Consider the following 140,014-nt stretch of genomic DNA (forward strand, 5'->3'; position numbering starts at 1 on the left):
TTTCTTCAACTTTGATGTGGGATAAAAACACTTTCTTCCATGAGTAGGTTATGAATCTAATATTCTTGGACAGAATAATTCTTGGAATGATTGCAGAAATACTATGAAATATTTTTACCGTGTACTTTTTGAGTCATCCAAAATCGAAATCCCCCCACAGAACAAGAATATGCCATTTTGGCAAACTTTGATGTTGAATAAAAACACTTTCTTCCATAAGTAGTTTACGAGTCTTATATATATTGAATAAGTACTTCCTAAACTATATGCACAAATACTATGAAGTACTTTTACTGTGTACTTCTTGAGTAATCCAAGGTCAAAGTCTCTTCAGGGAACTAAGATTCAGCATTTTCCTCAAACTTTGACATTGAATAAAAACCCGTTCTTCCATAATATATTATGAAGTACTTTTACTGTGTACTTTTTGAGTAATCCAAGGTCAAAGTATCTTACAGTGACCAATATTCAGCATTTTCTTCTAACTTTGATGTGGTATTAAAACACTTTCTTCCATAAGTAGTTTATGACTCTTATATATTCTGAATAAGCACTTCCTAAGCTATATGCACACATATTATGAAGTACTTTTACTGTGTACGTTTTGAGTAATCCAAGGTCAAAGTCTTTTCAGGAGACCAAGATTCAGCATTTTCTTCCAACTTTGATGTGGTATGAAAACACTCTCTGTCTGTCTGTCTGTCTGTCTGTCTGTCTGTCTGTCTGTCTGTCTGTCTGTCTGTCTGTCTGTCTGTCTGTCTGTCTGTCTGTCTGTCTGTCTGTCTGTCTCTGTTTCTCTGTCTCTCTCTTTCTCTCACTCTGTCTGTCTGTCTGTCTCTGTCTGACCACATGGCCGAGGTTGGTGGAATTTGGTTTTGGTACAGCATTGTGGATTAGCCCATTACAGCAGTGTAAGAACATCTAAACACACACATCAACATTACATTAGACAGATGACACACAACAGACATTATCCACATATAACCACAAGACAAAAATTCACAGTACAAGATAATACAAAGTTATTAAACCCAGTTTATCTATCAGGGTTAGTTAGAAGTGTTCAGAGTTCTTATTGCAGCTGGTTTTAAAATGCAATAATTTGGCAGGCAGGGACCTACAGCGTCAGCTGGAAGAGGCGATGGGCAGAGTGAGAACGGTCATAGATTGTTTTTTCTTTTATACAGACAGAAATGACAGCCCCTCCTGCAAATAGGAGGTCAAATTTTGTGCAAATTGAAGTGGACTTAGCTAACAATACAATGAGTTGAAAAGTCTGTTGAAAGGTGTCCTACTGGGTTTAACCAGTTCAAAATCCATAATACATAATATACAAGTGGTTCGAGTGTGTGGAGTTCTAATGTGATGATTGATGATATTGTTGATGAGGAAGTGGCCTATATGACAGGAAATGTGTCAAATACAGTTTATTCAAATGTTGCTTTCTGTGTTTCCGGCAGACGAAGGACTGGTGGACATATGAGTTCTGCCATGGTCTGCATATCAGACAGTACCACCTTGAAGGTAAGGATTTACATCCCTGTTTTTTATCTTTGTTTTTCATGACAATCGCTTGATGACGTATGTTGTTCGTCTCTCCTCAGACACAGAAATCAAAGGGGACATTCTCTTCCTCGGTCATTATGAATCTGAATTTGATTGGAGCAATGAAACAGCCAAGGTAAAGTGGCCTCCATGTTGTGGTTGAAGTTGTCTTTTTTATCATTGCTGATTAAGCATTCCAACAATTGTTCTTCTAAGCTTTAATCTTCTTCTTATATTTCTTCCATACGTTTTTTGTTCTGCATACTTCTGCATACTTTCAGCTACAGAAACCGTTCAACTATCAACAATTATTCAGCTCTTCCAGGACATGGGTGTTATGACGTTTCTCATTTTTATCTCTTATGCTTTTTTAAATATTAAGCAATATTCATATTTTTCATATAATGGTTCCCTATGGGGAAATCCTCAAATCTTCTCAAACTTCTTCAACTTTGAAAGCTTTCTGTTTCCCCCATGCCTTCAGCTAGAGACACCATTTGAGCTCTCAAATGTTCACAAAACCTTGAACTACTATGATTCAGCTTTTTAATATCTTGTACAGTTTTTTGAATAATCACACTTATGTTTTATGCTGTCTGTCCCAAATATATAAGAGTCATAAACTACTTATGGAAGAACGGGTTTTTATTCAATGTCAAAGTTTGAGGAAAATGCTGAACCTTAGTTCCCTGAAGAGACTTTGACCTTGGATTACTCAAGAAGTACACAGTAAAAGTACTTCATAGTATTTGTGCATATAGTTTAGGAAGTACTTATTCAATATATATATAAGAGTCATAAACTACTTATGGAAAAAAGTGTTTTTATACCACATCAAAGTTGGAAGAAAATGCTGAATATTGGTCACTGTAAGATACTTTGACCTTGGATTACTCAAAAAGTACACAGTAAAAGTACTTCATAGTATTTGTGCATATAGTTTAGGAAGTACTTATTCATTATATATAAGACTCGTAAACTACTTATGGAAGAAAGTGTTTTTATTCAACATCAAATGGGGGGGGATTTCGATTTTGGATTACTCAAAAAGTACACAGTAAAAATACTTCATAGTATTTCTGCAATCATTCCAAGAAGTATTCTGTCCAAGAATATTAGATTCATAACCTACTCATGGAAGAAAGTGTTTTTATCCCACATCAAAGTTGAAGAAAAAGGCTGATATATATTCCATTGCATTACCGTAAGTATTGGAGCAATCGCACACTCCGAATACAGCGGCGGCTAGTTTGACCAGGCAAACCTGAGGTGCGGCTGGCTTGACCGCAGTAGTTGTTGGAACATATTTTGCAAAATAGCATGCATGCATTTAAAGGAGCCGTGCTTTAGTTCATGTATGAAGTGTGTTATGTGTTTCCATCTCATGCCGGAGCTCCGTGATGCCGCTACTTGACCGCTGAGTGTTTTGTTGAGGAGCTGTGTGCTCTCCACCGTGCTGCTGCTGCAAGGGGAGCGTCTGTCCACAGCCTGCAGTGCTGTTATCTTCGGTCGCCTGTTTTTCTCCTTGCCACTCCTTTTTTTTTATTCCCATCTAATCCAATTTACATGACCACAGAGGATAACATTTATTAAGAGGGACAACCTCTTTGCAGGCGGGAGGTGAAACTGCCTGCACAGTGCGTCTTTGAACTGAGGTGAGCTCCTTTTTCTTCTGATTTACCGGGAATAATAATAGGCCCATACATCTGTTTTCTGCACGATATTTCTTTTTGGTATCTCCATCTCTGGGTCAACATTTGACGGATTCTCTACCGGGCAAAACATGTGATGAAAAGACAGGCGTGAACAATCTCGGAGCCAAATAATTATCGATAAAATGCCTGAAGGAAATATAACCTCATTTTGGAGATGTGATTCAGCATGTAAGGCATGTAGGCCTAATTGAAACATCAAGCTTTTCTTCCTTGCAGTCTTATTCGCGACAAGGTAGGCTAATATAGGCCTCTCTGAGAGATCGTAGACTGTTTCATCTGCAGCCATTTGTGCTCGCTGGACAGATGATTACATTACTATGACATGAATCTTATTTTTAAGGATGTAGGCAGCACAGAAGAGTTGTTGATGCTGAATAAAATTGCGGTGATATAATATTCAGAATCTGAATGAGGCATCTGTCACGCGCATTTGGGAGGGACCCCACAGAGCTCTGTCTATGTATCTAGCATGTCCTCAGCTCTCCTTACCCTGTCATAGGCTTATTTTTAGGTTCATTAAAAACAGCAGCACAAATGATACAGTTTCATTCTGATTGGGCCGTGGACATTTCCACATGACTTCAGATCATATGTTCTCTCTCTTGAACGACCAGGTTACTGTTGTTCTAAGGATGGGTTCACCATAACAGTTACAGCTATAGCACTGGGTAATCCCATTATTGTTAAAAGAAAAAACAGATGATGATACTTTATTAATAATTCCTTCATATGCTTTAAGTTCACTTTGCATTACAGTATGTCATAACTTTAGCTGAGAAATAACTCGATATTATCTCCATATCTTGGAGATATAACCATATCATGTCATTGTTTTACAACAATCTGATAATAAATAGTTTTTGACCACTAAATTGTTCTCAAAAATCAGCATATTTGAAGAGTTCTGTGTTCTGTGATGCATAATTGTGGATTTGTGTGTTTTTATCTTTTTAATGCTTTGGAATATATTCTACTGTGGCACACAGTTTATGTAGACTTGCAATAGAATTCTGAACCTAAAGGCCTAGTTCTCAAGTGAAGCTTCTCTGTTATTGGATGAACCTTTCAGGTGTAAAACCTAATTTGTTCGGTACTCAATATCTATTCTCATCTAATTTGGAGAGGAATCACATCTTATTTTATCTCATACAGACAGAACCAGATGCCATGTGCTACCTAAAGTACCAAATGTCAATATTCTAAGAGTCTACACCTGAAACTAGTGAGTTTGTGAATATGTTATACGGTGTATACATCACTAATAGAACAGGAAGTCCATTTAAAAGGAACACTATGAGTAACCATTTCCCCTGAGAGATGTTAACGTGCACAGGCCCATGTTGAGCCCCATATTGATTTTTTACTCTTAGCACAATAAAGATAAATTCGTCTTCCCCCAAACCCGGCAGGATTTCCCCCGGGGGCTGTAAGAGCAGCAAGCGGCTGATGAAGCACCATGTGGACGTGAGACAGTGTTTTTATGTACATTATATTTGATTATACATTCGTGGCTTATTTCTTTTTGTTTCCAGATGGGGAAAGTGTTTACTCATTTCTGTAAGTGTCTAGATGGTTTCTGGAGATGCAGGTGCCTACAGAAGACGCCCTTTCACTGACTGGATAGAGACAGTTGGGTAAACATTTCTTGATTATTATTGAACACACATTGAGGGCTGGAAATGATGAGAAGTTAAGGAATTGAAATCCATCCACATCCATTTCTTGTGCACCACGAAGTGTCTCGGCCATTAATGTAACCACATGGTTTCTTAAGAATGCCGTACAGCTCTGGAGCTAGAGCAGATTTTTTTCAAGTCTGTTCCTATTTATGACTGTGGACAAAAGCCTCAGTCATTCCTCTTTCCTCTCTTTGTTCCCCAGACAGACAGGGTTTTTGTGCTGAGCTGACGTAGAGGGATAGTTACACAGAAAATAATAATACAAATAATACAAATAATAAACTTTATTTGTATGTCACCTTTCATACAAGTAAATGCAGCACAATGGAAGGAAGAAAGACAAAAAAAAAATCAGTGGAGGTACTTTGAGACTTATCAAAATCTAAATTGTCTGTAACTTTGGAAGATATCCTCTTGTTTTGGCTAACTGAGACTTCTGAAGCTCCATATTAGCATCGGCGAAACTTTAAAGTGGATCTCTCTACGCTAAGTTTGAACAAACATATGTTGCGTTGGTTTTAGGTTTTAGGATGCGCTCCCTGAGGAAGACAGTGTTGCTCGCCATCCTGGTGTCTGTGGTGCTGGTACTTGCTCTCCTCCATTCGTGGCCCACTCGGGCTAACACCACCGTGGACGTGTGGCAGCGACCGGGAACAATTGAAGAAAGGCATCTGGAGGAGAGGCTCCCAGAACCAGACCATGGATTAGGAAACATCCCCTTTCACGTGAGGGACAATGTGGCAAGGTAATTCATTTATTCCATCTATAAACTCCTCAGCACAACAGAACTCAGCTAAAGACTGATTTCCTCATGTGCTCGTGTCTCCAATGATTCGTCCAGCTTGTTGGCACGAAACAGGTGCGTTTGTGAGGGTGAGAGTGGAGGAGTAAACCTGCCGTTCGCCCAACTCTTGTTCCCCCGGGTGTCCGCTCACCCGCTGCACACCGCCTTTGAGGCCTCTGAGCTGGAGGAAATGAAGAGGAGACGGGCCAAAGAGTACAAGAGTTTCCAGGAGAGGTAAACAGATGATTACGCAATGTCATCTTTATGCTGAAACAATTAATGAAGCATGAGCTGTATGTATTTCGGCTAAAAAGAAAATACTGGAAGCATTATTGTTCATATATTTATTGTCTAGTTATCCAATTTTTATTGCTTTTCAAAAGAGGAAACATCACACAGAGCCAAGAAATCATAAACAGAAAAGAAAACAATAATGACTATACAACTAATAAAACAACAGGAATATAAAATAACAATAATAATAATAAAAATCATAATAATAAAAATAAGCATTGCCATTACCTATATTACTATCACTCACATAGTGATAAAGTTATGATTATTCACATGTCATAAAGTAGGAAACATAACCAGTAGTAATCGCTGTCACCCAACACATTCCTATCACTCACATAAGGTAGCTAAGCTTGTGCCACCATCATAGCACTATTTATCACATTGCAATCAGACGTTTATCATAATGATAATGACATGACCTTCTCTGCAGGCCATCTCTCACAAACCATGATGAAAGCATCTAACATAATAACATTGTGAGCTTCACTCTAGTTAGTCATACAATATCGAAACAACCAATCAATAACCAATAAAAGGGGTGATATGTTTTGTTTTTTATTTTGTGAGCACATATTTTGGCTTTATTTGACTAGATCCATCTTCAGATCACGACCTTTCTGTCTCTTTCTCTCTGACATGGAGAAAGTCATTGATGTCCTCTTATCAACTGTCTCAAATACTAAACCTCTTCACTTTTCAGTTTGGGGCCACTCAGGATTTATATTCCATCTTTAACTGATCCAGAACAGCAATAAACTATTAAGGAGATCAAAATGGAAAACTCTTATGATAAGGTTTTTCTTCAAGATTAGTTTTTTTTAGCCGAGAGCAAAATCACAAGGTGACAAATTATTTTATGAATAGCTGCTATTGATTTCCCTCTGCTGTTTGTGTTTCAAAGAGAAAAACTAAATTTGTCCATGTAGTCGATTCCTGTCCATGCTTGTGTATTTTTATAGTGTGTATGTATCTTCCTGATGTGGGTTTTTTTCGCACCTCAGGACACAGACGCCTGCTGATCTTCTCATCATTGCAGAAGCTAACAATCCCTTACAGTATCCAACACAAGGGGTGGAAGTACGACCTTTGAGAACAATCATCATCCCAGGTAAGAATTCTGATAGAGCGGGACACATCTTTAAACAAAACTTACTTGTTAAATTGAATTGATGCGTAACAGTTCAAACTGGTTTGTGTTGCTGTGTAAATTTTTATTATTTAATTGAGGCAAACAGCTATAAATTATCAAGCTACTTCTTGAACCAACCTAGAGCTGGCTGTGACTTCTACCGTACCAGTCTGGTGTACAAAAAGCCCACTAGATATCACTTCTCTGCATGACATAAGGAGCATTTAAAATATGTGTTTAGCGCAAATAATCAGGAAACACTGACAGCAAATACTAAAAGAAAAACGTAAAAATTGCAGATTATCTGAAAGAAAAGTTAGCATATCTTTACTTACATTTCTGCTGACAGGAAGTGAATTAGAATTTGTCCTAATGGCCGTAGCAACTAATTGCATCATCATGTGCTTTCAGGCTTGGCCTTACACAACCTTCCCAGAGACCCCTACTCAGTAAGTATTTCAGTACGTCTGACTTTACTTTTACAGATGTTTGCTGTGCTTTTATCAGACCTAGATTTCTTTCCATCTCGCTGCAGATAAACATCAGCGCCACGCTAGGAACGCTAAACTTGGCAGCAGAGGTGGACGGGGTCAAAATCAAAGGCGATGGCGAGATGCGCATGACTCTGTCAAGCAGCCTGCTGCTAAATCTGAACCGACAGCTGCAGTTTGTCACCTACACAAACACACTGTTCCATCCCAGCACAGCAGACACAGGTGAGGCCTCAAACTAAAAACAACTATTCTCTGGACTTTTTCATTTTCTTACTTTTTAAAAGTTAGTGAGGACACTAGAGAAAAATACAGTCTCTTACAAACACATTTTCAGTGTTTTTCCACGTACAGAATCAAGGGCCGCTGAACCCCGTAATCGGTGATTCGATTTAAAAGCAATACTTTTGGGAAACACATATGCTTTCTGGCAGAGAGTGAGATGAGACGGTTACACCACTTTCATATCTCTATAGTAAATATAAAGCTGCCGTTTTTTTAGCTTAGCTCAGCATAAAGACGAGGAAACAGCTTATTCTGTCCAAAGGCAAGAAGATCCCCCTGTCAGCACATCTAAAGTTAAAAAAATATTTGGTGTTATGTGTCTAAGTATTTTGTGGCTCTGTGCAGTTGCCTGGCAACCAGTGGCGACTCCAGAAAAGTTACTGACCCCAAACAAGAAATTGTTCCTTTTCAGTTCAGAAATGAGGGGTTTTATTGACTTTTACCTGTCTTCTTTCCTTTCAATGGCTCCACACCTGCTGTCAGTCACCACATATAAATGACAATACTGACATGAGCAAATATTTGTAGAGGTTTTTGAAGCTGTTTGTATAGAGCAAGGCAGCCAACAGGTTTGTTTTGCTTCAATACAGAACTAACAGTGGTGCAGGGACAAAGCCTGAGGACAGGCCATGACAATTAATTAGGTGTCATTACCTGTTTCCCTCATATGGCGGGTAAAGTAGATGTCTTACTCCAAACAGCACATCAACACCTGTGCCGCCATCAGCGACAGTTGGATCCTATTACACTACTGAAATGTATTAAAAGTAGCTTGTGTTGTGTCTTTTAGTGCAGTTTGAGACAGAGGGGCATCAAGCCACCTTCAGTATCAAGATTCGTCACGGTGTAACACCCAAACTGTACAACACAGGGTCCAAAGGAGGTAAAACACAACACCACTAATCATTCTGTTATTTAACCCCCTGAACAGTAGCCCTTATATTTTTGAAAGATAATTTGGTTAAAAGACAAAAAACCTAACTTTCTCCTTTCGTTTCTCTGCAGAGTACAACGTCAGTGCCCTCGTTACCATAGCTACGAAGACTTTCCTGCGGTATGATAAGCTTCAAGATCTAATCAACAGCGTGAGAAGATACTATCCTACCGTCACTATAGTGATAGCTGATGACAGCGAAAACCCCAAAACCATTTCTGGGCCTTACATTGAACATTACATCATGCCTTTTGGAAAGGTAGGAGAAATTTCTGATTCATACTAAAGACTTTTAATTTCACATTGATGCTCTTTTGTATTCGAGCTCTGCTTAATGTGTTGTAGGGATGGTTTGCTGGACGAAACCTGGCCGTCTCTCAGGTGACCACAAAGTACGTGCTGTGGGTGGATGATGACTTCATCTTCACGGCCAACACCAAGCTGGAGAAACTGGTCGACGTTTTAGAGAGAACCACTCTGGATCTGGTGCGGGTTAAACTGTTTGTTTAAAATGACTATGACGGTCTGGTGTTTTTGCTGTCAGTGACGTCAGTGTGTGTGTGTGTGTGTGTGTGTGTGTGTGTGTGTGTGTGTGTGTGTGTGTGTGTCTAGGTGGGTGGTGCAGTGCGGGAGGCCACAGGTTACACTGCCACCTACAGGCAGACCATCTCCATTGAGTCAGGGGAGGAGGATGGTGACTGTTTACACATGAGGAGAGGATTTCATCACATCATCCAAGGCTTCCCCAACTGTGTTGTGACTGACGGAGTCATTAACTTCTTCCTGGCTCGCACCGACAAAGTCCAGCAGGTCGGCTTTGACCCGCGCCTCGCCAGGGTAGCTCACCTGGGTGAGTACAGTGAAATTATTATTTTCATATTAAACACCATCATTATGACAATTAACATAAGATAGAATTTCTTTTACAGCCACAAACGTAGAGAAGACACAGGAACGTAATGGTAAATACACATTTATCAGAGCACGATGTGTAAGAAGCAATAACTGTGTCCCAGTGGCACATTACTGCACATACTTTGTACCAAGAGGAATTTATATGGGCTGTTAAATCGTGGATTATATTCAAACTGTCTTCACAGGTTTGAAAGCCTCTACAGATTAAAATAAACAGAAAGAAGGAGATTGTAAAACACAGTTTTATTTTGTTTTTTAATATTTTCAGCTGTTTGCAGGACTATGAAAAAATACATGAAAACATAAAAATACTTTTATTAATTTAATTTAATTTGGTAAACTACATTAACGTAAAAAATTAACAAATACACCAGAAGAAACGCAAACCAATTGATAATATTCAATTTGTTTCTGATTCAAAGTGTACCTACTGCATATTTACTATAATTAGTGAATTACTTATTTCATGTTTGCTTGGCTCATACAAGAGTTAAAGAGATCAAAAGGATGGTCTGCAGTATACGCTTCACTTTTTAATCTGGAAAAAGGCACTGATGAAGAACCACTAAACTCAGCAGCATAATCAGTGTAAAAACTGTTAAAGTAAAGCGTTTCAATGATGTTTATCTCATTTTAGTTATAAAGATAGTATCATATCATAATTGTTGCAAAGAATTTATACTGCAAAATGTTGCCAACATACCAGAATCAGTGATCTGCTATAATTAAATTAAATGCACGCTTTAAATAAAATGTGATTCAATTTCACTTTAATCCCCTAATATCCAGTTTCCAAGTTCTCCTCCCTTCGCTTTTGGTCGGTAAAATCTTCCTATTTTACCCTGCCTTCATGTCTGTATGGTTGCACTGTTCCAGTAAATGGAAAATATTATTTATTTCTTTTTTTTTTTATATATATATATATATATATATATATCGTATAAATTACATATCTGGTATCTTTGTTAACTGTCTATGTTAAACCATTATCGACTGGCCCACTGAGAGAGTTTAAGAAGATAACAAAACCACATTTTGTTTTTGTTTGTTTTGCAGAGTTCTTCATCGATGGATTGGGATCTCTCCACGTGGGCTCTTGTGATGATGTCATTGTCAATCATGCGACCAAAATCAAACTTCCCTGGGTCAGCCAATCAGAGAGTGACAAGACTTACGCCAAGTTTCGTTACCCGCCGGCCTCCTCTGACGCCACACACACGAAAAACGGCCTCCTGTACTTCAAGAACCGATTTCAGTGTTTGACTCATAATTAGTTTCTCTCCTCTTTATCCTGAGGGTTCCTCTGCTCTTCCTGAGTTGCCAAAGAAGTTCTCCTCCACCACGTCCCTTCAGACAAGCCTTCAGCCACACAGTTGGATTTGCCTTTTCTTGATCTGAGAAAATGTGCTATCATAGCAGTTTTAGCATGTTTATTCTGTCAGTGCTAAAAAGTCCTCATACCAAGAAGCCAGATATGAAAGTCCAGGCTCTCTAGAGAGTAGAGAATAATTTATAGTAACAAACATATCATCTTGATGACACAGACCCAGTTAAATCAGCATCATCGTGATCTATTCAACACTTTTTTTTATCTGGCTATACATCCTCAAATTGTTCTCACACAAATACCGAGCTTTGGGAAAAACCCAACAAGTAGCATCTTCCCAGTCTGAGTCACTTCATTGTCATTCTAGGCTAATGTGAGCAGAGGCACATGTGTCCTCCTAAGATTTGCACTATCCGGGAAAAAAAAGACTGCGCTTGGAGAAGCAATAGCGATGTCAGAGAGCCTGAGAACGAGGACAAGTTGACACTTAGCAGAAAGTGTGAATCCTGTAGACACAGAGCATACTGTAAGTATTCTATTCACCAATGTCACATGAAGAACGCATTCAGAACTTTTCCACCTGTGGTACACTCGCTCCGTGCCCTACCGGTCGTGCCAAAGGTTTGGCTGCTGGCTTTTGGGTGTTTTTATCTCCCCCCCCCCCCAACCCCCCTTTACCCGGAATCCTATATGTCTTTTGTGAGCAATGAATCACTTCTGCGGAGAAGAAACTTTCTGTCCTATAAAATCTGGTGTCACCTGATCTGGGAGCAACCTTGTTTGTAAGTCTTCTGTTGTCTGTCACTCTCAAAAAACATCTAAGGAAGTGGAGCGCTTCTGTCCAGTGCACGCTGATGAATGACAATGGAAGTGATTTGCATCTTTACGTGCTGCCTAAATCAAGAGTTGAATGAACCAAAGTGCATGTTCATTTTTCTTCATTATAAGAGAAGAAAGGAGAAAAAAACAAGCACAGTGAGACAGTTTAAAGAGGGTTTGGATAAACATCTTGAAACAGAATGAGAGATGAGAGAAAACTAAGTGAGACAAAGTCACTAATGAGACAAGGTGAGGCGGTGAAGCACCGAGGCTTGAAGATCATGTTTTTATATCTACTCTTTGGAGAGTTGTATGTCAAAGACTGTGTGTGGCACTCATGCCTGAAGTGATAATGCTGTCGTTTTATAACATGGCCTTTAGATGGCGCCTTTGCATCACTTTCATTTCCTAATGAGTTAAATTAGTTTTTTTTTAACATTTATTTATTAGCAAAGAGGTGCCAGAGATTTATCAGCTGATGTTTTGTTTTTTTAAATCTCGAGAAGAATATTTTTAAACAATTTTTTGTGATTGTTTTTGTCAGTTATGGATTTTTCTTTATATTGACCAATATGTGACGTTAGCTCTGTGGAGAGGAGTCAGATTGAAACTTCATCAGTGACAGTATTATAAAAGGCTTTTGTGTAATTGTGTGTTGAAAAACTTGTCTCATATTAAGATTTGTACTCTATTTGTCGTCAGATCTATAGTTGAGCTGCAAAACATTTTTTTTTTAACTGATATTTATTGCGTTAGAACAGCAACTAACTTGCTTGCTTCACCCAAAAACCACTGGTGTAAGTCCTCTGGTCACGGCATTATGAGCATTTTTTTTATTTATTTCAGATGTTGATATATTAAAATATCTGTGGAAATGCCTCTCTTTCATTGCCCAGGGAGGGGGAAAGAAGGGACAGGTTCAGTCTACATTATAGTAAAGTGTCTTTCAAAGCATTCCTGCTGACCTCCAAAAGTTTGTGACACTTATTAAACAAAAAAAAAAATGTATTTAAGTAAAGGTCATAGTTTGTTTCTTAATGTTGGACTGTGACTTCTCCACTGGACTTTATATAGCACATCTACTGTGTGATAAAAGTTGAATTTAGTACCTTGTTTTTTTATTATCAAATGCAATAGTTGGCACCTGCATCATAAAGTCCTGGGTTCATATACTCTTTCATATTGTTCATTACATTACAGTCATTATATTGTGACTCCAAGAATAAAGGCAACTAAAGCAAGTGCAGGTTATATTTGCAGTGAGGTAAATAGAAGTGCACGGAAGGCAACACGTGTTTAATGTATAAGTGAGCATAGACGTATAAGGTATAGGAGAAGCTGTTAATAAAGGCATGCAGGTGTGAATGTGCAGTAAATACATAGTGTGAGTCCCCAGCCACACTCTGCACTAAATCACAGTGTAAATGAACAGTGAGCATTTGGGACACAATGTGTCATGCCATCACATGGCTGTTGGCACAATCAGGCCTCAATCTCCTTACTGAGGCATCAAGGAATTGTGGTTCAAGGAGAATCTACTCGTTTAAAAAAATATTTTCATGGTTTCCTGCAGTGATTTTTGTAGTATACAATGTCATTCATTTCTTTCAAAGTTTTCATGTGTCTATTTAGATTTACAGTACACTGAAGAAATGAATGCATGGTTTGAGAAGGATGTACATTTTTCTTCTTTCTTTGGGAAAATGATAATGACCACAACTGAACAGCATTCCTCTTTAATTCTTTGTGTTTATCAAGAGAACAAAAGTCAAAGAGTTTTAATGATAAGATCCCACATGAAATTATTTACATTCAAGATGACAGTGAAAGGTGAGCACCCCTGTTTTTTCTCTGTTCCCTTTTTTTCTCTGTCTGCTTCATTGGGACGTGAGCTTTGTGTGAGTTTGCTAATGTGTTTCGTTCAGATAACAGTCTAACAATGGCAGGGTTAAAATAGCCCACCAAAGGGAAAACACAGCAATTTGCTAATCTGCAGGGAACGCACAGACATACAAAACTCTTATGGATTCAGAGCACACAGTGAAGCTAGAACCAGCAGTCTATTTTGATAACACATAGCATGAATGCGTAAAGGGATTGGAGATCAGAGTCCTCAGGGGGACTGAAGTGGAGGTGGTCCCTTATGAAAATATTAAGCATTACAAAAATATCCATTCACTAATTTTCAATGGAAAAAGTAAGAAATTTATATATATATACAATATGAAGTTCAGTCTCTGTTGTGCTTCAAAAGCATATTTTCACACATTTCTTCTCATCTGTCATCACCATCTGTAGACATGTGTAGGTTTACAGTTGAACCAATATTATTACAAATATAAAATCGAGGTTAGCCTAAACCCTGCTGCTATTTGAAGGAATTTAAGAGGGGGAATATAAGATAAAATGTGAAGATTGGAGACACTGAGACCTTGATGACTTCTGCACAGAAGTGACACAAACAATGCTGATGGAGCATTCTGACGCAGTCGAGGCACTCCTACATCAGGAAGGTAAAGCAAGTGCATTCGTCACAGCAGGTCATTACTGCTCGCTCTCCTTCAGCTGATCCATATTGTTTGGCCGATGTGTATCCTCGTTTAATGCTGTTGCCTGGAAACTGGCAGTCACACCCTTAAAAGGACAAAAGCAATTACATGTTTTTAAATACGTGTGTGGTTTAAATGTGGTACTTCAAATAGCTGAAAAAAATCCAACTTTATATTACCAGTACAAAAAGATTTAACTTCAGTTAAATGAATGGTAATGACACACAGCAATGAAGATGCCTCATTGCTGAGAACACTGATTAGAAAATCATCATTCTGAATTTTTGGGTTGCTTAAATGTAAATAATATGCGCTATATTACTTTCTGTATTAACAAAATAAATTTAAAGTATAACAGCCAAATTCTCAGATAAAATGTGTATTATTGCTGAACGACCAAAGGACAAAACCACGAGGTAGGACATTAGCTTTATGGAGATAGACACATCACACTGATATAACCATTAAAGTATCGATTGTACGCTGTAAACAATTAATTAAATACAAATCCAGTCTGTCAGTAACTGAATTGTTGCAGTGTACACTTATATATTTACATATTAGACTCATGTCTTATCTAAAGATATTGATACAGGGTTAAAAGATGACATTGAATTATTCACTCTCTGTTGCTACACCAGGTATGTGGTAAATATGTGTACTCATGACTAACATTTCAATCAATGAATGTGTTTTTGTAAAAATATTTGTTTAAATGTATTAATTTATTTTGTTTTGCCACTTGGGGGAAGCAGAACATGCTCATAACACCTTAACATATTATCAAAGTTATTACAGCCAACGTGTTAGCAACCATTAATGTTTATACATTCAGCAGCTACGGAGCAACATTATCATTCATTTGGAGTTGTGTTTCTGTCCACCTGACAAATGTTAATCAGATTTTAACTCGCTTTTAGCTCTGTTTTTTGATCTTCACCAACTCCTTAGGAAAAATATCTGACTCTTTAGCTGCTAAATACTTTACTATGTTCACCAGTTAGTCGTTAACTGTATCTGCTGTTTGGTGCTGAGCAAGCAGCGTACAGTGGTTTAAGAGGTCTTTCAAGAAAGCCGCCTGTCGTTGCTTTAACTATGCTGACTAGAGCGTTCAGAGTGAACCAAAACAGTAAAGTTGAGGGTGTAAAACCAAAACAATGAACTGAAAGCCACCAATAAGCTCCATGGAGCTGAACTAAACTGTGCGAGGTGAAAACGTTTTTGGGGTTTTCCCCTTTCAGTGACCCCTTTCACATTGCACTGAGCCATTTCATCAGTTGTTAATGGTAAAATATTCAGAGATTCTGACATGATCCAAATGAAAAAGTAACTAACTATAATTCTTAAACCTAATTGGCACTGGATTTTACAGAAATAGGATTATGGGATAGTTTCATAAAAATGTCATGTTCGGAAAAATCAGAGAGATAAGCTCAATAATAAAGGTTTTAGGGACATGGGAAACCTGTCTGTACTCCTGAACCTAAAGCCGGATGGAAACACAAAGATGGACAACAAGAGCAACTTTTTGAAATCAGGCCAGATAAGCACATCTTAAACGTGACAACCGTTTCCTCCTCCTGGTGGAAGTCTGGGTGAGTAAGATAAAACTGCAGGTCAGTGGTTTTTCCAATAACAGTATGATTAAATGACACCTGCTACAGTTTAGGTCGACCTGGTTTGTATATCCACACAGAAACAACAACAGGATATTTGACAAAGGCAACTAAAGAGTAATTTCCCCTCATCATCAGTGATCACAACAACAAACAGGCTTCTGACTTAGAGTTAACAGCTCAATCTGATCCTCACAATTTAAACCCAGTGTTAATGTGTCCTGTCCTGGCCCCACAGTGGTGGAATGAACTCCCCACTGACGTCAGGACAGCAGAGTCGCTGCCCATCTTTCGGCGCAGGCTGAAAACTCACCTCTTCAAGAAGTACTACCCTGAGCCTTCCTCGTAGCACTTATTGCATTCGTATTAGTTTGTTGCACTTATTGTATTTGTATCAGTCGATGCACTTATTATATTTGTATTAGTTTGTTGCACTTATTGTTTTCGTAGTAATTTGCTTCTGCACTATACTTTTGCTCTGGTGTATGCTTTTAGATGCTTGTTTAAGAAAGGAGATGCACTTATGACTTCTGGTGACTAGTAGTTCTCTTGAATACCTATGTTGAATACACTTATTGTAAGTCGCTTTGGATAAAAGCGTCTGCTAAATGACTGTAATGTAATGTAATGTAATGTAATGTAATGTTATTTATACTCTGCACAATACACTAACACTTAACGTGGTAGTTATACAGTTTGTAATTATCCTAACCTAACCTGATAATCCTCACAGCTGCACCACTGAATCATTTGGTTGGACAGAGATGGAAAGTAAAAATTTACATTTTCTGAAAACATTAACCTTTCTTCAAAATTAATATTTTCACTATTTATGTATTTCACTGTTTTACTGCTTTGATCTGAAACATGCAAAAATGATTCCATGACATATACTTTATATTGAGCATATTTTAAGAGTAACCAGGTTAAAAAATTGCATTTTACTTCCTTTTCTGTTTTTTAATAATAATAATAATAAATAATAATATTTGAGTGAGCGAATGAAGAGGTGTCCTGTGTTGCACTTAATAAAAAATATTCTCAAAATTATCCCTATAGAATGGAACTTGTTTGTGGTGCTCACAGTGTTGAAAATCCCCAACACACTATTGATCCAGAAACAATGTAATCTAATGAAACAGAAGAAGTTGTCAGAAACCTGTTTAAAGTGTGTTCTGTGAATAATGGAAAGAAACAGAGAGGCTGTTCCTGAAAAAAGACTATGCTGGGGAAAATATCGTTTTTTTCATTATGGTGAGAAATATGAACTAAACATGAATATCTCTAATATGTGTCATGGTTAGATACCAGCTGTTTATTTGGGTGAACCAACCTTTTACACTGTGATGTCACTACTTCTGCTTACAAATTTGAATACACCTTTCACTTCTGTGTGAAGAAAGACTGATGTACCTGAACGCTGTGCTGGCTGCAGGGAGGCAGGCCATTGGACGTCCAGCGGGCATGTCTCCCCTCTGTGCACAAACCCAGCTGCTGGTGGGAGGGAAGTGGAGGCAGAGCTGCTTCAGGTGTAGCAGCACAGGGATCAGAGAGCTAGAGAGAGAGAGAAATCAAAGAAATAGGATGTCAGATAAAGAGAAATGTATCAATGTACACACATGTTCTATGAGAGTGTTGCTGCATACTCACCACCTTCAAGGCCGGGCTGTGGTGTGGTGGATGCAGAGAGGGCAGGGAGGTGTTGTAAGTCAGCAGGCAGGGCTGATGGCGTCGGTCCATGGATGCAGAGGAGTGAGGTCGCAGGCCAGATGCTGACGCAGTTGGAGGCTTCTCGTTCCTGCCCAGGCTGTTTGAATTACTTTCCCTGCGTTGGTACTCTATCGGAGACTGAAGGGCTGCAGTGGACAGGAAGAGATGTCTCATTACTCAAACGCACCAAACTCTTGAATCTGTGGATTTATTAAGGAAACTCTGAGCTCTGTAACCATTTAGGAAGTTCCTCTGAGTCTCTAAGATCTGGACCACGTCATCGAGCCAAGCTTGCTGTATTTCCAGAGATGATGCCTGCATGATGAAGCGCGTCACACTGCCATCAGTCCCACGGGAGGTCAGGACCAGACAGAATGGATTAATTTCAGAGTGCTCCTCCACTCCCAAACAGCTGACCTGAAGCACACAGGACCGTTGTTAAACATAAAGAAAAAAAACACTAACCCAGAGATGTTTTAAAGATGTTTTAAAATACAGTGTCACTCGCACCTTGATGCTGTTCTTAAAAGTGTACCCTGGCAAAGAGAAGCCCTTTTTCTTATCAATTGGCTCGCTGAAGATGACCAGCTGCTCAAACAGGAAGACCCTCCTCTCCTTCGCTCTAGAGGGGAAACTGCTTTCCTGCTCGCTGACGGAGAAGGTATCCTGTTGCAGCAGCTTCCCCTGAGCCGTGATTTTCCCCTGAAACAGTGTGTTAGTCATACACTGATAGTCCCCTGGATATGTGTTTCATCAGTGATGAAGGACACGAAATATCAGTATCTCACCTCAAAACCTTGGAGCCTTCCCACATTCATCATATCATTACAGCGTTTTGGCACAAAACACATCACCTCCACCGCCCTCTGATGAGAGAAATTGAATGAAAGAGAATCAATAAGTGAAAACATAATTTTTTGATATGCAGAATACTAATTTTCACGTTCAGTTACTATTTTATTAGGTACATCTAGCTACAATTAATGCAGTCTTATATAACATACCTGCTACCAATCCTACCTTTCATAAAGGTTACAGAAATCAGAGAGATTTACAGTTCAACATTTCACTAACAACTGAATATTATAGCCTTTATTAAGTGAGGACTTTTGCAGGACTTGAACTGTATTAGACTGCATTGGCTTTACATGTACCTGATAAACTGGCATCTGACTGTATATGTATTCATACCTGCAGCTCCTCAACATCCCGTCCTGCTTTGCTGTAGTACTTCAGGAAGTCCTGGCGATCAGAGAGTTTTTTTTAGAGTTTTAATGATTTTCAAAATGAAAGTAAAAGATATCATTATAATAAAAAACAAAGGAAGGAAACGCACTTGGATCTGATGCAAAGGGACTTTATAAGTGGCTACATGATTAATAATCATAATTCCTGTGAAGATTTATATCTTATCTTTAATCTTTAATATTGTGAAACAGTGTCATGCATGCAGATACGCAGTCATGTTAAACTGCAAACCTTCAGCAGAAGTTGATACTTCATGATCCTCTGAACAGGTTTGATGAGCAGATCATTGAGCTGCAACCTGTGACCCAACAGCTGCCTGAGATCCTGTCAGGGGTGACAGCAAAAAGAGAAAAAGTGCTCTGAGTAAAAAAAAAAAATGTCTTTACAGAGTTCCAGTAAAATTGACTGTAGTACAAAAGTTGACTCACCTCAAAGTATGTCTCAATGAACTCAGAGACAATGTGTTCTGATTTGGGTTTGTTCTGACAGTAAACCACATACATGTGAAGACGCCGTTCCTGAGAGAGAGAGACAGAGAGATGTAATGTGACAAATATTACCAATATTCTGTGTGTGCGTTGCAGCGAATGGAAATGGAAGAGTTAAGCCTCTGAGCTTCTCTGGCTCCTCTCAGTTTCCTCTCAGTTTTGTTTTGTTCACATTCCCTCAAGAGTTCTTCGGGGAGTTTTGTCAAACCAGTGCAGGACATTTGCCTCATTAAATAGTTCCAGTGGTTGAGAAAGAACGGCTTAAATTGCTGTGGCTTAATTCGACGTGCTACACTAAGTGAAGCAGGTAGGGAAGCTGAGCTGGAAAAGCTGCCAGATCATAGTAGTTTTTCCAACTTTTCTGAGTAGTTACTTTTCCTGCTGTAACGAGACTATACACTGATATATACAGTGTCAATAAGTTTTTTTTTCCTTAACTGAATCCATGTGATCAGTGTCTTTTGATTCAAAAGTTAATCTGTGTTTATCCCCAGAGATACAGCTTCGGCCTTCGGAAGTGTGATGTTTGCTTCCAACAGGGATCAGCAGAGCAGCGAGGCAAAGCTCTGCTCCTGGCCGGAGGAGGAGCCGCTGCTGCAGGGTGCACAGCTCTCCACCTCCCGCTGGAGCTCCGACTGCAGGTCGAAGGCAGCACCGAAGCTGGGTCTGGGTCTGTGAATGATTTTGTCTGATGGTAGGAGGGGAATCGGACCCAATGACAAGGATTAAGAACAAGGGCCAATCTTCAAGTAGGTCCTAGAGTAATCAGTATTATTTGAGATTGTTTCATAACCAGTTAAAGATTCCTTGTAATAGCTTTCTATAAAGTTCAGTGTTAAACAACCACATGTGAAAAACATTTTGATGCGTAAGTACTTTTTATAGAGCTCTGAGATCTGTAATTCCAGCTAATTTTCAAACGGCCCAGTCTCTGAAGAGCATCTTTTACACTGACAGTCGGCTATAGGAGCTGATGATTACAAGACCGTTCACTCTGCAGCTGCACCTGCAGACAAACTGATCTGCACATGAAGACACATCTGGATGGCGGGGGGCCAAGGCTTCACACACAGCCAGTGCTCTGATCTTTGAGACAGCTGCGACCTTCTGCCAAACTGAAAACACACAGAGCCAGGAAAAAAGAAATTTGTCATCCACGTTTGTAACTCATTGATCCGTAGACTCACATGTTTGATGAAGAGCTGGGCCAGGCTGTCTGGGTCACCCACACATTTCTCCAACTCTCCCAGGAAATAACTGTGTGACACGAAGCAGAGAAGGTCAGGAATGAACAGTCATCCAGTCAAACACACACACAGACACACAAACTGGAAACAAACAGCCACAGGGGACGTGACACACGCTGAACCACCATCAAACATAAGAACCTCAGAGAAAATATGTGTTAGAGATTGTTCAAATTTAGAGAGAGAGGGGGGTGGGGGGCAGAAGAGATGTCTCTGACTCACTCCTTATGCCAGTCGTAGATCTGGTGGATGTTTCCAAACACAATCCTGTCCTTCCCTTTCAGGTCCTCTGGAACTCCTTGATTGACCATAGTGCCCATATAGCCCTACACACACACACGTACACACACACACACACACACACACACACACACACACACACACACACACACACACACACACACACACACACACACACACACACACACACACACACACACACACACACACAGACACATGTCACCAATGAAATCAGAAGTTTCCGGACAGAAAACAAAACTTTTCTCTCCGTTTGAGACGTGAATGTTGCAGCATGTTATTGATGAAGGGATCTCAGTTACGTATACATTTCATAAGCAGATTATTTAGAAGCTGAAAGAGAGACACACCTGCACTATGAGTCCAAGATCTTCCACATACAACCTTTCGGTCTCTATCAGCTCTGTCAGCACGTATCTGAGAGGGAGATTTTGGAACAGCAAATAAAGGATATAAAAAATGAGAGTGGTGTAAAGCTTCTCATCTAGCTCTCTGTAATAAAAAGCAAATGAGCATGTTTCCCACATCCTTTAATGTAGAGGTCAACACCTACATGCTCTTCTCTAGGGCAATGTTTCTCTCCTCCTCGCTATCCACTGTCGCAGACCACTGGCTAGCTGAGTCGTCAGTCACAGTGCAGCCGTCTTCCCCCTGGAGAGTGTTGATGCTGGATCTATGACTCTAAAACACGCAAACAAGAGAGAACAGCTTTTAGTGAACATCACTATAACATATTATGTAAGAGGAGACAGACAGAGAGGCACCATTATCTGTGGTGCACAGTTGAGGTTACATATTCTCAAGTACTGTTCTGTGGGGATAGTTACTTTTCAGATTACGATTTTACATTTAAAAAAAAAACACCAAAGTTTAAAAAATTAAATTATATGCTAATGATTAAACCAATGGCTTCAACACTTTTTGATCCTTTTGACCACCTTTAAAGCAGTGTCCATCTAAGGCCCCTTGTTAAAATGTATATCTCTATAAATTGTTAACAGTTTAACCAAAGACAGATTTTGAAGTAACATCCATTAATTCACAAAAATAACTAGAAATAAAAAAAGTCAGACAAATGAATAATAATATGAGTAGCAGAGCGACCCTTTATGACCCTTTGAAGGAGCTAGACCCCCAGGTTGGGAACCACTGGGTCACACCTCGACCAGACCAACACTTAAATGCTACTTACACATTGAGGCATCAGTATGAACAATCCAATATACAATAAGAATTATATATCATATAATAATATATTATTCACAGGGGCCCTTTTTCTGCATAAAATGTACTTTTACTTTAAATACTTGAATTTAAACATTTTGCTGATAATATTCTCTACTTGAATGAAAGACTTTAAATTGCAATGGAGCATCCTTAAATTGGTCCTTTTACTTGAGTGAAGGATCGGAGTACTTCTATTAAGCGCTGTGGTGGAGAGTGATGTCTGACCACTGGGCAACAAGCACATAAACTTAAATCATTGCGCTTCAACTACAGCGGCCCCTGAACCAGCTAGCACACATCTGCAGAAATAAACAAAGTTGAGAGGGTCCTAATCCTGGAGAACAAATCAGTGGAGGAATTTTATGCTCCCTTTTATGATCCCTTTTGGAAAATCATGCCACCCACCAAATTCCACGTAACCTGAGAGTAGTAATCACTTTTTAATGTCTCTCCTTGGTGCTGAGGAGACTGTTGGGCAGAGAAATTTGGAAAAGCAGAGTCAGGCCTTACAGATGAAGGTGAGTAATGAACAACGTCTGTACAATTTGTCCAGTCAGATAAAATAGGTAGGGCATGTATGTAAAGTTGTTGTATAACCAATATCTCTCTTTGCCTAAAAGCAGTATAATCTAATGTGACTTTCACTGCAATCCTCTTGACATACTGTAGTCTCACCACATTTTGTGCTCTGCCTCAGTGGACTAGATGATAATCCCTCTGCTGATTCAGTTTGTAGGTCAAAGATGACCTCTGTTTATTTTCAGGATCTGTATTTTATGCTCTATTGCTCTGTCTGAGTCAACTGTTCACGTTTTCACTCAGCAGACATTCTGCATAGGAGAAACATCTAAGGCCGATTCAAACTTCCCCTCTGGTTATGATCAACAAGTCAATGTGTCAATTGGTGAGCTTTAGAGGTGCTGGTTGGCCGATTTTATACCCTGTTCCCTTTTTCTAAACTAAGCTTACTGGCCTCTCTAGGTTATAAATACCGTAAGAAGTGAGAGTGGTGTCAATCTTCTCACCCAAATCTCAGCAAGAAAGCAAAAAGTCATATTTTCCAAATGTGAAATTATTCATTTTAAGAGATGATACATCTTGACCTGGGAATAACAACATTAAAGCGTTGAGAAGCCAAAGTAAACATAAAGCTTCAGGTGTCTATGAAATAAAATTGTCCCAAAGGGCCAATGGACTGAGAAAGGCTGAAAGTGAGGACCATCATTTATCAAGCAGAACAATATCAAACAATGCAACTGGAACTGGATCATTCGCCGGCCGAGAAAGGAAGGAACTACAGCTTGATGCCTAGCTGGACGAGGAGGTAAAGCGGTTCCTTCAGCAGTCCAACAGCAACAACAGTATTTATGTTCACGTATGTCTGACAGCCTTTGATTGACCCTTGGCTAATTAGCTCATTATTGCTTGGGCTGCTTGGGTGTCGTGAATATACACCCTTCACCCCCCTACCCTGACCCTGTTTCAGCCTGTTTCAGACTGCTTTGCTAGTTGATAACTTCCAGATGCTGAATAGAAAAGCCCACAGGATTGATTCCACTCCTCAGGGCCTTACAGAGAGTATTCACTAGTGTAGGGTTACCAGAAAAGTATTGGTATGTGCTTGTGTTCTTGTTTGTGAACACACACACAAATATGCAGTAAAATGTGAAAATATTTGCTATTCATTTGACACAATTAGAGGACGTCAAATAAGAATTATTTCACATGGCAATTAAACTGAACATGATGTAGAGGATTTTGGATTTTGCATTTTATAATTCATAGTTTCAGTGTGACATTTAAGTGTGTTTCTGTAATTTATACATTAATAACTCATTATACCTGCAGTACCTAAGGGTTGGATGATGAGAGAGGTTGCACTGAAAGAATTACAATAACTGAGGAGAGAGAAGAATTAAGTGGTGATAGGACCTCTGACTTGAATAGTTTGCATTATTTATTCATTAAAGCTAGGGTGGGTATTAATTAATTAATTTCTTTACTGTAATATTTGGCAAAACTGTCCTAATAGCCAGTCAGCTATATGTAGGTGAAGTGCTCTGAGAATATCTGCTCATAACTTTGCTCTCCCCTGCCTCTGTGGGCCGCACCCAAAAATTGCCACCGCTCATGTACACTTTGACCAATCAGAGCGAGGCTCCGATTCTCCGTTCTTATTGGCTGTGGGACTGTCCGGTCACCTTGGCAACGACGTTGGTGCGTCCCTGCGTGTTTCGTCTTCCTATCAATGTAACTGAATTCACATGAACGCGCATAACTGACGTTCGGTGGGAGGAGCTACAGCAGGTAGCGTGGCAGGGAGAGGCCAGAGAGCACGCGACGGAATCTCAACGGCTGTTTTCGCCCACCCTAGCTTTAATTTAAAAATCAATATAAATTAAAAAAGTATATATATTTTTTTATGTTGTTTCTCAACTACTTTGTACAGTACTTAAATTATCTTATGTGAAATTAATAGAATGCCATGTCATCAGTGACATGTGCTATATGTTCCCAAATCTTTTTTTTGCAGCAAAGAAATTTATAACTTTCAACCTTGTCTTCTTTCTTTGTTCATATGATTTAGCAACTGCAGTTTATGTGCCGAGACGGACCTTTGAATAGAACAGAATGGACTAGAATAGAGTAGAATAGAGACATTACTGGAGTCTGAGGGTCTCTGCCTTGCCGGAGGTCAGATAAGTAGCTCTGACAGGGCGGCTGTGTAGGAGGAGCTGCAGGACTCAACACACCATCCGTCCACACCTGTAAAACACAAACACAACAACCATTACAAACAGGAACATAAAGTGTATTTCCTGAGGAGATATAAAAGCAGCCATCCGTCTTCAAGTCTCACCGGATCTCCTGACGGTAGGATGGTGTAGTTGTCCTGCGGTTCCAGAGGCCTCGGCTGAGTTTCACTGTGGGAAAGGAGCGATGGCGGCTGCCTCCCGTCTGACCTGCACATCTGCTTCTCCACTTTTCCCGCTCCTCCTCTGGCATCAGAGCTCAGCTTGCGGATGGGATTGGTAAGCCATTTCTTGAGAGTACTGACGGGGTGCCGGGATCCTCCAGACGAGGAGTGTGAGCCGGGGCTGGAGCTGCCTGAGGCTTGGTGGGGGCCAGGGCCCACCGATGGGGTGATGCTGCCGGTGCTGCCCGCCACAGAGTACGACTCTGCTGCAGAGAGAAGGAAAAAGAGGGGAAAGGAGTGGGTTAACATAGAGCAGCTAATTGTGGGGTACATCCTCTCAGGTCAGATGCTGCAGACAGATTTCTGCACAAAAATGTTGGTCAATTTCCTGTGTTAAGCCCTAACTGTAACTTTAGTAGCTGCAGCTACTGTACCCACCGGTCCAAAATTATATATAAACACATCTGTTCTCACGAGGAAGGACTCATAAATTTAAGTGGAGATTATATAAGGCAGCTTGACTGCATGCATTTGTTAGACTTTGTCTAAAAAAAATAAAATATTTACAATACTTAAGTAAAACATTTGGTGACATTGACTGAAGGTCCAACAATGTCCTATTCAAAATATTTGCAGTGCTTTTATTAAGCTGTGTAAGAAACAATGGTGGAGGAAACAGGCAGTTAGAATAAAGCATAACTGAACATGAATTGTTTTCCATTGACACACACATTATTTGCTTTTGCATAGGTGCACCTCATGCGGTGTAGCTCAACTGATACGCAGATAACAGGACATCAGTCCTTTTTTTAAACTGAACACATCACATCTTAACTGAACTGCTGTCATCAACAACTTATAGCACAGCTGGATTTTGTGTCCATCTTTAGGTCTCATGACTATGGAAACTGGTACATAATCCTCTACCACACTGTTCTCATCAAGCACCCTAACATTAACATTTCACTCTGTTCTGCTGATCGTAGCAAAGTGGAATCTTTCAGGAGGCTCATTTTGTCGTTCTGGACTCTTGCCAGAAGCCACTATTCCCTGTCAGCACATTTATGTAAGCTGTAATCATAATAACAAGCTTTCAAGAAGCCAGTGGAAATCTGGGTCATCCATTAGCCCAAACTGCCTGATACTTCCATTAAACAAGACATCGCATTGACAATAAAATATTAAATGATGTGCTTTTTCTCACTTATTCATTTCAGTTCTTCTTTTATATCACGACGATCAGCAAAACCTTCCCCAAACACAAGAATATTAAGTTCACTGTTCACGGCATTGGTGATGATCTTTTGCGATGATTTTATTCAAATACGTGTACTCTGTATTTATCATGTTAATATGATGTCAGACAAAAGTCTCTAGTCTCCGACTAAACAATGTGGACAGGTAAAGTAGGTTGAATTTAAATAAGACTGTAATCAAACTAATTCATTGCCTGGGACTCACTGCAGTGAACAACACAAACTCATCTATATAATGGGATGATTAAGAGGAAAGGGAGGAGGGTCAGTGTGTGTGTGTGTGTGTGTGTGTGTGTGTGTGTGTGTGTGTGTGTGTGTGTGTGTGTGTGTTTGTGTGTGTGTGTGTGTGTGTGTGTGTGTGTGTGTGTGTGTGTGTGTGTGTGTGTGTGTGTGTGTGTGTGTGTGTGTGTAGGCAAGAGAGAGAAAGTGTGTATGTGTGTGTTATGTGTGTGTGTTTGTGGTGGTTGTTGGCCAAGGTTTGAATAATTTGGACAGTTTGCTTATCTTCCAAAAGAATATCGTCAGAAGTCATGCAGAGCAACAATAATCAACCTGTTTAGGAAGGAAGAATAAAGAAAAATGTATGTATGCAAATAATAGATGGAGATAAGGAGGAGGAGAGAAAAAAGAAGTAGCACAGACATTGACAATTGGGAAACAAAAGTTGGCAGCCATGTCAGCAAATTGCACTAAAAGCTCAAATTAGCATGCTAAAATGACACAATGACAATGTTAGCAAGCTGATGTTAAGCAGCTATGATGTCTAGCATTCACCCTCTTAGTCTATCGTGTTAGCATGCTAACATTTGCTTCAAACACCGGGTACATCTGAGGATGATGAGAATGTCATTGGTTTTTGAAGTCAAACACAAACGTTTTTTTCGTTTTTCCGAAGGCACCAAGCCTCGTTTCTAGCACCCTGACATTAACTTTCCCAGGGAGGCTGAGTGGTGTGTTAATTGGAGCGCACCTTTGAGTCCCCTTTTTAAAAATGGAAACCAACACTTTGGTCTGCCAATATACAAGCACTGTCGCAGACGTCTATGCAACATTGAAGGGAGGGCCAAACAATATTCCCACAATCAACAATAAAATGTGAGGATTACTTTACCAAAAATTACTTTCTGACACCATATCATCAACTTTGTGACTGAGGTAAGAACATAACAGAAGAAATTTGACAGAATCAGTTGATGCAAACATCCAGATGTCCACATGAACACACATATTGTATGTAATCCTCCTAAACAGAGACAGATGCCTGTCTCTGTTTGTTTTTTATCTATCAAGATCAACCACCTTACCATCTGTTGAAAAAGTGCACCTTTCTACAAACACATCAGCGTTTTCTGTGAACTGACCCTTAATGGTGCATTATGGTCATTGTGACGTCCAAATCACCGCTGAGCTGAGCAACTCAGCTTGTTATGTTTGCTTGAGACACTTATGTAACGTGTCATTTTCCCACAGAGCAACAGCTGGACCACCATCCGGACTGCAGGGAGTGTTTGCAGTCAGCATGCTAGTTTCATGCTGTGAATGGATCCTCACAGGATTTATGGACATCAAAATGATTTGACATTTTTCTTCCTGAGTAAACTTTCTGTCCATTAAATTGTAAATAGTGGATAGTAAAGTCTAACTGAAAATTCAGGAAAATGATTTTCTGTGACCATTTTCACAAATCACTGGGGCAGATTTGTGTAACTTCTATGATGGTGGTTTTATGTGCCACACAAATTCTCTACTGCATACAGACTGATGGATGGATTAAGCTTGGGTTGGGTTTAATTCTCTCGGCAACCCGGTTGGCTCAGACGAGACACCTCCCCAGATGGAAAGAGAAGGCAGCAACCAGAAACAAAACATTAGCAAAGAGGCTGTTTCTCCGTCCGTAATCCTGTCTTTTGCACTACACTGTGGCTAAACAACAGTTTGATATGTGAAAGTGGAAACTGATTGAAATTGAAGGAATCTGAAGCAACTGAATTTACTTCAGCTTAATTCACATCCATTGATGATTACAAGTCTACACAGCATCAATCTTGGAGACATTCTTAGAGAGCAATTAGTATGTAAGGAAACAAAGTGTCTTTGAGTAAAACTTTATAGTAGCATTTCATCAATTGACAATATGATGTAATGTGATATAATGAGTTACTATACCATCCTCTGAATCATAGTGGGCATAGTGGGTTTGGGGAGTAAACTACATCTCCCCGACTAAACCCCATAAATGGTTGTGGTCAGTAACAGCAGGAATTACTATATAGTAATTAGTCTATGCATGGCTAAAGCTTTACACATGTTATTACTGTTGGTGCTTCATATTCTGTGCATGCTCATGTATGAAATGATCATTAATATAATCAAGCATAGTCATTTTGGGGGTTAAATAGACTTCTTCACTTCCTGTTGGAATACCGCCAAAGAAAATACTTCTCAGTCCACACCACCCATCACCAAAACTAGTCAGCCACTTTCATGATTATCAGCGTTCACTCACGGCTAAACAGGGCGGATGCACAGTTTATCAATCCAGGAGAGTGATGGATTAATAGAATTAAAAACCCACACGTGCCCACACACACACACATAAAATACTGATCTTCTTTGCTCCACATTAAACTAATGAGTGGTTTCATTCTCAAACACGAGAGAGGACTTTCAACATGTAGGTAAAAATTGCTGCACAGTTACTCAGGAAAAGGGTTGGTCACATGTAAAAAAAACAGATTGAAGCTGAAGGTATGGACCAGGATCTGATGAGCTGATCTTCCTGTACATCAACAACACAGAATCTATCTATCCCACTTCATACAGTTGCTGTTGCTAACAGCATCTACTTGACAGTCATTGGTATGTAATTTCCATGTTATTTACTTTAAAATATTGCTGCTTCCAACCGAGTTTGTTGCTGCTAACTGTTGCTGCTTCCTGCTATCTGCTGACCAGCTCCCACTGCTGCATCAAAAAATGGTTCAGTTCGTACCATAAAACTGAGATACACCAGGCGCTTGAAGATACATTTCATAATGTGTATATACAGTCTATGGTTGCCATATGTGTATAGAAATAAATAAAGTATAAAGCGTCATGCCTGTGGTTTGTCTACTCTTTTCGTACTCTCCTATTAGTCTGTGACCTGAGCCATTATTAGGTTGATTGTATTTACAGTAAACTATGACAAGAATGATTATGATTAATGTCCCTTCACATCACATTTAAATACATCCTGCATTTTGACAACTGACCCAGTTACAGTTTTCACAGTATCGCAGGACATCTACTCCTCGTGCTACCATTAATTTTTCCCACGGTGCTGCACGCTGCTGATGTGGCTTCTCACTCGCACATCGTTGTCAACCCTCATAGTTTTTGTCTGCTGCTCAAAAAAACTACCTCTACTCTACCCCCCCGACAGCAGATTTAGGTGATATTGATCTGACAGTTCATCACCAGGAACAACCCCATCATATATAAGTAATGCTGCATCTATTGTTGATAAAAAAAATATTGACTAGTGACCTTGTGCATGATGATGAGTGATTAAAGTTGTGTGTGGATGAAGCATTAAATTGTTACATTTTACTCATTTATTCTGGCTCTCTATGCTCTGTAACATAATTACTCCACTGTTACTGCAAAACCTCACCTCAGTGAGTCTGTGATTTGCATTAAGTCGGTTTAGTTCTGACCATCCTGCTACATTGATTTGAATGGTAATGATTGTTTTACTCCTATTTTATTTCTATTGTATTTACTTATGGACCACTCTCGTAGACGCAATATATCAGATAGAAAATGTCTTCAAATTTGGCATAAGCATCCACCTAGACTCTACCTAGAATTTGGTGGTCAAAGGTCTCTATAACTATAACTCAAGAACTCATATGCTAATTATTATAATTTCATGAAAAAAATTCTAATAGGATAAAATGATGAAGTGATGATATTTTGGACGGACATGGATGTAAACTGTAACATGAATGGATGGCGGAGACAGTAGTTCTGGTTTTTTTTTTTTATTATTTCAAACTTGTATTTTAATGGTTTAATCTATATGTCCTGTTGGATGCATAATGTAAAGCCCTTGGAAATGTCTTTGCTCTAGAAATAAACTTGCCTTGCCTAAGAGGAGAGTGTCTGCTGAACACTTCTTCTGTAGGGACACAGAGCCATGTCTAAGTGTCTTAAGTTCAAATGAACATCAGGCACCTCAGTTGTTCAGCGACAATATACCACAGAACAACAACAAATGCAAAAGTGCGACATGGCTGAGCCTACAGATAACCTCCTGTATATGTAGCTGCACTGTGGTACTAGACACTTTTGTGCTTGTTAGTCATCATGTTTACTTCTTCACATACTGGTAGTGATGACCTCACACACACTGGTGTACTAATGGACTGTTAGTCATGGCCGTGTCTGAGCCTCAGTGATGTATGTGTAATAAAACAATGAGGATTGTTGGCAGGACTTTTAAGTAGATTTCCAAGCAAGTTCTCCCAAACATACTCTATACGGAGGCCTTTCACTGCCTCTATAAATAGCTGTTGGACATTGAGCCAAATAAAATGAAACACCATGAGAGAGATTGCAGAATGAAGGAGTTATAAGAAGGAAGTCTTCGGGGGTGGTAGAGGGATATTAGAAAGACAATAAAAGAGAAGAGAAAGCCCCAAACTACAGAAGAACAACACTCAAAAATAAAGAAAAAGGCTCTCAGGCAAAAGTATTCCTGCAACAACAAGAATAGAAAAAATATGAAGGAAAAGACAAAAACATTAGATGAAACAAGGAGAGCAGCAATCCTGTAACTGCTAGGCTTTCTATAAACACAAAGCTAACTCATCCACAACCTCACAAACAGACAGAAAGGGTATTTTTAGAGTCAGACTGGAAGAAAACACCTTGTATAACAGCAATACCGACACCACAGCATAGAGGTGATGTGTGTCCCAAAGAAAAGTGCCTGAGATCATTGCGATCAAAGGTGAGAAAGCAAGGCATCTCAACTAGACTGTTTTTATTTCTATATATCTACCTTGTGTATTTGCACAGTCTGTTAGAACAGTGCAGCTCAGAGAAGAGCTGTTCTGTAATCACTCCCCGAGCAACTGGAACAACAGAGGATTTAAGGGTCGGGGGCAGTAATGGGACGTTTTTGTGTGTCTGTGCATGTGCAAAAGTGTGTGTGCGTACAGCTGCCTTTGTCACAGTTCTGTACGGGCCCAGATTAAGAAATCACTCTCTGTTTTTATATGCAGTAAAAAATGCATCTATTATAAAAAAAATAGTAACAAACATTACACAGGACAAAAGAGATAAAAAAAGAGAAAAGTCTAATGTTGTCATCAAGCTTTTTGGTATATTTTACACATATGGAGCACTAAACCCTACTAAATGTAGTAAAAGTCAGTCTAGTCAAAACATAACACTATTGGGATTTTATGGGTGATATTTTGTAGAATTGTTTGATTTAATGTCTCTTTTTTAATAATGTCAAAAAGACTTAAAAGTTCTGCTAGCTAAATAACTTTTTATAGTGTTTGCCTCCAATTGAAAATGCTTTAGCTATTGTTAAAAGAGTGATGTTACAGCAGTAGGCAGCATAAACAAAGACAGAAAAGCTTTCATCTAATAATACAAAATTATTTTCAGTGATGCAGACAGAGATCATAATGAGGATGTCTTATAAATCTTGTTTTTTTATTTCCAAATATAACTTCTAACTGTGTGTGTGTGTGTGTGTGTGTGTGTGTGTGTGTGTGTGTGTGTGTGTGTGTGTGTGTGTGTGTGTGTGTGTGTGTGTGTGTGTGTGTGTGTGTGTGTGTGTGTGAGTGTGTGCGTGTGTGTGTGATGAGTGTTTTAAGCCTAGTTTTCCAGGGAGGGAAATGTTGGGAAAGTGACTCATTGATTCATGTGTTTCAGAGATTCAGTGATCAGCAGCATATTCAGAAACACTACAGAGATCCAGATGTGACTCCATCTCTGACTTTTGTTGAGACATGAGTCACTGGCTGCTCTCGCTGTATCTGTATCACATCTTTCTTAATAAAGACTACTGATTTCCAATAAATAAGTCCTAAAAGAAAAGGATAAAACTAACAATTGCTAACAATTGTCAGGCCTATTTGCTTGGATGACAATATATATACACACAATTTTCTCTCAAAGATAAACCAAAACCAACATGGACATGAAAGCTATTGACGAGCTAAGCTGGCGTACACTATTTGCTAGATGAGGTTGCTGTTTACAGTAGCTAGTTAGCAGAGGTAATATGGGTGTTTAACTGTGACTTCAGTTGTTTGTTTAGGCAATAAAAAGGCACAGAATATCTGTGTCTCTGGGCGCAGAGCAGTATTTGAGAGGCAGCTGAGCGGCAACTGAGTGGCGGTGATGCCGTCAGCTGTGTGTAGTTCCGTTAGCTGTTAGCTGCCAAACAATAAAATAAACTGTTTACCCCATAAACATTGTCTACGGTTTTCCTCTACTGTGTCTCTGATCGCAGAGTATTGGCTGGGGGTCGGAGATGCACTCAGCTGTGTTATCTCTAGTGGCCCCTACCGGCCGGAGACCATTTAAGAGTGAGGAGTCAGCGGGCAGTCAATGGCAGTATAAAACATGTTTTGAGATAGTGTGAGTCAACGTTACCATGAGAGGTCCTGGAGCATGAACCATAACTGGGCACCCAAAATCTTATGCAGTTTCCTGCAGCAGAATTCGACATTAGCCATGGACAGACACAGAGGTGCACACTACCTCACGGACACACGCACACACATGAGAGATATTGCTTGATTCTCCTGGCGGAGATAGTAACAGGGCACACATTGGCTTGAATAAGAGCAACAACTTTGTGGAAGCTAATGTGGATTCATAATAAGAGTAAAGACAATTAGCAGAGCGGGCCTAGTTAAGGGGTGCGTACATGTAAGAGTAAGTAATGATGATCTGTTTTTTCAGCTGAGACTGACTGTATTTCATAACCTTTTTGCATTTACTAATGCAGCTCCATTTTAGATTGGTGTATCATCCACATTATAATCAGTAAAGTTCTTTTTTAAATCCTGTTTAAGTGAACAATTGTTTTTACTCAACACCTTTTCTCAAATGGTATTTGTCAAAACAATACCATTATTTGTTTTCTATCTATTTAATAATAATAATAATTATTATTATTATTATAAATCTAATTTTTTTTTTACATTTCCCCCTCAGTATGACAAGCACAATGATGCTGGGAGTTGAATGAAGGGAAAAAATATATAATTATAAATAAAAGTGTTGCAAAAACATGTATAAAAAAGTTCCATTACTTTTACTTAGAGAAACTACTGTTGGCTTTGCTGTATCATATATAAGTATCAATCGAGTGCATCTCCTAACATTACCAAGCATTGTGTAAAAGCAACGACAATAATCATAATCAGGAAAACCCTAATCCACAGTCAGAGAAAAGCTACAGTAAAATAATCCTGAAGAGCATCTACGTACCTCTATCTCGAACAAAGCAGCAACCACATTTGTTGAGAAGTTTTCTGAACAGGTGCTGACACCCACACCCTCGCTGGTGGTGACCCCCTCTCATGATGATCCACTCCTGCTGCTAGACTCAAGACTATCAGAAGCAGGCATCATGCTGAACGGACACACACACACACACACACACACACACACACACACACACACACACACACACACACACACACACACACACACACACACACACACACACACACACACACACACACACACACACACACACACACACACACACAGACACTATTCCTGCTGTAATACCCTGAGGAGATGGGAGGTAAAGTGTACCGAGAGCTCCACAGTCATAGTCCAACTCTGAGTAGAAACCCCTGGAACCAAAAAAAGAAGCCGTTTCTATCCCATGATTTGCAGAATAACAGCGGAAAAAACGGGAGAGACAGCACTCTCCCCCACTCGTCAGCCTCTCTGTGTGGTCAGATAGTGGACAAAGATTATGAGAGGGACCTGAAGTAAGAGAGGGAGCGACAGAGAGGCAGGGAAAGGGAGGGGCTGTGATGAGGCAGGGGGTGGAGGCTAACTGCTGTGCCAGCATCTGTTTCCAAGTCCCACCTCCTCTCATTCCTCTCCCCTCCCCTTCTGCTCCCTCTCCCCTCTCCCCTCACATCTCCCTCATCAGCCTCTCTTCTCAGTATTAGCTCTGTGGCTGTGGGACCTTTAGTGCAATCATCGCATGAGCAAAGGACTTTTCCATGAATTAAGCAATAACTCCAACTGTTTATTTTTCTCTTCAACCATGCAGCAGACTAAATTACTAAGATATCACAGAATTATGTGTGATATAATTGCATGCATTTAAGTGCTGTAGATACAGTAACAGGCCAAATGACCCACTAACACACAAACAGCTGCAGATTTGCAAACACAAAACAAGATCCTAAATGTATGCATTTTAAGGCAGTGGTTCCCAACCTGGGGATCGTGACTACCTCAGGGTGCCACAAGATACATTTAAGAAGTCATTAAATGATGAAAGGGTATGAAAAAAAGGAATTTCAGTTACTTTTTCTTCTTAATCTTTCCTTTTTGCTTTTGATATATTAGATAATCAATTTTAAGATGAGCTAGCAACCAACAATTAAAGGTTTTGAAATTCCAAATTCAGAGCATATTTACGATTGCGAGATTGCCTCCACACGGCTCTCAACACAGCCGTGTGGAGCCAGGGGTTAGCAGCTAACAACGCTAACAGCAAGAACATTGCAAACAAGTGCAACAGTGCTGATAGTGCTAACAGTGTTTACCCTGGGGGAACTCGGGGGTGGGGGTTATGCTTATGTGATGATGCTCAGGGTTGGGATGACGTTATCAGCAGAAACCGCCACATGAATGCAGTGCAGAGCGGCAGCGATTAGCTAGCCAGTGCTGTAGTAATGCTCTGAATTACTGAACATCTGTGAACTCTACTGAGGGGTTACCAGTAGACATACCATAGGTTAAGAGTAAATATGAAAACCTTACTGGGAAAGTGACTCAACCCTTTTCTTCTATGCAGGTTTTATAGTAAAAAAAACGTAAGGCGTTTTTGCACAAATACCATGACACTTCCACTGTGAAGCTGGGAGTTTCTCTGTATGTAACTGACTGTTTCACTCAAACTTAATAAAAGCTGTACCAGTCACTCAGATGTACTTGCACTTGTGGATCAACAAATTGGATCATCAAAGATGATCTAATATATACATTTTTTCAAACTGGTGAATAACCTCCCTATCTAATCAATAAGGCAGTTGTCTGCTCTCCTGTGTCACAACAGGCACCGAAGCATTTCCTCTGCTGCATAAAAATCAACATGTGGAATTGTCCCACACTCAGCAAACTGAGCTGGCAGGATGGAAGCAGACAGATTTAATCTGAAAGCCAAGATTAAGCATTCACAACTAGATCATCTTCTGGGCACAGCTGTCCAGGCTTGTGACAGCCGGTAGCGTGATTTAAGGAGATTTATGCATAAACTCATACAAACCCAAACAAGGACAAAGTCAGTGAAGAAGAAAACCAAACAGGAAGAGAATACTTCAGCTTCTGTTTCTATGTGACACCCATTTGTAAACTGGAGAGCTCCACGCACACACAGATAGATAAGCATACATAAGCGTCACAGGTCGACCAACATAACCCTGGAATCTCAATCCACTGAGGACAGATTACAGCTATAAAAATATCAAAATGCTCTCTTGGCCATCAAGTTAAGCTTTAAAAAACTCTGATGACATGATGATCCATGTGAGCTGAAAAGCACTGATCTCTTTTCACAATGAAGGATTACTTTATGTGCGTGCCTGTGTATGCGGGCGTGCACATGCCTAATTAGGCAATATTTAATCAAAAGGATGGTAATGTGTGTTTTCTGTTTTTGGTGTTGTTTTTAGTATTTAAAAGTTCAAATTCATCCATGATGTGTTGAAAACATCTTCAGTCAAAACTCTGATGCTCTTCCTCTCTGTCAGACAGCTCCCCATGGTTGACGTAAGAGCGGCACACAGCAGTATTTTACAGAAGACAAGAGAATAGCAGATAAACCCACTGTGTTACCTTCGCATCCTGCAGCCACACTGGACTTCCTGGCCCACTTGAACCGAGTCTGGATGTCCTGGTTGTTTTCATCCAACAACAGTTTCTCCTGGCTGGTGTCTGAAACCTTACACAAAAGACAGATTAACATGTTAACACGTTAGAGTTAAATCAAAAACATCTTGTCCTCTTTACCAAAACCCGTTATTTCTACCTGTATTAAAAGTATACGTGTGAGAGAACAAAGAACAAAAACAGTGATTATGCTAATTACACAACTCTATTTGACCTCTCTCTCCATCCCTATCTCTTTCCTATTTTTGGTTTAGTTTAAGTGGTTTCTTATCTTATCTGAGGAATTTCACTGAGAGGACTAAACTGATCAGGAGAGCACAGGGCCACTTCAGATCCCCAGTCCCTGAAGTCTGATGATGTCTGACAAATAAATTGGGGTTTATTTAAAATGAAAAGTTACTTCTAATCTATACACCACTAAAAAACAGAAATCAGAGCTTCTTTTGCCATACAAACATCAGCCAAATTGTACCAGCACATGAGCTAAATTTCTACAAGTCATTATAAATGTGTTTTTTTAATCACATAGCCTAAACACATAATTAAACTATGATTGACTTAAAATCATCCCAATTTCTAAAACAAATTAATATGATAATAAAGATTATATGATGAGCTGCAGCAATGGGTGTTTAAATTCCTTTAAACAAAGAAGGATAAGGTTATCGGTCACAAATAGATGTGCGTACATTCTTACTTTCAGGTGTGGTCGTCTTGTTTTCTGTTATTAACGATGGGTCTGACTCCATTACATTTCACACAATTTCAGCATTTATGTAAGTGTATAAAAAATAAGAGTATCCATAGATGATATACAGAAGCATTGAGGTTTGTTATTTCCACCAGCCCACTTGAACAACGTTGGCCTCGTGAACCAAAGACACTCACTTTATCAACCCTGTAACCCAGAAGTTGTCCAGTTCTCCCTTGCACTTTGGCCAAAGTCTTCATTTTGCAGCCCTTTCTCTTCCGTTTGTCCTAATGTGGCGTCCTTTTTTTTCACCTAAATTATTTTAAATTTAGTCTTCTCTCCTCAATTAGGCATCCATGCATTATTTGATGTTTATTAAGTTAAAAAAGAGAAAAAAGTTGAAAATCTTCAGGAAAAGATCTCTGTCGTCCTGCCTGACGTCCAACAGAAGGACAAAAGTAGACCATTGGGCAGATGAGGACAGCTGTTCAATTCCAGTGGGAACTGTCCTCAGGCCCTTCTGGATAAGAGGAGGGTCAATCTGTCCAGACAGGTCCAGCCACGTCCCACAGACTAATATCAGTCCTTGACCATTCCTAAAGCAGGAGTTTTATCTAACTTAAAATAGATTCAGAAAAACTTAAAGTGCTTCATCATTGTCATTCAGTAAACCAGATTAAGCCTCCTCTATGACTTCCTTGTTTTATTTTCATTAGTCCTGATTCATTCATTTACATCTTTTATTCCAGTTTCTACGACTGCAATGCCAGTCCTGCAGTGGAACCAAAAATATATCTTAATCTCACTTCATAGAGTTAAGATGCACTTCAGATTTAAATCATGTTCAGGACGTTAGTACATTCCTGATATTTAGGACAAATGTATAACTGAGTGTTCATCAGTTTCTGTCGGTCTGCTATGACCAAATTATAATAGCTGGGATTAAAGCCAGTGAATTGTGCGAGAGAGTCTCAACATGTGATACGTTTGAGGAACATCATCACTCAGCCTCAGCCGCCACAGCAGTTCAGTGAAATTACTTTTGTTGGTGCTTAAACGTGCGAGTCTTGGATCTGTCCCATCTGTTCAGAGCAGATCAGTTACCTCTGATGGGATTTGATATGCTAGTCAGTCTGAACAATTAATTAGATTCCTCTGGCTTAAGCAGTTTACAGTTAACAATTTATACACTTACAATTGAATTATTGACTTATTTGTGGACGGAATACAAAAAAGATGTTTTAATAAGAGATTGTTTGCATAAATCCATATTTATTGATATTTGACAGAAGACAAGGTTATTGTTGGCGTATGATTATTATTTTTCCTCCATGTTCTGTTTTTATTTGTTTTATAAGTTTCTCATCTTAATTTGTGCCATTTCATTGTGGGTCATATGAATTTGTGACAGTTTAGGACTATAATCTGATTTATTTATTTCCCCAAAAATATCTAAATAAAGACAAAAAGAGAGGAAAAAATGTTTAACAATTAAAGCAGGTTAAAGTAGCAGGAGATATTGACAACACTAGCGCTGTGTTGAAAGATGAAAAAAGCCAGAAGGTAATCCTCTCCATAAAGCTGTTGTAATTGGGATGAGCTAAGCACAGAAGCTGAACATCCACTGTCTCTGTGAAGACTCTTCAGAGACTCCTCCTCTCAGTTTTATGTCATCACAACGATATGTGGGATGGAAATGGGTAAAGTACCTCTATTTACAGGCCCAGGAGGAAACTGACTTCTCGGTTGCTCTGAAAACACAGTAGGAGTGTTGGAGGAAGTCGTGTGACATTCACTGACCGATACGTGGATACATCTACATCTGCAGCTGATTGATTTATGGTGAGTGTTTATAATCTATGTTCAGTTAGTTTGATCAGAGTGATTTCTCTGTACTGATGATTGATGGTAGATCGTGCAGTTCTTCCTCTGAATCTTCACTTCCTTGCTTTGGTTTCATGATCTGTTGTTTCACATTGGTCTGTGACATAAAACATTTGGTATATCTGAGATTACTAAACATTTTTCATAGAGAGAAGATCTTTCTTGTACAACACGGGTGATGTCTGTTTCATGAAAATATCTGGAAAAACACTGTCAGTGATCCTCTTAAGACATTTTGAATATTCACAAATCACAGTTCTTCTGCTTGTGATTTCACCATTCATTAAGGAACACTTATACTTGAGTAAACATTTACATGGGACTACATACAAGCTACATTTCAGTTGCCATTAGTGTGAATAGTTATGTTTGCTTCAGAAAGCTGCTAGATAGAGAAAAACAATTGAGTTGATCATGACCGCATGTGACTGAGGTTATTCTGAGGTGGGTTGTTCCTCATTTAGCCCTACTGTATGTTCAGCAGGGCTTTAAGATGCTGATCCAGTTACTCAACAGCAAAAAGCACACTGAGCCCATACAACCACACCCACTTCATGACACACAGATAAAACACTCATAATCCCTGACTGACAGACTTATGTTTTCCCTTCATCAACCTGACAATAAGCAGACCTTTGATCTTTCAGGGTGGCAGATCTGAAGTCTTTCATATATTCTACAGCTTGTTGTGATTCATCCGAGATGATTTTAACTTGGTATATGTGTAATAACGGAGGGATATTCCATGGAGGAAAAATTCATTCTATCTAAGTTTCTTCCCTCGAGCACCTGTTTGCACCTTTGTTGCTTCAGACAACATCCACATAGTTTCTATTTTTTGATTTTCTTGTAGATGTAGCCAAAGGATTCAACATCGTCTCACCTGTTCTGCTGCTGGAAAATGGCCTCTGCAGCAGAGGACGTCCACCTGGGCTCAGGCCCTGATGAGGACGACCAATATCTGTCGGGGAGTGAGTCCGACTCGGACAGCATTCTCTCTGATGACTCGGTGCTTCCAGACTACACTCCAGAGGTAACGGACGGGCATGCGGCAACAACACTGTATCGAGCATGCGCCCATAATGAACCCTTCTCTCTGCGGAGAGTTCTGGAGAGAGGGGTCGCAAAAGAAGAAGCCACAGAGCTGGACATCAATGGCATGGTGAGAGTCTCATTCATAATGGAGTAGATCATAGCTCATAATGTCAACACTTACAAGGTAGAGCGGGGCGATAATTCAATGAGATAATTTATCGTCTTTCAATGGAATACACAATTATGATGTCTAGACTGATAAAAACAAGCACATAGTAAGTCAAATTAATCAGAAAATCTGATCAATGTTATCAGTTAAATCAAACTACTGTCTTAATCTGAAAGCTCTGTAATTGTGTGTGCACAAAAACAAAGTCAGTGTATAGCTGGAAATATTCTTTACTTTTTTTTTTACAATAAGCACACTTGCAAGACATAAAACACCCAGTAGCATAAAAAAACAGAAAAAAGGGGATACATGCTAAAAACAAATGCGAAGCTGCCAGATGACAGCGATATTTAATCCATATTCTATTACATATATTTAAATCTACTTTTATAATCTAATTTAAAACTGTTATGTTCATTTTGCATTTAAGTGCTTAATCAAATCAGAACATGCCTTTCATCTGTCTAGTATTTAATTCACAAAGGAGCATACAAAATAGACTTTACCATGTGGTTATTTCATATAAACTATTTATTGAACTAACAGAAAAGCTAATATATAGTGATATATATATTGTATCCAGATATGAAATGAGCTACATCATGATAGAGATTTTGTCCATATCGCCCAGCCTTATCCTAAAGTCATTGATCCTTACCGTTGTCTATGACCAACAGAACGGCTTGATGGTGGCTTGCTGCAAAGGTTTCGTGGACATTGTTTATGGCCTTAACACCTGTCCTTTTATAGACATAAATCACCAGGACAATGAAGGCAACACTGCTCTGATGATTGCATCCCAAGGAGGTAAGTGGTACCTAATCAATAAACATAAGCAAAACAAAACAAAGGTCAAGTTCAGAGGATAAACCAGTAAAGAACAACAAAATGATGGTTTAATAAGACAGTAGCAAATATCATATAATGCATGATGTTTCTTCAATAGACTGAAAACTGTAAAACTTAAATACTTCCCAGCCGGCCAGCTTTCAAACGTTACATATTTTCTGACTTGATCTCTGAATTCTGTGTTTTCATCTGCAGGTCATGTCAACACAGTCATGTATCTCCTAAACTACTATCCTGGTATAGACACTGAAATAAAGGATTGTCGCGGCTTCACAGCGCTCATCAAAGCTGCTATGACCGGCCGCAATGACGTCATGGCTGCCCTTCTAATGGCTGGTACGTGTTTATTGTGTTTGATTGCTTGATTTTTTTCATTAATGTCATTAGAGTTTTTGACAGCCTGTTTTGGTTGTCATTCATTTTTGATAAATGTATTACATATTGTATGAAAACGTTCTGCAAAATATGAGGACTTTGCTTGCCTCAAACCAATATATCACATGTTCATTTTTAAAAACCTTAGACCGAAAGAAGTGATTTTACTGTACAGTCTATTGCATATTCATAGATTTCAAATATTTTCATGTCCAACAAATGCAGATAAGAACATTAACGTGGACATATAAACTAATGCTCAGATGACTGATAGTAAAGTTTTCTCACCATTAACCTTTTACAAACACTATTCTTCATACCTTCCTCATCCACCAGTGTAACAACCTTTGCACTCACACAGTAGCTGCTGCACTATGATATGATCGGGTCTTTTTTGAAGCTCTGACATTAGCTCATTAACCAGCACTCTTATAGCTCTAAATTAACAGTTATAGCACAGGTGGTGAGAATAGCTGAGCCCACGGTTTATCTGTCCATATTTGAAGCCAGCTAACTCTGTTTGCGAGTGAACGCGCCAGTGACGCTAGACAGGTTTAGGGGATCATTCTGAGGACATTATCACATCTTAACACACCCTCAAGTAACCTCTGATTTACAAGTCTCACAGGTTGGTTGTAGATTAGCCACATGTAGAGCTATTTGTAGACTGCACAAGTTTCTTAAACTCTCTTTTAGTCATGAATTATTCTTTCACATTGCAGTAGGGTGACAAATAATGATTATTTTCATCACTGATTAATCTATTGTTTATATGCTTGGTTAATTGATTCATCTTTTAGTCTATGATGTTGCAAGGTACTGGAAAAATGGGATACCAGAATAGAACTGGTATTGCATACTGGGACATTGATCGTAAACTCGAATAGACCATTGTTAATGTGCTTAATGACACCTGTGCTTTTGTGCTATGACAAGCTATAATGTCAGCCATTAAAAGGCTGAATTGTTTTCTGCAGATCTGAATAAAACCAAAAAGCAAAGAAGAATTAATTATTTACTTTATAATTAAAATGAACCATTGCCCTCCTCATTCCCTTGCTCTACCATCTTTATTTCCAGGGGCTGACATACACGCAGTAGACTCCACAACACAGAAATGCGCTCGGGACTGGGCGCGGAAAACAGGACGCTATGAGACCCTGTATCGTCTCCATCGACTGAATATGCGGCCAAAAGCTGAGCAGTGCTGTGAAACGTATGTCCCTGAGTGGCCTGAGCTCCAGGAGAGGGTAGCAAAGGCCACAGCTGAGAAAAGTGCCAGGGAAATAATGACCCAGCGGATCAAAAACACATTTGGATTCAGACTTCCACGTGACCCCCAGGACAACGGGGCCTTGGACCACATGGTGCGCATTACCACCAGTGTCCACAGTCCCCTAATTTCAACTGGATGCCGTCCGCTTTGCCCTTCGAGCCCTCCTGAGGTGGGGAAGAGACGCATGGCTGTGCCAGAGCTGATGAAGAAACACACACCTAAGGAACTAGAAGGCCGCTCAATGTGCCACAGCAACGGATCAGTGTCACACATCATTCCCACAATCCACTCTGCAGAGTCCATCCCATGCTGTGCCGACACAGAGCGGCGAGGCAGCATCCTCTCATTGGCTTCCACCAAAGTTACAAACGCATTCATTTCCCGCGCTATGGCGAGAAGGAACAGCGTGTTCCCCTCTGGCTGTATCCCCAAGATCGATGTCAGCAGGCCTTCGGACGCAACACCAAAGAAAGAAAAGAAGAAGAAGAAGAAGAAGAATATCAAGGGCTTCTTGGAGCCACCTAAGTGGAGGTACAAGGAGATCAAGGATGAGAAAAAGAAGGAGAAGAAGAAAGCTGAGAAAGAAAATGCAGAGAAAGAGAAGAAGAAGAAAGAAAAAGACAAGAAGGCCAAAAATGAATAGTTTCTGTATCATCCCTTTTGAAAACAATATGCTTTTTAAAAATGCGTCCAACTCTCAACTTTCAAACCAAATATCTTGGACATTTACAGCAAATATAGAAACTTAACCTAAAAAGGAAAATAGGTAAGAAAGGAGACATTTTTTCTTCCTAAAACTGAATGACAGAGGACCTCAAACACCACTGCAGGGACTCTTTTTGGAAGAGTTTGTAGCTTTAAGCCTCTAATGTCTAAAGGTAGAAGCAAATATTACATGATTTTAGCATAGAAAAAATCTAATTCCTTGAATATAGTTAATATATAGAATCCAAAAAGACTAAAATTACCTTTTTAATTATTATGATACAATGTATGAAACCCATATTTATTGATTCAGTTTCACAGGTGCTACAGCAAGTATGGCATCTACCTCATGATCGTTAACACAAAACACAGCCAGGCAGGAACATACTGTATATATACCTGCATCAATTTACTATGCAAAATGGAAATATATAAAAACATAGCTAAATCATAGCTCATTTGTAATGTTGTAATGTTGTTTCACGTGTTGTGTTGTTTTGTTGTGTTATTTTTGTAAATAGCAAACCAAAATCCATTGTAAATATTGTACAGTATGGAGCAAACATGCATCACAATGGAGGATCTGTTTAATCCTGTATTTCAGTTCTAAGGTTTATTGCCATTTTCTGATATTGCCAATAAAATATTCATATGATATCTCCTGACTTTATGAACTCTTTGAGAAATTAAAAAAAATATATAGTACAGGGAAAGTTTCAATTAATTCATTTGTTGGTGTTTAAAGCTGCATTAGTCAATATTTTCATATTACCAATGGATCAAATGACTATGTGTAATGTGAAAGGTTTCACTCGTAGGGATGAACGCACAAGGAGTTACCACCAGTCTATTTTATCTCATTATCTTGGTTTTCCTCCCATTAACCTTTTTTCCAGCTGCAGCAGGGCACTGTTTTCAGCAGAAAAGCCAGCAAACACAGATAGCGAATAGCTGTTGAACATTTAACAGGTAAAGAGACATGTGAAAATAGGAAACTGTTTGCTAACAAGGTCACCATTAACTTTGTTTGGTGACAATCAAAGTCTGTATATAAAAAGTGGTCAAAGTCAACATGATATTTTGGTTTGTGGACTGCCATTTTGAAGTAGAAAAAAACAAGGACAACTGGCAGACCAGACAACAACCATAACTTACTTCATAAACATCACACTGTATTGAAGAAGAAACGAGCGATTGAAATGGTTAACCCATGTTCACTGAGTTAATAGATTCATGCAGGTTTCCATGAATCGTTGTGGTACCTGGACCGTGGTCGTGCCTCCTGCTGTGAGCCGACTGCTGTGAGCCGACTGACACCCACTGCTACTTCGATTATTATTTTTAGCCACATTACTATCCCTATTTCATAATTATAATTCTACTATAATAATTGCTGCTGTTATTATAAATAGTCTTCATTTTTTTCCTTCGTTACTCTGCTTACTACTCTTATTATATGAATAATTTATGTCATATATATTGAATGTGTTGTATCTCTGTTATGCTGTTCATTCTGTACACATGACATCTATTGCATTCTGTCCATCCTGGGAGAAGGATCCCTCCTCTGTCGCTCTCCCAGAGGTTTCTTCCTTTTTTCTCCTTGTTAAAGGGTTTTTTAGGGGAGTTTTTCCTGTGCAGATGTGAGGGTTCAGGGACAGAGGATGTCGCATGTGTACAGATTGTAAAGCCCTCTGAGGTAAATTTGTAATTTGTGACAATGCCTCTATGTCAATGTTGTATTTTCAGCTTGTTCTGCTGCCCGAGTGGCCAAATAAAAAATAAATACAGCTGTAATGTCCAAAAACTGAAGGTCGTCAAGACCAAAGACTGTAGGCCTAACTGAAGACAGCAATCCCGGGTCTTATGAACATGTATGTGAAGAAATGTGACAAAAACATATTTGCAGGAGCAGTCTTTCCTCCATTCCTCTAAGACATTTTGGATCATTAGATCCTAATGCAAAAAAGAAATGTAGCTAGGACCTGGTGTTGACAAAAAGGCCATTTGTGAGTGATATTGTGTGGCACATCCAGGACTACAGTACATCCTCATGATGTTGACCTTTAACCTAGACAGATAGATGGATGGATGGATGGATGGATGGATGGATGGATGGATGGATGGATGGATGGATGGATGGATAGATAGATAGATAGATAGATAGATAGATAGATAGATAGATAGATAGATAGATAGATAGATAGATAGATGGATGGATGGATGGATGGATGGATGGACGGACAGACAGACAGACAGACAGACAGACAGACAGATAGATAGATAGATAGATAGATAGATAGATAGATAGATAGATAGATAGACAGACAGATAGATAGATAGATAGATAGATAGAGAGAGAGATGGACAGACAGACAGACAGACAGATAGATAGATAGATAGATAGATAGATAGATAGATAGATAGATAGATAGATAGATAGATAGATAGATAGATAGATAGTGACTGAATGAATGTATGAATGTCTCCCCTCTTTAGTCTGCAGCCTGTGACTCTGCTGCAGCCTGCTGGTGGACATGTGAGTTAACAGTTCTCTGGTGACAGCCCGGTTAGCTGTCATCATCACGCCTCGCCACATCTAACGTTAGCCGATGTCTTAATGCGATGCGCTGGGAATTTATTGATCATGGCTAACCTTCGGATCTCGTTAGCCGTCGTGGTTGTCCAGGTCGTCCTGTACAGAGCCTGCGACGGTGAGTGACTTGTTGTTTGTTTTGGTCACAAGCTGCTGCTGCTGCTGCTGTCATCACCGAGGAGAACGAAGGTGGAGTTAGCCTGCTAGCTAGCGTTAGCTAGGCTAGCTGCTGCAGCCGGACGACACATTTCATTGACAAACATGAAACCAGCTCAGCCTCCGTCTGTTTAAACCCGGGTGTTATGTACATATCTCCCGTGTAAATGTAACCAAACACGGTAGAGACAGTCAGCCTCACGTCTGAAGCAGCAGTTCACATGTGTTAGCAGCGACAGCTCAGTGGATCAACCTAATCCGCTGTAGACAGTCAGTCCAGCACAGCTCAGCTTTTTTATTAATGATAATTTCATTAATGAAAGAGATTGTTGTGAGCGCTGTGCACAACCTTTACTCTATGCAGCACCATTGTGATGTTATCTGAAGACATTTGACATGTTGCTGTTTAATAATAATGCCATGTGGATATTATTATTACTGCGTGCTCACATGTTGATGCTATAACAGGAGATGCACTCCTAAATACAGACATTAGGCTTCTCAGATCTGCAGCCTCCAGGCACAGATAAGTCTCTTTTTTACAGTTTTGGTACAGAGATAAATAACACAGACGTTAATGTGAACTATAACACGTTGACTGTATCTGTTGGTAGATGGAAACATCATTTTACAGTAGGTAATATGTTTATTATTCTTATTTATAATCCATAACTCCTGAAAATTCAGTTTAAAACCGTTTATAGATATAGATAAAAATAAATAAGCAGTTGGTAAAGAAAAAAATAGTTAATAACATTGATTGAAAAGTCCTGTAAATCCAGTATTGCCATAAAGAAGCTAGGGCTGAAACTGACAAGTACTTTCATTAGAATTTAAACTTTTGATTACCTTCTAAGTTAATTGGTTATTATAACATAAATACTCAAAAAAAAAAAAAATTGTTATTCAAATTGCTTTGTTCGAACCAACAGTCTTAAAGCCCAATGATGATCTGGTTCAATGATATAGAGAATTGCAGCAAAACCTCACATTTGAGAAGCTGAAACCAGGTATAAAGTTGTTGCATAAACATCTAATCTTATCTGGAGGTGTTCTTGTCGAAAACCGGAAAAGATAACCATGTGCTGAAGCAGCTGAATTCCCGTGCTGATACAAACTGCTGTGTACCTAACAAGAGTTGATATTTTGATTAATTTTAACCTCTGAAATGCTTTTTGTTTTAGAGGTAAACATACACCTTTTACTATTTCCTTTAATCACAATTGAACTGCAGTTGTCGGTATCTAGCCTTTATTTCTTCTATGAGGTGTTTTTGAAACAATCAGAAAAATGTAGATTACAGTTGTGTGACATTTATAGCCATGGAAAGTCTTAAATGTCAGTCTCATTTCATATTGAGCCATAATTTATCTTCCTTAATTCTTGTTTGTTTTGTTTCTCACATTTGACCACCAGCATCTGCCAAGTAGGTGTTGGCATTGTATGAGTCACATCACAAAAGATGTTGTAACACAATAACATTTCCCTTGTTTGACGTAGTTGACACTGAAGTTTAGCTGCATGTATGTGGGTTTTCTAACAAAAACACCGGTTCTTTAGCTAGGTCACTTTCTACTGGGAGTCCACTAGAGGCTTTTCCGGAATTACTGGAATGTCACATCATGTCTGTGTCTTAATGATATTATTAAATTGCAAAGAGGAAGTCTCAGTCTCAATTGTCATAATCACAGTCTCAGCGGATCATTAAACTACTACTCCTACATGCCCTCACACAAACTCTCCATCCATCCTCCAAAAGCCCCTTGCCGGCGTAACACAGCCCACGTCTAACACTTCCTCTACTTCCTGCCCTCCCTAGCACCATCCTCCAACTCTCTGACCTTATCTCTCTAGTTCATCTTTGCAACACATCACCCATCGGAACATTTTCCTTAGTGCTTGAAGTATTTAAGAGACTCTTGAGAATCAGACTCTTGAGAATCAGACTCTTGAGAATCAGACTCTTGAGAGAGATTTTGCTCTCTAACCTTGTGAGTTTGCTGTCTCGAGCGGGTCTCCCATAAACCAAACTAATAATATAACCATCATTTTTAGCAATCAAAAAGTGAGATGCCACACGCTAAAGAAATCAGAATGGGAGTTTATCAGGGACAAAGTATTGGTAGTTATTGTCCTTTTATGTTTTTTGGCTGCATGTGAGGATACGTTGCACATTTATAAGTCCATAGTTTATGCTGTTATGCATACTGTCACTGTTGTCAGTTATTGCCCTCTACTGCACGTCATGTGTACTATAAGTTCCTTCACAGCTGCAAAGAAAAATACAGTACTTTGCTCCTACATTTGACTGTTTTATAAAGTCCAGTATGTTTAATCATGCAATCTATTACGTTTGCAGCTCTGCGGTGTAACTGCACCACTGCCCAGTGTGAGAAGACTGGCTCCCAGTGTGAGACCGATGGAGCCTGCATGGCCTCCACCTCCTTCATTCAGGGCCAAGAGCAGCACATCCGTATCTGCATCACACGGGACAACCTTGTGCCCCCTGGACAACCATTCTACTGCCTCAGTGCAGAGGGCTTGCTCAATACCCACTGCTGCTACACTGACTACTGCAACAGCATTGACCTCAAAGTACCCTCAGGTTAGTAATGTCAAATATCACACAGCATATACATTTACATTTAGTGTTGCTATCACCAAGAGTCTTACTTAAATTTTTTTGCATGACATATCAGAACACAAATGTAAGTCAATCATATGACTTGGAGCAAATACATAATACATTTTTTTTTTACCTGGAATGCCACACATCTAAACAACATTGAGGGCACAAACCCCAGTCATGAACATGTATCTCTTTCCTACACAGTTTTGTAAATCATCGTGTGCTACGAGGTTTTGTACAGTGTCTAAAAATATTTCTCAGAGTTCCTGTGGAGAGAAAAGAGGCAGTGTGAAGCTATTGAGACAGTAAAAAAGGACAGCAGTCATCTCCAGCATGCACATAAAACACAAGTTCATATGATTTTTGATTATATAAAGCACTTTAAAAGACAAGGGGATTCTCATGAGAACTGTGTTAGAATGTATGAAAATATGTGGAAAAGACTACAAAGTTGTCCCTTCGATAGAATGCATGTTGGATTATCTTGGAATGATTATAGTAAAACTTCAAAGACCCTGAAAGTGATTAATTTTTCTGAATCAAGGGTGGAGTTGAAAAGAAACTCAAGCATCACAGAGAATGGTCAATAGAGAGAATAAGCAGGAACAAGGAGGCTTTTACACTAATAGTATGCTGTTAATGGAATTCGAACACGTCTGGCACTTATTTTGACAGTAAAAGCCTTTCAGTGTAGAGAATTGAGCATTTCTTTCTTAAATAATCAATAAAAGTTGCATGAGTCAAATGTTAACTTCATTTTCTAGTTGTCCGCTGTGTCAAAACCTTTATACTGTCATCCCGCTACGCACCCTAAGCAGTTCATATCAGGGAGCAGCGTTTGAGTGCCAGATATTGCATTTTAATTTTCCACTGTTATCTTTTTCAGCCGGGACTCAATCAGGTGGAGGATACGGCCCAGGTGGGACATGGGGGCTGGTGGAGCTAGTTGCTGTGATTGCAGGGCCGCTGTTTCTGTTGTGTCTGCTGCTGCTGATGGGTACATTCCTGTATCAGTACCACCAGAGGGCCTACAGCCACAGGCAAAGGTTAGAGGTGGAGGACCCCTCCTGTGACCACCTCTACATGACCAAAGACAGCACCCTGCAGGACCTCATATACGATCTGTCCACGTCTGGTTCAGGCTCAGGTCAGTGCACAACTTGTTAAAATAGCTGCAGGCCAACACACATGTTTCAGTTTAAACAGTTTGTTGTTTTTTGATCAAATTATTATCAGAAAAACACTGATGACTGTTCTCATCCTTTCTGAGCAGGTCTGCCTTTGTTTGTCCAGCGGACCGTGGCCAGAACAATTGTCCTTCAAGAGATCATTGGCAAAGGGCGTTTCGGGGAGGTGTGGCGAGGACGTTGGAGGGGTGGTGATGTGGCGGTGAAGATCTTCTCGTCCAGGGAGGAGCGCTCCTGGTTCCGTGAGGCTGAAATCTATCAGACCATCATGCTCCGCCATGAAAACATCCTGGGCTTTATAGCTGCTGACAACAAAGGTGCAAAACAGTGACAGCATTTGTTTGTTGTGAAATAATTAATCATTTCTCATTTAAACTTACCATTTCTTGTGAATGTCTTTATTTCTCTCTGCTGCCCAGACAATGGCACATGGACCCAGCTGTGGTTGGTGTCGGACTACCATGAGCATGGTTCTCTGTTTGACTACCTGAACCGCTACTCTGTCACTACTGAAGGAATGATCAAACTGGCACTGTCAGCTGCCAGCGGTCTGGCACATCTGCACATGGAGATTCTAGGAACACAAGGTGACAGCAACATGTTTCACCGCTTATAGTGTTTTTTTCCCTTTTGAAACGCGTTCCTTATGTTTCCTCCCCACAAGGCCTCTTATGTTAACAACAAACCTTTTAATTGATCAAACGACATATGTCACAATAACACTGTAACATTTGATTGATAACATGTTACCCACAAGATTAAGTTTAAAACACTACATAATTTGCTGTTCATTTATGAATAGAAAACAAAACAGAGACTGAAATAGATAGAAATGGATGTATAAATTATGTTCTTGAAGACATGGGTGTCTAAATACTTATTGCAAGATGGCAGTTTATGCAATGGGAAAAGATAAGTAAATGGTACCCCGTTGAAAAATAGAGGACAAGGACAATTTCTTTGAGTCAATACTGTCATTTTTTCATTTATTTACTTTATAAATTTGGTATGGCCAAAGGAAAGAGTTAGTCCTCTGATCTTATATTTATAATATACTGGTTCTCTTTGAAAGCAGTTCATTACTTGTTGTATCTGAGAACTGTTATGCTGCTCATTCTGTACACATGACATCTATTGCATTCTGTCCATCCTGGGAGAAGGATCCCTCCTCTGTCGTTCTCCCATAGGTTTCTTCCTTTTTTCTCCCTGTTAAAGGGGTTTTTTAGGGGAGTTTTTCCTGTGCCGATGTGTCGTGTGTGTACAGATTGTAAAGCCCTCTGAGGCAAATTTGTAATTTGTGATTCTGGGCTATACAAAATAAACTGAATTGAATTGAATTGAATTACTGAATTCTCTGTTTAACTATTCATCATGGAAAATTAAAGAGCAGTTGAGGACATTTTGGTGCACAATAGGATGGAACAACAAACTGATGCCTCAAAAAAGGAAAATTGCACAACTTATTTTAGTTTCAATTTTTAAATAAAAGAGTTGATATTGATATGTAATAAAAAATAAAAAAAAATGTCTGACATGTTCATTACATTTTTGTAGGAAAGCCAGGCATTGCCCACAGAGACCTGAAGTCCAAGAACATCCTGGTGAAGAAGAACTGCACCTGTGCCATTGCTGACCTGGGCTTGGCCGTCCGTCACGACTCTGCCACAGACACCATCGACATTGCGCCCAATCAGAGGGTGGGCACCAAGAGGTCTGTGTCAACACACACACCAGCAGCTGCTGACCGTCCGTTCTCACAGATATCCTTGACACCCTTTCCCAGAAAATCCTTCATCTCTGCACATGATTACAGACAGGGATTGTTTTTACATCTCTCAGGTACATGGCTCCAGAGGTTCTGGATGAGACCATCAATATGAGACACTTTGACTCATTCAAATGTGCTGATATCTATGCTTTGGGGCTGGTCTACTGGGAGATCACTCGCCGCTGCAATAGTGGAGGTCAGACTCTGTTGTTTTTACTCCGGATACTCAACCTGTGTTGTTTGATTTTTTTTTATCGATGTTAACAACTGAGATCACAGCACTGATCTGACCCTGACAATGTCCTGTGTTATCAGGTATCCATGAAGAGTACCAGCTGCCCTACTATGACCTGGTACCTTCTGATCCTTCCATAGAGGAGATGAGAAAGCTGGTGTGTGACCAAAAGCTACGACCCAACATCCCTAATTGGTGGCAGAGCTACGAGGTATAAAAATGATATTTTAAAGCACAAATGTTACTGTTTAGGATCTGCAGTTTATTACAACATCCAGTTGCTGAGATCTTGGAACGCTGTGAAAACACAAAAATTAGTCCAAGAGGTTATCAGGTTAGTCCCCCAGGGTAGAATTATTTTAATATGATAAAGGTATTTGTCACTCTTCCATTCCAATTAGGCTAAGCTGTTTGCTTATTTATAACTTGAGCAATATATATCAGCTGGTATTACGAGATTCAGTTGGGCATATGTCAGATGATGAGTAAGTGGTGCACAGAAATGCCAAAGGTATGTTTGATGTAATCTAGAAATAGTTTCTCCATCACATAGATGTGCACCAGAGAGCATTGACTAGTTTATTTGTCCAACTGTCCAGTACATATCTTGGTCACAATTCTTGAAACAAATAATTTAAGGGATCTAAATATATAATCCCTTTGTTTAAGTTATTTGTATATGTAAAAACAAAATATGTTTTTGTTTTAAATCTCACAAATATGGATAATTGTCTTCAGAAATCCAGTATTGGTTGGGTGATGTTTACGGCCTGTTAGATTGTTTGTGTTTCCTTCCCAATCTGATTTACCAGCTCTAAGCAGAGACTAAAGTGAGTTACTGCTGGAAATGATGGCAAAAACTAAAAGAAAATAAGACCAAAGATGAAATAAACTTTCTTTTAAATCTCTCTTTTTTTAATGGACATTTATATATTTATTTATATTTTCAAGCCAAATTAGTGGATTGTCGGGGGCTACACTATACTTGCATGAACAGGGTCTTTCCACCAAGCCTCAAACATTTCTTGACTACTTGAACTACATTTGTATCGTCATAATCATTTATACTGTATTGAAGGCTCTTAATCCTTATTTGCTTTTCCGCCCTGCTGTTCCAGGCTCTGCGGGTTATGGGCAAGATCATGAGGGAGTGTTGGTATTCAAATGGGGCTGCCCGCTTGACAGCCCTGCGCATCAAGAAGTCGCTCTCCCAGCTCAGCATTCAAGAGGACATTAAAGTCTGAGTCAGCAGAGCGCTGAGAGAGAGCCCTGAGCAGGACCAGACTCCAGACTGTACGAAACACTGAGAAGAAGGGGCCGGGCCCTCTACAAAGAACTCACAAAGTAAGAGAATGTGATGGAGAGTCGCACTTTGTAAAATATTACTCCATTGACACTCCTGCCAGTTTTGAAGCCACTTGATTTTCTGACAAACCCTACCTCGCTTACCCAGCCAAACTACCAGAAACACCTTTCCTGTCTTGTCCTCAGCTACTGCTGCCCTTTTTGCTCCTCTTTACACTCCACACTAACAAGGATCCTTGGATTTCCTGTGTACTTGTATGCAATCAATAGCAGGATATGTAATTAACCATTGAACATTTTGCTGGTATTTCCTCAAGGTCTCTTTGATCACAGTCGCTTGATAGTTAACAAATAGCATTTGCTGTTTTTGTCTTTTGAAAGGGAGCAATTTGGGAGGTTTAGGAGTGTTTTTAACTTATATTTTATTATTCTGTTATTTAATGACTAGATCTTGTTATTAATATATGGGTGTTTTTGAGGCTTTTGTGCAGGTTTCTCTGTGCGACCTAGAGCATCCAGGCGCATTACAAACTGCTTAGAAATCCTTCAAAGACAATAATCCATCTGGTTCTGCTACAGCTGCGTTGTTTAGTTGTCTGCTGATTACTATGTGAGCATGTACAAAGCAGCTGAGACAGTTTGTGTAACTGCAGCCCATTTACTTTACAACAAGGTGTTTTAAGACTTCAAAGTCACTGGAGCTTCAAGGCGGCTTGCCAAACATGATTTGACCTTTGGATCAGTTGCCTGGAGCCCTTCCCATAAGCTGTTGTAAACCTCAGGTTTTTTCTTATGCTTACCAATCATCACACTTTTTGTCTGAATACACATATAGGAATTATTAAGCAAAATGCATTTCACTAGGATGGAGGGTTAAATATAGAGCAACAGCTGCCAAGGAGTTGAATCTGTATGTTTTAGTCTGTGATCTTCTTAGCTGACACCCTCACTGGCTTCAGATTGGGACACTTGAACAGAATGTGTAGAATATTTAAATGATGGTATTCCAATCTGAATGCAGCCGCTGTCTCTCGATCAACCCACAGACCATAACCTGCCATGAGAATAAACTTTGCTACTGGCCCTCAGATAAGCTGATACGCATGACATTCAGATGAACGTTTCGCCCTTTGCAGCAACCAATCCTATTAACACTGTACTCTAATACGGGACAATTTTTTTTAATTTTCAATCTCTTTTAAATACACTAACTCGAGGAATCTGAATAACAGTTTGTTTTTATGTTCATTTTTTTTATATTGTCAAGCATGTCCAATGTTCTTTTTACCTCAGGGCACATTTTCCCTGGCCAAGTATAACTACTGCACATAAACTAGCTTTTTAAGGTAATACTTGTGTAAATTTAACAGTTAAACTTGATTCTATGTTGATACTAACGTCATGTTATAGATGGTTGAATCTTTTATACCAGCTTTTTGGTTGGTGGAAAAAAAATTACTTCTGTTTTGCTGTTTGCGAACAGAATTGTGTACCAACGTACTTTTTGACCTCTGAAGCGACAATACTGTATGTGTCAGAAACACTGTTTATGTTGACTTTCTCCTTTAGCCCTCTATAACGGCAGAGCATTATTTGATTTTTAATCAACGTTTCCCCTCGCAGATCTTGTTTGTTCACCATGCAATACCTCCTTAATGTGCAAATTGTATGTGTATTGTTTCCGTCAAGCTAATCACTGTCTACATTTTATGTTCTCAGGATATAGGTGCGCCTTTGTCATTACCTGTATGCAAATTCAAGAGGTACTGTCTGTGTGTATACTTTCCCATGTTATTTATATATGTATGCTGTGAGTCCCATGTGCACTACTACTGACCTCACAGCATTAAAACCAAATTGTTCTCAGAATCATCTCCCGTCACGGCCTCTAGTGTTTATTTAAGATCACACCACTGAAAAATGAGACTGTTTATACAAATCATGCCAACCAGTTGCAGTACACTCCATCCGACTGGAAACTGTAAATATAATCTGACTATTTCTTTGGGAGATGAAATGTTGAAACTAAATACTACTGAAATGTCTCAAGGCTGACTCACAAATGTTTGACCAATACTTTTTTTCATTTTAAAATCACCTGCTGACTACATTGTATTGTTCAAGTCTTACAGGATGTTTGTTTGAACAAAGAGTATGGACTTGGCCTGAAATACTGGGGAGATCTACTATTTGGTGATTGAGTGTTGATCATATTTATACACTAAAGAGGTATGTTTGTCAAATTGTATCTGCCTTACAATGTATAAAATGCATAGTGTATTTAAGGTTTTAATACATTGCTCCGAGTACCCCCAAGGAAGAATAAGAGGGTGTGAGTCAAAGACATGATGTATTATTCTACAGGTTGTGACAACTTCCAGGTCTCTGTCTAGTCATGGAAAAGAGAAACCTGCAACCATGTAAAAAAAACCTTCAGGACTTATATCTTGTACCTTCTAATATAGAGTAATAAATTCAGTTGTTTTCCTGTATGGTGTTGATTTATTTAACTTTTTAATTTCATCGTGGCCGACCTCAACCTTGTATTTAAAAAAGTGGCCAAAATATCTGTTAATGTTGGTTTATTGAATAGTTTAAGTTAATAATGCAGTGTAAATCAATACTAACCAGTTAGATCTTTATGCAAAGGTTAATATGTGATAGATTAATGCATTCAACAACTTTTAAAATAAACTCAGAAACTTTATTGCTCATCCTTTCCATTATAATCTCAATGCAGATAACTACAAAAAATGCATTTAAATACAGTTGTACACCTTACATTTGATATATACCAAACAAGAAGTTTAACATGTCCATAGCCCATCCTCTTTATGAAAATGGAAAGGAAATGCTGGTATTGAGTGATTTTGATTGGGTCCCCTAAACACAATGAACAGAAACTGTCGAATAAATGCACTTGATGTTCATTACTGACTGTAAAGGACATCAACATAACCCAGCAAAAAGGTAGAAATCACAAAACAAGCAATGCCTCAAAAAATGTTGATTTGGCTATTATTTTTCAAATTTTTGACCACTCTTCCAAAAACTGATTTGCAACATTGAAGCAATAGGCGAGTCCCTTTAACGCCAATAATGCCAAGAACCAAAATGTGAGAAACAAAACAGCCAGAAAAATAAATCTATTTAAAAAGGGAAATTTACAATACATTAAACATGTGTTATACTTGACAACACAGACAAAATAGCAAAACATAAAACCCATAAATATCCAGAGCTTGTGCATTTAGACAGGATACAGCACAATTAACAGCAAACTAACAGCAGATTCATTGTCGCTGTTAGTGGACCGTTGTCACGAGAGCCTTAAGTGCTTTTCCAGGTTTGCTACTTTGTTGTCAGATTAAAATCTGAGCCCTTGAATTCTTTGCACACTGGTAACTGTAGTAACTTGATTTGATAGTTGACACATTTACATAAACCAATTTTCTTACTGCCTTAATTTTTTTCAGCTTTTCCTTTTATAAAAGAAAAAAATAGGTCCTGAAGCTGAAACCTACAAAAGCCCTGGCTTATTATAAATTTACTGAGACCATGATCAGGCATTTTAATTTGAGATCTAAACTGACCAGTGCAAACTTCTGGCCATCTCCGAGGTCTAGAGGGTCTTGTGTTAGAACGATTAATTTGGCTAGATAATTTTTATGATATTCATTCTTTTAAAGTAGCATGAAGCTAATTTTTGTATGTGTGTACTGTGTATGAACAGTATGTAAGACGGTTACATACAGATAAATACCTCTGTAACCATATGAGAACAGAAGTTAAACAATTAAGAAATTAATCCCCCACCTGCATTCAAATAATCAGACTAGCTGGATACCACTTTAAGCCGGAAAACGTCAAACTATTTACATGTACAAAGAACGGGTCTCAAGCAAATGTAAGACCAACAACTCACACCAGTTAGACAGCGTTTAAAATGACAATTACATAGGCGTTATGTGCATCTAGATTACAGCCTTTTTATCAAAATAAAATGCTGCCAACAAAAGGCAACACAGGTAAATCTAAAATTTACACTTTGGGGAAAACATTTGTGATCGAGCCATAATCAATGGTCCTCCTCTACCGTACATTAATCAACAAGCACAGAAGTGTGAATGATGCCTGGTCATCCTGAGAGGCTGCATCTCCTCTTCAGAGTTCTCTGGGCTCCGTCTCTTGTAGCTTGGAACTTGGCTCAATTTACAAGAGCACCTGTATGTCTGTGCTACTACAATTTTGTATTGCTGCGTTGCTAAAGCTTCATATATCTGCAGGGAGGGAGAAGTCTTCATGTGTGAATGTAGGAAGTCTGATTACAGGAGATGGGTGAGGATACTTCAATTTACTGTCAAAATGACCCTCTTACGTGCCTGTTCTTCCTCCATTTGCTCTTTAAACTGTGAAGCGTTTTCCTCATCAGGGTTACTTCCTCAAGCTGTGCCTATGGAATGAAAATCAAATTGTCAAAAAGTATTTAGAAAAATTTGTGACTGATTACACTGCTTTTAAAACTACTTTAATACCAATTGTATTAGTAACAAGTTGTTTTTGCTAATAAAAATGTGTAAGCTCCAAAAATCTTATGACAGTTAAACATTTGTACTTACCCTCTTCTCCATCAGTCAACACTAGTGCCTGGAGAATATCTGAAAGGGAGACAATTCCCTTCACCACCTCCTGCTCGTCTACCACCACCAGCCTGTGCACCTGAAGGAAACAAAGGAGGACCATATAAGTTACTTTTACCTCTGTAAAATAGTTTTTTTTTAACTACGGCAAGAAGAACGATGGGTAACTGATACATGACATTGTAACTAGCAGCAGCAGCATTGATAAAAGGAGACAAAATGGCTTGGAGTCTTACTTTTTGTTCTACTCAATGTAAAAATCGAGAAAAGTTAGTTGTAGGCTAGGCTCATTTTCAGGTAGTGCTTGATGTGTCCCTCTATGACTTTGATTTAAAAAAAACAAAAGGATAAAATGTGGAGGAACATTTCAGGCATTGTTTAAGAAAGGCTAGAGTTCATTGCACATTGCTCAGTGATAGCTGAAACCCACAGGGGGTCAAACCACAAGGGACGGCTACTTGGTGACACATAATGACATCCAGCTCTCACCTCGGCCTCCACCAGTCTGTTGATGATTGCCTCCAGGGTCTCGTGCCTGTGGCAGGTCAGCACTCCTTCAAAGTACTGCGAGCGGTGCTGCAGTGCTTTGGTCACCGTCACATCCAGGTTGTTGTACGTCTTCTCTGCTGCCAGGTTCTGTATAAACATAGGCCTTACGGTTAAAAGTGTTTCTTCGTCTTAAATTGCATAACAATTAGTTTGAAAGCGATACAGTCAAAATCTGAGTAAAAATGAATCTCCCAAGTAAGGCTGAGTGATATGAATAATGCTTTACCCCAATATTTGTCATTTTATATCCCCATTTATGGTGACCCAGTAGATACATCATTCAAATTAAAAGCGATATAGATCAAATAAACACATAATATCTGTTTGTGACTCATCCAGTGAATTAAACACCTAACAAGTTTAGATAATCACATTGTAATGTTGTCACATTACAATCCCATCTGATTGTGAACTAAATATTTTGAACTGTTGGTTAAATAAAGCAAGCAATTTGAATCCATTATCTCGGGATCTGGGAAATTATAGCAGGCACCTTTTACTACGTGCCAATATTACCACACAAAAAAAAGGTGAAAGATAACAACTTACTATGACATCAAATTTGGAGTATATATCCACTACTCGACCTGCAGGAGAGGTAGCATATCAGTAAAGAAAAAACTAAATTCAACAGGTCTCTGATCACCAATGCAAAATCAACAAGTGTGTCATTTCAACCAGCCCACATACCTTTGTCATCAACAACGGGGAGTGCCGACACTCGCTGCTCAACAAAAATACCCAGCGCCGTGTAGAGCGGTGTGTCTGTGCGGACCACTGCTATGTTCTGGAAAGTTCCGATGTTCAGGTCCTCTAAGGTTTGTTTCAAGAACGAGGGTTTTGGCATCTCTGATATCTGAAAACAATTACAAGAGATTGTGCAAACAACACTATTCAAATTGTAGGGGAATGGATGTCTTTGTAAAAAATAGTTTCATAATTTCCTATTTTCTTTAGTCTGCCGTGCTATTATCAGACCCAAACACTGAAAATAATTCAAAGTATTCAATGTAGGAGTAGCGAGGGGACTTACAAAAAGCTTCAGGAACTTGAGAATCCTCTTGTGTGTGAGAATGTAGAGTGTGTTTCCTGTCAGGGGGTCGATTACAGGCAGTCTGTGGATCTTATTCTTCAGCAGAGATGATACTGCATCATACAAACTGTGACACAGAAGTTCAGAGAGGACCAAGTTAGTCATCTTATTTTGGACACAGCATGTTGTGAGGTAAGATAGCTGTATAAAAAAGTGAAAAACAGCAAAGATATAGTTACTAATGTTAGCTCTTAAACTATTTATATCTTGGCAAGAAATGTAATAGCTTAAAGTTTAAGTTGAGTGAAGCATTTGTACAATTAATATTATGGGTAGAACTTCAAATCTCCCAGCAAAAGGTTTGGATCTGAAGTTTTACACCAACAACAAAATGCAGATGTGTGGAAGTACTACAGTCAAACCAAGCATGAATCTCAAAAAACAACTCACCTCGCATTTGGAGATATGCTAACCAAGGGCTTAAAAGAGTCTTGAAGGTACAACTCTATTATAAACAAAGACAGACGATAAGGTCAAGACCTTCAAGATTACATCAGTCAATGAAAAGAAGTACATTTCATATTAATACAACTTTTTCACCTCTCCATGTTTCAATTTTGTGTTCTTCCAATTCGTATATCTGTACCTGAAAGATTACAAAAGAGAAAAAGTGTTGACATATGCAAGAAGAACTAAGAAGGAAAACAAGACAAGCTTTTGATACGAATGTAAAAGTTGCAAGGGCACATTTAGCAACATAGTAAGTTATAATACCAACTATGACAAAATAAAAATCCTGTAGTCCAACTTTGAGATTTAATAATATACACATCATTTTACAATTCAAAGACTATAACCATTTGGTATCCACCATCTTACCAATGGAGATTTGTAGTAGCGATGTAGAATATTAATAAAGTCTGTGATGGTCAGCATACCTGCGGAGATGCATGAGGAGAATAAAGTCTGTCTTTTATTTATTTTGTCATACAAAGAGTGAAAGTGTGCCGAATGAAAATTGCCCTTACCAACAAAACACTGCTTTTTGCTGTCCCACAGAGGCGCTGCTCTAACCCCATTAGAGACAAGAGCAAAAAACGCCTTCTTGACCTGTAAAACAAATTAAACCAAAGTTTCAGTCTAAATAAGCTAATGAGATATAGATTCCATTTATTTGTTTCAAAGCTTTTGTTTTACCTGAAGTGACGTATCAAACACAACCAGTTTGGAGCTGGTAGGTACGAGGTCATAACATCGGTGGGACTTCATAAACCTGGTGTACACATTGTGCTCTGGGTCTGAAGGAATGAGAGCGATTATTTAATGAATGTTTTTAAACATCACTAATTCTGAGTTGTCTCAAACATTTATACAAGTCCTTACCCTCTACGACTGGGTCCTTTTTGCCCTCAAGATCATCAATAGTGATTGGAATCTTTAAAAATGAAAAAAGGTCATTAAAATGTAGGTTGTCTAGGCAACAAGAGAATGTGGGGGGGAAAAAACAGTTCAAAAGCCTGCATGGCAAGTGCAAATAATCCATAGTTTAGCTAGTGTATTGATTCCACCAGGGTTGTGGGCAGAAGCAAGTATTGGACAGCCAAGACAGGCAATAGGAAAATAGTTTAAAATGTGTATGACCAGCAGGTACAACCCTTGACAGTGTAATCTTAATGTGCAATGTTGTCAAAATGCTCACGGTTAGGATAATGGCTGGGTTTAGATAAAGTTAATGTTAAGTGGCTGGTGTAGGTAACTAAGCTATGTGTAGATATGCACGTATGCTTAAGCCAAATGTGCCATTACGTATCAAGTTGTTTTCAAGGTGTGTTCTTCAAGGTCTTAGTAAAGACTGATCCAATGCAATACCCAGGATATCTGACACACAAATCTCGCGTTGCCTCGCTAGTCAAGACTTCAATTGTGCAACTGCATACACGTACACTGCAGTCAACAAGTTAAACAAGAAGGAAGATAAACTTAACACAACTGTTCACCTGAGTGAGCATTATTTAGTTGTAAAGCTGTAGCTATTATACAATATTATTTAGAGTACTACTAACAATAATGTATCTAGTTAGTAAACCAGCAGAGGGTGTCTGAAGTTATGTGCAACCTGGACAACGCCACTGTAAACACAACACCATAAAGTGCTCACAGCAGTAGCATGACGCTAGCTGGCGTCACTGTCTGGACATCAGAGAGTCAGTCGCAGTTTGACCTGACGTAACCCTGGCGAGCCTTTGACTACACATGTCATACTGTCTCGTGCTATGAGTGCATGCCCATACTGGGGCTGAAACCATGGTTACGTTCTCCAAGGGCAAACATGTGTGGCTTCTGGACGGTTGACAACCGTTACTAAGAGGGGAGTTGGGCTCAGAACCACTCAGTCGTTAGCTTAGCCGGTTAGCTGCTATCCTTAGCATGCTTCGGGAAGTCGTGTTGGTTAGCTGGAGAGGGTTTGTTAGAAAGGTCACGCTGTGTACTAGATAACTTACACACTCCATGTTTCATTCGCTGGGTCGCCTTCCTGTAGCCGGGCCCGTTCAGTTAGGATCTTGCCAAACCACACAGGTCTTCCGCTACTCCTCACAACGAGAAACTTGAATGGCTGAGCAGTCCTCCTCCTCCTTCTTCTTCTGTGGTTTTAACGGCAGCGCGTCCTTATCGGTGCACTACTGCCATCTCCTGGAGTTAGTGACCTCCTACAGTGTGCGGAATAAGATAAGATAAAATAAGATAATCCTTTATTAGTCCCGCAGCGGGGACATTTGCAGGCTTACAGCAGCGTAGAGTAAAGTGCACACAAGAGACATAGTACAAGAAGACAAGATAAAAAATAAATAAAAAATGAAAATAAAAAAAACAAGTATTATAAATAAGAAAAAAAAAAAAAGTTTTCTGTTCCTCTTCTGTCCTGTCCTTACCATGCATCTTAGTGTGCACCTTTCTTTCTCCTGTTTTCTATTTCCTCCCCTACTTCTCACAATACCAACTATATTTTGTATTGAATGTAAATGTCGTCCTCTTCTCTCCTGACCACAGTGCTTCTGCCACTCTTCATTGCTTTCCTTCCATACAATGTCCTTTCCTTCTGTTTTTGAAAGATTCATATGTGTATGTCTGTTTCCTTTTTCAACAGCTTGTTTGGTTAATTTGTCCACTCTCTAATTTCCCAGAAGGCCCAGATTAGGACTTTGTTTGGTTTGTTTTGTTCTACCTGTTCTAAAGCCATCCGGACTAGGTACAGCTCAACAGTAATTACATTTAGGCAATTTATGTCTGATCAGTTGTTACCACAGTAAATGTAATGTTAGACTTAGGATCACACCACAAAATACCTTTCTTCTTTGTTTTTTTGGAGGATTGCATACCAATTTAAAGTGGATACCACCACCTACCGTGACAGGATCATGGCAGGATAATTAATCTGCAATAAAATTATAAAACAATCGCGTGTCTATAAAGAAATGTATTACCCATCTAAGTTCACCACACCTTATCTCCATAGTATCTCTTCCTTATTCCTTTCACCTCCGGCCTCTCTCACCCATTGTTGCAATTGACTCTTTCTTCATTATATTCGACCCTTTGCATTAGTTGGCTATATGTCCAGCATTTCCAGACATACACACATACTTTTGAATTTACTTTTCCGGAACTTAAAAATATCTTCTCTGACTGACTGACTGTCTGTAAACTTCAAGGCACTACTTTATATTTAAAACACAGCACCACCCTGTCTGGTGACAATTATTGTACCTGCTGAAGACAAGCAATTGCTGCCACCTTCTTAGCTGTGTACGAATATCATCTATCTGCAATAATATTCCCTAAATTAATTTGAAATTGTGGGCTGTAAACTCCTGTTCCTACATGATCATTTTGATCCATCAGTAAATGTCTGTAAGCAATTATAAATATGATTCCTCATCTGGTTTGCACCCCAATTTAATGTCTGAAGTAGACCATAAAAAACTCATATTACATTGCTGTGTATGCCTCTAACTCTATTCAGTAACAATGTTCGGAAGCCCAATGAGAAGTTATTTTAGTATATCAGACTATGCAGCAATATACTGTTGGTGATATTGCTTTTTGTTTATCTTAGCTACCTAAATAACACAGCCAAAATCAGCACATCAAATGAGTAACAGATTTATTTATATACAAAACTGTTTACAGCAAGATTTCTGAAATAACGTCGACCCACAAGGGGATATTGGTGTTCAGTTTCACACCACCACCTTCACCATGGTATCAAGTCAACAGAAGGAGAAAAAAAACCTTTAAGAGCACCTTGAGTCATGAAGAGGAAGCAGATGAGGGAGTTTGAGGAACTGTAAGGCACAAGACACAGCATCACCAGCTTTAACCATCGTCAATAAATCAACTACTTACTCAGCAAAACTTGTGATAAAAAGTTATAATTACCCACTACAGGTACAACATGAGGATTATGAGGGAAAATCCACATTGTGTCACGTCTTTGTAAGGCTACAGGATCTAAGAAACACAAGTGATTAAGGATCTCAAGCTTCTGCCAGTGATCATAAAAGTCCACAATATGAATTAAATGGACCGCAAGCCATCCTGGCTTATCAAGCCTGCATAAACCATAACATCAAAACCATGAGCTCAAAGATTACTAATCTAACTCCGTAGCCTCGAGCCACTTAAATGTTCTTGGGCAGTGTTATAATGCAATTAAAAAAATTGCAACTCAACAGTGATCATAATTTTAACACACTTTTAAGAATATACTCAAGATATTGAAGGGAGAGCAAACCTGCATCACTCAAAATATAACCAATAGTATCAAACCATTTACTAAGATTCTATTTTTATTGTATAAAAAGGCCATAACTGGTAAATATCAAAGATCTATTTCAATCTATACTAAATTTCTCTGAGCGCTGTCCATAAACTCTTTATTACAGTCAATAAGGAGAAATTAAAAATAAACTGTAGAAACAGAGGATTAGTCTAATCTGCTTATCAGAAGAGCTTAAAATGTGAGTTGTTAAATTTACAAATAGATTCCTCCATTGTGAAGACACAGCTCAAGAGTTCATTGGTGAAAGGTACCTGAAGAAGAGTTGATAAAAATTACAGTGAGAGGAACTGTGAAACCAGGGAAATTTCTTGTGTGAAATCTCATTCCGGGGTGTTTAAGGAAATCCACCATTTGTGAGAGATACTGACATTTTAACACCACATTTAAAGCAATGTGAACTTTGACTCTCAATCACTGTTGAAATATCAGCCCTTAATAAGGTGAACCAGCCCTACATGTACATTAACCCAACTACTCAAAGAGATATGAGAGCTAAGTCGATGATGTGTCAAACATCTGATTTACAAGTACTTACTACCATAATACTTTCACAAAACAAAAAGATGTCATTAATTGGGACCAATATGTTTGGCAATATTATTATGCTTTCAGAGAAATTGGTTGAAAAGTCAAGATTTTGCCAAGTTATAGACAACATTTCAATACTTAAAGAAAGTGTTCACCGACTGGTTTTTTTTTTTGGTCAAAAACAAAGGTTGATCTTGCTCTTAGAATCTTCTGGCCTTTGGTTACAATTAGTGGGATTGTTTATCAACTGGCTGGGCGGGGGCCTTGCTATGTAAATCAATAAGATATCACATTTGAGCAGAAAAGTTCTGCCGCGGTGTCTTGGTGTCGGTGAGGTCACGATTGGCAAGCTGGTGAAGTTGTGGCTCCTGTCTTCAGCAAATGAGCTCTCTGATGTCCTGGATACACTTTTACATCATAGCGCACTTCTTCTCCTCTGGGGGTGCGTTTCCATCAGCTTTCTCCATCTCCAAAATTATCCGCTTGAAAACCTCCACAGCAGTCTGCATTGCAAGAATATTGTCATCAGAGTGTGATTTTGTCTCAGCATTAATATGTGGACTGCATTGATGAGTTGGTATTCAAAGAGATACCCGTCATTACCTCATTCTCCTTGGCTGAGGACTCCATGAATGCAGCACCCCAGGAATCAGCAAGTTTCTTTCCCTCCTCTGGCTTGATAACCCTGGGGAAAATATAACGGAAACTTAACTTACAGAAAACAAAAGAAAACCTTTTGTATTTTATTCGGCTAAACAGACAATACTTTGTTGGTTAAGAAAAAACTGAATATTACCAGACTTATCATTTACACATTTGTCATTAAAAATGTCTTCATTGTTGTATTATCAGTGATGTTTTTAATCTGACAGCAACAACATAATGCGGTTCAGATTTTAAAAACTTTCAAGAATCGTGATTACCTTTCCATGTGGAGATCTTTTTTGTTCCCTACAAGAACAGTTGGGACCCTAAAAACAAAAAAATTTAAAATATCACTTGGAAAAACGAAACAAAATATTTTTGGGAAGAATAACATTTTAAGGATCCAATTAAACTTACTGAATCTTTCCAACCATGTCTAGCAGCTTGTCATGTAGAATCTGCACAACTTCAAAACTGAACAAAGACAGACACTGCTGTGAGAAGAGTAGTCAGTATGTAACTCTAACATGTATGTTATTAACTAACTTACTATTTTAATACAATGCCAGTCCAAAGAAACCCACACTTTGGAATATTTGATTTATACAACGGGCCAACAGGCACACAATGAAGTTGAATACAAAACCAAAACCACAACAAATTGAACATTATAGACCTATTTATACGGAAATGATATGGCATAAGAAATTACACTGCTGGTATGTGTTCACAACACCAGGTTTAACCTTGTAAAACTTTGTGGTTTAGGATTAATGTATGATGAAGGTTAAGTCTGTAAATTAGATCACAATGTTGCTAATATAGTGATTTAAGACTTTATAATTGCAAGACACATAATGTTGTCTACCTAATATAGTGATTTAAGACTTTAAAAACAGCATATGCCTCATTATTCATACAGGTGTGACAACACAACCACTTACCTTTTATTGGAAGTCACTGCATAGACAAGGACATACCCATGGATGTCCATTGAGTGGGATTGGTGAAAAATTGAGTACTCATCCTACAGACAGAGGGGAGATATCTTATTGGGTATGGCTATTACCAAACACAAACATTATTAGATCGAGTCAGACATACAAGACTATAGCCTCTAGAATAAGCACTTCTGACAGATCAGAGTACACGCCATTATCCAGCATAAATTAGCACAGTTACAGCCAAGTACAGTCCCTGACAAAAGTCTTGTCGCTTGGGTACAAGTTGACCTTAAGTGCCCCTCAAATATATTTGTAATCAATTTTTTTTTACAAGAAATGGCTAATTTCAATCCCAACAGCTTTTGAAATAATGTTTTGGTGCCAAACGAAACTGCTGAAAAGCATTCTAACGTTCACAGCTTGGTAAAGCCCACTGAGTCAGTTTTTGCAAAGACAAAAGTCTTGTCGCCTTGTCATATGATGCACCCAATCCTAGATTACAGCCTCACCTGTGATCAATAATTGATCAATCAATTAGTGGGTGTGTATAAAAAGAACCCCAGCACACCAGACCTTCACATCAACTGCAACTTGACCTCTGACAACATGCCTAAGATTCACCCTGAGACCAAAGCGTTGATTATCAAGAGGCTGAAGACCAGATCCACTGCTGAGGTGGCTGACACCTTCAATGTGTCTCAGCGTCAAGTACAAAGAATAAGAAAAAGATTTGAAGAGACTGGAGATGTTTTTGACAAGCCCAGGTCCGGCAGACCCCGCAAGACAACTGCTCGGGAGGACCGTTTGTTGGCTCGAAAATCCAAGGCCAGCCCCTTTTCCACTGCAGCAGAGCTCCACCAGGCCTGGTCACCTCAAGTCCCCGTGTCAACCAGGACAGTTTGTAGAATTCTGTCTCGAAATGGCCTCCATGGTCGAATCAGTGCCCAGAAACCAGCACTAAACAAAAGGCAATTAAAAAAAACGTGTGGCATTTGCCAAGGCCCATAGCCTGCTAAAAGGATGGACGCTGGAAAAGTGGCAGAAGGTGGATTTCTCAGATGAATCTTCGGTTGAATTACATCACAGCCGCCGCAAATATTGCAGGAGACCTACTGGAGCCCGCATGGATCCGAGATTCACCCAGAAAACAGTTAAGTCTGGTGGCGGAAAAATCATGGTCTGGGGTTACATCCAGTATGGGGGTGTGCGAGAGATTTGCAGGGTGGAAGGCAATATCAATAGCCTAAAATATCAAGAAGTATTAGTTACTTCTTACATTCCCAACCATACAAGGGGTCAAATTTTGCAGCAGGATGGTGCTCCATCGCATACTTCCATCTCTACATCAAAGTTCCTCAAGGCAAAGAAGATCAAGGTGCTCCAGGACTGGCCAGCCCAGTCACCAGACATGAACATCATTGAGCATGTCTGGGGTAGAATGAAAGAGGAAGCATGGAAGACGAAACCAAAGAATCTTGATGAACTCTGGGAGGCATGTAAAACTGCTTTCTTTGCTATTCCTGATGACTTCATCAATAAATTGTATGAATCATTGTCGAACCGCATGGATGCAGTCCTTCAAGCTCATGGAAGTCATACAAGACATTAAATATGGATCTCACAGCACCACTACTTAATTCACTGATGTTATGCAACATATTTTTGTATTTGAAGTAAATTATTTGTTCAATTTTCACATTACTCTCTGTAGGCGACAAAACTTTTGTCTTGCCAAAATCTGACCTTTCTGTGTTCATTAAATGATCAATCTTTCTTCAGTGAAGCAAATTTATTTTAGTATATTAAACATAATTTGGGAGGGTTTTAGCTTTCATATGAGCCATTTCTAAAACCAATGGATAAATTAAAAGTCAGGTTATAAGCTGTTGTTTCTACAAAATGGATAAGTGACAAGACTTTTGTCAGGGACTGTATTATGGCCGGTTAGGCATGGTAGAGAACACTGACTTGACACATTAACCATCTGACTAACGCTAAATTGAACATTCAAGTGTCCCTATGACTTCTAGCCTAACACTAACAAAACAAACCAATATTTAACCTAATGTTATATCAGGATTTAACTGATCATTTCAGTTCCGATCAAGTGTGGATTTAAAACCAAGAGTTAAGTGCTTGTGTCAGATATGGTGGTAGCAGATGAACAACTTACTTGTCCTGCTGTATCAACCAGTTGAAGGTTGAAGTCTTGACCGTTCACGCTGACCAGTTTGTTAAAGGCTGGGGAGAGGGATGAACTAGTTTTACGAAACATTTCTTTACATTAAGTGAAAAACAGTTGGACTTTTTTTACTGCAATATCTTATAAACAATCTAATCAAACATACTGTTTTCGATGGTGGGGTCATAGGAGTCAACAAACTGTCCTTCCACAAACTGTATAGTAAGAGACGACTTTCCTGTGCGGGGCAGAGAAACATAACATGGTTGTTTAACTACCATTTTGTAATACATTTCTTAAGAACAATCCTCTAAATGACACATCTAAACAAACATTCACAAATACTGTCTCAGCATAGTTGCTTAAATTAAATTTAAATGAAAACCTACAGAGGACAAAACACATTACAAAATCAGTTACATGTGATACATCAAAGTCATTAACCTATTCAATTATGTGAGGTGATCAGGAATTGTAGCTATACTGCCACGGTAAAGGTTTTGATCATACTCAATCACATACTAGCAGCCATCATCAAATATGGTGCCGCAGTAGTATTTAAATAAAGTCACACAATGTGATAGCTGTAATTTCGGAATCTGTGAGCCTTTAAATTCAGTGATGTGAGAGGTTCAAATAGATGATACAAACAAGAGGATCGACAAATATTCACAGGTGAAATGACAGTGCTCTTCAGACACACTACAGTTCCTGCCAACACAGCTATAAACATTTGTGATCATCTGTGCATCTATGGAGTCATATACGTCTTGAAAGTTATAAAAATGTGTGATCTTAAAACGCTATAGAGGAACAGTTTTTTTGTAATGGCTAAAATCTGAGTAAATGATATGATATGTATGATACAAACTGAATGGCAAAACAGACAAATGTAATACAGTTAAAACAGAATTTAAAGAACATCAACGACTTGTATTAACTTGGTCGATTATGGTGACAAGCCAATCTTCTTAAACTCTTGGACTTTAGTTAAAACAGCAGGACTACAAGTGTCGACACACACCAAATGTCTCTACACCAGGATGTCACGGCCACATTTGTTTTCACAGAGCACGTTACACCTCACGTCATTACCAGATGGCTACAGCTAAACACCAAGATGATGTCGACATAAGTGTAATTTAGTAATCTACTGCTCATCAAACACAAGTAACACGAATAGACGCGAACACGGTTCAGCGTAGGAAGCTTTGCTGGAGTAGGTCGGACAGACCAGAGAGGAAAACAAAGCCAGGACGTTAGCCTGTTAGCCAGCTAGCTAACTAACACTAGCCGTGCACGAGCTCGTGTGCTTTACTCACCTACAGACCTGTAACCTATAACTGCAATCTTTCGATGTTTTGGTTGAGGCATGTTGGTGAAAGTTGTGTTCAATAGGTTTTAATCGTGAGGTACGCCACCTACTTTTACTATCTAAGCAAACTTTTATCGCCACATTCGTCTCACATCACGTGACAACAACAAACTTTTCAGAGCCGCCGCTCGAGCTCTCTGCTGGGCCTCGAGCTGGAAGTTTAAGTACAGAAAGTACAACTTGTACTTATCTAAAAAAAAAAAAAAAAAAAAAAAAAAAAAACGATCTTTCTTTATCTGCTATTGTAATCGATGTCGGTCGAAATATGAAATGAAGAAATTGTTCCAGCTGAAATTGGGGGAAAACAAACAAACTGTCGCCCAACGCGGTTACGATTTGCAAGTCAAAGTAACGGAAACTGTCACTGTGTAAGCACGCCGTCGTAAAACCAGCACGACGTCATAGCCGACACGGACGCGCAGTCTGGACACGCTGTACAGCAGAGGTCACTCTGTGCTCGTGTCTGTCAGACGGCTCTTTTAGACTTTTCCACAGTGACCTTCTGGCCACAATCACCAGGGATCTGTTTTTAAGACTCCTTCACATTTTGTAGATGTTATGTGATGAAAAGAACCTAGACATATATTCAGTCACGGCGTCATTTGAGAAGATTTTGATCCCGGAAAACCCCATCTGAGAAGACACTGTTGGGATTAGTGTGTAAGAAGTTAAATAGCCTAGTGTCTTCTGTTTATTGTGCTTATCTGACCTGCCGTCTACCCGGAAGATTGAGACACACAAATACGCCTAAATTGTATAAAAGATTGGGGAGACCCGATAAGTCATCCTATTATCCTATTGTGCCGACATTTAATATAGGGAATGTGGTCTAAATCTCTTGGTGAAAAAAGTGAAATACATGTAGCAGCATGCTTCTTTGTGAATTTTGCATTAAAAAATACCATCCCATATGGAAAAGATCGCACAAAAGGCCCCATGTCATATATATTACTTATAAGCTTCAGATAAAATATATAAACATTTAGTAAAATGTATGTATATCTTTTCCATATGGGATGGCCTAGTATATTGTGTTAGTTCTAGACCTGGAACCATGTAAAATGGGGTTTTGTTAGCCTTACTCAAGTAATTAAATAAAACCAAGAAAATAAATCTAGCAGTTATTTAAATTCACCTACTTCTTGTTCATGAAACAAAGAGTACTTGGTTTAAGTCAGCAAATGCTTTGAAGCCCACCCATATATCCCATCCATCTAGAGGCCTCTTGGAACACATACATGTAATCTGTATGATGTCTTAAACAAGCAACAGTAAGCATAAATGTATCCTAACTATTAATTGTATTAATTTGGGAATGTGTTGAAGGCACCACCAGCATGCAGGGCCATTTACTCCAATGCCAGCACCTGTCCTGCTGCCACTTACATTTTTTAGACTGATACACTTTTGCTGATTAAGTAGTTTCAATAGTTTTAGGGAAAACTTTTAACTAGCAAAAGATGTGTTGGATCATATATTTCCTGACTAATCTTATATTTTGCAAAGTTGCAAGCAAAGTTCTTGCACGACTGGCTTTTGTTAAATCAAAATAAACTGATGCTTTTCAAAAGTTTATCTTTATTATAAAATAAATCTAGTTTTAAGTGACGTTAAACAATATTAATAAGCTTGTTTACAATATATTTATCTATTGAGGGAACCATTATGTTCATTTTTGGATTTATTGCCATTGGTATCACAAAAGAGTCAGAGATACCCAACCCTACTTTTGACTCAACACTGTGCTTTATTCTGAACATAAAACAAAGTCACAGAATCAGTTATTCAAACACTGTGGATCGGACAAATAACAATGGCTGTTCAATGGCCCTGCATGCTGGTGGTGCCTTCAACACAGACTTTTAATCCCAAATTAATACAATTAATAGTTAAGATACATTTATGCTTACTTCTTAATCACTTCTTAAAATATTTTTTTACAGAATGGCTTTTATGTGATGTCGTCGTTTTAATGTTTGGTTATATTTGGTTTTACTATTTTATCTTATATTCGTTTACTATTGTATGTTTATCTATTTCACTTGATTTCATTTAATTTTGTTAATTTATTTGATTGTCACTTGTTATTTCATTTTATTTCTTCGTTTAGTTTTATCCTAACGATTGTTTTTAATGTTTCATCTATTGCACTGTTTTGCTGCCTTGTTTGTCGAAGCACTTTGTAAACCTTGTTTTTAAAAGGTGCTATATAAATAAAGTTATGACTGTTGCTTGTTTAAGACATCGTACAGATTACATGTATGTGTTCCAAGAGGCCTCTAGATGGATGGGATATATGGGTGGGCTTCAAAGCATTTACTGATTTAAACCAAGCACTCTTTGTTTCATAAACAAGAAGTAGGTGAATTTAAATAACTGCTAGATTTATTTTCTTGGTCTTATAATTACTTGGTTCACTGTAAAGACTATTTGGCACATCCTGGATCCCAGGATATATAATGAATATTGGGAAATGTTAATAGAAGCCCGCAGCCTTCAGACAATAAAACATCCCAATGACAGAAATCCCTACACTTATAAATTGTATGTGTACAATAACATACAGTACCAGTCAAAAGTTTGGACACACCTTCTCATTCAACTACTTTGAAGAATCTAAAATATAAAACATATTCTGGTTTGTTGAGCATTTGTTTGTTTACCACATAATTCCATATGTGTTCCTTCATAGTGTGGATGTCTTCAATATTAATCTACAATGTAGAAAAAAATAAAAATAAAGAAAAACCATTGAATGAGAAGGTGTGTCCCTCTTTTGACTGGTACTGTACATTAATACATGAGGAAGTTTTATTCAAACACTTTGAAACTGTCCCCAGAAACAAATGTTGTCTACTGTAGCTTTAAGCACAGCTGATCTGTCTTAACTAAAGCACCACTGTGTCATTATTTATCCTGTGTGTGTCTCTGCGTGCTGAGTCAACGTGGACCGATGTTGGGCTGATGCAGACCCGTGGTCCGTGCAGCGTTAACCCCACAGGGATGGTTAACCGGAAATTGTTTGGCGCTGGAGGTAAATGCTGCCGGGAGATGCTGCCGTCATAACCAGGCAGATGAAAACACAGAATAACCTCACTGGGACAGGTAATGCAACAGTTACTGTAAGAACCGGACAACTTTTAAATAACTTTGTTTCAGTAGTTGTCTGCCTCCGTTGTGCTGTAAAAGTAAAGTCAGCACCAAGGCTTCAGGGAGAGCAGGCTAGCTAGCTCACAACTAGCTGGCTAGCCTTAGCATTAGGGAGGGGGTGGGTGCCATAGCAACCGTTTAGGAAACATTGAGTGGTGCTAGCTAGCTGACACAGTCCAGGCTAACGCTGGTTTGTTGTGCTAGCGATCAACGAGACGTCAGCCAGACTTAAACGTCAAACTTAGCGTCTGTCAGCCACTCGATGCCACAGGTCTATGTCTGCGCCATTGCCCACGTTACTAAGCTGTGACTTTAGGACGAGCTGTTTCCCGTTAACGCTCACTAGCCGTGGAGGATGGCAGGCTGGTGCTGCAGGGTTGAGATTAGCTAACGTGGCTAACGGTAACGTCCATCACATGCAGTGAGCTAACGTTAGCATCAAGGCCGATCTGTGAACTTAGGTTACCTCAACGCCCCAGTTATGTACACGTCAAAGTAAACAGTGTTTCTCTGGTCAAACGTGGGATGATTGTCCTCAGATTAACCTCACGATAGACTGGTTTAACATCCAGTCACTTTATCAACGTGTTCAGGGGTTAACCTGACGTTGAATCTACCCGAGTCAACCAGCTGATCCGTGCTAATGCTCGAGCTGGCGTCTATTTAGCATGTAGTTATCGACTAAATGTTTCCTGGTATAATGAATGCTCTTCAACACATGTATTGTCAGCGTTAGGAGCATGTGTTACAGTTTAATGTGGTTGGAGGTCAGTATGTATGGTAGTTGGCTGACGTTCACGCTTGACTATGTTGGGGTCATTGAAAGTGTGTGATATCATAACATTTTCCTTTTCTTATCCTGAACCCCTCTGAATTATGCCTAAAGCGATATCATTTTCCTTGACGTGCAACAGGGGTTTTCATTTCATATTGTGGGTTAAAAATTGGACCTATACCTGTAACTAGTGTATGTTTTCCTGTTGTATTGATGTATAAACATCTGTCATTTCAGTATTCAGCTTGAACTAGTATGGATGTTGATGATTGCAATGGCCGGTCTTGCATATCAGGTAGGATTGTTTTTTTGTTTTTCAATCACAGATATACTTACCTTCATTAGTTGGAATGTTGTTCAAATGACATCTTGCTTTTGTTTCCTTTTTGGTTGCAGCTGGTGGAGACTCTTCAATGGAAAGAGAGTTTCCTGGTGCCCTTGGAGGTCCAACATCGAGCACCCCAAACAGCAAGGATACCTCCCCTAGTCGCTCCCTCAGTGGTCAGTGGAAAAAAAATCCCACAAAACAGACGATGTAATGGTTGATAAAATCCCAAAAGTTTATTTATTCCTCATGTCACTTCTGTTTTAGCTCCCAATATACAATGGGGAAATATAATAGTAATATATAATCTTACTGTGATATGTCAAATGTGGTGCAAAAATATACAGACATTTTTATGATGAATTTATTATTCAGATTGCACTTAATACATCTAATAATATCAATTTGAGACATTCCTACTGTATATAAATGACAAGTAAGACTGTGCATGCTCTGTTGTCTCTTTCTCTTCAGTGGCTACACGTTGGTTGACAGCTAATCTAATTAAGGGCCTTCTTTATCTTGGCTCATGTGTGTCTGTAGCAAACTCCATTAAAGTGGAGCTTTACAGTGATGAAGACCCAGGTCGCAGTACTGAAGATGAAAGAGTGGAGCGGGTAGAGGATGGAGGTCCAGAGCAAGGATCTGAGTCTGTCGGAGGCTACAGGGAGCTCACTAACTCTGAAACCATGCAAGCTGGAGCCACCAGACTGCCGAATGGAAAGCTCAAGTGTGACATCTGTGGAATGATCTGCATTGGGCCTAATGTTCTCATGGTGCACAAACGCAGCCATACAGGTGACTGATCAATTGACACAAGAACTGAACATAATGTTGATTGGGAAGAGTTGAACTCCAGCCATTAATTAAGACTGAGTGGCAGAAAAAAGCTGTTCTGATGATGGATAATAATTTGAAGGCCTTCTTGTACTTGCATTGACTTTGAGTGAAAGAACAAGAACGTACTATAGTTTGAATCAAACAAGTTGGGTTGACCGGTTTGATCTATCCTCAGGTGAGCGACCATTCCAGTGTAACCAGTGTGGTGCCTCCTTCACCCAAAAGGGAAACCTGCTCCGCCACATCAAGCTGCACTCAGGGGAGAAGCCCTTTAAATGTCCCTTTTGCAGCTATGCCTGTCGAAGAAGAGATGCGCTCACTGGCCACCTTCGCACTCATGCAGGTAGGACTAATTCAAACCTGATGATTGATTTTTTTTTGTCTTATGATAGTGTACAATAATGTGCTTATAATAATGCAATGCTCCCACTTGTCCCCAGTTTCCTCTCCAACTGTAGGGAAGCCATATAAGTGCAGTTATTGTGGGCGTAGTTACAAGCAGCAGAGCACCCTGGAGGAGCACCGTGAGCGCTGCCACAGCTATTTACAGAGTCTGGAGTCACAGCAGCCCTCTTGTGTACAGAATCCAGGTAAGGTTTCATGCCATTCATGGAGCTGACATGTCAGGAAAAAAAACACATTTTCTAAAATAAGACAGTGACTGCAAAATTATAAAATGGTGTCGTAAATATCAGTCTCCAAAGGGATTGTAGTGGCATCTAGTGTAGAAATGTAGTCTACCTCCTTAACAAAGTAATGCACACAACCCCTCACGTAGTTTCTTTTCTGTCCAAACATTGAAAACCAGCATACAACTTAAACATTTGGGATAAATGCTGTCTGGGTAATAAGCCCCCAATATAACATTACAATTTGTTTGTACTCTGTGCAGGAGAGGAGATCAGAGAGCTAGAGTTTATACCAGACTCTCTACTGCAACCCTCCTCAGACAAGATGGCATTTATCGATCGGCTCGCCAACAGCATCACCAAACGCAAGAGATCCACACCACAAAAATTTGTAGGTGAGCAATTTGTCTCAGTGCGGACAAGTTGTGGAAACTGAAACCAGCATTAATTGGATGAATTGGATTCCACATACAATAGTACTGATCTTTTTGTGCGAGTTGTGTCCACATGGTTTCACAGTTTTATGTATCCAAGCTGTGTGTTTGGCCATAGATTCAAACCAAATGTGAATTGAGTGGGGAACTTTCGTCCTTTGTTTTGAGGTTTAAAGATTGCAGTTACACATAACTGGTGCAGGAGAGCTGTGGTCTAACAGTGAAAATGAGACAAACTGTTTAATTAGACAGTAAACAAGTGAACAGTGATAAACCTTATGGTCAAAAACCTTATTATTCACAAAATCACTGTAATTCAAATGCTTTTTGTTTTGTGTATTGACTCCAGTACTTCAATCCTGTCTGGAAGAATAGGGTTGTCTAGTCATATAAAAAAAAATACTTCCATTTTGGAAGGGAATTTAATATGAACTAGATTTTGAATCTGAACTCTTATATCATAACCTAAAACATAATGTTGTCATCCAAAATAAATCCAAATAACTTTGCAGGCTGTTCTTTACCTGGGCAATCTGCCTGCCCATGTATTTATTTTTTCCCCAGACTTCTATAGTACAGTATCATAAGATTGGGTTTCTTTATTGCAGGACAGAAGCACATACGTCTCAACCTTGCAGATGCACATTATGAGGTCAGCGCTGGTTTGGATAAAGACGGGGAGATGCCCGCAGGTGACCTTGAAACCCCGCACTTTACTGGTCTGGGAGGAGAATACGCAGGTGTGGCAGGAAATGGAGGAGGAGGTGTCTCAGACACACTGAGGCCTCTACACCTTCCCACTACTCACCCTTCATCTTTATCAGAACTCAGGCCAATCCACAGCTCCATACACATCTCTGCCACGCTAGGCCCGAGGCTGGATTGCACAGGGACTGGAGCTGGGCTTGGAGCCGCGGGTGTTGGGGGGAGGGAGGCAGCAGAGGGTCATGAAGATCTGCCTGCGAGTCGAAGTCACGCGCCCTCACCTAGCAACGGTTGCCAGGACTCTACGGATTCAGAGAGCATGCCAGATGAGCCTTGCAACAGTACCGCTCTAACTCCGACCCTGCACAGTAACAACGGGCACCATCTTCATCACCCCAACAACCATCATCCAGCGCCTCCTCCTGTTGCACATCACAGGAGTCGGAACAGACACAATCCCAGCCACGCCAAAGACATGGAGGTGAAAAGAGAAGAAGGAGGCCACTCAGCCCTACCGCCCCCTGGCCTTGCCCCAACTCCAAGCCCACCTACAGCGGCCTCCTCCACCTCCAGGGAGTCCTTTCGGGTTGTCGATGGGGAGGGGCGAGCTGTGCGCTCTTTCCGTTGCGAGCACTGCCGTGTGCTTTTCCTGGACCATGTCATGTTTACCATCCACATGGGCTGCCACGGTTTTCGCCAGCCTTTTGAGTGTAACATCTGTGGCCACCGCAGCCAGGACCGCTATGAATTTTCTTCACACATTGTCCGTGGTGAGCACATCCTTGACTGAGGATGAAGGTTGGTCTACCTGTTTTAACCTAGAGCTAGTTATACACTGAGACAAGGACCCGGGTGGGTTTGGTCTGCACATGAGCAAAAGAAGACACTGATGACATGAAACTGATATGAATATTTTAAACAGGCACTGGTACAGTAATTATACTGGCAAGCTCGTTTATGTGTGTTTTCTTAAATTACAATAGGGGTCCTTGTTATCTTTTAATGCACTTTGAACAATTAATCCATTTAAGATGCACTTTTAATTCAATGTATTATAAAGTAGATTAAGAGTCAATGCACTTTTTTAATCCGCTGATGTGCCTTGCTCCAAAATTCAGGATTTAAACCTGATGCGCAAATTACAGTAGACAAATCTGACTTTTGTCCATAATCTGAAAGTGGTCCCTACTTGTGCACTTTAACAGAGATAACACATAAAAGACAATGATGTGAAGTTTATAGGCTCAATTACAATTGTTCTAAAAGCACTTCTTTCATGAAATAGTTCCCTAACAAATGTTATGTTACGCAAAGTTTTTTTTTTTCCAAGGTGGGTTGGATTCTGTAATAGATTGCTTTTTATAATGAGAAGTGAAGTGCAGACCAAACTCAAAAACCAGGTCCAAGTCAAACTGTTTGAGGGGTTGTCTGTCAATTAGAAATGCACTTTTGTGTGTGTGTGTGTGTGTGTGTGTGTGTGTGTGTGTGTGTGTGTGTGTGTGTGTGTGTGTGTGTGTGTGTGTGTGTGTGTGTGTGTGTGTGTGTGTGTGTGTGTGTGTGTGTGTGTGTGTGTGTGTGTGTGTGTGTGTGTGTGTGTGTGTGTGTGTGTGTGTGTGTGTGTGTGTGTGTGTGTGTGTGTGTGTGTGTGTGTGTGTGTGTAAAAGGGAGCACGTGACAGACCCTGTTTTATTGAAGTAAATTGAATAAGTGGAAAATGAAGGCCTTTGTGTGAATGCTGTGTGGCGCTGTGTATAAAATGTTTGTTTTTCTTTTCTATGACTGCTTTTGTTGCACTGATACCTGCCAGAATACTATGAATATATTAAACTATTTTATGGAATACATTAATGACCTGAACATTTCTCTCAAAATATGAGATAACGGATGGATTGTTTTTCTCAAAAGGAAAGGAATACGAGTATCACTGCCACAATTTCAGAGATTACTGAAGAGTTGAGGGTCTTCAAGTCAATTAACATTTCCATTTCGTAACCATATCAAACTACAAACCAACACTAATCTATTTCTTCTTAAATGATTTTTGGTGTTATCTCATTGTATTGTGCCTTTCTTCACCATGATCACACCTTGTTCACCAGACTGAAGGACTGGAGCTAGCGACTGTCCTACCTTGAATCAGGTCATTGTGGGAGACGTTAAAGATCTTGAGTTACAGAATAATCAACTTACTCAAGTTGTTTTTTTAGACACACGTCTCTGTCTTATAGCTTTGCACAACATTTCTATTCTCCTATTCCTCAAAAGTTGGCTTGATTTTCATTAATGTGTTGGCAAAGAACTAATTCTGCTAATTTATCAAAGACTAAATGTGCATGGCATTTGGCGCATGCTGCTATGACATGAATGAGTGCAGTGCGTAGTGGCGGTTTACTGTCGTCCTCACAGGTTAAGTCCAAATAAATGTATAAAATATATTTTATTTAAATTTACTTGGAACATATTTCAGTCCACAGAGTGAAATAGGTGTTTATTTCCAAATGGGTTATTTTGTATTAATCCTGTTGTGGTAAAATGGTGCAGAAATGAAATGTAAGTCGAGAGGAATATGAGAGTTATAAGAACATAGTCAGCTCTTGAGTCTGTCTTTATTTGTTTACATGTTAAATTAACAGATATGGTTGTTGTAGAAACTTTGTTTATATTTGACTTTAAGCACATTAAGTTGTACAGGAAAATTTTATAACTCTGGATTACAGAATTGGGAACAAAAATCAATACCTAATTTGTGTTGATGAACAGGACATTTTTAGATGATCCCCATTATAAATAACCACAAAAGTAAGTTTGGGACAAACTCGGATCAATGAATAACCAAAATGCTGGAAGGTTCAAAACCATCAGCTGACTTTAGCCCATTAACATTTGGGACAAGGTTTCCTTTTGAGTTTTTCATAGTTTACATTTTGCAGCATCAATAAATGTCGCTTTTCAAAAGTCTTTTGCGAGCTTAATAGAAACCACTGAATCAGTCAAGGCTTTAAATGGATATTTATGGTCATGGTTCCGTCATACACTAAACGGAGTCGCACATTTTTAAGTAGTGGTCTAAAAGCACATAAGCTCTAATGTTTTATTTATGAAGAGGAATAAAAAAAGTACTTTTTTTTTTTTACATTACTTCCCCATGAGTGTGGTTAGGTACAGTACCAAATAATGGTTCCCCCATGGCTGAACCAAAGAACCACTACTTACTACTGTTGAGCACTTTCCCCTATTACAGTGGCAAAATGAAAAAAATAGTAAAACATCTGTAGATACAGTTTCAATTAGGAAGAAGATGCAAGGTAATATTTTGTCTCCTTTCAGTGCTCTGTCATTAGAACCTTGTAGATGTTAATTGTCTTCTTTTCCAGGAATCTTTATCTTTAAACTTAGTTGTGCAGAAGACATTTGAAAAGATCAGTTGGGGTTCCCTTTCAAATTAAATATTAATTATTTTTTTTCCTTAACTGACCTTTGTTTTGAGAATTGATACAAGTTCTAAAGTCGAGATGCATTTGTTTCTATTGAGTGTTCAAAAGCTGACTTTGGTGCACAACACTATTACATTTAAGAGAGAAAGTCACTAAACAGTGCATTGTGGCTAAATCCTCACCAGTACATAAACACACTCACTTAAATTGTTAACATTTTTCTCTTCCAAAAATGCTTCATTTAATTATAAAATGATCTTGCCTTAATGTAATAGACTGTTAAATCATGTCAGGACAGATACAACATAATCTAGAAAACATTGACAGTGTGACTTTAAATGATTATAACACCAAAGTTGTCATTGCAATTTAATCAAATTGCAAAAACTGCTTTGACCCATCCATTACATCTGACTTCACTGTGTATAATGTGACGTAGGCAACAGCTTGTATTTACACAAGGGCCCAGGTGTGATTATTCTCCTGTTTGTGTGACTTCTTTGTAGTAAACTTTACTATTGTGCCTTTGGCCTGAGGTCTTCTCTGCATTTTGTTTCCTCTCAACAGTTAAATCACTCACATTTGAAGTGTAAAGCTTAACTTTCTAATTGTTAATCATGTGGTGCAAGTACTGCACATTACAACTGGCTCCACATTATTATTAGAGTTCAAAGAATACCACAAATCAATGACCTTGGCCAGAACCATTCATTTTTTTTAAAAACCCAATGACTATCAAAAGAACAAAAAATGATTCTGGTGATGCAGTTTTGCCAGAGCCAAAGATAGGATATATGTAAAACTAGACTCAGCTCCTTTATTGACCTTAAAGTTTGACAAATATTGTACAAAAGTAGTTATTGACGTGGCTAATCCTTTGCAGAATTTATATTTTTTAGTTCAGGTGTAGATTTTGTTTTTATTAATATTTACACCTAACATTAATGTGCTTCTTATCCTGATGCATGTGATACCAATGCTGTTTGCTCAACCTACACCCAGCCACTTTCCCTTTTAGATACAAGGACAACCAAATAAGTCTTCATTTCAATACTATAATTCTGAAAGAAGCTAATTTTGTGTTATTTTGTGGTCAAATGTTTGTTGCACCCTTCGTTCCCTTCAACTTTACCATCTTTGTTAACCTTTCTATCATGTAAATGGTCTGTATCGCTTTAAAACACTGCAGAGCTTTTTTTAAATGTATCATAGTGTAATTATGCATTTGCATAATTTGATTTTAAACCCACTGTAAATTTTGTACTGTAAGAAAGTCTATTCCAAATAAAATACTTGACAGGCCTGTCATTTCTAAAAGAACAATAAGCTTCACACATTCAAGTTTTTGTAAAGACTTTTGAATTTATTCCTCAGGTGTACACCATCTTCAAATTCTGCTTTACATGGGCTTAGGAGGAGCTCTTGGTGCACCAGCCTGTAAAAGAATCAAAGAAAAAAAGATTTAAGTTTTAAATACGATATATATCCTTTTCACTGTGGACAATGTGACGTGTCAAACAGGTGTAATAAATAAAATGGTTGCATTGCATTCATGTGTGCCAGTTCCAGCACAATACTTGCTGACAAAACACATCATTACTGTTATTAATTTCACCTGTGCTTTTCCTGCCATGACTATGCAAACGCTCCACTATGGGATAGGACTTTGTAGAGCTTCACTAAACAGATCTGACAGTAAACACAGAGTACAGTGCAGTAGATGGTACTCACAGCGGGCCTGAATCTGGGTGGTGGGGTGCGGTCTTTCCTGGCCTCACAAGAGCGGTTCCTCACCACTTTACTGTGGATGGCACAGCTGACACAGTAGTGCAGCTTCACATAGAGTTTGGGCAGGACATAAGCTGGAGAGTGAACATAAAAGGAGTGAGTATTATGAGGACAAGCCAACAGGGTCAAAATACAAAGACAGCTCATGATGTTTGAGATGAAAAACAAAAAAAAAGGTGAATACACTTACAGTCGAAGACACTGGCCTCGGAGATGTCTCTCACGGCCGCCGCCTCCACGATGTTCCTGATGACAAACTTCTTGATAGCCTTGTCTTTGGGGACACAGCGGGCACAGTTGGTGCAGCGGATGGGCTGCACGTGGCCGCGGCCCTTCTTGGCACGACCGTTATTCCTTCTTTTCTTGGTCTGTAAAACAAAACACCATAGTTAGAAAGACATACAAATGACAGCCGGACCACTTGGGAATGGCTAGTGACCATCAATGTTTTCTTTGGTACATAAGAAAGAACACGCAGCCTCAGGTATCAAACACTGTCATGTACTGAAAACTGGTGTCAATTTAAGATGCAAGCCATTTAGACAAATATCTTGTATGATTGCTGTGTTTAGATGGCATTTAAGCACTTAAGTTATTTGATAAAAGAAAAAAAAGGTCCATATGTCCTCAAGGTACAGTCCATTAAAAAAATATATCTTAAATATGGATATATATTTTTTTTTATTTAACAAAAATACCAAACTGTAACTCTGTTTTACTTTTAATTGTTGCAGAGTATTTTGAATTACATTGTTTCCAAAGGCTTTTGCAAAAAATTGGAGAAGAAAATTAAGGGTATCAAAAGATAAACCCTCTCACTTCAGTAGATTACTTTAAAATGCTAATACAAAACAATAATTTGGAATATTTGTGTTTCAGTTTGTAGGAGTGTCCATCCATTGGCTCGTGTGTCTTCTACACTTTAACATGGATTATGGTATGCGTGTGATGACCGCGGGGGCTCGAGTCGGCTACCATTGCAACAAACGGAATACACATATATCAAAATGTAAAGCTGTCCATTTTATTCAACTGAATGATAAGTGATCATAGTGAGAACTAAACATATGTTTTTAATCCACATGGCCTCGCTGTCTATTCTCCGCACGTTAACATTAGCCTTCGCTGGTTCTCAGGAACACATGCACAAAAACGGTTAGCATGCTAATAGCTAGCATTAGGCCCAGACTTCATTTATAACATACTGAAGTGACATCCAAGAATTATCCCCCACATTGTGGTTTAGATATGTGATGAAAATACATCATAAGACCGAAGAATGTGTGATTATTTAAATAAAACGACTGTTAATTCTGTGTTTGCCACACGGAGGCCACTGAAGCACACTCACCATGTTGCACGGGAAGCTGGAAAGAGAACCGGAAGAGGTTGCTCTGCCAAAAGTAGTGCCATCCGCTCCGCCCTCAAAATATTTTTTTTGCAAAAATATAAGCTCGTCGATTTCTTGTTTGATTTTTGTTGATACAACGTTATGTGTTTTAATTATCTGTTTCAATAAAAAAAATATTATACATATTTTCTTCAAGGAAATTACATGTAATAACACTCTATTCGCGGAGGGATATCAGGGAAGTCAAGGTTTCATACAAGCGTCACCCGAGTGAGCGGAGTTCTATATTACCTCATTCTAATCACAGAGGCGGTGCAATCGGGCTGCGCCGTATAATAATACAAGCCCACCTATGTTCTTCGGCTCTCCACGTAGAATCGACAATACAGATACAAGTTTGATATAATAAATATCTTCCATCAAATTAATACATTTTAAAAGGATAGGTGAAACACAGTTCTTAATTTGTGACAAAAAAAATGTAAAGTAATAATTCCACTGATTTATATTGGCCACGTATTTTTCACCTTTAAGTAAATTGCAATTTTGCTTACAATGGTAGATATCGGTGACCAGATATTAACATGCAGCTGAATTATATCAAACTATTTTAACTTTATGCAAGGTACCTTGCAACAAATGCAAGGTATGAAAATTAATTTGCAGACTTGAGTTAGATAACTTGTTGAAAGTGAGTTTAACTTTGTGTAAATGTAGTTGTCATAGAAGTCTGCACTACATTTCCACGTCAGAATAACATCTTTAATTAAACTTTTATGAAAATGAAAAAGACATACTCTTCACTGTTTTGGATAACCTAACTAATCCAAGTTTGAGGATTTCAAGATTGCCATACTTAAGGTACCAAAGGCTGCCTGGAAGGTGGAATACATATTTTATTTAATATTTTGGATTTGACAGCTCTTGTAATCACAAACAGTTACAGTTCTGCTTCAGGTCAAAGAGTGGAATAGCGCTGTGTTGAGGCAGAGTTTCTCTGAGAGGTTCATGTGTGCCGTTTCCTGTATTTTTAACTACAAAAACTTTGAGAGACCACTCGATGGCACTATATCAGAAAGTTTATCTACTGGAAGATAACTGGATGTAACTTCAAACATCTCTGCAAAATGGACAGTAAAGTCCATGAGCACTCATGATGACATCAAAGTAGCGGGGAAGTTAAGCAGTAAAGGTTTCATTAAATCAATTCAACTACAGATTTTAAAAGACTGACAGCTTTTTTGCATCCCATAATAATAGTCTCTTGATACCTCCCTCGTTTCTTTGGCTCGACGTTCAAGCAGACACACTGTGGGTCAAGCTTTAGCACCTGTTGCATAAGGTTCAAAAGGCTCTGCGAAAATGCAAATAAAGCCTCAAGAGATTATAAAACTGCTTTGAGTCAGCTTGCTCCAGCGACAATGTAGTGCTGGAGAGACCGACATAAAAATTGAATGTGTAAGTGTCCTTGCACTTCAACACAATGTCCCATAGCTGTTTAGTATTTTATTATATGGTTCTGTAATAAAGGCTCAACCGTTTCTTATATTGAACATGTTACATTTTCATTCTCTCTGCTCTAATAATTGGTTAATTTTATTTAATTTTTTTATTTATTGTAATTGTGGCTCTGGAGGTAGAGCCAGGGTTGGTGGTTTGATGCCCAGTTCCTCCTGTCTGCTTGTAGAAATGCCTTCCTTGCTTGCTTTGTGTATGGTTGAATGACAGGCAAATTGTACCGAGAAGTTTCAGCCCACAATAACTGACCAGGGATTTACAGACAGCGAATTGATTCAATTTGCAGGTGTTGATACACATATTAAAAGTCTGTGTTCATATTAAATAAACATGAAAATAACCCAAATACAATTTTAAAAGTTTATTTAAATAATTCTGTGCCCTGTCCTTATTTCTTCTTGCTCTTCTTGTCTTTTGCCTTCTTTTTGCTTGGCTTCTCGGCATTGGCTTTTTTGTAGAGGTAAAGTCCCACCAAGCCGAGCAGAGTGGGCACCAGAGCCAAACACACGAGGGGGAACACGTCGTTAACCACTTTCTGCCACGACGTCTGCTGTGTTAGAGAAACCACCTCCACCTCAAACTCAAGGTCAGCATCACCTAGGACAAGTTCATGTTCAATGTTAGGTCAAAGCAGATGTTGATCAAGAACATCCTTTCATTTTTAACCATCTAAATGGACATACATTTTATGGACATAAAACCATGTACATATAATAAATGAGGACATGAAATACAAAATAAAATATATATCAAATTACAGCTACAAAACAAAAATCGGTGACTAACCTATATTTAAAAGAACAACTGGTGATATTCTACACTTGTCTTGTCAACAAATATGATATTCAATTAGTTAAACTAACAAATATAGTAATATCTTATTCTTCTGTGCCATGTTCACATTTAAAACAGTTAAACACAGGCACTGCAGTTTATTTAGATTTATTCCCACATGCAGCATCCTGGCGTAATTACTCACTAGCGTGTATATATTAATCCTCAACTGAAAATAGTCCCCAACAAATGTACAATTTACTCCAGTTTAAAAAGTATTTTCTATAATTTTAGTGTGATGCTGTTTAAAAAAATGATTGACTCTTTCTTTAAAAGTAAAGCTTAACTCTATACACAGACTAACACCTCGTTGGTTTTGGTCTTTTCATAATATTTGTTGACAATAAGAAAACTTTAGAATAACAGCAGACGTATGCTTAAAAATGTTTAGTGTTATTGTGCTGATGTATGTGATCATGTTGTGTGTGTTGTTCAGTGAATTGCAAAACACTGATCTTCAGTATGTACAGAATTGGGACTTTCTGCAAATAAATACTGTACTATTGAAACAGAGTTCATTGCATTCAACACCAATTTGTTTTCTTTATGAGAATTAGTTCAGTACCTGGAATCGTAGGAGGGTAACCTTTTTTTCCATATGCAAGGTGAGATGGGATAGTGGCTTTGATTTTTTGCCTGAATGATAGAAAGAGAAATACAAAACACATTTCCTGAATAAGTATTTCTCAGATAATTCAAGACAATAGTTATTGAATTGGTTCATGACTGCATGCAGTTATTGAAAAGATAATCTTTTGCTTTGCTCTTTCTTACCAGTGGACCTTTACTTTTCACTTACCCTTCACACACACCAACCAAGCTTTGTTCCAGACCTGATAAGAAAATCACACAGAAAGAGTCAATCAGCAAAGTGAGCACAAGCCCTCGGCCGGCACATAACGGGCTGCAGTTATCTCTCAGATGTAAGCCAATCAAAGTGACACTGATTGAGCAGCACAAAAGGAATTACTGTTAATTTACCGGCAATAACAGTCCTCTTCCCCAGCTCGACCACCAGAGGATCCAGAGAAAGCGATGAGTCAATCACCTTTCCATCCATCAGTTTACCCTGGTCAGTGACACATACAACGTGAGGCATGAGATGGTGACATGAAAGAGAGATACTGAGAGATTTCATAGCTTGATATGTTTAAATGTATTTATATTTGAGTAATTTTGATGGATTTGACTCATCATGTCAATAATACGTTAGAATTTATTGACCACCTAGCATTTTTGATGAATAAATAATACACTCATAGCGTGTGTCTAGATTGTTACTTTTTTCTCATGTCGGTATAAAGCTACTGTCTGCAGCAGGTTAGCTTAGCACAAGGACAGGAAACAGCTCCCCTGTCTCTGTCTAAATTTAACATAATCCACCTGCGAGATGTCTACAGATTTAGCAGGGAAGAAAATAAGCATATTTCAAACAATATTTAAAAATTAAGTAAAATGATTGACTATAGGGAAAAAAACAACTATTTCGGACCTTTAAATTAAAAAAAGTTTAGGTCAATTCTCATAAACTAAGAAGGCACATACTTTTATCAGTTATCTTATTATTGTTTGATTCTAGGATTTTTATTCAATTTGAGATTTGTATTATGTTGTGTTATAATAGAAATATTGTAATTGTATTATTTAATGTATGTACTGCACAACGTGTAAACATAATAGCCTATGTATATTTAATATGTAGAGTTGTTTTGAATGTAACAACTACTTGAATAAACAATGATCAAAACCTAGGGCATATTGGCACTATTTATGTTCATTACTGTATGCTGTATATCAGCCCAGTTCGTTCTTCTCAGGTATTACCATTTTTAGTTTTTTCTTTATTAAGTCTTCTGTAAATGTCTCCTTTGAAACCCTGTAGTTTACAACACATTTACTTACAGTTGTTGTATACATTAACTAACATTAAAATATGTGTTGCTGTGCCTATGCATCTTCAATTAATTTAAAAAAAAACTGTATGTTTTTAAATTCCTGAGGATCAACATGCGTGTGGACAGAAAATCCCGAGCCTCCAGGGGGCTACTGTGCACGCATGGATGAAGTGGTTCTGGGTTTATTGCTGACGTGTTGCACCGCCCCATCACTCCATAGTGAAATCAGAGGCGCGATAAAAGCCCACGAGATAGAGCAAAAATAAAACACCCTGACGGGCAATAAACCACAACCTGTCATATGTTCAATCAGATGAGACATTTCTAACCGCAGATCTGCGTGTGCTTCCTAAATGCACCAACGTAGCGGTCCGAGTGCACATGGGTCACGCAGACGGTGCCACATAGACAACCACTGCTCTCACCAGCAGCTGGGCCAGTTTCCCTTCATATTATAATAAAAACGTATCCTGCACGCAGCGGACTGGATTGTGTTATTGGTTTCGACGACCGTGTCTCTGACTTTACCGTGTAGTGGATCCGCAGCGTGTCTCCCATCGTGGAAAGTACAGAGCAAGTTTCGGGTTTCACCTTGGGTCAGAAGAGTTAACTGTTAACACTGCTGCATTTATTGGACAGTGGGTGTCATTGCGTTAAGAACTGCTGTGTTATTTGCAGGAGGCCTGTGACTGTCTGAACTCACCAGGGTCTCCACCTGCAGCTCCTCGGCTTCACTGTCTTCTCCCCGCGCGAGTCCACAGGTGAAAGCTGCGAGCAGCAGCAGCAGCAGCAGGGAAATGCTGCTCTTCATTGTAAACTTCTGGGAAACAGCTGCCATTCAACAACTTCCGCGTAGGTTTCTTCCACACACGCACACACAGAGAGAGAGAGAGAGAGAGAGAGAGAGTAGAGAGCTGCGCGCTGGCCCCCTGTGTCCAAAATGGCTCAGCGCCGAGTAATGCTGAGGTGTTATTACACTGTAGCGATAAGGACTCGCGGCCCGTGGACGTTGTCCCAACACCTGGGTCTCCCTCAAGAGCCCGCCTCAAAGCATTCCACCAGCATCCCATCAGGCTGCCGGGGCTGAGAAGCGGAAGCGGTGCTCTGCAGAGGCGCAGGAGGGCGGTGCTGCGCAGCGGCTAGCCGGCGCTGCTGCTGCTCAACATCCTACTTCAGAGCCGGCTACACAGACGCCACGTCGATGCTGGTCCTCACCGCAGACATGTGAAGAAGATGATGGGTAGCAGGCAGTGTCCGCCCGGAGCTGATGTTAAATAAGTGGGTTAACATATTCAGTGAAGGCGATGAGAACATTTACAAAAAAAATGTCTCTGAAATGTCTGCATCAAGGGCCAAATGAAAGTTTGGGGTAATACACATTGTTACTTGTAAATAATTGAACACTGGGAAAAAAGTAATCTGTTTGTGGTTGTGCTTTCATCAGCTTTGGTTGACATTGGTCATGGCAGCAAAAGCAAACAGCCCAACAACTTTGAAATTTTGCTAAACTCTGATTGGTGCCTGGTGGTACATTACATCACCATTTCCCAAATGAGATGGCTTCAAACCCCAAGAAAAGCAAGACTAATAAAATCAATTAACAATCAGAGGTGTTTTGTGTTTATAGGACCACATTGAGAATTTGATTTGGAAAATCTTTTTCCAGGGCCTTTTAAATCACATAACTGCACGATAGTCCAAATGTGAGCTCAAATACGTATAACAAAACAAACATTGTGTTGTACAAGCTCGATTAACGCATATTCAACGAAATTATTCTTATAGATCTGTTAGATATTGTAAGAAAATTAGATGTTCTGAAAACTGCCAGAAATGTTGAGGTTTTATTCACCTATGACTCACTTTCATCACTTATTTTTAGTTTTTTTAGTTTCAGTGTAACGTACAATCCTGTCAGGTAGAAACCCTCAGTGGCTTGTTAACAGGGTCATGAAATGCCAGCGAGTCACGTATGAAGCATAGTTCTGATAAGAAAAAGAGAAAAAAACAGCCTAATTAACAGAAGTTTGGAAATGTAACACTACAAGTACACATACATCTCCAGCAATAACCCAGAAAAAATGATCATCACACGGATTAACCCGAAATATTTTGCATTAAAGAAGAGAGAGCATGTTTGGCCACGGACTCTGTTAATTTAATTTTGTCATCTGTGTTGCTGTCATCCATGACTTTCTCTCACCTCCCTTTGCTTTTAATTGCAACAATGAACTTCAGAAATACAACCATTTGAACCACTAACTGTCTCAAGTCCTCTGTTTGCCAGCAGGAGATTGTGGAAGTAAAACCGGACCAGATTGCAGTATTTGTGCCACATGCTCATGTATTAGACAACAGCTAGTTTTTCATGCAGAGAAGTTAGTTTGGTAATAAACTCTGTTAGATGGCGTTAACTAAAACAAACTGAGGCTGCTCAGTGATAAATGTGTTGCTTGTAGGGTCAAGCCCTTTGCAGCTAATTCATGTCTGACTACCGAACTCTGGTAGTAACCTTGTATGTCACATTAAGCCAAAAACATTGTTAATTTGCCGTCAATATAACTAAAATGGCTGAAAGGACAGGAAATACAGATTCCCTGTAAATCAGTATGATCAACAACATTAAAACCCGGTCTCAGTGTTGCACTGAAATAGAAATGAATGACTCATCTTTGTGTGCAAACCAAAGATAAAACCTGCTTCCTCCCTCAGATTACAGAAGTGGATATGTGAGTAAATGCGGTTTAAACCCACAGTGTTTGTTATTTAATATGTGCTGATCCCATCGTCACATTGAAGTATTGCATTAAAACTCTCTTATGGGCTTTAAGATTCACATGATAGATTGTCTGTGGTTATAGTTGGTAAAGGTATTACAGATGATCTCTAGCATGTTTAATGATCATTTCATGTACTTCAGTTTAGAAAATATACTTTGTTCCTCATTTTTGGATGAAAGTATTGCTCAAGTGTTATGCAATACTGTATACCAAGTCACCATTTCCTGAAAACTTCATCTAACAGGAACTTTATATAACAGGGTGTTGGGCTCAGTGGCAATTACATTTATTACAAATACAAAAGTTTTCTTGTAATTTCTATTTATTTCAAGTTAACACAAAATTGCTCAACTTGATGCTAATTAGCATACAACCAATGGAACAGGCCCAACACAACGGGACACGTTTGACCTTTACTACCTTTTGACGATCTGATGTAAATGTGTTAATTCAAATAATTGCAAACAAACTAAACTTTCTAACATCATTCAAAAGCATTGTGCTCTCTGAGACATGTAACTTCCTGTGTAGACAAGAGCAGAGTTTAATGAGCCCACAGGTGTTTTCACTTAGTCTGGTTGATTAGACCTCTGCTGGGGTCACTGGACTGCATGTACAAATATTAAAATGATTGAAATAATGAGAATGAAAAAAAAGGTGTAATTTATCCCGCCCAGCAAAGCTAAAATGAGTCCTGAGAGGAGGATTAATCAGCCTTAATAACTGAAATCCCTTTTGCTGGTAGACCATAGGTGTGCAGGGCCTTTAAAGGATAAAAAAATAAATAACCTAAAGTTGCCTGTTTAGAGCTCATCTACTGCGTCAGTATAGTTGTTTAAAGAGAAAGCAGAACTGAGGTGACAATGTTATAAAACTGATATAAATGTGCCACATGGTTTTAAATCGACAATTAGCCGACAAACCTGCTTCTCAGTCCTCCTAACACGACTGTCAACAACATCACGGATTGGGTTTGGCCTCAAATCTCGCGAGATCTCGTTTACTGCTGAGTTGTCCCCGCAAGCGAAAATACAGTGAGACGTTTGGTACAGGACTCCTCGGCTAAGGTAAGTCAGCATCCTGGCACCTCCAGCTACCTGATAACACACAGGCCGGTCCCAGCAGGCGGTTCAGTAATGGTGCTGTCGATGGCCGACCTGTGCTGGTTGTTTAGCCTCGGTGTTGTTTCCGGGCTGGAGCCGCGGCGGGAGGCTCGCTGGCAGCGGAGGCGATCCGCGGATGGATGAATGGGGTGGATCGGGACGGGAGACGGGCTAGCTTCCGTGGCGTCTCATAGACACGGCGATTAACGCTGAATTAGACAGATAACAGTAGTCTACGACACACTAGATCACGATGAAACCATTAAGCACGGTAACGTTGGCTGAAATCACGGGTTGATCTGTAGCTACAGCGTGGAGACGACACGTTCACGGCTAATACGTGTGTGTGTGTGTGTGTGTCCGTAACGTTACCTAATGTTACCTTAGCATCCGCGGGTTGTGGTCAACGTGACGTTCAGTCCCCCCGGAGCTGAGTTAACACAATCAGGCGGCCGGCACATCGTGGCCCTGCTCCCACATAAAGCACCACTTTAAGGGCTCACGTTTCAACCTGTGAGCGGAGAGGAGCAGGTGTCAGGCTGTGGAAAAGGTGGTGATCATAGTGGTGATCTTCTTCAGCACCCTGGACAGCTAGCCTCATGTCTACTGACGACCGTGTATGTGTTTATTGTGCAAATGATATCGGCATCAGTGGACCTTTTTTTAATGCTCTGTTGACAACTATATCTGCAAAATATGTGTGGCCTCTTAGTATTCAGAATGGACAACTAGACTGCAGACTCGTTACAATGTGTTCTTCAGTCCCTGGTTTAATCCAGGGGGCTTTGGGGTTGGAGACTGAACATGTCCAAGCCAGGCCTTGTAATGTAGGACATTTTGCATGTGCTCCGAGGGCTTTGGCGTTGTTGCAGGACATCATTTGAAGGAGACGAAGAAAATCAGCGAGAAGGGTCTGAACAGATTGTGCTGCAGCCTGGAGTCATGGCACTGACATGCATCTCCTAAGCCCGCTCTGTTATAATGACTTTGGGCAATTAGCAAAGCTTGCACCTGTCTTTGTGTTGTGCATGTAGAAGTGAGAGTTGCTGGCATAGTGGTGCAGTCTTTTCAGGAAAGTCAGAGGTGAGCTGGACGTTCCCTTGATTGTAATTCAACAAAGGCCTTACAGACTGGTTAGCTTATTTATTGTTCTCTCTTGATTCCAGCATGTTTTTGCATCCTTCCTTTGATTATTTTTTATCTTGCAATATAGCAACGCACATAAAATCACAATAAAATAATGCAAATAAAATAATAAATAGTTATTTGTTCTGTTCCCTTTCAGCCCTCCTTCATAATCTATCCCTACTGGACGAGTCTTAACTTCGCAGAAAAGGCATCTGTAGTCACAATTGTAGCCACACACTGATATTTAAGAACTTCAGCTAAATCATGGGGAACCTTTTCGGGAATTTGCTGAAGAGCCTCATAGGGAAGAAGGAGATGAGGATCTTGATGGTGGGGCTCGATGCTGCAGGAAAAACAACAATCCTCTACAAGCTCAAACTTGGGGAAATAGTCACCACCATCCCAACCATTGGTAGGTACACAGTCAAAATAACATATGGCCATGGACACTGATGAGTGGACAACCATGCTTTACACTTTGTGTAACCCTGCTCTTATTTTCAGGGTTTAACGTGGAGACGGTGGAGTACAAGAACATCAGCTTCACTGTGTGGGACGTGGGTGGGCAGGACAAGATTCGCCCCCTCTGGAGACACTACTTTCAGAACACACAGGGTGAGAAGAGCTAATCAAAGGGTAACTCAGGCAAATTTCCCATTCTTCTCTAGAAAACAATGTATTTTTTTTTTTTGTTCCACTCGCTGTTTCAGGTCTAATCTTTGTGGTGGACAGTAACGACAGAGAGCGTGCGAACGAAGCACGAGAGGAGCTGATGAGGATGCTGGCTGAGGACGAACTGAGAGATGCGGTCCTCCTTGTGTTTGCCAACAAACAGGCAAGAAACTACAACTGCTCTGCATGTCTACACACATATAATACAAAGTACATATACATTGATAAACAACAGGGTTGTAGTGGAGCATCAACCCACATGAACCCACCTCGTAGTATCTTTGAGAGACTGATTATTTGTGACCTAAATTCAGAGATGATATTGACTTTAGAAACCCTATAGGTGAGTGATGGAAAAACTGCTCTGGCTTACAACCCTTTGTAAGTTTATGTACGTATTGAACAAATACGATACAAGATGTGAATTTTTCCTTTGGACGGAGCCACGCTTACTAAGCTATCGCCTGCAGGCTGTAGCTTCATATTCACCATACAGACATGAGAGTGGTATCAATTTTATCATCAAACTCTCATCAAGAAAGCAAATAAATGTAGTTCTCAAAATATGAAACTTTTCCTTTTGAAGTTTACCTTTTCATTTTCCACTGTATAAATACAGACACATTACTAATGTCTGCAGATGAGAATATCATTTTCAATTAATCTGCTGATTACTTTATGAATTCATTGATTAAGTGTCAAAAAATAGTGAAAAATGCTCTCTACAATTACACAGAGCTCAATGTGATGACTACTTACTGCTTGTTTTGTCTGAAGGACCTTCAAAAGTCCAAAGATACTTAATTTACTATCATATAAGAAATATAAGCAGCAAAAAAAGCTGAAACTAGAGAATATTTGGCAATATTTAAACAATTATTGTCGATAGAATAATTAATACATTTACTGCCTATATGCATATAAGTGCACACACACACACACATAATAAATGCATGCCTATTTGAACACAAACAGTAAAAGAAGACAACGGCTGTTTCCAGGGTCTTGCCGATCCTCGTTTTTTAACACACTCTCCTCCCTGAACTCTCGCCTCTCTAACAGGACTTACCGAACGCCATGAACGCTGCCGAGATCACAGACAAGTTGGGCTTACACTCCCTGCGTCACCGTAACTGGTACATCCAGGCCACCTGCGCCACCAGCGGCGACGGCCTCTATGAAGGTCTCGATTGGCTGGCCAATCAACTCAAGAACAAGAAATGAGAAGAGAACTGGAACAAGCAGCCAAACCCGTCCAACTTTTTCCTTGTTTTGGGAATGGGGTGGCGAGTTAGGTACAGGGGTTTTGATCAATAGGTGAAAAGCAAGATTCTGGGTTTTGGGGAGATTATAGCTTTCATTTTCAGTCTGTTGAGGTTCCCTTATTAAAAGCAGATTCTCATATACTTCATATTTAACCACTCACACACACACAAATGCACACTAAACGTAAGCAATCACAGCAGACACTTGCCTTTCCTGTGTCCACCTCTTGTCCTTAGGTGCAATGTACTGTATGTTTGTCTCTAGGTGCTGTACCAAGTTGTGTGTGACTCCACTGAGTCAGCAATGAGTCAAATATGACTTTTTGTTAATGTATGTCTTTCAACTGTCCTCCATACAAAGAACTCATCTTTGTCAGTTGCACTTCCTGTTTTCGTGTCGTTTTTTTTTTTTTTTTTCCTAACAGAGCCATGATTGGGAACAATCACAGCTAGCTGATTTTAATGTGTGAGCAATGCTGAGGCTCTTTGATACTCAGATAAAGATTGTGAGTGTGACTACATACTGTATGCGTTTGTGCAAGCGGCCCGGTCAGTATTACTAATGAAATAGACAACAGGACTGGAGTTTCCCCTGTCACACGTCCTCTTACTGCCTCATTTTGAAAATCTTTTGATATCTGTGGCGTGTTTTTACTCCTTCCGTGGCAACCCAGAGCATTGAAGCCGCCCTTTTTAAATATTTTAAAACGCACACGTTATCGACCGACTGAGCTGCATGCATCCTCGTTGATCTCGCTGACATTGTTGCGTACTTTCCCACCCTCAGAGCTGCATGCATGTTGACGCTGTTTGTGGATTTGTTTCTAACGGCCCTTATCGTGTTCTGCTGCTGTTAACAGTAGGATGCAGAAACTGACCAAACCACCAATTTCTGCATTTAGTTGTCAACATGTGCTAGGTACAGTATAGTCAGCTTTATGGTCTTTTTAACGTGAAAGCAGTAAACAAATCTCAACACTCTTGACCTGCACAGCTGTTGCTTGTCTGCCTTCATGTGGGTCCATACGAGTACTCAAACTGCATCAGGTTGCTCTCGCTTTGTGTGTTTTTGTCTCAGATTGGCATATCGGGGGGGAAGATAACTTTGTGTTACTGAATGTGAATATTGTTGATGATTCTATAAATGGCTGTAATATTTATTTGACATATACATTCCTTTATTGCCGTGATTATTATGTGAATGAAAGCAGGGTAAGCTGACCAATTCACTCATCAGCACATCCGCGACTCACTTCTGAACAGCTGACAAGTCGCTGCGTCACCACTGATACCAGCAGAATCCACAGATGTCTGTTAATACAACGACTTCTTGTGTGCCATACATGGGTACTTTTACTCATATACCAGTGACAGTACAACATACTCTAAATCCACTCCACCAAGTTATGAGTGCATTGTTCATACTCAGCATATATGTTAATCATGAGTTTGATCATTTGGGTTATGTGGCCTTATATTTAGTGATATCTTTTAATTGATTTCTTCTCAGCTTGTTCGGTTCTGATTTTGAGTCACATATATTTATCTGTACTGAATGATTTACAGCTTTATTTCTCTATGCTGTCAAAAGACAACTTTTGCACCACAGCTCAAGATGATTAGGCAAAAGTTTTGTTCTTTTTTTCTGCAAGTTTACTTGATTCATATTTGGTGGTAGATTTCTTAGTTTTCTTTGGGGGGTGGGGGTGTAAAGAAACATTGATGTAGACTGTGTCTGTGAAACAGTGATAATCAGTGCGAACAAAAATAAAAAAGCTTGATTCATTCTGTACCGTTATAGTTACATTTAAAAACGGTGAAGACTATGTTTCAATGCTGAATGCAAGGAAACATCTGTATGTGATGTAAGACAAAAAAACTAAATCCTGCTGTATTAAAAATAAACCCATTTTCTCTATGACCGGTCTCGTGAACTGTGAGTGAGTGTTACTGATGGATTTCATATTAGCATATCTTAAATCCGTGTTTACGAGTGACTGAAAAGGTGAGGAAGATCTTGCTGGGACAAGCTGCCACCAGAAGAGGGCAGCCTTTAGCAACAGTTTCTGTTGTGGTTCAAAGCATCAAGAGCTGTGTCTACATTTTATAAACCAAAGTTTTGGCTAATTTATCTGTTTGACCCTCTTTAACTACTCAAAAAAAAACATATTCAACATTGTTTTATCAATAGCAGTGAGGTCTTTGGGACCCCAAACAATGAATTAAAGCCAATCTCAAAAAACACACTTGCACACTGAGTGAGTGGAAACTTCAGCATTTGTCAGGAATCTGACAAAGGTCACAGGTTAAAAGGGAAATACCCTGTGTCCTTAAAGCGGGCTATTTTTAGTCCCAAAAAATAATGAATGAAAAAGATAAATAACAAATTTGCCCACCAGAATTTGTACAAGGCACAGTGGAGTTTACTGTTAGAGAACACCTTTAAGACCAACATGAGGAACTGTAGGACATGCAACTGTTTTTAAATTAAACAGAAGTAAGAACAGTTTTGAATAAAGCATTAAAGGCCATTTAAAATAATGGGCCCCAGTATCTCTGAAATCTTTACGTCTTGTAAAGTTTCTTCTCCTTTTGCAACTTTCAGAGTATGTTTGATTTTTGAAACCATGGTTTTCAGTTATACTTTATTCCCAATCAGATTGCTGTATTCATGATTACTGTCAGTTGAAAAGCACATTTGGGTCAAGTAGACTTAGTAGTTCCTGTTTACCTGTTGCTGCTGATAATTTGTGAGACACACGCGAGGAACACTTTTATCATTATAACAGATTCCTGACAAATGCTGAAGTTGCCACTCACTCAGTGTGCGTGTGTGTGTGTGTGCATGTGTCCTTTGCTACTTCTTCTATTGAGAATAAAAGTGCAGAGAGTACAGACTGATGTTATCCTGCCACAGCCATTGATCCATACAATCTTTTTTTCTGTCCCTGAAATTCTTCAGCAGGCTGTTTCTTTGAGGAAATACTTTTGAGACTTACTTCCTGGTAGTGGTCAAATATTAACCTTTTATTTTTAACGCCCTTTTTACATTTCAAATAACTCATTGGAAAAGAAGAAGATGACTCTTTCTGGGCAACTGGAGACATTTTCTTTTCAGATGTATAATTCTATGGAATTAACCCTGTTAAGATGGAGAAGTTGTTTGTTGTGTGTGTGTGTGTGTGTGTGTGTGTGTGTGTGTGTGTGTGTGTGTGTGTGTGTGTGTGTGTGTGTGCGTGTGTGTGTGTGTGTGTGTGCGCATGTATGTGTGTGTGTGTGTGTGTGTGTGTGTGTGTGTGTGTGTGTGTGTGTGTGTGTGCGTGTGTGTGTGTGTGTGTGCGCATGTGTGTGTGTGTGTGTGTGTGTGTGTGTGTGTGTGTGTGTGTGTGTGTGTGTGTGTGTGTGTGCGTGTGTGTGTGTGTGTGTGCGCATGTGTGTGTGTGTGTGTGTGTGTGTGTGTGTGTGTGTGTGTGTGTGTGTGTGTGCGTGCGTGTGTGTGTGTGTGCGCATGTGTGTGTGTGTGTGTGTGTGTGTGTGTGTGTGTGTGTGTGTGAGAGAGAGACAGAGAGACTGGAGCTGCAGGCAGAGCCAGTTTCTACAGAGGAGTTCAGCTGGCTCACCCACTCTTAAAGGCAGATGATGTTTGCATGAAGCTTGAGTGACAAACTGACATGATGACAAGAGATAAGATGGCTGGCTACAGGAAGAACACTTCCTGCTGTGCAACTTGCCTTGGTTTATAATAATACTCACTTGTCAGGCTATAAGCTGTTAACTCATTCACAAATTAGTCCAAAGTACATCAGTAAGATCTTGCAGCAATAGAATGATACAGCAATAAAACAATCTTATATTACCAAGGCACAGTCAAAAAGGAGTGGAGGGGTCAAATCCCGATCGTTCAGACAACAGATGTAAGAAATGTTCCTGAGGATCAAGTATGACAAAGTGACTTATACAACAGAGCAGGACGAGAACTGATTTTTTGGGGCATGATTTGTTGTCTTTTTTAGAAGGCCGAGTTAGAAGGGGTGTATGTTTTTCTACAGGGCGGAAAAAAGGTCCATTCTTTGTTGTTTGATTATGATGGGGAAAGAGGAAGTGACTCACTGGTTCTGACCGTAATAATATGTTGACTCTGTATTTGCATTTTCAAAGTGATTGAGCACAAAAATGTAAAGAGTTCAAATTAGTGTACACAATCTTCTTTAAATATATGACTAATGCAGAATAAGGTGGAAAATGTGACCCCTGCATAGCTTCAGCCACACTGCTCTGAGAAAGTCTGAGAATCAGTGCAGATTTTTGAGAACAAATGTCATACTTTGTTACAGGTTTCCAAGTGCCTGGCATCACATTGTAAATGATCTCACTCCGTCTTTTCAGATGTTCTCACTCCGTCTTTTCAGATGTTGGTACCAAAAACCATGCACATGATAGATAAGGCATGCTTCTTTCCAATCTTCTCTGTTGAGGTCAAAGTGCCATGTAATCACAATGTCCGTGGTTTGTTTCAGTGGTACTCTCTGTCCACATCGTCCATCTTAACCATCAAACTTTCAAATAAAGGCAAAATGTGCCATCATCACATTGTTGTGAAGCCCTGTTGTGTAAATGGACACAAAGCCAATCTTGCTGGGACTGCATAACCTAAAAACTGCACACACAAGTTGCAGTTTTTTGAGAGTATTTTCCTCTACTTTTGTACATTTAGAACATGTACTTCCAAATAATTCTCTCCTCTTTGTTTATTTTCTGGATCTTCCCAGAACTCAACCTAAAACGAATGAGTGTTGGTTGTCTTTGCCTCTTAACATAATAGTCTACCCCCCAATATTAGATCATCCCTCACGCTTTCTTACTGATGTTTCTTTAAATGTTATTTCTGTTTTGTTAATTCTATTTTTGTTGGTAATTCTATATTTGTCCTGTCTGTATTATGGCATGCGTTTATTGTGAAGCACTTTCTAAACTAACTTTTGTTTTGAAAAGTGCACTATAATATCCAAAGCCTTTCTCATCCAAACTATTTGGCCTTTCCCCTGGATGTGAGAGACTGCATCATCCAGGTTGTGTAAGTGCTGTGGCTGCAGACAGGCACTCCCACATAAATCAGTGCCAGAGAAACCGACGCTCCGGCCGCTGATTGGTTTGGCACTGCGCTCCAATCATTGAGCTGTAGTGATTCCTCTCACACGGGATGAAGCGGGCAGCTCGGGGAGTTACGGCTCAGTTAAATGTCAAACAGAGAAAACACAAACAGGTTTTCACCACAGGGCGGATTTACGTCTTCATTTGAGTACTAGAAGAAAGTGGACGAAAGGAATAAGAAAGACAATTTGGTTTAAACCAACAACTACGGTTTCTAAATGGACTCCCTCGGATTGACAGGACCGAGGACGATATTTGATGCTAAAGGAACAAACGTCTTCTTATTAATGTGATGGCAATGTTTGTTTAAAACGTCACCGACTTGGAAACTAAAGTGAGGATGACCGCCCTCATGAGGAAGATGCAACAGGTGCTGTGCGTCCTGCTGCCGTGTGTTCTCCAGCTCTGCAGCGCGCAGACACAAGGAGGTGGGCTCACAAACTCTCTCTCTCTCTCTCTCTCTCTCTCACACACACACACACACACACACACACACACACACACACACACACACACACACACACACACACACACACACACACACGATCAACTTTTCTGTCCAGAAACCTCACTTTTGTATTCTCAAGTATCCCAGAATATATATTTGTTAAATCCCTCCGAACACCTGGATTAGAGTTGCTCTCTAGCTTGCTAACAAAACACCTGTCCTGCCTCACAAACCACACACGAGAACCTGTTCCGCACAGGTAAAACTTGTTTGCTGTGAGTCATCCGCACCTCTCCCACGACTCAGTGTGTGCTTTATCATGTTTGTCTCAATTGTTTCAAGGCTTTGCGACAGAGGAGCCCAACCTTAGACCGCCTGTTGACTGACAACCACAGCCCAAAAGATATTTCCTTTTAAAATAAAATAAAACGTGTAAATCTCTTTTTTCATCAGCATAGCCAGTGATGGGAGACATATTCAGATGTACTAGTTAAGTAAAACTATACTTAAATGTAAAAATAATAATAAAAAATAAGTACATAGTGAAAAGTGCATACTTAGCGGAATGCAAAGCAGCAAAACTTCTTCATTGAGAGGCTGCAACTAAGTAATGTTTTGTTGCCATCTATGATTTAAATAAATGTAGCTCAGTGAAAAGTGTAATTCTTCCCTGTGAAATATAGTGAAGTAGAAAGTAACCTTAAAATGAAAATCCTCAAATACATAAAGATTGCACTTGAATACAGATTTCCATTAAACGTATTCACCTGACGTGTTTGAGGCAGAGAGAGGTGCTGTGATTTGAATCCCAGCGAGACTCTGGGAATTTTGACCTCCTGCTCTTGTTAATGTCACCTGGCTGCAGGTGAAGCGGGTGGTGCTCTGATTTTGAGAAAACAAAGTCAACATGAGATCATCGATGATTAGGCCGCTTATGCTCAGGTGACAGAGCCTCTGGCACCTGAAATAAAAACACTATTATGAAAAGTATATTTTTATCACATGAGAAGGAAGATTTAATTGTTTGTAAGATGTTCTTTAATGTATTGAATGCATCTAATACGTTCTGAAAAATTGTTTGTTCAGAGTTAGTCACGTCCAAAAACTAAAGACATTTCAGAAATATATTTTGGTGTCAAAACAGAATATTCTCCCCTCTGTCCTGCTACTTAAACCAGTTGTTGAACAGGATTTTGTTGTGCAGTAACCAGGTAGTTATGAAAGAGGTTGCTGTTGTTATGTTGATGTAACTTTGGATGAACATGTCAGTTTTAATATAAGGTAAACTGGCCAACCATACTAGAATAAAATTACCAATGGTAATATAGTTAGTTTTTTGTGTGTTTTGGGGTTTTTGCACTTTTTATGTTAAACTTCAAAGCCACTTGTCATTTTAGATTCTGACTTTTCTGCAAGAAGCAAGGGTTTGATTTGATGTTTCTTTGAGTGAAAATGCTTTTTAAAGCACACACACATTACACAAACATGTTTACGTTGTAAATAAACAACACGGGTATTGCCAACGTAGCACTTTCATTTTCAAATACAGTTTGCAAACAGGAAGTGAATTTATATTCTAAAAATACCATCATGACAAAATAGTGCATATGTCATGTCTCAGGTGTTAAATGTGTGATGTTTCAGAGGGGGCTCGTGTATCAGTATAAATTCAGATACCATATCTTTCAAGAAAATAACGATAGGTGGTGCCTCTTTAAATTCCTTCTGTCCTTTTACAGGTGTATTATGCTGCAGCTCCTGTTGCCAAAGCATGATGTTAATAAACTCTCTGTGTCTGACTGTCACCAAAGTCTGAACGGTCCTGCATATTGGGAACACACAAAATACATCTTACAGTTAATTTGTACACAACCTCTGGCTGTGAAACCAACAAATGAAATAGTTCATGTGCTCAGGTGTCTTTGTGATGGCGAGTGTGTGTGTGTGTGTGTGTGTGTGTGTGTGTGTGTGTGTGTGTGTGTGTGTGTGTGTGTGTGTGTGTGTGTGTGTGTGTGTGTGTGTGTGTGTGTGTGTGTGTGTGTGTGCACGCTCACTAGTGAGGTATGCAGTAATCTCTGGCACATCCTGTGCCAAGTTTCTGTTTACTTCAGTCATCGTCTCAACCGCTTTATTGAGCTTGTTTATCTCCTCCTCCCTCTTTTCTTTTCTTTCTCTCCCTCTCTTCTTTTTGAAAACATGCTAGCAGATAAAAAAAAAAAACAGCTGAACCTGATCCGTGTTGTGTTTTCGTCATGTGTTGGGTTACACTTTAGTGCCAAGGACAATGGGTCCATTTTGCTCTGCGTTCATGTCCTGTATATGATAGTTAGTGATGGAATAACTTTGAAGGCAGACATGCAGTGTCTGAAAAGAGTGAGGAGACACATAGAGAGTGAAGTGTCAGTACAGACAGCTAGAGGCTTGGCTGCACATCTTGATGCACCGAGACACACTCTTTAAAATAGGGCCATTGTGTGCATGTGCGTGTGTTAATGTGTGTGTGTGTGTTAACTCTGAACCCTCCACCCCATTCATTTTTCTCCATCATCCATCTGCCAACACTGAAAGTCCTCCTTTGACAGAAAACAACCCACTCAGCCTGTTGAGTTTCCCAGCCTCTACAGCTGCAGCTTGTGTATTGTCTGTATGACTTCGTAACACACTGTATTGCATGTGTGCACACCGGTTTGTCCCCTTATGGAGTGGGTTGTGCTTGAACTGTATGCATCCTGTACATACTATGGCGTGTGGAAGATTCTTGAATGTACGTGCGCAGATGTTCTTGAATATTTCCCAAGAGGCAATTCAAACGGTGTAGAGTCAACAGCAGCAAGTCATTCACTGATAGCTTAAGGTGGGGTTGATAAAGAACTTCACCCTTGAGTAGCTCATAAACTGACATCATTTCACTTGAATGGCTTTTAATGAGCAAAAGTTTTTGAAAGCATCTTATTCATTGAAACTCATTATGATTACCCTGACATGAAGCAAACTGGGGCATCTAATATAAAGAAATGGCTCATGCTACAGCATGCATAGCTGCAAATGTGAAAGAGATTATGTCATGTGTCATTAAAGGAGTGCTCCAATGATTCCAGTATTGTAAAGTTTATTGACTTGCAAGAAACCGATATAAAAAGATATGGTCACAACTGAGGCTGAGATATCCCAACTAGTCTTTTGAAATAATGCAGTGAAGCTTCCAAGTCAGAATAACTTTTCCCATGTTTTTTAGCTTGCACCATTTGACCCTGTCTGCCAAGATAAAGCTAAGATCTTTTAAACTCCATGCCCCCAGTTTTAAACATTTTCTGTTATACATGTTTAGTCCTCTTAAATCCAGATCACCCATACAGGCTTATTTTCTTAGACTTTAAAAAGCTCCCTCTAAAGACACAACAGACATTATAGTAGTGCTCGTCCTTGCAAGTGAACTCATCTTAGTGTGTAAAATCAGTGGGGATTCCCTTTAAAGGGTCATTTCACCCAAATCTCACAAAAACATATCTTCCAATTCCCACTAACCCCACTAACATAAAACATGGACCCATTATTAAGATACCCGCCTCTGAGACTGCTGCCTTTACTCCAGTAACACTTAACATGAATTGTTACATTTAAAGAAATTGAAAGCATCACGTCTTCCTTGGAACGATGTCCTGATTATTCTTTAAAATTAACAGATGCCACTATTACGAATTATTTCTGGAAAGAAAGCCTTAAGTAAGATTAATTTCGTTCATGACTGAGCTTTCCTAGATAAAAAACTGAATTATTTGCACGTCTAGACATCATGCAATGTGTGTTTTTGTGATTTTAGTGAACTTACCCTTTAGTATAATTTGGTACAGAGCCAGTTCCTGTGAACTCGATGTTCTCAGAAACACAATAAGGTGACTCTTATCAGGACTTTATGGCCATAGGACATGCTCGTTCCATGCATCTCTCGCTCTCTCTCTCTCTCTCTCTCTCTCTCTCTCACACACACACACTTACACACACACACACACACACACACACACACACACACACACACACACACACACACACACACACACACACACACACACACTGTGCTTTGACTCCCCTGCTTTGCCTTGTGAGGTTAATAATCATTAGCCCTTTTATACCCTTGTTGATCCTGTTGTTCTACTAGGCTCCATTTTGACTCTCTTGTCAGTAGAAGGAATGTGTTTGTGAGTGCAGAGCATACATCAGGTGCGTGACCTGAGTGTGACAAATACATTCCTTAGATCCTCACTGAGTACAACAAAATCAATAACAAGTTAGCAATAGTTGACTGGTTCATGATTATGCTTAGAAAATTAAAAAAACAAAATCACCGTTGCTTCGAGTGATACCCAGTTACTTTACAGTTTTATTCGCTCCCATTGAGATTTCTGCCACCACTCCTGTAAAATGGAGGTGCATGGGATTTTGTTTTCGGTGCACAAAGAATGTGAGATTACCTTATTTATCTAAAAAATCAATAAACAGTTTCCCAATTACTCTGTATAATCCACACACCTCGCTGTTTCGTTGGATCCTTGGAACTACTGTCTAAAGAAGAAAAAGTCCCTGGATGAGAACTGTTGACACTGTATTCTTATTATGCAGAATAAACATGACACTATTTCTGGGTATATATGTTCCTGTTGATATTTATATTTCATATATTTAGATTTTCCAACGCTGTGAACCCTAAACGAAATTTCATGTCACAAAATTTAGAATATAAAAAAACAAAATCATCAGCAGGGTAGGAAGCAAGTAAATATTTATTTTGTAATGTTTGGAACGAGTAATGTATTCATAAATTCAGATTCAGATAAAATATTTGGATGTTCAATTGTTACACCTGTAAGATTGTTGAACATAATGTGCTGCTGTAAAAGCCTCTGGGAAAAAATTCAAACAGATTTTGGAGCCCGGTTTCAGTGATTCACTTCCATTCAGCCACAAGAGCATTAGTGAGGTCAGGGACTGCTGTTGAGCGATAAGGCCCGGCTCACAGTCGAGTTTACAATTCAGCCCAAAGGTGCTGGTGCCTGTCAAGCACTACCAAACCACCAAACTGAGAAAACCATTTCTTTAGGGACCTTGATTTATGCAGGAAGTCATTGTCATACTGAAACAGATCTTACCCAACACTTGCTTTTGCACACAGTGTACATTACCCAGTACGTGTTTGTATTTTTAGGCAAAGTACATGGCATTGAGAACAACGCTCATGTTTAAATCTCTGTCCTTCTCTTTATCTGTGCTGCTTCTCTCCTGCTGGACATTTGAATAGCAAAGCAGCCTTCAAGTGACGCTGAATGGCTGAACTCCCACAGACCATAAACAAGGCCTCGTATGTTTGTCTCAGAGAAGGAAATGCCCTGTGTACAATCCTCAGCTTGTTTCACACTGTTACAGTTCATTCATTGATATTGTGCGAGCAGAACACAGTGGTGGTATAAAGCATACACTGTTCCCTCATAAATGATTTAACAGTCTAGTTTTATTTATATTGTGATACAATTGCAAACAATTGTAAACATCAGTGAAAGTTTTTCTTTCTTTTTTTTTTTTTAACTTTTGTGATATTATTCCCCTACCTTCCCATAATGCAAAGATGCATATACTAATAAACTACTGACGACTAACAATGCTGTCTCTAAAATGCAATGAATGCAAGAATGTTTGGACAAAACTGTTGCTATTCTATATTTTTGTTATTAACAACAAATCCAGCCAATACAACATGGTGTGCAGGATTTTAAGTTATAAGCATTGTTACAAATGTCAATGGGATTTTGAAAGAGTTTTTCTTAATGCTTAACACTTAGGGCTTCACTTTGCCTCTTTTTATAAAAAAAGCTATGCATTTTCTTTAAACTGCAGTGCACTGTAGTTTAGATGAAGTTTATATTTGTTAAGGATATTTTCAGCTATGGATGAATAAATATTTAGGGCTTGTGAGTATTTACAGCAGTGTGTAAGATCAGCAGAATGATTTTTGTACAGTGGTGGAGGAATGAGCCAGACGAGGCTTCGGGTACATATTCAACAGTTGGGAAAATGATTGATTCATTTTTTTTTTGTTTTTGGTCTTTTCATGGGATCTAAACATTTTGAAGTTAACAAGAGTTTGTTCTTTGCTTTTGCAGTGGTCATTTGTATGGGCACCAAGAACAGTCTGAGCACGACGGGAATCCCAGATATCCGGTACAACTTAATGAAGGAAACGTACACCGGCTGTGAGATTGTGATGGGCAACCTTGAGATTACCAATATGGGGCGCTCCAGAGACTTCTCCTTCCTGAAGGTGAGTCTTTGTACAAATAAAGTCATAAAATCAAATCTATGGTGAGAGCAGATCATCTGTACTACTTTCACAGTGCTACTTTTTATGTGTCATTGAGAAAAACTGCATGGTAACCAGTTGAGACAAGGATATGGATTAACCTGATGCCAAATCTTTGTGACTGTCTGTGGTCTCAAATGCACAATGAGCTCATTTATGTCCTTTTTCTAAATCAATCACAGTCATGGTGATTAATGTCAATGCAAGCAAAACACGCCTCTGCTGCCAGCATGTTGTGACTGTTAACAAACACTATGACTAACAAAATCAGAGGAAAGTCAATAAGCGTTCTTCTGAACACCTGTATTTTCTGTAATGTCTCCTTCTCATTATTTGCTAACCCTGCAGTCTATCAGGGAGGTGACAGGGTACATCCTGCTCGCACTCAACGAGTTCAGCCGCGTGCCTCTGGACCACCTGCGTGTCATCAGAGGCAGCACGCTGTATGAGGACAAGTACGCTTTGACTGTGATTCTCAACTACAAGAAAGGCGGGGAACACGGCCTGCAAGAACTGGTCCTGACACATCTCACAGGTACACAGGAAGTCACTCGGTTAGTGTGTTCAGTGTGGGACACCGGAGCCTATCAGATGAAGATGTGACACTCAGTTACTGTTGGAGCTCCCACACCCACACAGCGCAGCCACACCTTCCCAGTGTACCGGTCGTCGGCGAGCTGCGGTGTGTGTAGTCGCAGTGATGTGAAGTCCCTGGAATGTCTCAACCGCCAGTGTAACATGAGCTCCAGCACATTAAACAGAGTTTATATGAGCAGTAGTAAAGGATGAGTCATGGGCTCGTTCAGGCTTGCTTTGCTAATTGTCTTTCCCCATTTAAATGTTTGTGTGCCGCCCACAGAGATTCTGGAGGGAGGAGTCAAGATCTTCAACAACGACTACCTGAGCTATGCCCCGCAGGTGAACTGGTTTGACATCGTGAAGGATGGAACAGCTCCTATTGTGATCGAGGGCAATGGGCCTGAAAGTGAGTGGAAAGCATCACATACACAAGCATCACTTACCTTCCATTTTAATGTCAGATTTTTGCTTTTGTCTGCTTTAAAATGTAAAAAAAAATGCATCTTCTGATACTACATGTGCATTGTAGAGCCTTGTAACGAAGCATGTGGAGACCTTCCATGTTGGGATCCAGGAAATGACACGTGCCAGATCTGTGAGTGACATTTGCTTCCCATGCATTAACTGAAATGCAGAAACTATGTTGTCTTTTTTATCTGGAAAAAGTTGCACGTGTATTGATGTTGTATGGATGGGCATAAAGGGTCAAATAACTATGAAGGGTGCCTTGGTTTAAAAGAGTTTGGAACCACTGCTGCAATAAATTAACTAATCAACATGCTCTCAACTCTCTTTCAGTGACAAAGACTGTGTGCGCCCCTCAGTGTAACGGCCGATGCTTTGGTAGAAACCCAAGTGAGTGTTGTCATATAGAATGTGCTGGAGGCTGCACGGGACCCCTGGATACAAACTGCTTTGTGAGTACACTGCTTCAACAGGCCTTTTATCACAGAGGACATTAAGACACCTCATAGCAGGAAAAGCACAGGTGTATAAAATGAAATGAATGATGGCTGGATTCCATTTAGCGAGCATGCTGCCTTATTGTCGCACTGTCCTGACGTATTGGGACATTTGAGTACAACAGAGCCATCATTATGTGTTTTTCCTACTATGACTTGTCAAAATGTCTGCTGTGAAAAAGGTTTATCATAAATATAACAAACAAAACCTGTAAAAAAAATCTGTAAGCCTTGTTGCTGACTATTCCGTTTGTATGTGATGTTTTTCAGGCTTGCAGGAACTTTAACAACTCGGGCGCCTGCATGCCTCTGTGTCCCCAGACCCTCATATACAACAAACACACATTCAAACTGGAGCCCAATCCCAATGCCAAGTACCAGTATGGCTCCATCTGTGTGGCCCAGTGCCCTAGTGAGTTGACACATGCTGCCTTATATGTTCACACAGACTCACAGTTTATATACAGTTGCTGTTCTCCTTATAGCATCAATGCACTTCTTATGTTCTTACAAGACTTTATTTGTTACTTTTTTAAAGCTAACTTTGTGGTGGACGACAGCTCATGTGTAAGCAGTTGCCCATCTGAAAAAATGGAGGTGGAGAAAAACGGAGTGAAAAGATGTGAACCCTGTGGAGGCCTCTGTCCAAAAGGTATATTTAAGACAATTCAACATAGAAGAGAGTTGTTTTATGCAACTTAGATACAAGCAGAGCCAACAGTGTCCCTGGTGATTATATTATATTATATTATACTATATTATATTATATTATATTATATTATATTATATTATATTATATTATATTATATTATATTATATTATATTATATTTATAGCTGGTCAAGATGGAGCAGATATTAATTGCTTTTCTGTAGAATGAAAATAAAGGATTTTATTTGTTTATCATTTGCATATACAATATATGTCAAATAAATGTATTTAAAAAAAATTGTATTTGTGGAGGATTAGAATACATCAGCATAAATGAAACTGACCCAGTAGCTCACAATTATGAGCACAGTATTCAAGTAAATGTACACAGATATTTCCAGCACTGTGTTGGTTGTCTCTAACTGACTTCATTTGTTCTTTACCTTTTCTTCTTCCTTTTCTTCATCTTCCCCCCAGCTTGCCATGGCACAGGAAGTCAAACCAGACAGACAGTAGATGCTTTTAACATTGACAGTTTCATAAACTGCACTAAGATCCAGGGCAGTCTGCACTTCCTGGTGACCGGGATCAAAGGGTAAACTCAAACATAGTTTCCATTAATTAAATTAATCAATCAGTTAATTGATTTATGATGGTATTTAGTAGGTAAATAAGTATTTTCATCTGTGCTTTGTGGATGGAACAGGTCTTTATTTTTTTTTAATCATTTCTTTTCTCTTTTCAAAGCGATGATTATAACGGTGTACCAGCCCTCGATCCAGAGAAACTGATAATCTTCAAAACTGTGAGGGAGATTACAGGTGTGTAAAAATGTAGTTTTGATTTTAATGTAACCTAAAAGTGTTTGCAGTCTGGTTAAGGCTTCTGTGATGCAATGTCTTTATTTTCAGATATCCTCAGCATCCAGTCGTGGCCTGAAAACATGTCTGACCTGTCAGTCTTCTCGAACCTCCAATCCATTGAGGGCAGGACACTTTACAAGTGAGCAGTTGTTTTTGTTTTCGCTTCTTGTGCTTCATGTTGTTGTACCTTTCACTGCATCGCAGACTAAGCATCACTGGCATGAATCTGAATGTCTTGTATCTCTTTGTTCTCTTGTTATACCTTATTTTACTCCATATAGAGGAGTGAGCTCTAGAAGGTACAGTAAATATTGAAAATATGTCCCCCTCTATCTGCCTCTTCAATATTTCGGTTTGAAATCATTATTCTTGGTTTGGATATTATAATACTATAATTTTCAGTACTGGGATTGTGTGATTGAGATGGTGGTGGGAGCAACTCTCTAATGACACAAGGTTTACCTGCATGCTCTTTCTGATGAAAACTGAATGTCTATTTGGCTGCAAGATGTTGGAATCTGATTTTATGGAAGCAAAGAAATAAGTTCCACCTTATAAGCAACTGAACTCCTCATTGTAAAGTTATTTTTTTTCTTTGACATTTCCTTAATTTCATTAAGGTTCACAAATTCAGACATACAGAACAGAAATACAGCTGTACACTGAATTTGAGTCAAGTAAAAAAAAATTGGATTAGTGAAATTCACTAAGCATCAAGCCTGAATAAAATCAGACCTGTGTCTGATCAGTTTATGTCCTGTCATTGATATGATTTTGAGTAACTAAAAAACCTGGACACACACACACAAACTATTTTTTAAATTATGTCTGAATTTCTAAACATGAAAAAAGAAATGTAATGTGAAGTTGTACATCAAATTATAAAGCCATTCCTTTGCTTCTTTAGTGTTTTTAAACACAATCACAACATTGTCAACTATTAATTTATTGCACTGCATTTATGTTCTACCTTTTATTTCAGGGGCTACTCTCTTTTGGTGAGAAGTATCAGCTCTTTGACCTCGCTCGGGTTGCGCTCGCTGCGAAAAATAAGCGACGGCAGAGTCTACATCACAGGAAACAAGAGGCTGTGCTACCAGAAAACCATTAACTGGACGCGCATCATGACCAGCAGCTCTCGCCCACAGCGACGCCAGAAGTACTATGAAATCAGGGAGAACCGACCAATAAATCAGTGTGGTATGTAAAGGAGGATCATATTTAACCAGCTCCTTTATCAGTGTTTATGATGATACAGCATTGTTTTGTTCTGTTGTGTTTGTAGTTGAGGAGGGCCATGTGTGTGACCCCCTGTGCTCCTCTGATGGCTGCTGGGGTCCGGGGCCAAACCAGTGTCTGTTCTGTAAGAGGTACAGCAGGGGGGGAACATGCGTGCCAGATTGCATGTTCTTAACTGGGTGAGTCTTAACAAAAAAAAACATTGATATGAATAATAAAATTCACAATGTTTGTCTTCATATGAGTAATGTTTGCTGTGGCGTTGCTCTCCCAAGGGTTTCAATCTTATCTGCAGTCTGTTGAAAGATTTTGAGAGTGATTGACTTTTCGCTTTGACTGCAGGGAGAGGCGGGAGTTTGCTACTCAGTCAGGGGAGTGTATGCCATGCCATCCTGAGTGTAAGGTCCAGGAGGGGAAGCAGACCTGCACAGGCCCGGTATGGTTCTCTCTATTTAGAGAGATAAACAACAGGTTGAACAGTGATATTCACAAAACAAGTTCTCTAATAGTACCTTTGTGTGTGTTGCTGCCACCTAGTGACATAATTGTACTCCACGCTGCCACTGACATCTGTCTGCTTTGCCTTCATCTGTCAACTGAACTGTCCCTCTGTGTTTTAAGGGAGCGGATCAGTGTGTTGCATGCGCCAGCCTGCAGGACGGTCCACACTGTGTCTCCTTGTGTCCTGAGGGTGTGATGGGAGGGGAGGAAGTCATCTTTAAATACCCCAACAAGCAGGGCAGCTGTGAACCGTGCCACATCAACTGCACCCAAGGGTGAGAAATGAGTGGAGTTCTTTCTGTGTGTATTCATATATTTGTGTTTGAATCAAACTCACCTCTGTCCTGTGTTTACAGTTGCTACGGCCCAGGAATTGGAGACTGTTTGGGGTTTTCCCGGTACATTTCTGGGTAAGTTGATTCTGACATGTTTTAAATAACTTAGACATTTTGATTTATTAACAGGTCATGTGACATCTCTTCTTCATTCTCATCTGTCACCAGACAATTGACCACAGCCATCGTCCTGGGAGTGATTGCCCTTCTCTTTGCCTCATTCTCTGTTTTCGTGCTGACTGTTCTGTACCGACGAGGTCTTGCCATTCGTCGCAAGCGAGCCATGAGGAGGTACATGGAGAGCGGAGAGGTCAGTCAGAGTCTGAGGTCTTCACTATGTAGTTATGCTTCCGTTAGAGTTTTTTTTGAACACATGATCTGTGGTTGTCTCAGAGTTTTGAACCTCTGGATCCTGGAGAGAAAGGTGCTAAAGTCCATGCTCGGATCCTGAAGACCACAGAACTCCGTCAGATCAAGCTGCTGGGTAACGGAGTGTTTGGATCAGTCCATAAGGTAATATTGATTGTGGCAGTCGTCTATTCAATGGTTCACTTGCAAATTTTATATTAATTTAACAAATAATGGCTATGTCTCTTTTTCTTACCACACAGGGCATTTGGATCCCTGCGGGCGATACAGTGAAGCTTCCTGTGGCCATAAAGACGATTCATGATCGCACCAAACGGCAGACCTTCCATGAGCTGACAGATGTAAGAAAACATGACTTAAAGGAAAATATATGTTGTGTACCAAATACTCCCTGAAGGTAGGTGTGAAAGGTGAATCTGAGAGGTTAATAGCTTGCAACTTCTAGGAGTCACCTTGGGTTCACAGACGTTCCCAAAGTCACGTTAAAACAAAATAATAATAACATGCCTTAACTTATCTAGGGAAACTTCTTAAATCACTTCTGTGTCACTTTTCAGATGATCTGTATGTGAAGAAGGTTTTCAAGAAGTAATTTTTCTCCACAACAGTGGATTATTGGCAATATGAGGATTATTTATTTGCAATATATTGAACATAAAAGTCTATTATGTTGCAGGAGCTTGAGAAATGCTCCTGCAACATGTTTTTCAAACCACCTTGAAAAAACAATCTTCAAACTTTTCCCAGCCTATATGAAGATCATTATTTGATGGATTTAAGTATTTTGTTAAGACCTGAATTAAAGGTTTGCTTAGTTTTTTAAAAATCTGTAATGATTTACTCTAAATGCGCCCTGCAGCACATGATGACCATTGGAAGCATGAACCACGTTAACGTAGTCAGGACCCTGGGTATCTGTCCCGGTGCCAGCCTGCAGCTCGTGACCCAGCTCAGCAGTCAGGGCTCCCTTCTGGAGCACGTCAGGAACTCCAAGAACAAACTGAGCCCACAAAGGCTGCTCAACTGGTGTGTTCAAATCGCAAAGGTAAAGGACCAACCCTTTTTTTGTTTGTCTATGTTGGCTGTTTGTAGAGAACTGACTGTTCTATTCCACTGATATTACAAGCACTTAAATGCATAGTTGTCCTTTCTCATCAGGGGATGTATTACCTGGAGGACAACAGGATGGTCCACAGGAACCTGGCGGCGAGAAATGTGCTTCTCAAGAATAATTATACAGCACAGATCTCAGATTACGGCATTGCAGACCTACTTTACCCTGATGACAAGAAGTACTTTTACAATGAGGTCAAGGTCCGTAGCCCGGTTGAGAAAAGATAAAACACTCAGTAATATGATCAAAGTTCATTAACGGAGCCTTGACATGAACTTATTTTGCACACTGCTCTTGTTTGCTCACATTCACTGAACACTTGTTCTGTTGTTTTCACTCACGTGATTCTCTTTTTACTTCTTTAGACACCAATCAAATGGATGGCCTTAGAGAGCATCTTGTTTCGCAGATACACACATCAGAGCGATGTCTGGAGTTATGGTGAGTTTTAAACCAGTTTACAAGAACCGGTTGGGGTAATATTGGGTGTTAATGAAAACAGAAGTGGAGGAATGGATGTTCCAGCTAAATCAGTCGTGCTGTTTAATGCCACATTATAATTGTCCCCTTCATTTAGGTGTGACAGTATGGGAGATGATGTCCAGTGGGGCAGAGCCGTACACTTCGATGCGTCCACAGGACGTTCCTGATCTATTGGAAAAGGGCGAGCGTCTGTCCCAGCCTCAAATTTGCACCATTGATGTCTACATGGTCATGGTCAAGTGTGAGTGCTAGATACTTATTTTACACTGGTCTGACCTGATGAGTCAGACTGAAGTACCTCAGCAGCTATTGGATGGATTCAGACTGCCATGTTTTATTGTACAGTCATAGTCTTCAGAGGATGAATCCTATAATTACTTTGGTGGTTCCCTGACTTTTTTGTCACAATGACGCCCATTTTTGACTTAAGCATGGCTTGCCATGAAACTTTGAAATTCACCATTCATGTCCCGTGAAGAGATGAAATGTAAAATCCTCTTACTTTTCATCTAGCGCCATCATCAGGCCAAAATGTAATGTGTCCAATACTTTGGTTTATGCCCAAATACCTGCAAAACTAATTACTCTCACTTCTCACTTTGTGTTTAGATTGAATAAGCAAATGTTAGCAAACTAAACAAGCTACACCAAGAACTAGCATTTAGCTCAAAGCATTGCTGTGCAAGTACTACCTCACAGAGCTGCTAGCATGGCTAAAAACCTTAAGTTAGGTTTTTATTGTATTTAACTAGTTTCAGATGCTCCTAATTGTGCATTGCTTCCATAGAATGAGTGGCAAACTATGTCTTAAATTTTTTATTCCCAGGTTGGATGATTGATGAGAATGTCCGTCCAACATTTAAAGAGCTGGCAAATGAATTCACCAGAATGGCCAGAGACCCGCCTCGCTACCTGGTGATCAAAGTAAGGAAGGCTTTGTTTTTATCAGTATAGCCACCCGAATGTTACAGCACTTGTTGTTTCTGTGGGCAGAATACGTCTGTTTAATATGGAACTTCAGTAAAAAACGTATGTGCAATATGCAAATTCATGTCTCACTTTTGTTCACCAGGAGGACTGCAACCAACAGGACTCAGCCCCGGATGAACTCGCCCAGCGGAGTGTAGACCTGGACAACCTGGATGATCTAGACATAGACCTGGAGGACCAGGAGGAGGAGGAGGTAGATGGTTTGACTCGGGCCCCACACTACTTGTCTCAAGCCAGGAGCCTCGGTCGCCTCTCCAGGATGGACACTCACAGAGTAATATACGCCTCTCCCTGTCAATTTCATGGCCAGGTTATATCTGGAAATGTCTTTTCAGTCACCTCCTGGATCTAAATCTAACCCCTGTCTTGTCTTGTAAAGGTGATTATTTCTCCATCAAACGTGGCGGGTTACCTGCCTATGACCCCAGGTGTTGACAACCCAGGACAGGTAGCTATAACAGTCTACTTTGTATATATATTGTTTTGTCTCTATAACTGAGCATAATTGGGTTAAACTATTAAATTATATTATCAACATCATCACATGCACATTCCTACTTATTTTACTAATGCAGGTGTGTTTGTGTTGTCTTGTGTAGGCCATGTGGCAGTCACGCTCTCGACTAAACTCAGCCCGCACTGTGTCTGAGAGCTCAGAGGGCTGCGGCACAGCAGTGGAGCTGGAGATGAGTGAGGACTTTTCTCTGGCTGGCAGCCTGAAGAGACGACGTCAACGTGAGGACAGCGCTTACATGTCGCAGAGGGACAGCTTGTCCGGTGGGCCACCAGAGACTCCGTCACCAGAGATTGAGGAAGAGGACCAGAATGGATATGTGCTTCCTGGAGACAGTCCAGAGAAAGGTGATAGCTTCATGCATATTTGAAATATAATAATATAATCTTTCCTCCAAAATGGGTCTATATGTCTGGGTTAGTTCTGCTGAGTCACAATAACCCTTTTTTAAGGAATGAATACAAAATGTCTAGGTTAATAGTATTTTTGTCATAGCTCCTCACACATTACTCTACTGCAAACCTCACTTTATCCACTTTTTTTTTGTTGTCAGAAACTTTACTTTGCTCATCTCGGACCGGTCCTGGCAGGACGGGCAAGTCTCATTCATCGAGCCTCCTGGATGATCCAGATGAAGAAGATTATGAGTATATGAACAAGCAGACATGTGCTACAGCGGTCTCGCCCAGGAACAGCAGCCACAGGCTGAAGCCGAACAAGAAGCGCACCTCCTCTGTATCGTCACAGGCAACAGCGTGCTCAGGTGACACCACATCCTCCGTGGAGGTCAGGGGAGGTCACACCAGAAGCGATCACAACTCCGACTCAGAGCAGCAGGGATCTAATGAAGTTGAATATGAATACATGGACATCAGGGGTAATGAAAAAGATGAAAGCCCTCCAGTGCCTGACACTCCTCCTCCTCCTCCTCCTCCTCTGACACAAGCAAGGATGGGCAGAGAGGTGGAGGAGGAGGAGGAGGAGGAGAAGGAGAAGGAAGAAGAGGATGAGTATGTGGAGGACAGTAACTATCATTACACAAACAGACAGCCAAAGCTACGTCAAGCTCTTCGAGACAGGAAGGAGCTGAAGATAGAGGGAAGGGACGAGGACGAGGAGGAGGCGTATGAGTATGAAGACATGGACTCCTTTGCTGCCGTGCGGCCTGGAGACACTGTGGTGTACCACAACCTGCAGACAGAAGGGGAGGGAGCAGTAGGGGGCACAAAGGCACATCGATCTGGGTTTGAACCCTCCGTAAAAGTGCGAGCTGGAGTTGGGGTTGGGGAACCTGCAGGTGGCGACAGATCTTTTGACAATCCAGACTACTGGCACAGCAGGATGTTCCTGAAGCCCAACGCAGTGCCTACATGAAGAACATTTTAAATGTCATGAGCTTCCCTCCGAGACATAGTCATGAAGGACCCGAAACAGGAAATGCAATCTAAAGACATGTTTATAATGTAGCCAATGACACAATTTCAAAAATGCTTGACTATTCAACAGGCTCTGCTGCGTTATTTCTTATATTCAAGCCTATGATTTAGGGCATTTCCAGAAATAAAAGCACTGACTTTGGAAAACACTAACAGAAATGAAAAGAATTCAAGCTATATTTTTCTGTTTACATTTTGAAATGAACAAAGCTTTTTCAGAACAAATTTTTTTGTTTGGAGTTTGGACTTTTTATGTTATGAGACCTCTTTTAATGATGGTATATGAAATACATTTTCCACTCATTAAAATATTTTGAACTATTCTGAAGTACCAACTTTTCATTTGAATTTACCTATATAACATGTGTGCAATGTGTGAATTGTGTTCTTCAGTCAAGTCTAATAATTAATGAAAAATATATTTCTTGACCTGTGAGCTTTCAGTCACATATCATGGGCTTTGTATCAGCACTTATGAATGATTCATTTTTAAATGTTCACATGCATCCAACTATTATTTGATGTTAACTTATCATTTTATATAACACTGACATTGTTAAACAATGACTTATGGGTATATTACTGCATCCGGTTCCACGAGATATTTTGGGCAGCATCCCTCTGCTTCTTGGCGGTGTCGGGGTCGCTGTGACGTCACGGTGAAGTGGGAGGAGTTTGGTGTTAGAGTCGCGCTGAGCTTCCAGAAGCTGTCGCTGTTCGGGGCCCACTAGCGACTGAAACTTCACTGCCAAGATGTCCGACGACGAGCAAGAGCAGACCATAGCCGAGGACTTGGTGGTCACCAAGTACAAGATGGCTGGTGAAATCGCCAACCGTAAGTAGCCGTAACGAGTAGCCTGTGGTGAATGGGAGAGAGACGACCTGCTCTGTGCGGCCCGTCGTACCCGGTAGTTTCCCCACACGGCAGCAGCAGCCATGTGGTTCACATGCGAGGCGCACGGATGCTATCCTAAGTGGCTAGCTAGCTTGCAGGCATGGTTGGGTCAGTTTTTAGCAAATGCTAGCTCCTCTGTTACTGCTGACCGACGGTGACGTTGTGTTATTTAGGGGGGAGAGCTGTCTGTGTAGCGGACGTAGGGGGCTAACCAGCTAACCAGCTAGCTCAGCCTGTTGCCCAGTACAGCTGAACTCTGAGCAGACGTTACAAGATAAGCAGGAAGCGTAGATATGAAGCCACTCGTGCTGACCTCTTTGTGTTTATTTACTTTTCATTGACATATGTCTGCTACAGGGATAATATGAGGTCAAAGTTACAGCTTGCATGTTGTTTCAACATTATTCAGGTGACATTAGGACTGGGAGGTATGGTTAAAATCCCCTGTCAGTCTTTGGGATTTTTAAGTTATTAGTTGTCAGTAATTACATTTTCATTAACTTCTTCAAGATAAAAGAACCGGTCGGTTATGTGTGTGTGTTTTGGCAAATCAAGCACTTAAATAATTGACAAATGAAGTTATGTCATCAAATTCATATTAAAGTTCTAATATTAGGATGCTCTTTTGTCTGCTGACACATTAAAGAGGGTGTTAAGACACTGTAAACGGTACAGCAAAATCCACGATGATTTGCAGATGTATGTTATCCTCTGGTATATCTAGTCATATCAGCCATCCCCTATTTAAAACATAGAGTTGGACAATATTGACAGATTCAAATTATCAATATTTTAGAGTTGGTTCTCTTGACAACTAAAAAAAAATATCCATAATTGTATTGGCACCTGCTCAACTTTGTTCCTCTTCAGCACCTCTTGATCATTTGTCGTTTGTCTCACCCAGAGGCTATTCGTCTGGTTGTGGAGACGGCCACTCCCGGGGTTTCGGTGCTCAGCCTCTGTGTGAAGGGGGATGCCTACATCATGACTGAGACTGGAAAGGTCTTCAAAAAGGAGAAGGACATGAAGAAAGGTGAGCCAAAGATGATACTAGTAAGTCTGTTGTCATTCTGGTGCACTGAGGTGTACCCATCAAGAAGAGTCTAAATGCAGTCAGTCATTCAAGTTGTTGACCCAAGTGTCACCCCCTCCATCCTTGAACATTTTTTTGCTAAACTTGTGGATGATTTCCAAATGAAGACTTGGTGGTTCTCCTTTCCCTCCTCTAGGCATTGCCTTTCCCACCAGCGTCTCAGTCAATAACTGTGTTTGCCACTTCTCTCCCCTGAAGAGTGACCACGACTACACACTTAAAGATGGGGATCTGGTCAAAATGTAGGCACCACGCTCTGAAATAATGTCACCCCTTGTTCTCCCATGTGTGTCATAAGTGTGTTGTCCTCCCCTCTTTCTATGTGACATCTTGGCTGGTATGTGAGGGTATTATCTTGGCTGTTGACTGTCTGCTTCATCAATAAGGTCTCGTCTTCCTGTCTGTCCTGTGTGGCAAACGACAAGTAAGGTCGGACACTTGTAGAACATGTTTTTTCGGGGGGGAGTTTTGGAAGTGATATGTAGGATTTTAGCTTCGATGGCCATCCATCTGCTAACTCCTATTTAACGCGTTTTTCTAATGCAACGTTGTACTTTGAAAAAGGAAGTCCGCTTATCTTAGTTGTTGTATTGCCACATATGTTTTCGTCTTTTGTGCTGCGTGTGGATTTGCAATGTTTTAAAGATGTTTGTTGTTGCTCGTGGTAATCTGGTTACACACTATGTTTGTATCTTTCTCACTTTTCACACACTCTTAGGCTAGCCTTCTGTCTTTTATTTTTTAGATATTATTGCTGCTCCTTTGAATTCATAATTAGTCCTTCGCTGTACTCCTGCTCAGGTCCAGCCAAAAATAAATTAACCTTTGGAGTATATCTTCTGTGTAATGCCCATAACAGATTAAATGTTTTATTTGAGTCTGACCTTCTTGATTAGTCTTATTTTCCAAGTAAACTTGACAGTTGGGTGGCAGTTAAACTTGTAATAAATTTGGCACATGATCAATTTGATTTGTTTTATTGTTACTTCATACCCTCATCTCTACTTTTCCTCTTTATTCTGTGTAGAGATCTAGGAGTTCACGTTGACGGCTTCATTGCCAATGTTGCTCACAGCTTTATTGTCGGAGCCAGTAAGGTGAGGGCCTTTTCTTAAATCCTTCTTTTTACACCATTTTGTGTCCTCGTTGGAGCACTCTAAGTCCTCTTCTTACTGTGTCTTGTTTCTGCAGGAGAACCCTGTCACAGGTCGGAAAGCGGATGTAATCAAAGCAGCCCATCTTTGTGCGGAAGCAGCTCTCCGCCTCGTTAAACCTGGTAACCAGGTACATGCAACCACTTCCTCACAGTTTTGTTCATGTCAGCCATAATATTGAGTTACCTTCTTTACTAAACAATTCACTGCCGATCCTCTAATAGTTTTAGTTTGTTGTTCTCCCCTCACTTTATCTGGTAAGTCAGTGCAAAACTGTGTTTTACATGTGAAAGTAATGCATTTTTCTTTGTCTTAGAACAATCAAGTGACAGAAGCCTGGAACAAGATTGCTCAGTCGTTCAAATGTTCACCTATAGAAGGTGAGTGTCTGTTCATGAAAAAGGCAACCACAAATGTTCACATTTTGACTGTTGTCGTTTTTGTATCTCTTCAGATTTGTACATTCTCTGTAAGGAAGATGACTGTTACAGATTCATAACATGCAAGTGGATGTTTAACTAGTTTTTCTGCCTTGCTCTGTGTTTTTCAAGGTATGTTGTCTCATCAGCTAAAGCAACATGTCATAGATGGAGAGAAAACAATCATTCAGAACCCGACAGACCAGCAAAGGTACATTCAGTCACTTTTACACATAGGTGGTGTTTGCACGGTCACACAGATGCAAAATTAACCTTCAACTCCTGTTCACTTCCATTTTATGCCAGCAAAGGTAATTTGTGATCGGCGATGAAGCAAATTCAACGTTGGTGAACTTTATGCACGAGTGTGTGACGCCCTGTGGGTGTTTTGAATTGTAGTAAACTTCTTAGACTGAAGATGTATTTGAGTCTCACCTATTGTGTCCGTATAGACGCACAGAGTGTAGATGATGGATAATGCTTGAAATGTATCAAGTGGGATTCAGTCCTTGCAATCAATATAATATTTCTAATATCGCACAACACCAGTTGTCTGTCTGTTAAAATTTCGTTTTCTTTCAAATCACATCTATCCATTAAAGTAAGAATTATTTTTTCTAAGCAGGTGACCAATTTCACTTGTTATGTTTAAGGTCTGACGTTGTTTTGAACAGGAGTAATGTTTTTGGAATATTACAATATAACTATAATGACTGCCGACAATTTGGCAGAAACAATTAAGTGCCGATCACCCAAATCACAAATATAATGCGTATTATTTATACATATAGCATGTCCCCCTCTAGCCCGACTGTAACTTAGTTTGATGTTGTAAGCTCTGAAACTTGTATGACAGACCCAATATAGCAGAAATGAATACATTTTTATTTGTGGTGCCGAAACCAACCAAGTTTTTTTTACCGGCTGCTCTTGACACAAATTTTCAGGAAGGACCATGAGAAGGCAGAGTTCGAAGTACATGAAGTCTATGCTGTGGACGTCTTGATAAGCACTGGAGAAGGGAAGGTCGGTGTGCTCTCTTTTCTTTCTTTATTCATGTCCTTGCTGGCAAAAGTGTGGCTAATTAATACTTTAAGACTCTTGTCATCTACAATTAGGCCAGAGATGCAGGTCTGAGGACCACCATTTATAAGAGGGACCCCAGTAAGCAGTACGGCTTGAAGATGAAAACTTCCCGTATGTTCTTCAGCGAAGTTGAACGGCGCTTTGATGCCATGCCTTTTACTCTCCGGTATGAATACCACACTTCATGTATAACTACTAATGTACATAGTCCACCACCTGCTGAAATTTCTAATAGATCGACAGGGCTGAATATTAATAACTTTGGCTCATGCATTTACTTAATACCACTGTCTGTTTTCCGTCAGAGCGTTCGAGGATGAGGCCAAAGCCCGTCTGGGTGTGGTGGAGTGTGCCAAACATGAATTGCTACAGCCCTTCAGTGTGCTTCACGAGAAAGAGGGTGAGTGTTTAACTCTCCCATTTTTATCATGTTTTTGCTTTTTAAAATGTCCCTTTTTATTTATCGCCCCTCCCTACTTCTGTGTCTTTGTTCTCAGGAGAGTGTGTAGCTCAGTTTAAGTTCACAGTGTTGCTGATGGCCAACGGGCCTCACAGAATCACCAGCGGAACCTTCGATCCAGAGCTCTACAAGTCAGAGCATGAAGTTCAGGATGAGGAGCTACGGGTAAGAGTGTTGTTTCACTTAACTTTACATCAAGCTCCTTCATCACACAGAAACACATTCAACATCTTATTAAAACGTCTCTCCTCTTCCCCAGACTTTACTACAGAGTTCTGCAAGCCGTAAAACACAGAAGAAAAAGAAAAAGAAGGTAAATTATTATTCAAACAATGAACCCTCGTGCTGTCCTACCATTCAACTCCTTGACTTTTGTGTCACCTCACGGATCTGTTCCTCCCCTTTTCACATCCTACAGGCCTCAAAGACAGCAGAAAATGCAACTGGACAGCCAACCGAGGAAACAGAAGCCGTAGAATAGAAAAATACTGCCTTTCCACACATCCAGGACCCCAAAGAGAAGCAAGAGGAAACATGACAAATTGCCCCAAACTCTCACCCCATTATACACCTTTGATTTCACAAACTTAAACGGATGAATTATAGATCCTAAATGGATGCTTAACCCTTTACTGCGTTCACTTAAAGTACATGTTACTTTTTCCTCCCTAACTTGAGTAAATAATAAAGAATATTTGCAAATAGTTTTATATCTTTGAAAGTACTTGTTGCCAAATGGTATGTGTGAAACTGGCGCCTGTTTATTTGTATTTTTTCTTTTTTTACTTAAATAATCTTTTCATCCTCTTGAAGTTTGTATTATTCACAACTTTCAAGTAAAACTGAAGCTTACAATGGCCAATAATGGAAGTGAATCAGTCTGTATTTCTGACATTCAACATCAGTGAAGGATTATAAGATGTTACCAACAGAAACATGGCTCATGTTTGTAAACTCAATATTCCTCAGGCTTTGCAACCATCTTGGATTCCACTGTTGTTTGAATGGGTTGGTTCGACTGAATTGTTGCAAGTTGTTTCCATTTGGCAATAAAGTTGCAAGTTATCTAAACTTGTTTATATGTAAACAAAGATTTATAGTGAAAATGTGCCAGTAAAAAATATTTTATTGGCTGGTTTAAGAGCACTTTTATGAGTGAGATTCACGTGATGACAAGTTTATTCATCTAGTGCATTATGGAAAACTGACCTTTTTAGCATTTTAAAACATTATGCAGTAAAGGGTTGAACTATTATTGTGAGCAAAGAAATAAATAAATTGGCAAATGACAGTAATAACAAGGACTTCAGTATAAAAGATGGCTTTTGCGTCAGAGTTAATGTTTGTTAGTGTTTATGGTTAGTTTTCCATCATCAAGGCCTGACCACATATTTAGCGGTAACTACAGTGTTTTAACCACACTATTCTTTTAAAGTATTGACCTGAGCGAAAGACTGGAATATCATTAAGGATAATAGCAAAAAACTTAAGTTGTAATCAGCTTTACTTTAGGGAACAAAACTGCCACATTTACTGCCATTCCCTTGAACTTTATGAAAAGATAAAATCGTATATGTTCCACTTTTGAAAACTTTTCTATTAGTGACACCTGTTACTTGCTTTACTACGTCATTGGTCTTGTGAAATATGAAATTTAAAGCTGACCATGTTTTAAAAAAGGGTTTTTTTATGGGTGTTTTCAGTGGAATGGACCAGTAAGAGATCATTTCAGGTCTTGAGTTTCATTTCGAGGTCGGGGTCAGATTTGTCAACCGCTGAACATGTTGAGAAAAGTAAAATTCTACTTTGTAGCTCAATCAGTGGGCAATGGAACTTTACATCTAATGAAATAAAAACATTTTCATACATTTCTGTTGGTTTTCTCTGAAGGTTATTTTGTTAAGGTTCAGTATTGGAAATGTCTGCAATTAATTATAACTACCTGCCCATTTAAGTAAAATGGTATGTTTAGAAAATGTGTTGAAAGAAAAGGAATAATCTGGTATCAAATATCTGAGTATATTTGCCCATTGTGGGAAATATTAGAAATCAATGAACCAAGCTTCTTTATGGCAACATTAGATGTTCAAGTAGTTGACATAATTGCCTAGTTATTTGATTGATTTCCCAACGATTTTATTCAATTCAGTTTATTTTGTATAGCCCAGAATCACAAATTACAAATTTGCCTCAGAGGGCTTTACGATCTATACACATGCCACATCCTCTGTCCCGGAACCCTCACATCGGCACAGGAAAAACTCCCCTAAAAAACCCTTTAACAAGGAGAAAAAAGGAAGAAACCTATGGGAGAGCGACAGAGGAGGGATCCTTCTCCCAGGATGGACAGAATGCAATAGATGTCGTGTACAGAATTAAATTAAATTCAGTTCAATTCAGTTTATTTTGTATAGCCCAGAATCACAAATTACAAATTTGCCTCAGAGGGCTTTACAATCTGTGCACATGCGACATCCTCTGTCCTTCCCTCACATCGGCACAGGAAAAACTCCCCTAAAAAACCCCTTTAACAGGGAGAAAAAAGGAAGAAACCTATGGGAGAACGACAGAGGAGGGATCCTTCTCCCAGGATGGACAGAATGCAATAGATGTCATGTGTACAGAATGAGCAGCATAACAGTTCTTAGATACAACACATTCAATGTATATGACATAAATTATTCATATAATAAGACTACTTATAATAACAGCAGCAATTATTACAGTAGAATTATAGCCATGAAAATAGGGATAGTAATGTGACTAATAATAATAATCGAAGTAGCAGTGGGTGTCAGTCGGCTCACAGCAGGAGGCACGACTACGGTCCAGGTACCACAACGATTCATGGAAACCTGCAGAACGAGAAAGCAAAAGGGCTTCAGGGTGGAAGTAAAGCTAAAATGCTTAATGGTACAGGTAATAGTAATAGTAATGTGACTAGTAATAATAATAATGGTGGTAGCAGTCGGTGTCAGCAGGGCCGTAGCAGGATGCACATCCACGGTCCAGGTACAGCCACGATTTATAGAAGCCTGCGAAGCGAGAAAGCACAAAGACTCCAGGGTAGAAGCAAGTCAATAAGCGTAATAGTACAGGCAATAATAATAGTAATGTGACTAATAATGATAGTGGTAGTAGTAGTGGGTGTCAGCAGGGCCTCAGTAGGTGGCACGATGACGAATGAACAGCATAACAGAGATACAACACATTCAATGTATATGACATAAATGATTCATATAATCACAGTAATATGATATCATAATGGATATTGATAACACAATATTAAATGACATATAGCCTACCTTAATAAAAAGAATTTGACATATCTCCCTCTCCTGAGCATCAGCATGTTTTTTTAGGTTAGAAAAGGTATAATCAATTATAAAAATAAAAACAACTGAAAATGTTTTGTTTTTTGACAAATAAAAACAGAAACAACTGTCAAGTTCAATGTAGTAACTGCTGGATCATTTCACACAATACTTATCAGCAGATTAAGGTAAATTGCATTTTAGTGACGTTACGTCTAGGATTTAAATGCTCTTCTATTTACTTTACTTTACTTGATTTTACTTGTCTGTTACAATTTTCTTAATTTTTTAAAATTTATTTTAGTTCAGTAGTTAGAGATAAAAATGTAGAGATTTCTTTTTTAGCAAAACATCAGGTTAATTTCTTTCCAACATAATAGACTCATTTTCGTTCAAGATCCTGAAAACGTCTTTAATTGTCTAAAAAAGTGGATATTCCATTATAACAAGGCGCCATATATCAATACAATTACTTTTGAGTAGGTAAGACGCAGACTTGACCATCAAAGACTACATTTCCCGTGCTAAGAACACCACAGTTGGCGCTCGAACATGACGTCATCACCTGTATAAATACCGCCCTCTCTCTTCGTCACATCCTCTTTCCGCTGCTCTTCTCGCTTTGAGGTATGGAAAGTCGCTGCTCTGCTAACTGAATCCAAACCAATCCTTACATTTTCTTAATCATCCGCAGTCACTAATCATTGAATTGTATTGTTTCCACAGATACTCATCCACACGATGAGAGCCAAGGTGAGTTGACTGCCAAGTACTCGTATTTTTAGTGATTTGTTTCCTCTTCCTGTTGCGGTCAATGGCGCTAGCTAGCGTTAGAACAGCACCGCCTGTTCTGCTTTGTTTACTGACTGAAGATGTTTCTCTATCATTACAATGTGTTACAATGCGTACCATGTAATTCTAAACTCTTAATACAAATGTGTAACGTAGTGTTAACGCTAAATGCGACTGTGCCATGAAGGCCCGTTTCTGTTGCATGCGCTAATGTTAGCACTGAGAACCTCCATGTTATTTTACCCAATGTGTTAATGCTGAAAGGCCCAGTCAATGCGTATGATCAACATTACTGTTAATTGCTTTTAATACGTGCAGTGCTCAGTAGTTTCTCTGCAGCATGAAAAGCATGCTGTCAGTCTGTAGGTGTGAGAGCAAGCATGGCAGACACGCCTGCACTGGTTGTACTCTAATGAATATCCCTCTTGTTTTCCAGTGGAGGAAGAAGCGTATGCGCAGGTAAGCATCATTGACTTGCTTTACATTTTCTACAAACTCCTAGTTGACAAAACATTTTTATTTTTATATGACCAACCTTGAAACTAGTCCATGTCTGCCATAATTAATGCGTTTATTACATGCACAATTCAACACCAGCACTTGATCAATGCCTCTGTTGCCAATTTCAATACCCTTTACTAATTGAAGCAGTGCCTTACTATTGAAAGGCAGTATTGACAGTGCTAAGTACATTTAAAACTCCTGTAGGCTAGTAATGCTTAGAACTTTCAATACCACTGTGGATGTTAAAAAAAACCCCTAAAAAACCCTGCAAGTTATAGTTGGGTGTCATATTTTAAATGCTCACCCATAGTTCACTAAGGTCTTTAGAGTGCTGAACGCAGGTTTGGAACCTGTTCCACAAGTATGTGCATGGCACTGCTAACAGGTTAAAAGATATTGTAGAGCATATTTGTCCATGTGAAGATCAGTTATTTCTTAATTGGTCTCAAAGTTACTACTCATGATTTTTAAGATTAACCTGAAACATTATGGTAACATTTATTTAAAGTGTTATAGTTTTTTATTTTTTTGCTGTGGTTTGATAAAGTAATTTATTTAAATGTGAGACTGAAGGAAGGTTTATGCAGTACTGTAACAAACCCTAAATGCAGATATTGGCATTACATTTAAACTAAACCTCATGTCCCAGCTTCAATTTAGTTTAATTCACTGTTAAAAGAATTGAGAATGAATGTTATTAGGAGTTTGCTATAATGTAAATAAATATATTTTAATTTATTTTTCACTAGTAAATGACCATTGATCAGCTGACTAATAAATGTTTGCTTTTTTTTTTTTTTTGTTTCAATAGGCTGAAGCGTAAAAGGCGAAAGATGAGGCAGAGGTCTAAGTAAACCCTCATCCCCGCCAGCTGTGACCCCGTTGGAGCCTCTCCAGTTGACCGACTCGTGTGGCTGAAGTGGAGCCTCATCAATGGAACGGAGGCCTGAACCCTGATTTCAGATGACTGCGCATCTCATGGGGCCTGCTGTGAAAGTCTGACTGGAAAAGGCAAAGACGCTGGACAACCGACATCTGAACCACAGCTGCTTTGTTCATGGACCATAATACATATTGTTTACCAACAACTGTCATGTGGTGTTGTATTGAACAATAAATGAACACTGTTTAAAATTTGTGACAATGTTACGCCTCTTAATTAATGTGACTGTTGGCATATTTCACGTCACGTGCCTCCTATGACTTGGTCTTTACTGTATTGATTGCACCATGTGCTCATTTACCTCCGCCCAAGTTTGAATCGCATCATGTTTATGAAGCTAAGATAATCCTTTATTATCTCAGTGGGGAATTACAGCAGCATAGGGTAAAGTGCACACAAGAGACATTAAGATAAGATAAAAATGAAATGTAAAAAAAAAAAAAAAAAAAAAAAACAAGCTCTAAACGGAGCTGTATACAGGTAATGTAAAATGACTCAAAGTGATAAGTGGTGTCTACAGACCGTAAAGGATATTTTAAAAAATGACTTAATTCTAAAATTAGAGACAAAATATTATTCGCTTGTGAAAACCCTCAATGCTAAAATGTGTCACGTAACACCTAGATTTTGATTCCAATGTGCTGGAGTCCTGAGGGGCTGCATATGCATTCTGCACAAGTCATTGCAATAAAGGGTCATAAATATAATTTTTTCCCCGTCCAAGGACTATTAATGAATAACTCATTTTTCTGTTGTAGCACGGGACACCAACAGCATACATGTGTTACACACGTGTATAAATTCGCAGTATATACAATTGTGTCGCGTTTGTGTTAAAAATAAAATGCCAGTTGGTAGTGCAACTCAAGCAGAACGGCCTCCAATCTGCAAAGTAACTGTAGCTGTGGCTAACTTAAATCTGTCATATAAAAGAATTGGAATAAACAGAACAATACTTGCCTCTGCAGATGGAAATACTCAACGAAAAGTACAAGTATCTCGAAATTGTACCAGTGCTTAAAGATGAATGTGTTTATAGTTACTTTACACTTAATGGATTCGGTAATCATAACGTGTCTCAGTGAGAGCAGATATTTTCTCATAAACAGGGACATGGGTGCCAATTGGAGCTTGAAATGGTCGAGTATTGCAAATTTGTACCATGTAAATTAAATAAATGATATTCCATGTATTAGACAAACACACACTCAAGTCGTAATCAGACAGGGAGGGTGTGAGAGTGACTGTAGTACCACAACAATTCAATTCAATTCAATTATAGAGATGCTAAAATGGGATCATGACAGAACGTTTATTTCGCATAATTGAGCCTAGTTTCGAGTCACGTGACACGTCGCCAGAGGGCGCACGTGATCAGTCTGGACGCTGCACACTGAAGACGCCGTAGAAGAAGAGTTCGCATTGTAAACACAAGGATATGGCTGACGAGAGGGGTGGAGGTGAGGACAACGTTCACGACAACATGGGGAACCAGTTACAGATCTTACCAGGTAACTGTTAGGTTCACCGGACGAGTGGTCGAGCTGCTCGGCGGTTCAACAGAGCAGCGGGTCTCTGTTCGCCCTGCTAACAGCTAGCTCACATTTGTTCACAGCAGGCCACTGACAGGCATCACATCCCGGCTGACACATTTCAATGAGCCCCTGCTGTCACTTCATCTTTTACCATCAGAGTGACTCGTTAGGATGATACAGCTGCAGCTCTTGTTTAGTGAGAAGATGTTAAAAGAGCTAACCCGCCTTACTGTGATCCTCTATGATTGCTGTGCCATAACAGACAACGAGGAAGAGGAGGAGGAGGAAGACGACATGGAGACTGAAGACCGAGACAATGAGGATGCAGAGAAGCCCACTGCCATCAACTTTGACCCCAGTCTTCCCACATCACATTCTGTGAGTGACTCCACCGGTGCTTTCTTTCTCCACATGTTCACCTCCCCAGTGTTTTGTAAAACCAGTCACAGAGCTGTAAAGTTAGTTTGTTGCAGCTGTTGTTGTGTTGACTCTGTTGTTGTGTTGACTCTGTTGTTGTGTTGACCCTGTTGTTGTGTTGACTCTGACCCCTGTGGTGGCAGTACCTGGGCTCAGACATGGAGGAGTTTCACGGCCGTACAGTCCACGATGACGACAGCTGTCAGACCATCCCTGTGCTGCCACACACAGCTGTGATGCTGGTGCCGGGTCAGACGCTGCCTCTGCAGCTCTTCAGGCCCCAGGAGGTCAGCATGATGCGGAGCGTCATCCAGAAAGACCGCACCTTTGCTGTGCTTGCACACAGGTGAGAAGCGTCGCAAAAGACTGCAGACATCAGTTAAGGGTTTACTAGTCAGGACTACTTTTGAATATGAAAACTGTTGTGTAATGTTTTATTATGAGACACTTGAAGAGCTTTTTAACGTCTGAGATAAAAATCCTTATGATATTATGAGGATTATCTGACACGGTGCATGCTATTTGAAAGATCTGGGCATCCACCAGGCTTGTTTCGAGGTCCTAAAAAAAAAAATCCATTAATTTGCTTGATGGAAAATATGATCCTGTGTTTTTTCTGGGTTTTTACCATTGTTTTTGTATGTCAGTCCCCCAGCCGTGTAGAAGTACAACTTTAAATCAGGGCATACCCTTTAGAATTGTTTTGGATTTTAATTTGAATGTTTTTATTGTCTGTTTCAGCAGTGATGCAGGTGAGTCGGAGGCAGAGTTTGGGACAACAGCTGAAATCTACGCATACCGAGAAGAGCAGGAATATGGCATTGAAACTGTCAAAGTGAAAGCTGTAGGCAGGCAGAGATTCAAGGTCCATGAGATAAGAACTCAAGCAGACGGGTAAGTTTAATTGCCTCATAAACAAAAGGTTAGGGCAAGATGCTTTTGCACGTTTCAATGAGAGCTGCGGTCGATGAATAAAGACATAAACATCGTGTCGTGGTCCTCACATGGAGTGAGCCTGTGGTTGTCTGTAGGAACACTGACAGTTATAATCGTAATCATCTTGGCAGGAACTGATTCAAACAGGAATACAAGCTGAATATTATTACTCTCTTATTTCGAGTACAAGCACAACAAATTGAAAATATCAGATTTTCTTAGTCAGTATAAACAATGAACTCAAATTTTGTAGTGTCAGTTTATCATACGTGATAAGTATTTACTCAAAGAAGAGGACATAATGGAAAATACTGGGAAATGGTCAAATGTCTTTAAAAATGATTGAAATGTTATTCCATCATTCTCCTATTTTCTAATGTACTACTAGGATATCTATCAGATCTCCCCAAAACGCATAGCATTGCCATCTGAAAGGGCTTAGTATTGTTCATATTAACCTTTTATATTATAGTTTATGGACTTAAGTATTTTGAACATTCTGTTACGTTGCTGAAACGCAGTGAACATTAGTCATGTCACATGTTAGCACATGCAGGTTGAATGACATGAGTGGTCTAAAAACTCTGAATTATGCAAGTTACATAACCCTCAAATATAAATATAACTCACTGGTGGCTGGTAACTGTGGTAGATTTTATTATTATGTTATTCTACGATCAACGTGTCATAATTTCTAAGCATGTAAGAGATTACTTCGGAGATAAATTATAGCACATATATGTTTTAAATCCCACATTCACAGAGGAAAATTTCACTGTATGACGAGATCCCCGTCAAACCAATTGGATCATCACTCTAAATGTCCTGGAAAATTATCTCTAAAAAAGTGTGGCCTGTGTATTAGTGTTTTTCCAGCCATTCCTTGCAGCCTGTTTTTTTGGTTTGTTTTCAAATGACTCAAGTGGTGTTCTCATAGTTCACAGCTAGAGGGCAGACTAACTATTCAGAGTGATCTTCAAAATGATTGTATTAGTGGAGTTGCCACTGTAAATGTACAATGTCAGGTTCTTGTACAAGATGTTTTAGCTGTGACTTTTTCTTTAAAGACGAGTTCCTTGTGGTTGTGCTGTAGTTTTTAGGCTTCACGCTCTGGAGAGGGTCTAGTTTATTTATAATCATCTGTGTGGGTCACGAGAAAATGCAAAGCCCTGTTCTTTGCTCCTCCTCTCGTTGGAGCGCACAGTAAAGGACAGAAGCATCTATGGAGAAACACTGCCTTTTAAACTGTTGTGGTGGTGCTGTAGATCATGTCTACTTGCATCCTCCACTGTTCAGGAAGTCATTGAAGTTTACTGTCCATAAAACTGGGTCTTCATACAGACGTATTTCCCTCTTTCTTTAGTTGCTGTTGTGTAACGCACATAAATTGGTTGCCATAATCCTGTTAACCTTTTGTTGTACTGTAAGTGACCCCAGCAAGCATAGAATTGAATCTATTGCCAACTTAAATCAAATATACTGTTGTGCCCTCGGAGGATATATGTACTGAATATTTATACAGCGTATTTTGATTCTTTTAATACACTTCTCTTGCTTTTGGATTTTTGGATCGCTAAATATGCTGCAGAAACAAATTTTGGGAAATTCAGTGCCACTGCCATCATATTAGGGCAGCAGTTGTGTGGATGTTCTTCCTGTTTGAGAATTAAATAGTTGAATATTAAACTCTGCATATTATCTTTTGGCAGGATTGAACTACATGCCATTTTAGGCGGTGTTCTGGTTCATGGTTACACCTGAAGGTGTTTTATTGCTCATGTGGTGTTGCTTAGTGAATGTGTGTTTGTCTGAGCTCCAGGGAGTTCACTGAGTGGATCTCGGGTGATTAAGGAACAGTTGGAGGAATATTTCTTACTGCTTACAGAGAAAATTCACAGACGGCACCTTTTTATGATCATCTCAGATTTACAAACATACTGTCACACACACCTAAAAGCATTCAACCAGTGTGTTTAATCTGTTATTCATCTTCAAGGTTTCACTCTCCTTCTGTTATTCTCGTTCACATTTTCTCCCTGCCTGACTTTTTTTTTCTTAGACCTATGTTATTGTCTCCCTTCGTTTGTCTCCTCAGGATCAGACAAGCCAAAGTACAGATCCTTCCTGAAAGAATCCTTCCAGATCCCCTCTCTGCCGTGCAGCTAACACCCCTCTCCAGGCTCCACATGCACCCCTCCTCCAAACCCCCGACTCAGAGCTGCAAACAGGCCTCACGCTGGTGGAATAACTACCAGCAGGTGAAACACACAAACACCGTACATATGTGCAGCTATAATATTCAACAGCTTTTGCTCTTAATTACCAAGAATCACGTTATTGTCCATTACAAGGAAACGAAAGTTTTGAAGACAGAATAAGCCAAAAACTCCTGTTATAGCGATTAGTGCTATTATTGATTTTCTCAATTACATGATCAATTGATTGGACTATAAAACATCAGAAAATAGTGAAAATGTCCATCCTTGATACCCGGAGTCCAAAGTGAGTTTTTCAGCTTTTGATTGACCAAACATCGATTTAGTTTTAGCATTTTGCGTACATTTTCTGTTCTGGCACTGTCTCATAGATTTGTCTTGGGCTCTTTTCCCACAGTTGAAGCAAATCTTAATGTTACAACAAAGTATAATATTTAAGACAATAGTGTGCTTCCAAACATGGGACTTACAAGATGTTACGTTGTGCACAGGGACATTGGCGTATAAGAGTATGAAGTTTCTGTGTCCACATACTTTCGGTATGTCGGTAATCACAATGTGAGAAGTTAAGAACTAGGTACATTGTATGAAGATTAAATTAGTTAATGATGCGTCTGTTTTTCATCACAGAGGAAGTTTAGCTGTGCCAGTCTGACGCCATGGCCACCCTGGGTCTACGGACTCTACGACTCTGTGAGTACTGCAGACAGTTTTCACTACTTGGACTTTCTTCCATACTTTATACAAACATCTCAAAGGAATGAATATAAACCAGGTTTTCTCTGCCCACTGTGCCTCCCCTCACAGGAGCTGCTCATGAACAGAGTGAAGAAACAGCTCCATGAATGGGACGAGAATTTAAAGGATGACTCCCTCCCTAAGAACGCCGTAGGTCAGCTTCTGTTCAGTGTGTTACAGACGGATGGCAGACACATCCACACATGAGCACATGCGTCTCTTTGTTTGTGTCTCTTCCTTTCATCCCTCTCTTCTCCTTTCTGTCTGGTTTCCGTCAGACTTCTCCTACAGAGTGGCGGCCTGTTTGCCCATAGACGACGCTCTGCGGCTTCAGCTGCTGAAGATCGGCAGTGCCATCCAGAGACTTCGCTGTGAGCTGGACATCATGGACCGGGTAAGGAACGGTCGACGCTGACCCCCTCATTCCTGCCCGACCACCTCAGCCTGTCCCCTCTGTCCCTGCAGACATCATGTGATAAGATCTGGTGTTCCTGCTGGTGTCGTTCTGCACACGCTGTGTCTGTTTTTCCCCCTGATGTTCTGGAGCTGTCAGGGGCTGTAGCTGCGATATCTCAGTCCAAAGTAAACTGTTTAGAAATAACTGAGTGCAAGCAAACACAGTTTAATTGTATTGCTCTAACTTTTGATTTGAACAGATCCGTAGTAAACATGCAGTATAGATTAGCCGTGCGTCACATTTCACCTGTAAGAGGCATTTCTTTTTGGTGGAATATTTACTAACAAAACAGCAACATAGCAGTGAATGGTTATTGATGGATATTTAGGCTTAATGTTAGTTTTGCTTTTATAAATTTCTAAATCTAAACACCCGATTGTGAATTCCAACTTTGAGGGTTTTGGTCTCATGTCGTTTAAATGTGGTTCTTCTTGGTGCGCTATGTTGGAATTTACCTTTTTGACAACTAACATCATAAGCTTTAATTGATCATCTTATTATGCATAATGTGCAAAATTGGCAAAAATGACAAATAATCCTGGGTGAGGAAGGCCCATGTCACTCTAACCTTATCACCAGACATTAAGCTGTTCAGACACACAAACACACACAAGCGCTTAGTACTCCTGTATTACCAGAAACTGTAAAGCGGCTTCCGGATCTGTAAAGTGCTTTTGTGATGTGCCCGATTATTTATCTGTTCTTTCCCTCCTGTCTGATTTAGGATAATTATCCTTCTTAATGGAGCGAGTATCGCTGGTCGCACGCTGCTGACCTAAACTCATGTCATCCAGCTACTTACTCTTGTGGAAGCATAAAGGATGGGGTCGATTATTATAGCCAAAACAATAAGAGCACGTTGCGTTGAGAACATCTGATATGTAGAGATAGTTTTAACACTTTATTATCTCCTCTCCTCAGTGCACATCACTGTGCTGTAAGCAGTGCCAGGACACAGAAATCACCACAAAAAACGAGATCTTCAGGTGAGGACACAGTACTTTTACATGTTGTAACTCGGTTATTACAAATGCTTTTCAGCACTGTGTTTATACAAATTATCAGAGATGATTCATCACTGTGAATATTACATGTGATGTTGCACTTTGTTCACCTGACTGAAAATGTCTGAGCAGTATAAATAGCTTTAAGATTTTTTAACACCTAGAGACACAAATATCTGTCTTTGAAGAGGTTTTTTATTGAGATGCACTGGTAGATTGGCCACCTGTTGAAAGCAGACGGTTGTCAGCTGAGACTGACCGGCCAATCTGTCTCACAAATGTTTTACGTTGCGCACACAGTGGGACAAACGGTAACTTCATGCTGTCTGTGTGGAAGTTCTTCAGTGAGACATAATGCTTAGCTGCAAATCTAAAATAATCTGTGTAGGAAAACCCCAAAAACAACTGGAACAACAGTTTTATTATGAACATTGGACTTTCAATCGTCCATAAGAGAAAACATGCTAAATGTTTGTCTTTGCTGTCAATTATAGTTCTTAGAAAGCGAGAAAATTGCTCCTACTTTTACCCTTAATGCTATTAACATGTTAACAGGTTGCATTTGCATTTATTTAACTGAAAAACAGAAATGTTAAATGTTAGGCTGCATTTACTTTTCATAGAAAAAAAACAAGTGCTTCCCTGCAGCAGTTGTGGTTAATGTACAAAAACACATTAAAACGTGGTGGTACAAAACTGCTCCCATCATAATCTTTTTTTATTTTTTGTCATTTTGTATTAACCTCCAACCTCCAATTATTAACACGTCAACAAGTCAACGTTGATTTGAGTGTCTGTGCGGAAATTGCATAAGGTCTGCGGTTACATGGTGAACATACTGTAAGTGGCCCTGCTCTGTTCCTGCACACTCACAATTCTAATGCACACACACACACACACACACACACACACACACACACACACACACACACACACACACACACACACACACTCACACACTGTTATGTAATGTAATTTCTATAACTGTCTTTGATGTGTGACAGTTAATGTGTTTATCCAAGAGTCAAACACAGAACCACTAATGAAACTGTCCAGACCTTCACTCTACTTTTATAAGAAAAGTGCATTAGCTGTTTTGTCTGAGGACATCCAGATAATCTGAGAGAATGAATGATTATGTTCTTAATTTTTATTCCTGAAATTAGACTCTTCCTCTGACAAACAACTACTTAAATATGTATCAATTTAGAACCCGAACATTAAGTGGAGGAAGGAAATTGCTACTCGAGTAACTAACTCAAAATGTCTCTTTGTGTGATTTTATTGTCTGCGAGGACCTGTGGGGTTAAATAATTATCTTATAGAACTTGAAGTTGAAAACAACATTTTCCATCCTCTAGTCTTAGCTTTGTAGTTTCTGTGTTGTATTTCTCTAATTACTACACACCGACCACACTGGACTCATTTCAAGCCACTGATAAAAAGTACGTTCTGATTTTTGGCTGAACCATAAACTGAAGTCATATTTACTGCTGATAACGTATTCCTCCTGCCTGTCCTCTCCCTGCAGCTTGTCTCTGTATGGACCCATGGCTGCATACGTAAACCCTCATGGTTATGTCCATGAAACCCTGACTGTCTACAAAGCCAACAACCTCAACCTTGTCGGCAGGCCGTCCACACTGCACAGCTGGTTTCCAGGGTGACTGACTTGCTATATTGCATTTAGCTCTCACTCCTCCCTCGGACTATTAACTGATATGACACCTAATGCACACAGTGATTAGACTGACTCTGAACCCTCATTGTGCCTTTCAGTGCTTTCATTAATGCATCTTTATAAATGTGACCCATTGCACCGAGAGTCATGCTTTAATACCATATTTGCTCTAACTGTATTGTGATGCTGTCCAGTGCCTTGAATTAGAAACCTTTGGCCTTTCTGTGTGGCATCATAATCAATATTACCATTTTTTTATTATTTTTATCAGTGGGGCATCTCTTGTTAGTGATCTGAGGTCATTTTTATGACGCCAGCTTTTTGTAGAGAGCAGCAAGAGCGTGATACCTCCCAGAGGCTCTCTGCATCAATCAAATCTCCTCTAATAAAACACATACTACATCCATAACAGCAATCTGAGAAGATACTGTGAATTTGTGCCACTGGTATAGACTATTAGATATTCACGATTAAAGGATTAAACTGAACTAAATTCACGTGTGCGAATTTAGTGTAATTAGTAAGCTATGAGAGGCTGTGAAATCATGGTACACTGTGCCTTTAGTGGCTTATTACATCTATAAAATACCATCACAAAGTATTTGTAACAAATTTTGTATAAATAATTTTATTTAATTGTTCCATAATCAATTATAATGTAAAACTGTATACTGCTCTTCATCACTAGCTAGATTACTTCTGAATGACACATACAGTAAGTACCAGTATTAGCTGTTTGTAACGGGTGGCATTTTAATAGCAAATATAAAATAAATTAGAGACCATCCTGTAATGGGATCACTTGTGGATAAAACTTTCAAACGGATGTTTTTATATCTTAAAACATGTCTGAAGGGGATCTTTAATAAAATGTCCTCCTCTTTTGCCCTCAGGTACGCCTGGACAATCGCTCAGTGCCGAACCTGCGGATCTCACATGGGTTGGAAGTTCACAGCCACCAAGAAGGACTTGACTCCACCTCGTTTCTGGGGTCTGACTCGTTCAGCTATGCTCCCCCGTATCCCCCCTGGCGAGGGGGAGGAGGGGAGGGAGGGCTCTCGCCTTTTCTGCCTGTGATTTTTGGACCATCACTTAGTGTAAAAAAAGAAAAAGCCTGGATCTTCATGCGCTCTCCGGCTGCAATTACATTAAGTGATCGATGCGTCTCACACTGCTGTCACCCTTGGAAGCAAATCCATCATATTATTGGTCAGAAGGCCTTAAAATGGCACTCTAAGAGCAAATTAGAACAGGGGGTAGGAGGAAGTGATTGTTCTCAAAGGTCCTTGATATTACGACATAGTGCGTTGTGAGAAAGAAATGGAGAATAACAGATCGTTGTAGCATCCCAGCATGCAGCTGGCTGATCTGCACCCCTGTCCAGCTGATTCCTTGGTAGCTCCCTTCGACTCCTTTCCTCTGTATGATGGAGAGTTTGACTGCATGCAGGTGAGATAGAGATATATTGGTGGGCACCTACTTTAATCTGTTGTTAAACCAATCAGAAAATATAAATTCACTTAGCATTCAGATCCTTTTGTGGGTTTCTCAGAAATGTTTTCTGATGTCAGCTGCTGTAGGTCTTTAGAGGGAATGAAAGTGCAATTGTATGTGTAGATCTGTCTCTATAGGGAATATTTTGAATCTTGGAATTACATTTAATGTATTTTTGTATGCAGGAAGATCAGAAAGTAATTTAACCTACTCATCCATGTGTGCTTTTTATTATCACACCAGTTTTTTAATGCAATAAACAAAAAACTGAGGTGACAATAACGGCAATGTGTAAAATACTTGATATAATCGCTGTCTGTTTTGTATTCAACCAAGGCTCTTTGTTCTGTTAGATAATGTGGTTCATGAAACAAGAAAGTGAAAACTAGAGATGTTTTCTTGGCGCCTAATGGAGGACAGTTTTTTTTTTCTTCAAATGTTAAAGTTAAGAGAAGAGCATTTACCCGTCTTCATTTAGTTTGTTGATGTTGTTAGGCATGTTGAAATGGTGTGCCTACGCCCCAGCTCAGTGTCTTTTGATCAGTTTGATGAATCAGTGAGCCACAGACGTGAATGAAAGATTGTAAATGAAGAAAATGATGAAGAGATTAGGATTTAATATAAAAAAATGTTTGTTTTTTTAGTTTGCAGTGTCTCAGTTTTCAGGACTTCTAGCGATTTTATTGCAGGGTGCTGTCTCACGTTTGTATAAATGTTGCTGTAAATAAGAGGCAGATAAAGCACTTGTTGTGTAACATACCTGGTGTTCTACTGTTTGTAGAATCTGACTCTTATTTCATGTTCTCTTCATGTCAGACAATTGCTCGGATATAATCCTATCATCAGTAAGCAAAGTCATTGATCGCAATAAGAAACTAAAGAGGGAAAGTTAAATTATTTTATAGACATCGAAGCATCCTTTTTTACTCAACGCATTCTTCTATGTTAATACTTGCCACCCGCATTACCCACAATGCAATTCGACTGCTGGCAATTTGTTCAGAGATTCTGGTGTGTTATTCCAGTGGTAGTAATATTGGTATTATTTTTTTAAGCTATATTCACATTTTAAATCTTCTTTATAGTTATATGTAGGCTCTTCAACAGTTTCATATCACATTGTTTCATAAATGTTTTTTCTTACTACATATACAATCTAAAATCCTGTGGTAAGCCTCTTTTGACTATATTCTTATCAATATTCTCTTTCATATCGCTGATTCAGTGTTCACCAAGTTGTCAGGCTTTCATGCACCTCCAACAATAAAATGGATGCTAAACAGAAGAAATCATTGGCCTGGTTCCAAAGATGGCTTTTGCCTGTTTCTTTCTTAACATTCAGTTTACCACAGAGAACAAAAAGATATGCAGTAATCCTGTGTGGCAGTTTACTGATTTACATGATCCAGAAGGACTCTCAAAGCAGGAGGTACATAAAGACGCATCAATGTGACCGAGAGAGTGTGTGTGTGTGTGTGTGTGTGTGTGTGTGTGTGTGTGTGTGTGTGTGTGTGTGTGTGTGTGTGTGTGTGTGTGTGTGTGTGTGTGTGTGTGTGTGTGTGTGTGTGTGTGTGTGTGTGTGTGTGTGTGTGTGTGTGTGTGTGTGTGTGTGTGTGTGTGCGCATCTGCGTCTACAGATAAATGGATATGTGCCTTCACTTTATTAGTGTGAATATAATGAGTTAGCAGATGTGAGGATAATCTTTATTCTAGCACAGTGAGAGTCTAATGAGTGATGTTGAACATGTGAGGGTCCCTCAGAGGAACATTATAGTAATGATGTTGACAAGGTTTGGGACTTTCAACATGTGAATTCTCATGATTTGATATTGAAAATACTCCCTATTTGTTTCGTGGCTTGATCAGTTGTGTGTCTCTGCTTCTCTCTAGTAAAGTTTCTTGCTTTATGTCTTTTTGCTGTCTTTTTGCTGCTTAACCGTACTCCCTGAAAGCTGTTTGTTTAGTCTCTTATTCTAATCTTTCATTATCTTTTCAATTCATGTTCAGTGTAAAAATGAAATCCATCATAATTTCACAGAACCACGGAGAACGTCATGAAATTGAACTTTTTTTTAAATCT

The 140,014-nt window shown here is 39.5% G+C and overlaps 13 protein-coding genes and 1 long non-coding RNA gene across 21 annotated transcripts; 9 read left to right on the forward strand and 5 right to left on the reverse strand.

Annotated features, from left to right (window-relative positions):
• Positions 1–1,458: 1,458 nt before the first annotated feature.
• b4galnt1b (beta-1,4-N-acetyl-galactosaminyl transferase 1b) lies at positions 1,459–12,920 on the forward strand. The gene is made up of 13 exons (XM_054616974.1): positions 1,459–1,524; positions 1,605–1,681; positions 4,793–4,894; positions 5,462–5,684; positions 5,781–5,957; positions 7,022–7,128; positions 7,561–7,598; positions 7,685–7,865; positions 8,716–8,808; positions 8,931–9,118; positions 9,205–9,345; positions 9,472–9,709; positions 10,831–12,920. The coding sequence occupies exons 4-13, from the start codon at positions 5,470–5,472 to the stop codon at positions 11,046–11,048; spliced, it is 1,596 nt and encodes a 531-aa protein (XP_054472949.1). The 5' UTR covers positions 1,459–1,524; positions 1,605–1,681; positions 4,793–4,894; positions 5,462–5,469; the 3' UTR covers positions 11,049–12,920.
• Positions 12,921–13,627: 707 nt separating this feature from the next.
• Positions 13,628–34,131, reverse strand: arhgef25b (Rho guanine nucleotide exchange factor (GEF) 25b). The gene is made up of 16 exons (XM_054617078.1): positions 33,940–34,131; positions 25,124–25,446; positions 24,928–25,029; positions 21,590–21,717; positions 21,387–21,453; positions 21,001–21,104; positions 20,719–20,788; positions 19,472–19,561; positions 19,275–19,367; positions 18,987–19,037; positions 18,584–18,661; positions 18,306–18,497; positions 18,032–18,212; positions 17,736–17,941; positions 17,499–17,639; positions 13,628–14,554 (listed from the first exon to the last, which is right to left on the reverse strand). Exons 1-16 carry the CDS (start codon positions 34,031–34,033, stop codon positions 14,465–14,467), a joined length of 2,010 nt encoding a protein of 669 aa, XP_054473053.1. The 5' UTR covers positions 34,034–34,131; the 3' UTR covers positions 13,628–14,464.
• Positions 34,132–40,067: 5,936 nt separating this feature from the next.
• On the forward strand, positions 40,068–43,513 carry ankrd33ab (ankyrin repeat domain 33Ab). The gene is made up of 4 exons (XM_054616374.1): positions 40,068–40,328; positions 41,048–41,177; positions 41,415–41,555; positions 42,675–43,513. The coding sequence occupies exons 1-4, from the start codon at positions 40,068–40,070 to the stop codon at positions 43,511–43,513; spliced, it is 1,371 nt and encodes a 456-aa protein (XP_054472349.1).
• A 2,650-nt stretch (positions 43,514–46,163) lies between these two features.
• LOC129105381 (activin receptor type-1B-like) lies at positions 46,164–55,941 on the forward strand. The gene is made up of 9 exons (XM_054616373.1): positions 46,164–46,289; positions 48,687–48,932; positions 49,843–50,103; positions 50,230–50,460; positions 50,563–50,730; positions 51,698–51,854; positions 51,983–52,107; positions 52,227–52,357; positions 53,265–55,941. Exons 1-9 carry the CDS (start codon positions 46,196–46,198, stop codon positions 53,388–53,390), a joined length of 1,539 nt encoding a protein of 512 aa, XP_054472348.1. The 5' UTR covers positions 46,164–46,195; the 3' UTR covers positions 53,391–55,941.
• A 210-nt stretch (positions 55,942–56,151) lies between these two features.
• On the reverse strand, positions 56,152–62,323 carry prkag1 (protein kinase, AMP-activated, gamma 1 non-catalytic subunit). 2 transcript variants are annotated; one of them, XM_054616121.1, is made up of 13 exons: positions 62,175–62,323; positions 61,057–61,108; positions 60,871–60,971; positions 60,702–60,783; positions 60,553–60,611; positions 60,274–60,319; positions 60,124–60,178; positions 59,674–59,800; positions 59,331–59,496; positions 59,190–59,227; positions 58,581–58,727; positions 58,071–58,170; positions 56,152–57,904 (listed from the first exon to the last, which is right to left on the reverse strand). In XM_054616121.1, exons 1-13 carry the CDS (start codon positions 62,181–62,183, stop codon positions 57,894–57,896), a joined length of 993 nt encoding a protein of 330 aa, XP_054472096.1. In that variant the 5' UTR covers positions 62,184–62,323; the 3' UTR covers positions 56,152–57,893. The 2 variants fall into 2 exon arrangements, with proteins under 2 accessions (XP_054472096.1, XP_054472095.1); XM_054616120.1 differs by having other exon boundaries at positions 60,553–60,783.
• A 1,495-nt stretch (positions 62,324–63,818) lies between these two features.
• rhebl1 (Ras homolog, mTORC1 binding like 1) lies at positions 63,819–70,401 on the reverse strand. Its single transcript, XM_054616725.1, has 8 exons — positions 70,135–70,401; positions 68,979–69,050; positions 68,804–68,871; positions 66,631–66,713; positions 66,104–66,160; positions 65,965–66,012; positions 65,645–65,726; positions 63,819–65,544 (listed from the first exon to the last, which is right to left on the reverse strand). Exons 1-8 carry the CDS (start codon positions 70,184–70,186, stop codon positions 65,452–65,454), a joined length of 555 nt encoding a protein of 184 aa, XP_054472700.1. The 5' UTR covers positions 70,187–70,401; the 3' UTR covers positions 63,819–65,451.
• A 2,724-nt stretch (positions 70,402–73,125) lies between these two features.
• On the forward strand, positions 73,126–78,476 carry LOC129105739 (zinc finger protein Eos-like). 4 transcript variants are annotated; one of them, XM_054616916.1, is made up of 8 exons: positions 73,126–73,309; positions 74,350–74,407; positions 74,509–74,613; positions 74,981–75,235; positions 75,453–75,620; positions 75,718–75,867; positions 76,170–76,301; positions 76,949–78,476. In XM_054616916.1, the coding sequence occupies exons 2-8, from the start codon at positions 74,368–74,370 to the stop codon at positions 77,833–77,835; spliced, it is 1,737 nt and encodes a 578-aa protein (XP_054472891.1). In that variant the 5' UTR covers positions 73,126–73,309; positions 74,350–74,367; the 3' UTR covers positions 77,836–78,476. The 4 variants fall into 4 exon arrangements, with proteins under 4 accessions (XP_054472891.1, XP_054472889.1, XP_054472892.1 ...); XM_054616914.1 differs by having other exon boundaries at positions 73,126–73,292; XM_054616915.1 differs by lacking the exon at positions 73,126–73,309 and adding an exon at positions 73,559–73,739.
• A 3,345-nt stretch (positions 78,477–81,821) lies between these two features.
• LOC129105670 (40S ribosomal protein S26) lies at positions 81,822–83,769 on the reverse strand. The gene is made up of 4 exons (XM_054616822.1): positions 83,619–83,769; positions 82,458–82,635; positions 82,211–82,341; positions 81,822–81,914 (listed from the first exon to the last, which is right to left on the reverse strand). Exons 1-4 carry the CDS (start codon positions 83,619–83,621, stop codon positions 81,879–81,881), a joined length of 348 nt encoding a protein of 115 aa, XP_054472797.1. The 5' UTR covers positions 83,622–83,769; the 3' UTR covers positions 81,822–81,878.
• Positions 83,770–85,484: 1,715 nt separating this feature from the next.
• fkbp11 (FKBP prolyl isomerase 11) lies at positions 85,485–88,983 on the reverse strand. The gene is made up of 6 exons (XM_054616094.1): positions 88,569–88,983; positions 88,394–88,456; positions 86,952–87,039; positions 86,770–86,803; positions 86,536–86,606; positions 85,485–85,733 (listed from the first exon to the last, which is right to left on the reverse strand). The coding sequence occupies exons 1-6, from the start codon at positions 88,701–88,703 to the stop codon at positions 85,525–85,527; spliced, it is 600 nt and encodes a 199-aa protein (XP_054472069.1). The 5' UTR covers positions 88,704–88,983; the 3' UTR covers positions 85,485–85,524.
• Positions 88,984–91,421: 2,438 nt separating this feature from the next.
• On the forward strand, positions 91,422–96,731 carry LOC129105206 (ADP-ribosylation factor 3-like). Of its 3 annotated transcripts, none has more exons than XM_054616095.1 (5): positions 91,422–91,712; positions 93,034–93,288; positions 93,381–93,491; positions 93,587–93,711; positions 94,611–96,731. In XM_054616095.1, exons 2-5 carry the CDS (start codon positions 93,141–93,143, stop codon positions 94,770–94,772), a joined length of 546 nt encoding a protein of 181 aa, XP_054472070.1. In that variant the 5' UTR covers positions 91,422–91,712; positions 93,034–93,140; the 3' UTR covers positions 94,773–96,731. The 3 variants fall into 3 exon arrangements, with proteins under 3 accessions (XP_054472070.1, XP_054472072.1, XP_054472071.1); XM_054616097.1 differs by lacking the exon at positions 91,422–91,712 and adding an exon at positions 91,883–92,019; XM_054616096.1 differs by lacking the exon at positions 91,422–91,712 and adding an exon at positions 92,538–92,831.
• Positions 96,732–100,073: 3,342 nt separating this feature from the next.
• Positions 100,074–117,088, forward strand: erbb3a (erb-b2 receptor tyrosine kinase 3a). Its single transcript, XM_054617923.1, has 28 exons — positions 100,074–100,392; positions 106,565–106,722; positions 107,110–107,296; positions 107,621–107,746; positions 107,870–107,935; positions 108,139–108,257; positions 108,573–108,714; positions 108,841–108,954; positions 109,430–109,547; positions 109,700–109,773; positions 109,864–109,954; positions 110,798–111,015; positions 111,101–111,233; positions 111,397–111,490; positions 111,676–111,830; positions 111,912–111,965; positions 112,059–112,200; positions 112,284–112,403; positions 112,502–112,600; positions 113,119–113,304; positions 113,418–113,573; positions 113,739–113,814; positions 113,951–114,097; positions 114,683–114,780; positions 114,929–115,120; positions 115,226–115,294; positions 115,446–115,707; positions 115,914–117,088. Exons 1-28 carry the CDS (start codon positions 100,305–100,307, stop codon positions 116,732–116,734), a joined length of 4,305 nt encoding a protein of 1,434 aa, XP_054473898.1. The 5' UTR covers positions 100,074–100,304; the 3' UTR covers positions 116,735–117,088.
• Positions 117,089–117,441: 353 nt separating this feature from the next.
• pa2g4a (proliferation-associated 2G4, a) lies at positions 117,442–123,761 on the forward strand. The gene is made up of 13 exons (XM_054616556.1): positions 117,442–117,631; positions 118,596–118,724; positions 118,921–119,026; positions 119,812–119,881; positions 119,976–120,068; positions 120,255–120,318; positions 120,490–120,568; positions 121,305–121,383; positions 121,476–121,609; positions 121,749–121,843; positions 121,941–122,068; positions 122,163–122,216; positions 122,322–123,761. Exons 1-13 carry the CDS (start codon positions 117,550–117,552, stop codon positions 122,382–122,384), a joined length of 1,176 nt encoding a protein of 391 aa, XP_054472531.1. The 5' UTR covers positions 117,442–117,549; the 3' UTR covers positions 122,385–123,761.
• A 2,023-nt stretch (positions 123,762–125,784) lies between these two features.
• Positions 125,785–127,651, forward strand: LOC129106191 (uncharacterized). The gene is made up of 4 exons (XR_008531832.1): positions 125,785–125,844; positions 125,944–125,970; positions 126,446–126,468; positions 127,325–127,651. It is a non-coding gene; the product is annotated as an uncharacterized LOC129106191 (long non-coding RNA).
• Positions 127,652–128,822: 1,171 nt separating this feature from the next.
• On the forward strand, positions 128,823–137,548 carry crbn (cereblon). 2 transcript variants are annotated; one of them, XM_054616960.1, is made up of 11 exons: positions 128,823–128,967; positions 129,254–129,369; positions 129,552–129,754; positions 130,150–130,302; positions 132,440–132,602; positions 133,191–133,253; positions 133,368–133,452; positions 133,577–133,692; positions 134,677–134,741; positions 136,291–136,422; positions 137,334–137,548. In XM_054616960.1, the coding sequence occupies exons 1-11, from the start codon at positions 128,895–128,897 to the stop codon at positions 137,515–137,517; spliced, it is 1,353 nt and encodes a 450-aa protein (XP_054472935.1). In that variant the 5' UTR covers positions 128,823–128,894; the 3' UTR covers positions 137,518–137,548. The 2 variants fall into 2 exon arrangements, with proteins under 2 accessions (XP_054472935.1, XP_054472936.1); XM_054616961.1 differs by having other exon boundaries at positions 130,153–130,302.
• Positions 137,549–140,014: the final 2,466 nt, after the last annotated feature.

The sequence above is a fragment of the Anoplopoma fimbria genome, chromosome 17 (assembly GCF_027596085.1).
Source record: "Anoplopoma fimbria isolate UVic2021 breed Golden Eagle Sablefish chromosome 17, Afim_UVic_2022, whole genome shotgun sequence".
Taxonomy (NCBI): Eukaryota; Metazoa; Chordata; class Actinopteri; order Perciformes; family Anoplopomatidae; genus Anoplopoma; species Anoplopoma fimbria.

Excerpts from the sequence above, each read along its gene's own strand:
- erbb3a (XM_054617923.1), top strand. The coding sequence starts at position 100,305 with ATGACCGCCCTCATGAGGAAGATGCAACAGGTGCTGTGCGTCCTGCTG. Across the intron at positions 108,955-109,429 it reads TGGAGGCCTCTGTCCAAAAG|CTTGCCATGGCACAGGAAGT; the intron begins GTATATTTAAGA and ends TCTTCCCCCCAG. Across the intron at positions 111,016-111,100 it reads CCGACCAATAAATCAGTGTG|TTGAGGAGGGCCATGTGTGT; the intron begins GTATGTAAAGGA and ends TTGTGTTTGTAG.
- prkag1 (XM_054616120.1), bottom strand. Across the intron at positions 59,801-60,123 it reads AGCATATCTCCAAATGCGAG|TTTGTATGATGCAGTATCAT; the intron begins GTGAGTTGTTTT and ends TCTGTGTCACAG. Across the intron at positions 58,171-58,580 it reads ACAGACTGGTGGAGGCCGAG|GTGCACAGGCTGGTGGTGGT; the intron begins GTGAGAGCTGGA and ends TGTTTCCTTCAG.
- ankrd33ab (XM_054616374.1), top strand. The coding sequence starts at position 40,068 with ATGGCCTCTGCAGCAGAGGACGTCCACCTGGGCTCAGGCCCTGATGAG. Across the intron at positions 40,329-41,047 it reads AGCTGGACATCAATGGCATG|AACGGCTTGATGGTGGCTTG; the intron begins GTGAGAGTCTCA and ends TATGACCAACAG. Across the intron at positions 41,178-41,414 it reads GATGATTGCATCCCAAGGAG|GTCATGTCAACACAGTCATG; the intron begins GTAAGTGGTACC and ends TTTCATCTGCAG.
- fkbp11 (XM_054616094.1), bottom strand. The coding sequence starts at position 88,703 with ATGGCAGCTGTTTCCCAGAAGTTTACAATGAAGAGCAGCATTTCCCTG. Across the intron at positions 88,457-88,568 it reads AGCTGCAGGTGGAGACCCTG|GTGAAACCCGAAACTTGCTC; the intron begins GTGAGTTCAGAC and ends TTCTGACCCAAG. Across the intron at positions 87,040-88,393 it reads CGCTGCGGATCCACTACACG|GGTAAACTGATGGATGGAAA; the intron begins GTAAAGTCAGAG and ends GTCACTGACCAG.
- arhgef25b (XM_054617078.1), bottom strand. The coding sequence starts at position 34,033 with ATGAGAGGGGGTCACCACCAGCGAGGGTGTGGGTGTCAGCACCTGTTC. Across the intron at positions 21,454-21,589 it reads ATTGCCCTAGAGAAGAGCAT|ATACGTGCTGACAGAGCTGA; the intron begins GTAGGTGTTGAC and ends TCTCCCTCTCAG. Across the intron at positions 18,498-18,583 it reads GAAGGCTCCAAGGTTTTGAG|GGGAAAATCACGGCTCAGGG; the intron begins GTGAGATACTGA and ends ACACTGTTTCAG.
- crbn (XM_054616960.1), top strand. The coding sequence starts at position 128,895 with ATGGCTGACGAGAGGGGTGGAGGTGAGGACAACGTTCACGACAACATG. Across the intron at positions 128,968-129,253 it reads CCAGTTACAGATCTTACCAG|ACAACGAGGAAGAGGAGGAG; the intron begins GTAACTGTTAGG and ends GTGCCATAACAG. Across the intron at positions 134,742-136,290 it reads ACAAAAAACGAGATCTTCAG|CTTGTCTCTGTATGGACCCA; the intron begins GTGAGGACACAG and ends CTCTCCCTGCAG.
- rhebl1 (XM_054616725.1), bottom strand. The coding sequence starts at position 70,186 with ATGCCTCAACCAAAACATCGAAAGATTGCAGTTATAGGTTACAGGTCT. Across the intron at positions 66,714-68,803 it reads TGGTTGATACAGCAGGACAA|GATGAGTACTCAATTTTTCA; the intron begins GTAAGTTGTTCA and ends CTCTGTCTGTAG. Across the intron at positions 66,161-66,630 it reads GCAGTGACTTCCAATAAAAG|TTTTGAAGTTGTGCAGATTC; the intron begins GTAAGTGGTTGT and ends GTCTTTGTTCAG.
- pa2g4a (XM_054616556.1), top strand. The coding sequence starts at position 117,550 with ATGTCCGACGACGAGCAAGAGCAGACCATAGCCGAGGACTTGGTGGTC. Across the intron at positions 120,569-121,304 it reads AACCCGACAGACCAGCAAAG|GAAGGACCATGAGAAGGCAG; the intron begins GTACATTCAGTC and ends ACAAATTTTCAG. Across the intron at positions 121,384-121,475 it reads TAAGCACTGGAGAAGGGAAG|GCCAGAGATGCAGGTCTGAG; the intron begins GTCGGTGTGCTC and ends ATCTACAATTAG.
- LOC129105670 (XM_054616822.1), bottom strand. Across the intron at positions 82,342-82,457 it reads CGAGGCCAGTGTCTTCGACT|CTTATGTCCTGCCCAAACTC; the intron begins GTAAGTGTATTC and ends TTCACTCTCCAG. Across the intron at positions 81,915-82,210 it reads CACCCAGATTCAGGCCCGCT|GCTGGTGCACCAAGAGCTCC; the intron begins GTGAGTACCATC and ends ATTCTTTTACAG.
- b4galnt1b (XM_054616974.1), top strand. The coding sequence starts at position 5,470 with ATGCGCTCCCTGAGGAAGACAGTGTTGCTCGCCATCCTGGTGTCTGTG. Across the intron at positions 7,599-7,684 it reads TTCCCAGAGACCCCTACTCA|ATAAACATCAGCGCCACGCT; the intron begins GTAAGTATTTCA and ends ATCTCGCTGCAG. Across the intron at positions 9,119-9,204 it reads ACATCATGCCTTTTGGAAAG|GGATGGTTTGCTGGACGAAA; the intron begins GTAGGAGAAATT and ends AATGTGTTGTAG.
- LOC129105739 (XM_054616916.1), top strand. The coding sequence starts at position 74,368 with ATGGATGTTGATGATTGCAATGGCCGGTCTTGCATATCAG. Across the intron at positions 74,408-74,508 it reads TGGCCGGTCTTGCATATCAG|CTGGTGGAGACTCTTCAATG; the intron begins GTAGGATTGTTT and ends TTTTGGTTGCAG. Across the intron at positions 75,621-75,717 it reads CCACCTTCGCACTCATGCAG|TTTCCTCTCCAACTGTAGGG; the intron begins GTAGGACTAATT and ends ACTTGTCCCCAG.
- LOC129105381 (XM_054616373.1), top strand. The coding sequence starts at position 46,196 with ATGCGATGCGCTGGGAATTTATTGATCATGGCTAACCTTCGGATCTCG. Across the intron at positions 50,731-51,697 it reads GGAGATTCTAGGAACACAAG|GAAAGCCAGGCATTGCCCAC; the intron begins GTGACAGCAACA and ends ACATTTTTGTAG. Across the intron at positions 52,358-53,264 it reads ATTGGTGGCAGAGCTACGAG|GCTCTGCGGGTTATGGGCAA; the intron begins GTATAAAAATGA and ends CTGCTGTTCCAG.
- LOC129105206 (XM_054616095.1), top strand. The coding sequence starts at position 93,141 with ATGGGGAACCTTTTCGGGAATTTGCTGAAGAGCCTCATAGGGAAGAAG. Across the intron at positions 93,289-93,380 it reads CACCACCATCCCAACCATTG|GGTTTAACGTGGAGACGGTG; the intron begins GTAGGTACACAG and ends TCTTATTTTCAG. Across the intron at positions 93,492-93,586 it reads CTACTTTCAGAACACACAGG|GTCTAATCTTTGTGGTGGAC; the intron begins GTGAGAAGAGCT and ends TCGCTGTTTCAG.